The 137388-nt window shown below is 41.0% G+C and overlaps 1 protein-coding gene across 3 annotated transcripts; it reads left to right on the top strand.

The window, feature by feature from the left end:
- The first annotated feature begins 27487 nt into the window (after positions 1-27487).
- LOC135488751 (small G protein signaling modulator 3-like) lies at positions 27488-136483 on the top strand. 3 transcript variants are annotated; one of them, XM_064773543.1, is made up of 20 exons: positions 27488-27552; positions 37389-37573; positions 38178-38244; positions 41268-41398; positions 41911-42105; positions 43158-43292; positions 44046-44162; positions 49201-49279; positions 59948-60093; positions 61159-61254; positions 63083-63214; positions 63970-64158; positions 64551-64706; positions 65727-65890; positions 66259-66352; positions 66641-66711; positions 81774-81822; positions 82925-83010; positions 123164-123286; positions 124802-130274. In XM_064773543.1, the coding sequence occupies exons 1-20, from the start codon at positions 27492-27494 to the stop codon at positions 124935-124937; spliced, it is 2412 nt and encodes an 803-aa protein (XP_064629613.1). In that variant the 5' UTR covers positions 27488-27491; the 3' UTR covers positions 124938-130274. The 3 variants fall into 3 exon arrangements, with proteins under 3 accessions (XP_064629613.1, XP_064629601.1, XP_064629591.1); XM_064773531.1 differs by lacking the exon at positions 27488-27552 and adding an exon at positions 34038-34171 and having other exon boundaries at positions 130133-136483; XM_064773521.1 differs by lacking the exon at positions 27488-27552 and adding an exon at positions 34038-34171.
- Positions 136484-137388: the final 905 nt, after the last annotated feature.

Raw genomic sequence — 137388 nt, 5'->3', positions numbered from 1 at the left:
AGGACGAGGCAATACAGCACACGGCCGGCGAACAGATGCCTTGCGCCATGGGCGATGCATAGATAGTCGCAGAGATAACGGCTTAAATGACAGAGGCACGGCACGGACCCTTTGCTCCTGAGAGGTCCCTGTCACCGTCTGTGAAGCGTATACAAACACCACTAACTTTACCTTTGTTATCATGCTCTCACTTTAAAATAATGCGCCATAAATTCAGTGGGATTATCCAAAACAAAAGGCACCTATCCGTAGGACAGAAGATTTATGATACCTGATGAAATTATTATTCTATTTGTTTGCCGTTAAGTAGATGAAAGAGCGACGTGTGTTTCATGGACCGGTAAGGTCGACCCTGTCCGTCTATCAATAGGCTGAAAAGAAAATGGCATTTTTAATCCAATTTCGATATTCAAAGGTATTGAAGAAGTAACTTAATAACGGGGTTCACTTTCTGCAATAGAAACTGCCCAGCATTCTCTGACATCCTATCTTCTTAAACTCACAGCGGCGTCGCGCTCTTACTTCAAACCAATGGTGATAAATCAGACTTCCTAATATGCTATGTCCAACGGGCAACCGACTGAAACGAGGATAACCATCTGATCAAACGCATAATAAGAGTCAATTTTGATCTTCTCTTCAACCACTAACATCATGTTCAGTAACAGACCTTAAGCGTAAACACATAAAGACGTTTATAACCCATAATGAGCTCTTTCTGGGTCTTATTCTTCTCCCACAGTCGCCCCGCTGCCGGACCGCGGATGAGGTCGACTATTTTTATCCCGTAAGACCCATGCTTAACAGTATGTAGTCTTTGTTTTTGATCTTGTGATCTGACAACGATCTAATCTACATGTAATTTATCCTGAAACAAGCATCAAAAACACACTCAGAAACCGATTAAACCGTTGTAATAGTTTGGCGAAAAATATGTTATGCATGCATACACTATTAGTGTTTCCAACATTGGTATACTTAAATCTATTAAACTCCAAAAATCGACAGGTGTATCAAAAAAACTATACATTTTGAAAAAACTACTCCCAGTTCCACACTTGATAATTTTGGGAAAACATTTCTGTGGATATTGGAAGATAGATGATCGGTGGATATTTGCCCAAATTTACAGACCCATGTTGTGACGCATGAGTGAGCAGGCGCAAATTGTGCAATCCAAGATAAAAGTGGTTTGTGCGAAGTTGCGGTGGGATTAAAATCGAATCAAAGATGATTAGAGGGGACAATGGGCATCTATCTTATTTTCCACAAAACTGCCAAAATACAGCAATAACACTTGTCTTTAGCCACCGTGTCAATTTCATTTCTTAACCCATGACAGCAGTTCCTTCCTTTCAAAGTTAAGTCAGTTTTTTAGGGGAAATGGGACGAAGGGAAGATACCGAAAGATAAGTACGGCAGGAAGGATCGCCACTTCCCAGGTTGAAGCCATCCTGTTATTTGTTATTTGTGACTAAAATGTAACAATGGAAGACTTTAGGTTATTTGGAATCGAGTAGCTGTCTGGGGCACCTACTAATCCATTTCATCAGAGCACCGAGTGCACTTGTCCTGTCCCCAGACATATCCAGGCCTGAACAAGTTGAATTAAATTTAAAAGGCAGGAATTTCAGCCAGGTGAAATGCAACCGACGTCGTGACCAAAGCGTTAATGATGCCTTTGATTCGATTTAAATCCTACGGCTATTTCGCGCAAACCAGTTTTATCTTGGGGTGCGCAATTTGCCCCTGCTCACTCATGCGTAAACACGTAGGTCTGAAAATTTGGACAAATATCCAACAATCCCCTACATATCAATATCCAAAGAAAATTTTTCCAAAAATCTTTAAATGTGGAACTGGGGGGATTTTTCAAAATGTGTAGGTTTTTTTTGATACACCCTGTATAGGGAACGACTTTTATGACCCGCTCACGTCGTGAAATATCAAAATAATGTTTTGTCGTTTCTCACCAATATCAGTTACATCATAACAGACCTATCATTCCAGCCATAATAACCCAACCATGTACAGACAGTGCAAAGAAGTCCCAGCAATCGTTTGTGTTTTGGTTTGGGTTTTTCTTGAGTCGGTGACTATTCTGGCGGAATTTTTATGTCTCTAAAATTTCGAGAAAGAAATCTTGCCAAAATTAAAACTAGTGGTGATCTTAAAGGCCAGCTTCGTTCGTCTAAAAGAAATCAAAAGCAAACTCGCAAACCGATTAGCAACACTATACAAGTCAATTTTTATCGCGTGTGCATGCCGTTTGGGTTTAAGAAAAGATACCGAACTGGGGTATTGCTTGTCTCATCAAATGCCGCGAGGGTGGTTGTAAAATGTATGAGGGCAAAACCCGAGACGAGTCGCCGGGGTTTGGGGCGAAAAGATAGCTTTGCCTGATACCTGAGTGATGTTCGGTGAGATAACCAATAGCTAAGTAAGGTATCAATTTCTATTCTAAAACATCTCAAATTAAACAATACATGTAGTATGTGATTCTGAATGCTTTTTGACCATTTCTATATTTTGTACCAACCCAAGTGGCTATGGTTTATACGAGGCCACAACCACTGTAGCAACATATAAAACGATACTAGATTGTAACTAAGGTCTTTTATACTGCACTATGGCCATGGTAATTGCTAACAACAAGCTCGGGACACAACCTGCCAATGAACGAACCACACCAAGGCAATATGACAGTTTTCGTCGTTGGGAAGAAGAATCATTCACTACAATAAAAGGACTCGAATTATCATTAAGAGGCAATGACGTCGCCTGAGGTGAGTATCCCTGTCCTGAAAGTCCTTCAGCTAATCAGCGGCTATTTATCGATGTCATCAGATCTTCAACGATTCAAAATATAATGCGGATTAAAAAACCCTCTTCAAAATAAACTCTCTTGGGTTGAGTTAATTAAAACTGAAGGTCGTCTTGCTGGCATGTTTCACTTGAGTCTGGCCGCCTGCCATGCCTTAAATCTTTCTCAACATGAAAACACTTTTGTAGCGGACAATGAGGAGTAAAATGAACACACGGTACGACGACAGACGACACCAGTCAGTGTTTACCTAGTGATTCTCATTAATTATGAAAAAAGGTAAGTCTTCAACGTTAATAGCCAGCTCTCCAGTTGCTGCTTGAACATGTAAATTACAATCCTTCAGTCAATGTCGTTGAGACTTGAAGAGATAGATTTTATTCCCATTCCGGTTGGATGATGCGAAAGTTATGGATTATGCCTTTTTTCCTCTTCTGCGAATATATAAAAGATGGAGTGCTCCCTTGTTGATCCAGTTGGAATCAAATATTAGTGAAAAAGCAGCTAAACCTTAACAATCTTTGCATTCAATAGCATTGGTGGAATTGTACCGGACTTACTTGTTTTTTTGTAGTGATCAGTACAAATTGCATTACCCCTTTCTTTAACGATATGACTAAAAGTGGTTATAAATGTACACGTACTTTTCTTTCTTTTTCTTATCTTCTCTTTTTTAATACCTATAGTTATTAAAATGTATAGTGAAACTGTAATGAAAGGGGTCATTTGACTCTTATGAGACACCCTCTATCTCAAAACTCCTATCTCTGATGCCAGGCGTCTGGCGAGAAGGAAGTTTGTTCCCATGCTTTAACTCACTGGTGTCTAACCAACCGACCGCATCGGAGAGAACTACCGAGGGGGGGGGGGCGAACCTTCGAAATTCCGTTCGCGAGGACGTCTTAGCAACTAGTCAATCGAGGTTCAGGAAGCATTGTCGGTGTCATTGACTACTGAAAAAGATCCAGTAAGGATCGAAAGCTGGAGTAAAAAAACTCAAGTTGATCATCAAAATGATGTTAACGTTTTTTATCACAATATTTTATTCTGATCAACACAGCATCCATCATAAGCACCGCTATGCACATCGTTATTCCCGAGTATTCATACGAGTTCAATAGTCAGTGCAAAAAAGGCAAGGTAAGAAGTGCGACTTTGTTTGATGGTTAAGTTAGGGAAACGGTACACTCTGAACGCATTGGACCGGCCCCGTCCTGTCATTGGATGACACGATGGGCTGCCCAGGGAGTCTGGTAACGTAGTCCGTATATCACTGGGATCACCAACGAGAACCACTCCATGCAACTGTGGAGCTATCAGACAGCTCCTACTGCGATCTTTCTCGGGATAAACCTTTTCATGATTCTTTCTTGACATTGGCCAATGCAGATGCATGCCAAAATTAGCAAAATATCAGAATCTAGCCTGATTTGGGTTAAAATATATGCATAAAATATTGATTCAATGACTGAATGCTCGGCGCCTGTGTTACACAGTGGCCATTGTTCTCGTATTCCAGTGACGATGAATGAAGTGTCACAAATGAACATCCACTATCAATGGAAAGAATTGTATTAATGTCAACCAATATTTATCATTCATCAAAGTCCAATAAAGAGATTAAATAAATAAGTGCATATTTTCATTTCATCTTAATTAGTTCTTAATGAGGGATCTCATCATGGTTAATTACGTGAATGATATATCTAGCTTAGTTGAAGGCAATCGCTATTACATGGGATCAGCAGCTGCAACATTGTCTACGGTCAAACTATGTCATCAATACACAACTGATTGGACGAGAATTCACAGCACTTGCCACTTAACACATGGATACCTGTACATCGTTGAACTGAGTACTGTTTTTATTCTAATTCATTTTAAATTCAGATTTGAAGAAAACATACAATTAATTGTACAAAATATGTATCAATGAATTTGGTATGTTGACGCCACTCTAGCTAGATAGAGGTAAGTTTACCTGCGATGAATGTTTCCACTTCCATTATTTGCTACATTTTATAACTCCTGTAGCGGGATTTGCCACTTCGATTACGTAGAAGCTCCCTCTACCTCAGTGCAGTGCATCACTCCTCAAAGACAATCTCGTCCAACGGACGCTGCCATACGTAAAAACAACCATTCGCAATCATCTGCAAAAAACACGCTGTCAATAGATTACTAGATTTCTGAAATGTTCTTAAAAAAATTAGAAGTATTTTTTAAACCAATGTGTGTCTCACTTTTGTGAAGATAATTCTAGCTTTCGCGGCTTTTACATCTCGCAGACGCTCCCCCAATGGAAAAAAAATTTCACAGCGAGATAAAAATGCATCTTGAATCCTGTCCCGAAAAAGGCCCTTTTTGTCTCAGGGAGAGACAATGTTTGTCTCGATTGGATAAACTTCCCTGTCTCATAGTGATATGATGGCCGCTTCCAAACTTTGTCTCCAAAATGTTGTCTCAAGTTGAGACATGCCCATTAGGCAATTTGGTGTCGCCAGTCCATTGTATATCTGAATTGCACAATATGTTCAATGGCATCGAACGACCATATTCATGATATCTAGCTTGTATTGTTTATTAACTGGTCTTAGATCGGTGAATCTAGAGTATGAGTGATTGCAAATGCCGCCATGCCTTGGTGAGTCTCAGCCTTGGTGAGTTTTCCAAGATTAGGAAATGATGATACTTCATAAGACCTCTTCACCTAGATCGGTTAAAACTGAAACAGGCTGCTGAAAATGGCTAATTTTGTTATTTAGTCAGATTTTATAATCATCTTTTAAATCATTTCATTTTATCTGGAGCAGCTCCACGTTTTGATTTCAGATGACAAGTAGATTGCCACGACTGATCTTATTTTCGTTCCGTTACGCGTCACCCAGCTTTCAAATCAAACAAATGCACATTAAAATGACTTTTGGTTGTACATGTATATTTTGGGTGCATTTTATCTCATTATGAGATGATTTTTTCTTTCTGTGTGCTGGTGTGTGATGTGCGGATTTTACCCAAAATGGTGGTAGACTATTACAAACATTGATGACAGCAGCACATGCATGCGCAAGAAATTGCATCTTTGTAGCATCTGGCATTTTCAGTGCTAAATATTCTGAACATTTAACGACAACGACAAAAGCCATTCAGAAAAAATAGCAACTAATAAAGTTTTTCAGTTTCGCCGAGGTTGTCTAGTTTTTTTGTAATTTGTATATTTTTTTCCAACGTATACTTACATTATAATAAAGCTTTTCAGACGTTATACATGCAGTCTTCAAAATTGTTTTTGGGGTTGTCGAGTTTAACATTTTGGTGACACGTTTTCCCTCCGCAGTCGCGAGTCCAGTTTCCAGGATTGCAACCTTGGAACGAGCTTGCTCCTTGAGTTAAGTAACCTAATGATCGAGATGGGGCAATCGCCTGCCAGGTGGCTGGCGCGTGCGATACCATCAGCTTTTAACCGTATTTGTACAATACCTTGCGCTCTGATTCTATACATCAATTTAATTCTTGGTTTAAGAAAGTGCCCGGGGCATTCCATTGTTGCCCATGCTCATCTAAACTCAATGACGCTGACTTAAGAGAATCTAACAATATCAGTGTGATAGAGCGCAGCATGTCACACGCTGCTGAAGATGTTATTTTATTACCACTTGATACAATTCGTCGCTTCATCCCACGCTCCATCACAAGTCGAATGTTTTTTTCATGTAAAATGTTTTTTCGTATGTAAAACAGGAAGCGATGAGTTTTCAAACGCCATTCGCCCTGTTTCACCTCGATTGGTAACAACTTAAATTGGCTGCTGAAAATGGCTACCTCTTCTGACCGGGCAGATTTTCATCATCTTTTACGTGAGAATAAAGAACCATTAAAACAAAAAAAGAATATTTATGTTACCGGGGATAATATAAAATATCATGTGTTGTTGACTAGAGTAAAACGTGCAAGCGAGGATACGGGAACCTAAGTGAAACATCTTTGAATATTGTACACTTAACCCGCTGATGAGAGTGGGGATCCATGCATGTACATGGAAATTGGAAATTTGACAGTGGAAGTAAGTTTTGCGAAATGAGAGAGCAAAACTTCTGACCTAAGAATGTACCTTTGTGTTTGATTTGGTCAAACAAATTCAATGTATCCGAGTTGCAACAACATTCCAGCTATAGTCCATTCGAAAATGCTATGTCCGCTTTATTTAGGGCTCTAGAGTGCGAACTACTGGTCGGGTTTCTTTGAAGTGTGTTTTTTATTGATCTATGGTCCGAAACCAAACCAGATGGTTTAATCTTAGTGACCATGGCAACGAAATATAAAATTGTGCATGTATTTACGTCGGTCATTTGATTTAGAAATATTTCGCTCCGTATACGGTTTATTTCTCAACGAATCTCGGTGAAATCGTTAGGTTATCATTTGTTCATGTCCATCTCCTCATGTGCCAAATATGAATGGGAAATACACAAATGACCCCTGGGCTTTGCTAGAGATTTCTGTACTGACAATCCTGTACGCACTCCGGAGCGCAAACGATTCGGACATAACATTTACGAATGACTAGTTATTTTATGCAGTTACATTATTAAGTTACATTGTATGAACGCCATTTAGACTAGATTATAGTCACCCTGAGGTACTTTGCTGCCGGACAGAAAGAAACTTAAAGAACGCTCACAATCATTATATATCTCTTGTTGGAGAGGATCCTTGCTCAACAATATGACCATTTTAATCACACTGCATATGTGATCATGTCATCAAATTCTAGTCTCAGGGGTCTAGAAAATGAGGCGAGTAAGCAGTGCGAATGTCATCTGTCCTTTTATTTCACCAATTATCCTCACCAATTTTCCTGATCACAACCCTTCCACAGCACCGTATCACACCGCTCGCCTCTCCATTTCATTGCCGAGAAGCCATCAGCCGCTGGTAACGATTTTCAATCATTTATAACTGGTATCTGCTGTTAGCGGTCAGTGCCCAGGAACGCCACTAGACTGATACCAACTGCCTATCAGTTGACCTTTCCGAGGGAGCGCCAGTCATCTAATTGGCCGTCAAGCATCTCCAGTTTACAGGGAAAATTACCCCATGACAGCAAGGGAATTTACGGCCTCGATATTGAATCGAGTTTTAATCCCCTCAAGTTAGGCAGTTTAAGTTACAAATTGATTTGTCAATTGGAAAGTTTAAATGCATTATGTTGTCAGCTCAATTTCCCTAATGATAAATTGCCGTAATCTCTGAAAGATAGTCGCTTCGATTTGCGTCGATTTCGCAGACCGCGGTGAGACGACCGATCGGTCCCTGTAATGCTACTTTAATTTTGTTTAACATCATGCCGGTATTATGGTCGGATCTTGGGCTCATTACCTCCGCTGACAAAAGGAAGCACCCTAGATGGGGACTGGGACAAGATACCACTAGCTGACACCAGACAGGTATTAAATGGATAATTGGAGCCCGGTACATTTTCGGATTTAAGCGGACAGGATCTACTTATGAAGAGAGATGACATGGCGGGCTCTTACGGAGGCTTGCTGGTTCTCACTCTGTCATCTTTCAGTAGAAATAGAAGCCCTCGACTGACAATGTTGACATATTAAGTGGACACTGTTCTGACACTTCATAATGGATGGCCCCGTAGTGCTAATGTAGAATTATGACAAATTTCCTCAGGTCTTAATGAGTTATCAAATATGATAGACCTAGACAGATCTCATGATGAGCGATTAGGAGAAAGGCGAAAACAGTGGTGACTTCTCAGCTCTGGGCTTCATCTAAGGATTCACTTCATCACGCAGAATTAGCAAGTTCATTTCAACGTGATTAGATCAATCAAAATGAAATCAGAATTGTAATTATTGACTATTTAGTGTAACTGTAATGAAGTCGAAAGAGTTCTTTCTAATTACCTGGTGACAAGAAGGGATGGAAATAGACTGATCTTCTCAAGTATTGTACTTTTATCATTTGACTCATTTTTTGGTAAACCCGAAAAAATGATTCCTTGATCAGTGGTGACACGCCTTGCCTTTCAGAACATTTCACGATGGGCCTTCCTTCTAAATACTGAATACCGCTAAGACACTCGCATTTCATCAAGTTCATCGTAGATAGCGAAAGGGTTGCAGCGCCAAAATAAAAACCGCCATAGATTAGCTTTTTAAATCAAAAAGGGATATGAGAGGAAACAGCAATTCCTTAACCCCTTCAGTACCGATAAAATTCTTTGCGGTGGTGTATTTTCCCGCTTTGGTCAACCCCCCACAATCTATTAATGATGTGATTTACAAGCACGATGGCCGGCCTCAGACCCCACATTCCTTAGATATAATGCAGTGTCTTGAAGCGGTTGAAATTTCGGGGCCGGGCTAGTCTCAGCGAAGGGTACGTGGATAACAAAATTCATAAAGTTTCCTCTGATATGAACAATCAAGTGGCACTGGTCTGGGAGGAGGCAAAGATCTTGCCAACAACAATCGACTGTTGGCGTGACCCCATTGCTCCAATTCTCGGCTCCCAGTCGAAGCAGTAGAACAAAATATTCAAAATTCACGCGTCTACTGTGCTTTGACGCATAGAGGGCGCACCAAACCCATTTCGCCATTGTGCAGAATTATTCTCAATTGTGTCGTTCTTAGTTCCTTTGGACACCCCTTCTTTGCTCAGTATAGTACGGTTGAAAAGAAAGTTGTTTTGATTTATAAAAATTGTCCGATAAGTGGAGCAGTTTAATCTAGATCACTTTTCCAAAACTTTTTTTAATGGGTGGTGTCTATAGCTCCGGTATTGTGATTACCACTCAACATGACAATGACATGGTATTAGCAAACATATTAACCAACAAGACACACTCCTCAAACATAACAGGTAGGTTGTCAAGACAGATATACCCCACAAGCAAACCAAAGCACAATAGAATTATAAAACAATGGCAATTTCATCGGTCGAAATACTATCGCCAGTCGCAGCCGCAAATCAACAGCCCCCGGCGGATTGTTTGCAGAAGCAATTGAATGAAATTTTGGCAGCTATTCAGAATCGCAGTTGGCCACGAATTCGGGGTAGCATTACGGGTTTTGAAGAGGTGACATGTCTTGACTCGGTTGTGACAAACCAAGGGGTTCCGGCCGCACAGGAAAATTAATAGCTCGCCAGGAACAGATTAATATCTGCCGTTTGGTTTGTTGACATTAGTGACTATGGTGGCTATTGACTCAAACTATATCATACCTGTCCTATGGGTTTCCCTTTCAGTCACCGTGACATGACACATCCGAATGTCAACTTCAATAATTTATTTTCGAATATGCCCTTTCCTAAGTCCTTCTTTAATCACGTTAATAGTGCTCTTTTAATGGATTTATCATTCCAGCATAAACAGTGGTTTTCAATACATGTATACCCCGCTTGTCGATATTTTGTATACATGTATGACGTACATGTAGGAGTAAAAAAAGTTTGATCTCCGGATGTTGATTGATTGGCATTGCTCGATTATCTGGAAGGCTCCCGCGTACAGCCATTCTTCTCGAGAATGGCCAGTTGCTACATAGCCACAAGCAATGCAAGGCAATCACAAAAACCAAATGGTTGCCTCACAAAACATTGCAAAAGGAGAAGATGGAGGTAAAATGTAGTGACAGCTCTACCCAAACAGTGTTTGGTGAGACGACAAATAAATGTTTATTACTAATATTACTAAATAAAGAACGGTTAACGGTCATTAAATAATCATACTCTTTTACAGCTTTCCTATAAAGTGTCTTTTATGTGAGAATTAGCGAGTAGTGGTAAAACATCGCAAATAAAGCGTCCCATTCAATCCAAAATGGCCGCCTCTGGTCTATGGACGCTGGTTATTCGATAAGAACTCCTTTGTTTTATACCTAAATATCGTGAAATCTTTAGAAAATGAGAAAAACTGCCTGTTTATTTAGGTTATTGATATGGCGAATGACAAGGCTACCTTAACAAGGCTAGTACACATGGTAATAAAGTAAGTACATGTATTTTGCAGGTTGTTTATCTCCGGATATTTTCACCAATGTCTGGTATCACTTCAGAAAGAATGATGTCATCTTATGCACACACATCATCAGTATCACGTTTTGACAAATTGACATGGCGACAATATCCCATGACTTTAGTATGTGCTGTTTTCTCTGTAAGCTGCTGGAACAGATCTTAAATAGTGATGACCTCACACGATGATGTATAGCGACAGAAAATAACGGATACCGGAGTTATTTCGCACAATGACTTCTGATGTTTTTTTCGCGTCGCCCAATGGTTATTTTTATTCATTTAGACTATCGATCATTCGAACCACCGCAGATTGACAGGCTATCGCGTAAGTGGTCCAAGTGTAAACAATTACAGAAGAAATACTTCCCGCCACCGAGCTTAAATGGAGCTTATGGTTGTGTGCTCGCAGAAATTCGACTTGCTGATCATACCGACCATTGTTTGGTCGGGTTTTGGTAGACCAGTCGGTCGTCGTCGTCGTCGCCAGTTAACATGAGGTGCTGGTGCAAAAAGTTTGAAAAGTCCGTGGATAGAATATCCGGGGAACAAGGGATGCTATTACGCACTTTAATCTGCGAATTATTGACTGTCTCGGCCTCTTTAGAATACATCTCCCTGGAACCATATACCATAATCTGACAGAATACAATAGGGCCGGACACTTTACCAGGGGGACATTTCCTATTTCTACACCGTCCACTGGGTCATGTCAGTAAAACACTGCCTGGCATCACGATCATGATTGTGCCACAAGTCGCACCGACTTTTTGGTTACGCACACTGGGACTAGAATATGCATTGAATATGATATTGCTAGTAACTAGCCTGAATTGAATGACACTTTTTGAAATAGTTTGTAATACTAAACTCGCCCGGAGTTGCAGTCAAATCGTCACTAAAGGCAACGACAATGTCACAGCCATGTGGCAGCTCAAAATATCGAAGACAATCCACAAGATTGGTCAGGAGATTATCATGGATTTGTCCAACTCAACGGCCATTTGGTGATCACTTGATATATGTCCGACATAGGATTAATGACCTTGTACTTGCACCTGAAAAGTGGGTATACACACTGACCTAAATCTTTGTCATGTAGAGATGCCTATTAAATTTGAAGATTCAATGTTGGATAGTAAACAAACATTGCACCGTCGTCAAAATCGTAGAGGTTTGACATCCGTGTCCTTGAAAACTAGGTTAAATCAAAATTTTGAAGATGACTGCCTGGAGACCAGAAAGTAGGTCAAATTGCGAAAACGATAAATACGCTGGGTAAATTACCCAAAGCTTCCATCACCACAACTTCGTCCATCTACACCCAGCGGTCACGAAACGAGCTCTGCTAACGGACGACGATGGATGACGCCGCAAAAAGGACGCCACGGGTTTGTACATACATGTATGTAAGATCCCCCAAGTGAGCAGAAAATTCGTTTAGCTAGTAACGCTTTCTATGTTATCTGAGTCCTGACATTCTCTATTAGCCAGCCCTAAATCAGTGAGCAGATGGCTGTGATTTCTCTTAATTCACCTGTAAAGGGCAAGAGATCATTACTTGAAACAAAGGAAGATAACGAGATGACCCGAAAACAACCAAGTATATTCTCCTGCAACGCATCATCATTCTGCCATTGAAATTAGGAAGCCTTTGTGCTTGGGTTGCGCGCGCTTACTGACTCGGAGATATTTGAAGAGGCGGCCGGCACCGACCAGTATGACGAATCAGTTGCTCTCATCCTCCGTTGCTGATTGAGTCAAGTAGGTGTGTCTTGTTGTATGTTCGACAGTTTGACACGCACGCTGATCCTAGGATAACTTGAGGTGAGTTGGACGAAGAGACGTCGCGTCCCACTCTGTTAGACATTCATTCGTGCAAATTATTCATTACAAGATCATTAAATTACCATTCGATGATTAGCTTGTGTATATACAGCGTCTCCTATCGGAAGCTAGCCCTTAATCGAATCGGATACGAGGAAATGGAATACAGAAAACTTAGTAATTAGAGGTAAATAAGATAATTAGTTGGCTGACCGGTGGATTACGACTGGATTTGTTTTCTTGGCTGTTTGATGGTACCACAACGGCACAAGCAGGACGAGAGCCATCTTTTAAGACGATAGAGGCGCGCCCAGCGTTTAGTTCATGCGACGATAACTAAAATGGCAACGCAGATGGCCGGAGTCTCGGGCGACGGGAACTGGCATTGAGGCATCAGTGCTCCAGGATGATACGCTCGTCATTTTTGACAGTCGTATGCTTGTTACAGATCAAGATTTCTGTTACTGATTGCAAACATTTATAAAAAGGAGAAAAGAAAAGTTTTTGAGATGTTTTGAAATAAATCCATTTTGGAGGAGCATGTATGAAAATGAAATCCTAAGCTTTACCGTTATGTATACATTTGTATATGCCTCTTGGCAGGTGAGTATTCTTTCAACCCTAACGGCACATGCCCTTTAATTAGTGTATTTAAAACTACAACCTCTAAATAACTGTTTTTAATTGAAAATGTAGGCAATTTGCCACAGGTGAATTCCTATTGGAAAGGTGGGGGACGAGCACGCGTGCCTTAAGCGTGAGCTAGATCCCCACAGGAATTAGGCAGGAAATGAGGTTGACTTTGCCGAAGGCATGCAGCGGCGCAAAAGCAGTTACACACTGAAGCAATATAGCTTTTTAACTTGCGTACTTAATTGGTAAATTGAAAACTTAATCAAGAAATATACATGTCAAGGATGTACCACTAATCTGAATTTGGTTCTGAAATTCCTTGATTGCAATGAAGCATTGCCCTGCAAGTAAAATACAAAGTGCCTCATTTCGGCGGCAGCGGCCTAGGGTTTTTTGATCGAGATACGGACGGCGCGATCGAGTCACGCGTGCTACGATTGATTCTGGTTTTACACTATAATAAACAGTGCGAATGGGAAAATCAAAAAGGGACATCAGCAGATGAGCACTTTTTGCGAAAATCTATTTCAGTAATGACAAGGGTTATGAAAGCCAGAGTGCGGTCAGGATTCCATTTTGGTATAGGCGGTAGTCCAATCGGCGTGAAGTGTGAAGGTCGAATTAGCTCGTTCGGGCAACAACTCAACGTTCCGGGATCCTTGCCTAGCTCCCAACCAGTTCTAAACCATGCAGGCCTAAACCAGCCGTTCACTCTTCGACTACCAATCTGCCTGGCTGCTGCCTTTGGATTGCAACTAAACGCTTAAATTATTCATAGTAGCCAGCATCATTTCTTATTCAGCAGCCAAGTTAGCGCCTTACTGAATAGATTCAATTTCACTATACTGGCAAAATACCGAGAAAGTTAATTTATTTCTTCCTCGGAGACCGACTGCCTAGTTTCTAAATGATTAGTTCGAGTGCCAAAACAATACACCAAGCGCCTTAATAGTGCATTACTCATTAACACCGTAACAGCGCGCTTAGAAACGTCTGTCCCGAATGTATACTCCGTAGCTAACAATTTCTTCAATGAAATTAAAGTAAGACAAGTAATACACAACATGATCCAATCAATAGCACAGTCGAATTGTGATCGAGAGGCATGTGCGCTCCTTGGTTTCTTCAGGAAGGTTTTTGGATTACTTTGTGGAATGTGCGTTAAGATACAGTAAAATAACTAAAGCGGTTTGTAAGAACTTGCTATTTTTCACTTCGTCTCACTTCTGTGGCTAGCGCCCCCTGCATTAGTGTCGTGAAATTATCCAAATGCTCCTCATGGATGTTGTTGTAACGGATTTGAACTCTTGTCGAATTGTTTTCGTTATTGTCGAATTGATGATGTCTATTGTCAACCAGTCCCTGGAGAATGGAACAGTGGCAAGCTCAATGAAAGTAGCCTTAGTCACTCAGATCATAAAGAAGGCATCGTTAGACCCTGAAATCCTACGGAACTATCGCCCAGTCAGTAACCTACAATTTCTATCTAAAGTCTTAGAACGAGTTGTGGCATCAAGACTGAACAAGTACGTACATGGATCAGCATAATCTTCACGATGTGTTCCAGTCTGGGTACAAGGCCGGACATAGTACGGAGACGGCACCCTTGCGTGTGCAAAATGACATCCAGTGTATGCTAGATAAAGGAGAAGCAGCCATCCTTGTCCTTCTGGACCTCTCCGCCGCTTTTGATACCGTGATCACAACACACTCCTCACTAGGATGAGGGATCACACAAATTGAAACATGTCTGTGGTCTATACAGGACTGGCTCACAGAAAACTTCTTGAAAGGGAATCCAGTTAAAATCGAGATTCAGCTGTTTAGCACGCAGCAGCGTCTATTGGCATTGTGTATAGAATCAATCTCAGTTAGTGTTGCCAAAGGTCCGGTACGAAACCTGGGAGTTCTCTTTGACTCGTCACTCTCCATGAGGCCTCATGTCAATTCAGTTGTTAGTTCAGGAAACTTCCATTTACGCAACATGGCAAATGCACGAAACTGCCTAACGAAGGATGCCACCAGAACACTCGCCCAAGCGTTAGTCTTATCAAGGCTAGACTATTGCAACGCTATGCTGTTTAACAGGTAGTTGATAAAACTTGGAATCAGTGAAACCATGTAACCTGTGCTAAACCATGGAATAGTCAGTAATGAACCGTGGAATCACTGTGCAAGTACCGCCTGAAATCGGGTGCGTTTCTTTATACTCTTCCAACTGCCAATCTCGTCCCAGCTGACTTAATTGATAGCAATTTGCCAGTAGTTCCAGAAACCGGCACCTTTTTGTGGAGGATGAGGTCATCGAATATCTGGGTTGAGCTGATTTCAATATACATGTACAATGTAACTAGGGTTCCAGGACGTATGCTGAAGATGTCTGTATTGTTAAAATAAACGCTTCCCTTGTAAAAGAAATGGGAATTATTGTATCCTTATTTATATAGCAGGCTCTTTGAAAGAATGGTGAAACAGTCCTCCGGGTAGGCCTAGTGACCGGCTAGTGACATCAGGGGTAGGCCTATACGGACCTTACCAAGCCTAGGTCACTAGCCGGTCACTAGGCCTACCCGGAGGACGTTTGGGTTTTTCTAAAATATGGAATATTAAAACGGATCTGCGACTAATTCCTAAGAATCATTTTTTATATATGATGCTCTGATTAAGCTTGGTAGATGGGACAAACATGCACTCGGGAATCACTAAAAATGTGTCCGCTTAGAACTGGTGACATCACGAAAATATTTCTACATCCCGATGTGTTCATGAAAATGTACGAAATCGCTCACCGTGAAGGAATTCGTTCTCATATTTCATCTCCAAACCCGGCTAAAACCTTCGGTGATAATCTTTTTATACGTTTCTTGTCATGCTTAAGATTATGTACGGATAAGTGCCAGCCGGTACTGCATGATGTAGTCAATCTTCTCTGTATCACCCTGTATGATCACATCGCTCCGTAGTTCAATTAGGCCCCGTGTGGTGGCGTAGTAAGCGGAGCGCTGATTGGTGCAAATTATGGGTGTGTGGTGGGCGTGTCGTGACGTGCATGCCCATATTTGGGAGATCAGTAATGTACACTGGAGGCGAGGTATGACTGGGTTGTTCTAAAATATGGATTGTTGAATCGGAAATGCGACTGATTTTCTAAACTACCGTCAAATTCCGATCTGATCATGTAAAAATAAGCTCCAAATATTGATTCGTAACCACCTTAGGTTCCAATGGCATTATTTCATGTTTTTATGCATTTTTAGGACTGATTCCATGGTTTACCACAGGTTACATTATTTCACTGATTCCAAGTTTTATCAACTACCTGTTTAACATCAACGAGGAACTCTTGCAGAAGCTACAAGTGGTCAAAAACAATGCCGCGCGACTGGTCATGCGAGTTCGAAGACGTGATCACATTACGCCAATTCTAAAGGAGCTTCACTGGCTACGTATTCGAGCACGAATAGAGTTTAAGATTCTAGCACTCGTCCACAAATGTATCAATGGCAGTGCGCCAGCATACTTGACAGAACTGCTATTACTGTACTCACCAGCCAGGCCCCTGAGATCAGAAGCACAGGCTCTCCTCATTGAACCACGGTTCAGCACTGATAAGGTTGGAGGCCGAACTTTCTCCAGGAGTGCCCCTTGGCTATGGAATAGCCTAAACAGTAACATTAGAAACAATACTTACAATGCATTCAGGGGACAGATAAAAACAGAACTCTATAGTCAATACTACAACTAGACGGGAGGGCGCACTTGAACAGGACTGACTAATTCTGGACAGTTGCGCCATATAAATAACAATTTTATTATTATTATTATTCATTATTATTGATATATTTCAACTATCAGTGCTTGATCATCCTTGACGGTGCAGAGCAATGATATCGATGACCTCAAATTTGCAACCCCCTTCTGGGCGCTTTTGAGCGTATCTACTACATGAACTATTGTCGTTGGTGAAGACATCCACTGATCGTTTTTGTTTTTCGTAAGGATAGAGTGGAATCGATGTTGACAAGCGATGCCGTACAGGTGCAATACAATAGAACCTCTCTATTAAGGACATCCCCGGGACTGACAAGTGCTGTCCTTAATAGAGAGTTGTCCTATTTAGAGAGGTCAAGTTGAATGGAAACGACCAAGTTGGGACCACAACTAGTGTCCTTAATAGAAAGGTTTCCTTAATTGAGAGGTGTCTGTTGAGGGAGGTTGCACTATATTTCCAATTTGCAATCGAACAGCTTTGAATGATATTCAAATGTTTCCTCAAGGGGTCTTCACAAGCTGTCGTACCAATCGCTGGCTCGAGGGATTCCACCACCTGCCAGACAGGTAAACCAACACATATGGACATGACACAAAGTCTAACAGGAGTCAGCCCTGGAAAATTTATTGTTGCAAGAAATTGAAAGTTTAAAATCCGGACTTATCTCATACATATTCAAACTCGTAATCTAGGAATATAAATTTACTCATCTCTTTGCCTTCTCCTAATTTCATGCACACGAGGACAACCAAACAGTTAGTTTCTGCGGTGATATTTTTTAGTGTCAAATTACATAACGATTACATAACGAGTGTGAATGTGATAGAGTGACGAGTTTGTACGGATTCCAACCATCTTGACAACAAACTGAATTGCTGTTGAAACCGTACTGTGTTTTTCCTGTCCTTCAAGTTTACAAAAGCATACATTGGAGCGTTGTCAGTAGATGATATCTCTCATCGTTACGAGAGAAGATATATAACATATTTTCGGATCAAATATAAATTCCGTTATGCGAGATATTCTTTAAATGTGAGTTGTCTTAATTTCCACTACCCTGATGTCGAGAGCAATAGTGAATGGAAGTTGGAGTCGCTAAATCACCCGTCATGCCCGTTTCTGTTGTTCATGAATGAAGACATCGTGTCAGATCGGGGTTACTTACCATATAGCCTGGGTAGCAGTTTGTGTCAAGGCGTCTGGGTATAGGAAAAGGAAAGGCCGTCTTCCCCTACCTCATTCCGATATATTTGTCAAACACGACAGACTCTACTCACGGAACTATTATGACTAAACAGTGTCCGTCAGCGGGAACAACACCACCAGTGTTGCCATGAACGACGGAGGCTGGTTGTTACCGATCAACACTGCAGCCATATCTATCCAGATGGAGAGGCGCGAATTCGACCTTTACAAGGACGTGGATATGATCCAAGAAGAGCGGCGAACCTATAGGACACTTTACCAGCAGGCGGACAGTAAAAGTATGCGTGATCACACATTACATCATATTAATTAAATTTTCCTTTCTGTGCTTCAGTTTGTTTTTCCTTTATCTTCGTTTTCTTCTTCGTTATCAAGGTGACAATTTGTTCTAGTGATGTATGCCGTCATCTACTATCGTGGTTGATTTTGGTATCCGAACGGTCATTTGGTCGTGGATACAGGTTCTTATAGCCAGAAATCTCGGTTGCCTTGTATGTGGATCGTTTTCTTTTGATATAAAGGCTAGTTTGCAAATCTGCCTATACCGGGTTACTCAGAAAAAGAGCCTGTCTTTAAACATGTGAAAGTTGTATATCTCGCAGACAGAAATATCTTTAAAGTGTGTACATTGAGGATGAAATAGTAATATCAATATCTCGTGTAATTATAGTGGCTATTGAATGTTTGTGAGACGCGTCAAAAATGTTCGTATCAAAATACCGGTTTTCATCCAAATGTTAGTCGCGAGCAGAATGCAGAAAACAAAACTTGATCACCACAAATGGGTTTTTTTAAACAGTGACTCCTTTTTATGGTGATTGCTAAATAAGACGTTATCAATGACATATGAGGTATTTATGAGCGATATCATATCTTCCATATGATTGGTTATCACTCAAATGGCGTCATCATATCAAAATCATCAGTATATGACGGTGTTTTTACTCAAAAGTGTTCCAGTCAATGAAGAAGTACGTTTGACGAAATGTATGGACATATTACGTGTGTATGAGCAAACACCATAGCAAAATATATACCGAAAATCCACCATTCTAGATAATTTATTTACGCTTGACTCATCTGTAACACCTACGCTGGTACATCATGTCACATTATGGTAGCCAATCGTGTCTCAGAAATCGTTACTAGCCAAATCTGCTATAAACAATCAAAAAAATGTTTTGGGCTGTTATTCTTGAGGTTAAATGTCAATAATGTTTTTTTTTGTTTTGTTGTCCTAATGTCCAAGATTTGTTAGTGGCACATTATTGAAGAAAACCAACTGATCTTGTGAAAGTCGATATTTATCTTCAAATGTCGTTGCTGTTTGATACGTTCAATAGCTACCGTGTTGAAATTTACACAAGATACGTAAAACACTCTTCAAACTAGATGCGTTCAAAATAAGGTCGACACTCATCTTATCAGCAGCGCAAAATAGTCCAACATCCAACGATTTTAAACAAAAACAGTCATGTTTACAATTCTAAATCATCTAGATTTATAATGGATCGCATTTTACAGTGTATATGCACTATGTGCCAACGAAGCCTCGTTTTGAAATTACAGGACCAACAGTGAGAGGGAGGGCTGTTGAGATATCTGACATTTTAAGTTCGGTGCGGGTTCTTTTTGGCCACCCGTTATAGGCAGATTGGTCAACTCGATACAACATGTGCAAAAAGGTGTATATATGGTGTCATCGATTCATGTGCGAATTTTGATGAATCATATTCCTATTTTGCTAGTACATGTACTAATTTGATAATCGTTTTCGACAATGTACCATGGGCGTAGCTAGCGGGGGAGGTGGGCAGGTGGGCAAATGCCCCCCCCCCCCCCCGATCGATATGCTAGACAACAGAATGTTGTGGTTTTTTAGATTTGATTTGATGAACAAGTTTATTGAGTTTTGTCTAATTTTAAAAGCAGTTTGTAAACAGCACTTTCGGAAAACCTTTGAATATTACCCAGTGAAGAAACCTTTACTACGGCTAAAGAGCAAACTAATTAGCAATTCAAGAAAAAAAAGCCTTCATGATCGAAAATCTTTTGTCTTCTGATTGTCATTGAAGTCTGAGGTCGACGCAGCCGTAAAATAGTGAGGTTTTGCAAGCTTACATTTTACGTTTACAATTACGATTTGACGTCATTTTGACGCATAATTTGCTGCCGACAGAGAACTTGACGCAATGACGTCATCGACTGACGTGATGCTTCGCATTAGGCTGAAAATCCTTTGATCTATCACTCAAGTTTAACCACCGCTAAATTTTATATGCGACATTCATTCCTCTTGAAATTATAGGACCGTATAGGTAATATATTCATATAAGAGTGTCTGAAATTCCAATTGAATCCATTGATCACAAGCTATAAGGCTGGGCTTTGACTGAATTGTAATTTCATTTATGCGTAGCAAGCGATTTATGCGTAAAAATTCGGCTTACTGGACTTTGCGCAACGAAACGAAACGAGCGAAATTGGGGAGCGACCATTATGTTTTACCCCGGTACGTGATGACCCACACCCACCCAGGCAGCTGATACACATGTCTTGTTGGACATGCCTACCGATTTTTACTAAATAAAAGCATAACTTCACTTCATACTTTTCGGGGTTGAAAATGTACTCACGTAAATTACCAAAATTACATGCCAAATTCGCACGTGACCTGTTATTTCTCAAAGCTTGGAAGCTCAAATGTCTGAATGTAATGTATGCGCGTAATGTATACTCTCAGCAAGGTTTTTGATACGAATCATTTCCTGTATGGCCGTTACAAGCCGTTGTCTGAATATGATGTGAACCTGTTTATCGTACAATGCTGCTCCCTGTGACGCTGTACCCGCAAATGTCCAATGAAAAAAATGCTGATAATGACTTACACGGCTTGTTTGCATCGTAAACATAGTGGTACCCGGGTTAACTGTCTTTGCGTTTGGCCTAATTTTACAACGATTACTCCCCATGTAACCACGATCTAGGATGGACAGGCTGTGTATTATGAATAGGAAAAGTCACCTAGGGACCGTTGCGTAGAATACTTTTTTGGCGAAATATTGCGCAAAGTCCAGTAGGCCTAAAAAATCCCGTACAGGCTCTTAGAAAACGTAATCGTTAACGGACAACGTTAGATTGCAAAACCTCACTAATGACAGCTACCATAGCTTTCCAAACTTCATTGGCAGATATATGCCCGATCAAATGAAAGACATGGCCCTGGTGGAGACCTGGCAGGTTTCCTGTTGTTCGTCAAAGTGACGTCAAGCAGCTGGATACTTGACAAACAGACTTCAGAATTGAGCTTTAGCTCGATCACAATATGTACATGACTTTGTATACAATTCGGGAAATCATGTGAACCTCCACACTTATGTCGCCAAAATGAATTGCGAACCGGACGTCGATGTCAGAGTCCCCACCATAGGAGATCGTGCGAGATCCAGTTTAGAGAAAGTCATTGAACCCTGTCAAAGGTCGTTGCAGAAATGTGTCAAATGCTTGGCTTTAACATTTCTTCCAGGAGAGGACCCTCATCGATTCCCTCGCATGGTGCGAGCCCTCCGTGTAGGGACCAAGGCGTTCATACGGTCAGCGGACTGTAGTCGGATGTGCAGTCACAACGGAGAGGCAGTCGAAGAGGCCAGGTCACCGCCACTAAGGGGTGACCTAATAAAGGAGTCGAGAGATCAGCCTTCGCCTAGGATGGATGTCTATGACGATGAATATTACTACTATTACCCCCACAAACGGAACAAAAGGAATAAAAGTAAGTACAGTACAAGCATTTCTAAAAAGTGTTGACATGGTGCTCAGGAAATGATGACGACTCTTCAAGCGAATGTGCATAGGGTCGGTTATTCCCGTATTTAAATGGTGCACAACGACAAAAACGCAGTTTGGCGCTATGTCACACTGTGTATGGCTTATTTAGCTCTCCCGCAATTCTGTGTAAGCGACATGTCGGGCGAAATTTTGCAAAGGGACGTGTATGAAATTACGTTTATTTGCCTATGCTGCTCAAGGCCTATCGACTCCCATGAAAGTCGTTTTGTGGGGGGGGGCGATGTTATCAAGATTGGCCCTGATATGATCGTAGAACAATTATAGAATTTTAGGCCTGGTGCGAGTGGGCTTTGTTTAAAGACAATAGACTGATTTCTTTTGATTTCGAGGTAAGGGCCAAAACAACGGTGAATGGATGTACCAGAAATACAGTGCGAGCGGCTACGGAGCGATCGCAGCGCCAAATAAAGCAGAAGCTTTGATAACAGAATTATACGATTTTTGCAGAGGATAATCTTCATAGTACATGTATTTATAGGATATGTAGATTTTTCTATTTGGCAACCGTATCTATCATCTTCTTTTTAAGCGGAGAAGCGAGGATTTTCTCAAAATTTTGTCAAATTTTGTCATCAACCCCGTCTAAAAAGAACCTGTAAAAATTAAACACATTCTTTCTTTACCAATATTTGGATCGACAAATAAGCTAAGGTCATTCTTAATATGTGTCACGCAGCTTTGAGCAGTGGTTTGCAGGAAAAAAATTACGTCATCGTGGTAAGAGAATTTGTCCGAAAACGGCGCGTTGCCGGCTGGCTGTATGGTTCCGTAACTTTCATAACTTTCATAACGTTTGTAATATTTTTCGTCACTCTAAATCACCCGCTTCTATTCTTGGATAACATCTTAAATAACCAATTTAAAGTTCACCCAAGATTCTGTTTAAAAAAGGAGATTTTTCTTCCTTACGAGGAGTCTCAGTCTAAGTCTAGGTTCCGTTCAGTCCTGTTCAGTTCAGTTGAGTTTAGTTTAAATTTGTGTGTTTTGAGGTTAAGGTTAGTTGAGTTTGAAATAAAATAATACAGTAAGTAATTCTCGCTTTTACATTGAGTCCACCAAGTTCCATTGATTTCACAAGTGATGCTACCTTAATTTCTTAATTAAGCTAGACATCAAAATCTGCTCGGGGCTACTTCAACAATCACTCGATTTTTTTTATTGTTCAAAGTCTTCGGTCCGTATTGTCGAATTTTACATACACCCGTTGAAATTTTCACATAGTCCTTCTGCCACAGTTTGATCGTCCACACACGGATCCAGTGTTTATAGTGCGCTGCTTGTAACATGGATTGAAAAGCCGTCTTATTATGTTTCGATTAAAAAAAAACATTTTAAGGATGTCGTGATAGTTTTTTCCTAACACCGTGAAGTGTATTTATGTCAAACAGATGCGTAATAAAAGATATGAATTTTAACAATGAATTGCGCAGTTACGGGTGCTCAGTGTTGCTGTGATCCGTGATCAGGTGACAGCACGACTATTCATGGCGCCATTTCGCCTCACTTTCAACATGATTTGTGTATTTATGCAGGTTTCTCGCATGAATCTATTATCTTAGGCATGTGAACTTCCTCGGCGTCATTCAGGCAATGAAAAACCACTTTTTGATTTATTTTTAGTTTTATGAATAGATCGTATTCTGGCAAAATTCGAGGAAAAAAAGCCGTTTCGCGATCCCTCGCCATCCATTTTGAAAAGAAGAAGAACGCGCAATGATATTGTGCGCATACGTGTCCAACCTTAGTACATACCATTACGATCATTGTTGGCCGAATATTGCCGTTGATGAAAGGTGGCTGGGGAACCAATTGTGGCAGAGACAGTTGGTCGAGTGATACTTGGCAACGATGATCACCATTGACGACGCTTGGAGAATGTTCGAAGGCAAGTTAGGTAAACATGACGAATGTACGTAGGGTATTTTCATGTGTGCAAACAATAACAAGTTACGTCATACGCCATCGAAGTTTGGGGCTCCCCGATTGTCAAAACAACAAGGAAAATCGATATCTACAGCAAGACGTCATAGCGTAGATCCATGTCTCCATGCTGCGCCTTTACAATTGCAATGGTCCACATTAGGATCGACGCATGGAGGGCTAATTCGGTTCAAGTCGGAGTCAACTTCAGAATAGCATGATAATTCAGTCAGATTTTTTTGGGTGCAATTTGGGTATGGAAACTACTTAAGTAGAATAGGAGATGACTGGGCAGCCGATCAGCTAGCTATAGGTAGTGGCGGGAATGACGTTAATTACAATAACAAAGTGCATTTTCCATTAAAGTTAAGTTTTGTTGATTTTCTCCCTAAAACTAGTCAAAATAGAATTAAGGACGTAATAAAACAACATTTTTGGTGCTATTTCCCCATGTAGAGTAATTAAGGGATGAAATATTAAATAATCATTGCATTGACCCGGGAAATGGCTTTCTCATTACAACCATGGTCCACTTGCCTGCAGGGCCCCCTATTGGCAGGTTTTGTTGTGCAGGTTCCTCATTAAATGAAATGCATTTTTAGAAAAAAACGTGCCTCTATGTGAGAGATCAAATCTGAAACTGGAGTTACGAAATAAAAATTAATGCAAGAACGGCCAGCCATATGCGCAGTGATGCCGGTTTGCATCACTGCGCACCTCTTCAGTTCTTGTGTTTGGTGTTCTTTAAATGTTAAGCTTTTATTGTTTTAATCTGCTGGTAATTAGTGTGTAATTGTGTGATTGGTTGGAGACGTATTGATCATGGGAATAAAGGCAATATTGAGACTTAGTGTTGGCGTTCTTTCAGTAACGTAGGTTTTCAGTGCGAAGGACAGAAAACGGATATTCAAGTCGAATCGTCTGCAGGATTGTTCAACACTCAAATTATGACCTCTAATTAAAAGCTAATCAACTCTATTCTGAGAGGTCAAATTGATTTATTTTATGCAGAGTGGGAAGATAAAAGTTTGAACAAAAAAATACACTGAAATAAATAGGTACTCTTTTGTGATCAATATGTTATAGATCTTTTTGTTGGAAGCGCACACTAGATGTGTGATAGGTGAACCCCAGCCTTAAATAATACCAATGGTCTTTTAATGAAAAAAGACACAAGTCAGTTTGCTTAAAATACTTTATTTGGCGTACACTGTATACATGTAGTACTTTCTGGTATTTCACCAAATACAAATACGGGTAGTTCGTTAACTGGTAGGCTACATTAAACACCTCTATCAGAGCACTGTGACCGCAAATTCTATCATCAGCTCGAAGAATCAAATTATTCTAATACAATGTATAAATGTTCCGAGCATTCCGTGTTCCAGAGTTCCGAGTTCCTCCATGTTTTTTCCATAAAAAGGCGGCTATCTTCCACCATTTATACCTGCGCCTTCGCTTGTAGGATAAAATGGGGTTATTGTAGCACCTTTTTTACCTATTACTTAAGTTACGCAAGAGATTTCCCAGCAGATTCATAAACACCGGCAAGGATCTTGTAGTGGGACCTCTTCCAATAATATTGCCTGTAATTCAGAGCATTTTATCTAAAACAATGCTTCTGAGAGACAATACAAGACTTGTGGTCAGGGGCTACAATTACCACGTGGCTTTCGGGTAATTGTAGATAGATTTATGATCCAATAATATAGTTCAGGTATAAGAATAAAGAAGCCTAGCATCTTCATGATTCATGACAGGATATATTGAGCAATTTATAGGGGCTACGAATACGCCGAACCAAAGGGCTACAAATACCTCGAGGGTACCTTGGTCAGAAAAGTGTCTCTGAAAAATTTTCTTTTAATAATAACATCAAATGCCGCATACAACATTCTCTACACTCAATACTGATCACCTGAACCAAGTTTCAAATATATCAATGCTCCGTAAGTGTGGAGAATTCATACCTGCAAAAAGTCCGATCCCAACTTTATTTGTGCATGTGTCTGATTTGTTCACTTCTTATAGCCAAAGCTCTTACATAACATGTTGCATTATCCAAAACTAAGAATCACCTCTTTCATATCCATGCTTGGGTTGGCTGAATAATTCCATGTTTGCCGGAATATAAATCAAAAACATAGTCAGGGACTACAATTACCCCATTTTACCTTATCAGCTGTGCATTCAGATCTAGAAATTTTGGACCTGCTGTGGACAGCGTTACCATAGCTCTGCTAAGAAAGCAAACAAAAGTACGAGACCGCAAAATATTAAAGCATTCCAATCAAAAGTGGTTGAAAGATGCACTGTCGATTTTGGGTCCGATTCGATATCCAAGATGGCCGCCTGGCAGCCAACATGGCCTGCATCGGCAGGGTGTTATGTACTACTTGGAAAAATCCACCTTATGATAACATCAGAACAGCTATTCAAATTTATCCAATATGGCTGCCAGGCGGCCATCTTGGATTTTGTATTCGAAAGACTGTAAGTGGTGAACAAGTCATCCTGTGAGCTTGAATTTTCTGTGACATGAAGGGTTGGGGTGGGAGAGGTGCCCTATCAATTTTGAGCTCGATTCGTTTTCCAAAATTGCGGCCATCTTGGATTTTGCAGTCCGGACTGACAGTCAACGAGTCACCCGAAGCCTTCAATTTCCCTGTGGCATGATGGGATGGGGTGGGAGAGGTACCCTCCGCACACTCGAATAAACAACAGCCATCAATAATCTCAGGAGGACTAGATGTACGACAGATATAGGCTTCACATGTGCCATATCAAACATAATCAATATTAGGCCTATTTATACGTCAGCAAATATGTGTCCTGGCGAGGACTGTATAGGCTACTACCACACCGCGTATCATATTGATCCGCGATTCTCTGACCAATTATATAGGCCTGCATCGGCAGGGTGTTATGTACTACTTGGAAAAATCCACCTTATGATAACATCAGAACAGCTATTCAAATTTCAATACACAGAGGATTGGGAAGGTTTTGAGATATATACCATGTGCCTTTCACACCATAGCTGAAGAAGTGAAGATAAAAGAAAACTATTTTTTCAGCAAGGCCATTTGATATTAATCGTTCGAATCTTCCACATGACTTTATTCAGTAATGTGATTATTTGTATTTGTGAATGTCCGAACAATCGTCAGGTCACTATTAATATATTAGATGTGGCTTCAAAGGCGGAAACTTTTGTGATATTCGCTAAAAAAAGGTGTGCGATTAGAATAAAATATTCATAGTGCTTGTGAACAGGAATATACAGTAACCTTGCATTATCGGACTCGCTATTCAAATTGGGAACTATACGATATTGTACGCATTTACTAGCCCAGTATCACGCGTTCTGCAGGACATCAGTCTATACACAGCATGACGGACAATCGAGACACTCGAGATGATGACATGAAACATGCCAACCCGACACCGGCCATGTTGAGAAAGAGATTTATGAGGCACAAAAAGGGTAATACCTGTATACTATAGTAATTCATTCGAGGTACATTTAGCACATAACAGACTCAAATCTATGTCTGCAAAATAAGATGTGGCAGTTTCTAGGAAAATTGATAACAATAATTGAATGCAATGTGCCAATGTATTTTTTTACCAATTTTTTTTCAAATTAAATTACTTCTATTAAAAAGAATAAAAAATGCTCGTATTTTTTCATGGAAAAACCCTTCTGTAAAATTTGTTAAATGAATCATTGAATAAAACTCCAATACAAAGTGTACAGAACATAGCAAATGTACAACTTCTGTTCACAATATTTGCTGCTAGCTAAAAACTGCTATTTGTCAAGGATAGTTTCACGCATATATGCTGCTCCTAAAAAAACACAAAAAGACAGATTAAAATTTCATCTGCATTACTCAACTGAAATATGAAAAAAAAATTATTCAAGGTACTTCTATACAAAAAATGCAAGGAAATCCACGTAAGACAGTACTGATAAAATAGCACCTGATTTGTTCAGTCTTCTGTGGAAAGACTCCACTCAGAAATCCCAAAACGATTTAGTTAAAATACCGAAATTTCTGTCTTTAGATGCTTCCCATAGATTTCATTGCAGTGACTTAAGGCACTGTTCTTAGCGTCCCCTCAAAAATGTCGTGACCAGATTATGGTTGCTTCTAAGTGCAGCGCCTTAGATTTCAGGGCCGTGTCCAAAGACGCTGCTCTTAGAGGTACCTAAAAAATATGGCGATAAGATTCTGGTTGTTATGAAGAGCAGCGTCTTAAGACAGGAAAATCCAAAACTCTGTCTCAAGACGCTTCCCTCAGATTTCAGCTCTGTGTCCTAAGACGCTACACTTAGCGGTCACTCTAAAATGTCGTGATCAGATTATATTTGTTATCATGACAGGAAAATCCAAAACTCTGTCTCAAGATGCTTCCCTTAGATTTGAGTTCTGTGTCCTAAGACGCTGCTCTTAGCGGCCACTCTAAAATGTCGTGACCAGATTCTGGTTGTTTCTAACAGTAGCGTCTTAAGATAGGAAAATTAAAAAGTCTGTCTCAAGATGCTTCCCTCAGATTTCAGTTCTGTGTCCTAAGACGCTGCTCTTAGCGGCCACTCTAAAATGTCGTGATCAGATTCTGGTTGTTATCAAGAGCATCGTCTTAAGATAGAAAAATTAAAAAGTCTGTCTCAAGACGCTTCCCTCAGATTTCAGTTTTGTGTCCTAAGACGCTGCTCTAATAGCGGCCACTCTAAAATGTCGTGATCAGATTCTTGTTGTTTTTAAGAGCAGCGTCTGGATTTTCCTGTCTTAAGATGTTAGTTTGATATGAAAAAATACGATGCCAGAACTTTTACGCTGTTACATTGTATGATACCTGAATGTTTTCATAACAGCCTGCCACTGTTATGGCAGATTAATTTTTCGAGTTTCAATAAAAACCTATTTCACTTTCAAAAAAACCCAGATGGGGTTGGGCAGGCCCCATGGCCGCCTGTTCCTATACGGCCAATGTTTCCCGATGGTCTATATGCCTAAGTTAAGTTAAAGGTGTCCCATCCTGAAAGGAAGGTCGATAAGGTTGATTGGTTATAGCCGCCAGCTATGGTTAGATAGGGTACAAACTGCCTTCTTTCCAGACGTCAGGAGTTTGGAAGAAAAGCGTTGCTCATAAATTCCGAGCTAAATAACGTATCATTTTGTTCGTCTTATGCCGTGGTCACACTGGGGTTTTAACACGAATTGAATTCGAATTAAAACGTTGATACGTATTGGGGCGTCACACTCAATTCGGTTCATACCGATCTCAATCCACTTTAACCAACACGGTTCTTAAACCGAATTGAATGCGAATCAGCTAATCCGAATCAACGAAACCGTATTGAGATTTCAAGTGTGACGCGCTTGATACGAATTAAGGTTTTCGATCGCACTGCGCATGCGCCCGGCGCATGGAAAGTGACCTTTGACCGCGGGAACTAGTGCTCCGAACTAGTTAACTGATGTATTTAAATGATCTCATTAACTCAAATCGTTTTTCGTTATGCCATAGAATAGAGAAAAATCAACTCCCTTGCACGTGACTTGCATTTCCATTTCCTGGCAAGGTATGTTGCCGCCGGTTCGTTGGTCAAAGGTACGCTGGTCAGCAACATCGTCGCGGCGGGGTTTTCCCCGGTTTTGGCCTCGTTTTCGAGGGCGAGGCCGGGATTCACCGCATTTAGCGACGGTGGTGTTGACTCGCTGAGGACACTCCTCTTTGACCCGAACTTTGGCAATAGGCATGGCCGGGAGATGGAAATGGTCAAGCACCTTACGCGATTTTAACTTGTTAATAATGACTGTGTGATACTGTGATATTATATACTTATATGTTTTGTACTTGTAAATTTTATTCTCCCATATGGGAGGTTAATAAATAATAATAATAATAATAATAGATGGCGCGTCGTTAGTATGCATTGAGTGTGGCGCGTTTTAAACCGATTTGAATGCGTAGCCTATTCGGGCCAGTGTGACGCGACCGTTCTGAAACTGGATTAACCAATTCGTATTCCGGAGAGCGCTCTACGGAATTCGGTTTCAATTCGCATCCAGTGTGAACACACCATTAGTGGATACTTATAATAGTTAATTGATAAGGTCTGGGTTCAGGAAAATTTAGACCGCTGCACTTTTGAAAAAAGCTGACCTTTTTGAGTTTCAAATTCTTAGTTGTTAACATTATTAATTCTTGATATCATGCAGTCAGCCGAGAAGGCCATTGGAGCCGTTACTGCACTCTCAGGAATAAAAGCTAACACAAACATGCATCAATTTATTTGGATGAGACTGAGAGTTATCAGCAGTGCATTTTAGCGGAGCCTTTGGGGGATTCGAGATCTGGCCGAAATCGCCATCGGTATAGTCGGGGTATAAAGGTCTTTTTTTAATTGCGGGTCATCGAGACAGGTGCATCTCCACTTTTAAACTAAACGGGCTATTCTTTTTGCAACAAACCTATTTATTTTACATACAGAATATTTCGTCTTTGGCTCACCTTGTGAGCCTATGCGAAGACGTGGCGTCCGTCGGCGTATGTTAGCGCGGCACGTTTCGTAACTGCTTGAGTGTGCGGAGGGTACCTCTCCCACATGTACCTTTGGGCTCTGGGGCGATTAACACTAAATTTCGTTCCAAAAGTATTCTTGGTTTGGCCACCTGGGGGCGTCATGCAAAAACATAAAACGTGCAATAGGACCCGTGATTTTGGTCGGATTTTCATGATGGACGGTACTCCGAGCAAGGATCTGGGTTTTTGATTTGACCTACTTTTCAAGGTTACAGTTCGCTAAAGCACCAATAGGTGGCAAGTTTCGTTTCTATTTGAGCGAGAAGGTTCTAAACTTGTGTAGATATCTAGGGACCCTCTATTCTACCCAAAAAGTTTTCCCTGCATAGATCTTGCCCCCAGTATGTAAGAACAGGGACTGTGGACAGAAAAGTGAAAAGTAAAAATTCGGAAATATAGGCTATTTTAGGTTTTTATTTAGACCAACCCTCCATGAAAGCGAATAGAAAGCGTGCTGGGAAAGGGCCAAGCTTAACTTTGCTGCCGGTATGTATGAGGTTGAAATCGAAATTCTGAACACCAAGATTGAATTCTCAAGATCAAACTGCCGAACTGGACTCAGGGCCCGGCAAGGAGTCCAATTCTGCAGTTGACAGCAAAGGGCTTCACTGCCCACTAAAACATTATTTTACAACCATCATGACAGTCATCTGTAAACTTGAGGCACCGCTCGACTCAGACGACAATGAAAACATTTAACGCTAATTTGTGTAACTGAGAATTTCTTTCCAGGCATAAAAAATAACTTGAATTTTATGGAAAAGAAAGAGGAATAAAACCATTTTTGATAGAATATATAGGGGCGCAATAAAAATTTTAAAAACATCCTCCTTTTTTCAAATTTTGGGCCTTTAGGTGGACAGAAAAAAATGAATTGACCGTCATATTTTACATCTATCAGATCACAAAACTGTTGTTTAGTAGGCTACTAGAAAAAGTATGTTTCTGGGCAAAAAACGACTGTAGGCCTCCTTTGCTCTTTTTTCTTCTGAATGGCCTAAATAGCACATCGGAGGCTTCAGTACAGAAAAATGTTTTTTCCCGATTTTATCTTATTTTCGGCTTGGCATTTTCCAATGTCGGCGGGCCCGTAAAGCAAAAAATGAAAACAACGTGGCATTGTCTCCTTCCATAGGGTAGGACGGGGTAAGTTGTGCCACGGGGTAAGTTGTGCCACCCCCTCTCCAGGCCTCCTGGATGGAAATAAATTAAATCTGCCCTAGTTTATTAATAGCTAATTACATGTAAACCTATTTATTGTTAGGATTATGAATTTTTTCTAAAGCACATGGACTCTGTGACGGAAAATCTTAATTTTGATGGTCAAACTGGATCTCAAGGAACCATATTTGTCGATTTTCTGTATACTCACTACAGTCATACTTCTCAAAAGAAGGACACCATATGACAAGTGATACAGTTGGCAAATACTGTGGCCAGTTTCATTAATATATCTTACATGAGGTGGACACTGCGACCTAATTACATGTAGATAAAAAATTTCCGAGTGGGGTAAGTTGTGCCATTTGGGATGGGGTAAGTTGTGCCACTTTTTGCCAGCATGAATTGAAGGAAAAAAATCAAGCTCAATTTTTTATTATGTTGGTGACTCTATCGCATAGAATGATGTTTCTTTTTAGCAATTAACACAATATTTGCCCTTAAATCACCGTGCAAAATGCATTTTGGATTTTGAATTGGATACCAGCCAAACCCTGATTTGAAGGTTCACTAAAAACGGCTTTTGGGGGGAAATAATCGGGGAAATTATTGATTTGAAAGATTCCCAATTACCTTTGATCAGCTGGTAATCTATACCCCTTACTGATAGGAGTTATCGTTTTCATAAACATATTTTTGGAGGGGGTGGCACAACTTACCCCATACCCTGGCACAACTTACCCCGTAGGTGGGGTAAGTTGTGCCACTTGTTGAAAATATTTCAGTGGCTCACCACGCCCTTTGGGTGTGACCCCCAGAAACGATATTCACATGAAATATAGGCTACACAACATCCCAAAGTTCCAGTTGATGAATAAATGGGTTTGTTGCATTGCATAGTAAAGCTGCCAGGCCGCCACAAACTCAAAACGGCACAACTAACCCCGTCCTCCCCTACATCTCCCTCAGCCAATATAAATTCTCGCTCAAAGAAGGTGCGTTATAGGCTTGTATTGACCATTATAGGCCTGTAATGACCTTCTCAACCGAACGGCATTTTATTTATCAATGAAACGGTAGATGATTTGCAGGTCGTCATCGATTTACTTCCGTCCTCCATAAATGACATCCACAATTCCAATTTATGCCGCGGCATAATTCACGAGATCCGAGGGTTGATTGGTCGATTTATGGTACACCACAATTCCGATTTATGGCGTGGCATAATTCTGAATTCTGTCCACTCACGCCCGGCCCCCTCACTCAAATTTTTTTGTGACCGCATGCGCGTACGGGAAATGTACGGAAAAGGGTCACTTTTTCAGGTTTGAGGTACGGAGAAAACCCCGTTCAAACCATGAAAAAAGGGTCAATTTTGCCGATCAGTTCCGTTCAATTTCTGTAAAAAGGGTATGCTGAGAGTCCCATTAATGTGCGCCCCGTATTTTAGGGTCCACACCCCGTATTTAAGGGTATCCTTTTTGTTCGGTAAATCAGTCCTGTCCCCTACTTAAGGGGTCTATCATTTTCTGTGTTCCCTACCAAAGGGGGTCACTCTGAAATTCTGGTACAAGCATAGGTACCCCCTAAATTAATGGAGTGAGGGGGCCGGGCACTCACGCCAGCCAGAAGCGGCGGAGTATACTTCAAACCACTGGTTACGTCAGGATGATTGATATCAGGCTCCCTACAAGACATTTTCTTCTAGTTCTTGGTTCTTCCTTGGTCTGGTTAGGGCCGAAGAAGCCAACTCCAAGGTTCTCCTTTTTCTCAGCTTCTCAACATTGGCCTAATGGGGGTTCACCCAGGCCGGATAATAGAACTGTATTTTTCATTTATTGTACAATACAAGGCCGTGGTCTCTTTAGACATATATTTCGCTATGATGGTCGGAACTGCAGGTGGCAGGTTGGCCGAATTTACTTTCACACCGCCACGACTTGTTTACATTTCCCTCCACGTGGCACGTGCACTTGTTATGGTTGCGAACTACGTCATCAATTTTGATACCCACTGGATTGCCGAGTAGACGGTGAAATAGTTCTGTATTCAACCTGATATATAGAAGTGCATAAACCCTAAAATACCATAAGATATCAAAAATACCAATTTTGACAAAGAAATTAGTGCATATTATTAAGATATCGGGTGACGAATACATAATCGATCTGAATATATTCCTACGCGAAGGACGCAGAGAGTGCTGACGTCTTCACAGACGGATTCTGTTTTGTGGATTTCGCTCATTAATTTTGCGACAAAATCCTCTTTTCCAAAAGAAATGGATTTAGTATCGTCCGTTTTTAGTCGAAGATCGACTGAGGGTTATTCCTCTAAAACGTCAAATGGTAGGCTTACCTTACTTTTGCTGAGAAGACCATTTTTTGACTCGCCACCTGGCAGATCTTCATTATTTTTTCGCTTCGTCCATTGCGTCACGTCTCTGTTCGTGTTAGGAGTGTGACTGGCTGCTGACTGTCAACACTGATCACTACTTATTTGCCGTCCATATACATGACACAGCCTATGCTTGCTTGTGGGCGCTGTTGTTGTATTGAGGCCAAAGCCCCCTTTATTAGGGACGAACGAAGGCCAACTATACTATCGGTCTCAGTCAGTGACAGTCTGCACCATCGCGCTTTTCCAATCCAATTTGTGTTTCCCCGGGCGTCGCGTGAACCACATCAATGTCTAGGGGGAATGACGTGGACTCCGAGTGCTGTGTGCGCTAAAACTTGGCCAGTAAAAACAATTAAAATGTAGTCAGTGCAGGATAACGCACAATTCTCATAAAATCGAGAGGGCCAATGATTCAATGTGCTACCTAGGCTTAAGGAATTAATACCGAGCTGGCGGTCATTGGTTGTATAATCAAGACCGCTCGGGTAGACCGAAAATGCAGTCCAAAACCCGAGGCACTTCGCCGAGGGTTTTGGACGTAATTTGAGGTCTACCGGAGCGGTCTTGATTATACAACCAATGACCGACAGCGAGGTATTAATTTCTATTCTAAAAGGTTTCAAAATTAAACAAATTAAATACGATTTGAAAGGTATATATGTTCCGTTTTCGTCAAAGAATGATCCAGCCTGGTGTCCGGAACTCCGCCATATTGTTGCTTGTGAAGATGACGTCACGCAGCAAGGGAATTCCCAGTCAAGTGTCGTGATTTCTACCATTTCCTCGTCTTTGACCTCTTCTGAATCCTGACTGACGACCTCGAAAGAGTCCTCGGGTATCCTCCCTACTTCACAAATCCCAATATCGGGGAATACTTCAAAATCTCGTGTTCTTGACATTGTTTTGTGGGGCTGAGTCGTTGCTTCTTGGTGAAAATAATTCGTCTGCTAAAATTCAGAATTTTATACCTACCCAGGCGGTCATTGGTTACGATACCAAGACCGCTCCGATCAAAACGAGGCGTAATGTATTTTGTATTAGAAACAATGATATACTGTGACTAAGGCCTTTTAGAATATTGGGTAATTGTTTGTTTACTTTTATGGCCCTTACTATAACTATACATAGATCCATGCACTTGATTGGGAACAACGTTTACGAAAACGTCACATCACGTTACACTACACTACAGTAATGAGTAATGTAAAGATGCATGGTGACGTGATGACAGTCAAAACTACGGTAAATGTAAACGTTGTTCCCAGTCCAGTGCATGGATCTATAATGTAACTTTTATTTCAACAACTCCTCTGAGAAAATGTTTACTTTTTCTCTGAACAAAAGAAAATATGCCGAATCTGTTTTAACTTTAGGTACTCAAAATTAATTCTTTTTTTCACTGCACTGTGGTAATACTAGATTCTCGGTAAAGCATGATGGTGCAGACTGTCGAAGGAGTTGGTTTTGGCGCTGCCCACCCATGCATTTCACCTTGAACAATGGATCGCCGTGTCTCTAGGTATTGTCTGAAGTCGGCTTAGGCCTTCTGATGTGTTCTGAATCTGAGTGTGCGTATTTGATTTGTTTTGGCGCCGATTCCTCTTCTTCGAAAAGGCCTGTTGGCCTACCCCTCTAGGCTCTTCAGAAGTTGGCCTGGATATTACGATGGTACGGTTTGACTTTGAGTTCATGGGAGACTGCTAAAATGTGGAATTGGGAATGAGTGGCAAAGCGAGGATGCTGATTATGCATGATTTGGATTCGAGCTCAATGTAGTCCATTCTTAGAATGAAATGCAACAATGAAGGTTGTTCAACAATTGCTATAGTTTGGTTCAAGATGTTGAGAAATGCAACTCATTCATGCAATGTGTTTGTTTATCTCATGTCGCAGCATCTGTAGTCCGTTGTCGTCGTCGTCTGTTAGCAAGGCATGTTTTGTAGTTCTGCTAGCTCTTGACTTGAAACTTGGTACAATGTATGTTCCCCTGTGTGATGACACCTGGGAGACCAAATTTGGTCTAGTACGCTTCCTGGCTTTGCCACCAAGTGGCTAAAACCTAAAACACTAAAAGTGCTAAATCTCCCTTGAACTAGTCTACTAAGGGCTCGATCATCACCAAACTTTTATCAAAGGTACAATAACAATGAGGATACATGACAATATCACACAGGTTTTTGATTTGACCTACTTTTGTAGGTCACAGGTCAAATAGCGTAAATTAGCCAATGATGCCATATTTCGTAAATAGCTATTGACTTATAACTCGGTACAGGTGTAGCCCTATGTTATGAAACCATGACTAAATTTCGGTCTGGTTGGATTCCTGGTATATGGCAACCAGAGGGCCAAAATCAAAAACACTGAAACGTCTTGATCATTGGTAAATTTTCGTCATATTCAAATGAATTGAAACTTGTTTTGGTACTACATGTTCCCCTATGTTATGACACCTTGAGACCAAAATTCAGTCCGGTTCGTGTCTACCAGTTGGCTAAAACTGAAAACAAGGGCTCGATCATCACCAAATTTTTACAATACATGACATGTCAGTTGTCACACATGTTTTTGATTTGACCTACTTTTCAAGGTCACAGAGGTCAAATAACATAAATTTGCTGATGGTGGCACGTTCGGTAGTTCTACTAGTACTGGAGCTATTGACTTGAATTTGGTATGTATGTAGCCCTATGTTAGACTAAATTCCTGTTCGATTTGTGGTTTGGCTAAAATCGAAAACACTAACATGTCTGTGAGGGAGGTGAGCATAATGGCCCTGGCCGCTTCATTCACTTGTACTTAAAGATGAGTCATTGCCGGCTTGCCTTGTAAACAAGGGTATGGTCGAAACTGGCAGATCAGCAAAGACGTATCATCAATTCATCATCGTACTAAGTCACTCTGGCAGTCCATGTTTTGTGACTCTGGAGCGTGAACTATTGTCAGATTTCTTTGATGTTTGGGTTTTATTTGATTCCCAACATTGAGTGGGGAAGCCACATTCGATGTTCTGTATAAAGTGTAAGGTACATGTACATTTGCAAGTGCAAATGACGAAAAAATGTCATGTCAGGATATCAGGCAAGTTGACCATTTCCAGGGAATTTGAAAATCAGGCACAAAACTTCCAAGTTTAATCTAAGTAGCCTTAAAAAATCTTTTCAGTGGACACTCTCTCGGAGGATGAAGAGGATATTGTCATGGGCACTGGGGAAAGCATCAGCGTGTCTGCCCAGCCTACATACCCTCACAACAGTAATTCTGACTTCAATCCAACTCCTGGTGGACCATTCTCTGCCCTCACACCTTCAATGTGGCCACAAGACATCTTGTCAAAGCTAACAAATCCGGTAAGTCATTAGGCTACGGTACGGTTAGACTTTTTAGAGAGAACAGTATAAAAAAAAGTTTTACGCTGCGATCAGTGAATCATTTTATGAAGCATTATATCCTTTGATACTGCTGTGCTGTTGGAAAATAACCTGGGTTAAAAAATAACAAGAGCATTTTAAGTCCGCTTTAAAAAAGGAACATGGTTTGCAAGTGGACACGGTTACAAATGTATTGATGTACTTGTACAAGGTGAACTCTGCCATGTCTGTTTTTTTCCATGACTTAGCAACATAGAAATGAATTATAAGCTGACCCGCCACCATGAATCCGATACAGGGCTGTGACATGGTAGATAGGAACAGCATGGTTTTGGATGGGATCCCTGGCTTCGTACCCAGTGAATGACTGACTATAGTCTTGGCTCATGCTGGAGCCAGTGCAATAGACTAGTAGACAGTAACAATGAGTAATGAAAATTAAAAATTAAAAATTCCGTTTTTATGATACGTCAGTATCATTCTGTTTTGGTTACATACATGTATAATGACTGGTTTGCTGGGTCGTAAATAAAATAACAAAGCAGAGTGATTTTTGAAATGCTTTTTGTGTTGTTACTTCCAGCCTGAAGATCCATCGGGGCAGCTGGATTATCGATATGATGAATTTGGCTACAAGGTCGAAGAGGAAGGTTTGTTTACTTATAATTCAGCAGATTGTCAAAGCAGATTGTCAAAGCAGATGCATGAAATTTTAGTAATCCTTGAATTGAAAACAATAGAAAAATGAAAATGAATATAAACCCAACATGGGGCACGATTTGTAACCGTACGACCTAGATACTTCAAATTTGGCCATCAGGAAGAACAGCCAAGGAAATGCCCCTGACAGAAAATTTAGCACGGTTTGACTTTTAAAATCAACCAGGCATGCCAGGGGGGCTAAAGGCGTAAATTACAAAGACATTTTTTGTCGCTTTATTCCGATAGATAGAGGCTTGAAATAAAGTTGAGGAAGTCTGCATGCGAGTACAATGTACATGTAGGTTTTGATATAAAATTGAAATAGTTCTGATTGATACTACCACTAGTACTGGTACACACACTTCTGGCCTCCAGGCGGCCATCTTGGAAATTGGTTTTTTGTCTTTTTGAAGCTAATTGTTGTACGTAGAGTGACGTAGGTGTGTCTAGTAAGGTTAAATGACATTTCACCCGGGTTTTTGATTTGACATACTTTTCAAGGTCACGGAGGTCAAAGTTCACTAAATAACCGATAGGTGGCACGTTTCGTTTCTATTTGAGCTATCAGGTTCTAAACTTATGATGACATGTATCTAGAGACCCTCAATTCTACCCCAAAAATTTGTCCCGCTCAGACTTCAAATATGGCCATCTTGAAAATTAAACAAAGTCGGATTGCAACCAAATTTCATGTGATTGTATATCTATGTACTTTCTACAAAATCCCTGATTTTCAGTCAAATCCATCAACCAATATGGCCGCCAGGCGGCCATCTTGAAAATTAAACAAAGTCCTATTACTCCGAAACTAATGATCAGATTGGAACCAAACTTCATGTGATTAGATTACGTATCTTTGTACTCTTATCAATATCCCTAATTTTCAATCTAATCCCATGACAAATATGGCCACCGGGCTGCCATCTTGAAAAAATCGAACGAAGTACTGTTGAACAGATGTCAGCCAATTTCCATGTGACATGTATGGTCTTCAATAACCCTGAAATTCAGTCAACTTTATAACCAAAATGCTATACTTAGATGGTACAGGTAATTTTCTTTTGTGCCATTGGGCCGAGAAGAATAACATTATTCGATGGAATCAATACTGGTGAAACTAGCCAGAAACTATTCTCCGCATATCCACTGCAAATGACATGCATCACATTACCCAAAGTGAGCACATGGTCCTTGGGCCATTTTATTCACTTGTATGATACATTTTCTTTATTTTTTTATTATTCTGGCTGGTGGTTGAGGTTGAAACAATGAAAGAGACCTACATGTACCAGATACTTTCCATGTTTTATACATTGTACCCATGTATATCAACTGAGCACCTTGGGGCTCTTGTTATTAATAAATTTCTGCGCCATAGCAGAGATCCATACGTACATGTACTAGTAAAGTCCCACAAGCAAGTTCACACCCGCAGTGACACCGGAAATCATCCTTGTTTCACCTTTTAATATTAAACAGCCACAGAGGGGGTCAGTGAGGTGTTTTTAAGAAAATATTTTTATTCATTTGTGACCCGTCACAGCAAAACCAGGCGCATTTCGCACAGAAGATGAGCCTAAATGACACCAGGAGATAATGAAAGAAATTGATGGGCTCATATTTCACAAAGGTAGACAATAGAGAAATGAACTAACAGTCCTTCTCAACCTGCCAAGCTTAGAGCGACATGCGCCTGGTTTTGGTGTGATGGGTCACATTTTATTCAAAAATCATGTGCTTAGCACTGGTATGTCAGTGGGTACAAAATTGTTGAAGTAATATGACACTAAGAATGTACATTTATGGCAAAGGAGACTGAGCTAGGATTACTGCCCGTTCACTTTGCTGTACATGTACATGTACATTCATCATTTCAAGTATGATCAAGCTGACAGACAATTCAGTTGCCATGGTTGTTACCCTGCGTATGTACAACATGTACAAGTAGGCCTACATGTTTGGGTTAGATTTGTTCTGAAACATCTGCTACAAAATTAGCATAATTATGAGCTAAGTACAGGCAATAACATGATTGTCTCTAATACCAGATGATGATCACATACTGGCAATGGCATTGTGGTCATACATACTGGCAATGGCATTGTATTCATTTACTTGTCTGCTATTGTGTAATTTGTGGATAAAAGACCTTGAGGCCTAAATGTTTATAAGGCTCAATAGCCATGACACAGCCCAGTATCATGCTCTGTCATGACCAACCAGTTAGACCAGAACTTTTTTTGACATGTTGTTGAAAACAGTTTTACATGTACAAGATGTGGGCTGAGCCCAAAGTTTGCTTTGTGAATTGTTTACACTAAGAAATTACAACTCGCTCATCAGTTTTCCAATATAGCTCGAGTCTGCTCAGTGCTGCTGGTGGTATATAAAGACGAGTGAAGTGATATGAAATTGAACAAGAAATCAATGTTCTCTCTGGCTTCTGCTCCCTCTTGCCTGCCAAATAAATACTCAGCCATGCAGGCATGTTGGGCTACATTGATTTTCAACTTTTCATAATCTTTTATGGTTTCCTGGCACCTCAGGCTATGCTGTCAGTAACTGGTTATAAAACCCTGCATAATCAAGTTTCCCAACTTGCTGAGAGTGAGAATCAGGCAGGATTTTTACTTACGGAGCTGTCTTGGTACTGTTATGTATTTTCTTTGGAAATCTGCATACATGGCTCAGTTGTTCCGACGCACAAAATGCTTGTTCTCCCTAACAATTATGCTTTAGTACCCTTAAAGAGGTTATCTCTTTCAGTTAATCCCATTCAAAGTTTCAACATTGAGACTCTGTTTTGCTAACGAGCTAGAGTGTTGATGTTCTTCAACATGTTCAAGTATAATTTGCGACATATTCATGAAGACATGAAAAAGATAGCTCTTTTCATACCATTTATGTGTATTATATGAAAATTATGTTGTCTGACAGTCTATTATTGTATGCATTGCTTGTGTATCTTCAGATGGTCCAGAGCAAAATTCGAGCAAATTGCTAAGCACTCCATTTGTGGAAGATGCACAGCACAGACTAAAGTGGACCGCTTATCTTGAATTCACACACAATGATGAAGTAGGCGATCTCACATGGGATAAGGTGCGTCAAACAGATATAAGGTGACTCTGTTAGCAAGGATTGGCATATCTCTATGCCAACATGTCACTCTGATTTTTTCTGTTTATAATTTCGAACAATTCTGAGATTGACACAGAAATCTGGAAATCTTGAAATTGGATGAATAAGGTGGTAAGTTTGGAAATAGTAAAGACTAAAAAAACCCATTGAGTTATCAATATATCATGTCTGCAATGGTGTTATTAGTTGTATTCACTTGGAATAGGCGTGAAGGACTACCATGTAAGAGTAGTATCAGCCGTCCTAGTGGCCAATCAGGGGAGTTTATCAGCGGTGAAGAAGAGATACCGATGCGCAGCACCAATTAGTCGGCATGCTTTCAGTTTATATATAAATTTTTGCAAATCACATGAAAATAGAACGCCTGCAAAAACTAGAGGTTTACAGTATAACTCTTGAAATCTGTGCCACTTTTATGACAATCAAGCATTTATGTCTGATTAAAGCTTAAATTTTCATTTTCCAATTTACAGATTGAAAACAGATTGCCAAGGTCCGAGAAATTGAAAACGATGATGAAGCAAGGTGTTCCTCATTCCCTTCGACCGTATATATGGCCTCGACTGTGTGGGGCATTTGTCAAGAAAGCCAACGCCGATACCTCTTACAAGGACATAGTGAGGACAAGCTCGAATGATCATCTCATGACTTCGAAACAAATTGAAAAAGTAGGTTGTGTTTAGATTAGGAATTTGCCTGCAAAAAATGGTTTACTGTTGTTCACATAGGTTCAGTTCTCTATCCATATCTTTGAAGCTTTGATTGATTCTGCGAGCTGCAGTGCATGTAGTTCATAATCACAGTTTGGCCTCAATGAATGATGATGGTGATAATATACTATCAATCCTTATCGAATGCTTTTCCATGTAATCTTGAACCTTGCATAAAGCACTTTTTCAGTACTATCTGTTTCCTTACCATGAAGCTTGGCTAAGGTTATTTCATGTAACAGAGTAAGGAGATCACATTTAGAATGTGAGGTGGGGCTACTGAACAAGACTTGAGCCTCGACCTTGGCCTCGTTTCCATAACAATTTCAAAGTCATTCTATGATTACCGTATTTTCCGGCGTATGACCCGCGGCTTTTTGCCCTCAAACAGGCCCAAAAAGTGGGGGTGCGGGTAATACAAAGGTGCGGGTCTTGCGTGGATTCTGAGAGGGATAAGCCCCAACCCCAAAGAAAAAAAAGGGGACCAAACTGGTTACTTGATAAGGATTTATGTCCATCGTTTTCGCATTGTTTTCAACCAATATTTCCGCCATGATCGCATAGTTTGTGATGTCTCCGCTAGGGAAAATAGTTACGGCCATGCTGGAATTGATCCACTTTGGTTAACAATTAAAAAAAACATGGCGGTTCTAGGATGTCAACATCAATGAATGGCTTACTATTTTTGGAGAATGCGGGTCTTGGAGCAGTGCGGGTCATAATCAGGTGCGGGTCTTGCGTGGCTTTAGGTAATGGTCAAAGGGGGTGCGGGTCATAGGGCAGTGCGGGGGATAATCCGGAAAATACGGTAATATGAGCAGTGGTCATCGAAAATTTCGATGTTAATTATAAATTATGTAAAATTATACTTGCTGATTGAAGAAGTTTTACAGTTGAGACGTGGCATGTGATATGTTGCATATCTCTGTGTGATGTATCTGCCATGCACCTGTGTTGTGTTTAAAGTAAACTTCTGAACTCGTGTGAGTAAAATCTATATTTTGTTTCAGGATCTGTTGCGGACGATGCCGAGCAATGCATGTTTCTGTAACATCAACAGTACTGGTATACCGAGGTTGCGACGAGTCCTTCGAGCACTAGCATGGCTCTACCCAGACATAGGATACTGCCAGGGCACGGGAATGGTAAGCTTATTAAACAAAAAATGATCATTGTCTTATGAATTGTAAGAGCCAGAGATGCTTGCCTCATAGCCCAGTGATGACCCTCGTTATCTTTAGACGCCAGATTTTATAAATGGTTGTCAAATTTACTGGATAGTTTGTTATAATTTTTCCAACACACAAGATGATATAGTAATATTACCATAATACCAACAGAATGATGCCTGTGTTGTCCTATGACATAACTGATTTAGCTGACCTTAGCTCCATGCCTCATTCATAGACTGGATTATTTATAACTGTCATTGACGTTTTTTTTCTTACAAGTAGATGAGTCTTGGTTTGGATAAAAATAATAAGATTCCTTCTAAAAATCTGTTAATGTTGTGGGGTTTTTTCTTGAAAAATACCTCTGTTAACATACAGTGAAAATGCCTTTTTGGACCTTATCCCAAAAATATTTCAGGGTCTTAGAAAAATAATATAATATGAATGCAGAAGAATGTTATCAAAGCAATAGTTCTGCCTGGCTAAGTTCGGCTACAACATTTTACCTGATTTTTTTAGGTGACCAGTCAGGTCTATCAGTGATACATGTGTTACCGAATTACGAATTATGAATTCCTGCTTCACCAGCTTAGTTGAATCAAAAACACTCGTAAATTATCTTTTAATAGACACTTAAAACAATTAGGAGAAATTTGTTTCCATGTACGGATGACTCTAATTGTTCCCTTTTTTGAGTAGATTTATTTATCCTTTGATGCATTATAGATTGCTGCCTCACTCCTACTGTTCATGGAAGAAGAGGATGCATTTTGGATGATGTGTGCCATAATAGAGGACCTCCTTCCAGCTTCCTACTACTCGAGTACACTCATTGGAGTCCAGGTAAAGGGCTTTCAAATTCTTCAAACCCTTCATAAGCCAGAAATGACTGCAGTAGAGGTAAGAGATCATGTTTTTGAGGTGGCAAATCCCTTGGTACCGGGAGTCTTGGTGTGTGACTCTTCATCTACTTCTCAGTCTCCTCACATGGTCTCTTAAGGGAATTGGACACAGCCTGATCATGTCTGGCAAACACTTCAGGATTAGAACCCTGGCGCCTGGCAAACAAAGGGTAATAGGCATAAGGAATTTTTAAAAAGCTGACAGATCGAATACACTGTCCTTTTGTCCTGGTGTTAGTGCAGGATAGACCCATCAGATTCAACTAGGTAATGTTAACACGTACAAGAAAATCTTGAATTTGCCAATACAACATATCAGCATTTTCAAGTTATTTGGTCTGTCAATGCTTCACATGATCAGGATATAGTGTGCCCGAATGATATGTAGCGTATTCCACTATCTTGTTACTTGTATGTATCTGTGCATTTGTCAAAGGAGAAGTTAACTTATAAGCCATGCATTATTTTGGTGATTAATTTTTTTGAGAGACCCTTAAAGTGCTATTTTTAAATATATTTCTTTAGCTGTCTGAATATCTTTTATGATTGTAATCAATGTGGGTAAATAAAAAACAAATGCAACGATCTTAAAAGTCATGAGACGTTTCATGTTAATGGCACTTTTTCAATGAAGATCTAATGTAATAACTACGTTTAAAGGAGCTGTACATAGTACATAGCCTGCTCCCATTCATTCATCATTGTAAGCAATGTAAATTCGGTCAAAATTCTGGAAGGGGTGTCCCGAAAAATGAGGTATGCCGATCCGTGTCCATTGAGATTTTTTTTAAAGCTGCTTTTGCAGGCAGACAACGGCTGGGAGCAGCTTCTATCCGAACTCTGTTCAGCAGGAGTGAGAATTGGATTGATTTGGCAGTTCCATGGTCTTTTGCAGGAAAAGCTCCACTGGACTCCTGACTGTATGCCCAAACCCGCCGCATAGACAAGAAACCCTTTCTCAGTCTCACCTTTGTGTACTTTACATTGTGGTCTCCTTCTACCTGTGTGTGTTGCTTGGTATGTGGTGTGGGAGATCACCAAGGTGTGTGGGTTGCACTTGTCCTCCATGGCCGTGTTTAACCATTTCACCATGAAACAACGAAACTGCAAAATAAAAATGGCTCTGCAGATATTTACGGGTCTACAGTACGAGTTACATGTCTCATTACGTCTCATGAGGCAATTGGGTTGTTTCAAAAATCAGAAATTGGAGTTAGTTCATGTGAATTAAAGTTTAAGTTAGATTTCTTAAAGCACTTTTCCATAGACAGGTCCTTTTCAGTAGACAGGTTCAAAGCACTTTGTCATCCCAGATCCTCTGGGATGCTATAACTTTGCAGCGAAGCACTCACTTAACCTTCGAACTCTTAACAGGAAAGAACTATGTGCCTTGGAGGGGATTTGAACCCATGACCCATGGCATTCTAACCACTATATACCATCGGGCTCCACCAACCTTGCTTGTCCAATCAAAAGTGCCCGTTTCATTCACGACATGATTATTATTAGAAATAAACCAAGCAGAAGGCTCTATTTTTTGGTTACTTCTGGTCAGTTTTGCTTTCGGAAATGGGTGAATGCAGTTAAAGCAGTTTGCAGCCAGGTGGGTGAATTTCAATGCAAGCTTGTATTGACTTGACTAAGCACACCGCCTGTGAAAGTGGCAAAAGTGCAACAGTAATCCGCTGACATACTTCAGTGTTCCCCCTTTGTGCTGCTGACTTTGAACTTTTAGGAATATTGTGTAATTTACTCTAGTCTCGGCTTTTTATGGTGGGTTTGCAATATGCAGGCCATTCCCCTTCACAAACTACGTAGAGCATGGTTACTCACCGCTTTTGTGATAAAATGGCCAATCAGATGGCGGAGCAATGCCGAAGCGTGCTGTGGTCGATTTCGCGGTTATGCTAAACACTCAGGCAGTTTGTTGAATCGCTCCTATGAAATAGATCTGACCTATGAGCAGTTCCGAAGTTCCAGTGTCAATGGTATTTCCAAAAATGGGTCCGGGGTGGTTTTTTGAATTGTTTGTTATGGAAACGAGTGACTTTTAATAAATCAGTTGGTAATTGGTTTATTTTAATCACACAAAATTTAGGGATGGTTCAACATTTTCAACATTAACACACGAGTACAAAGATCACACTAGGAAAATGTTGACTTAGAAATCCACATTTTTTCAGAGTACCCGTTTCTTCAGGAGGGAGGGGGTCAGAGAAAAGATTAATCTCTGTACACTTGTGAAAATGTTGAACCATCCGTTACCGTTTTCCATACTTGCAACACCGTGTATTGTGAGGCTATGTCTGATTGAACTTCCCCAGGCATTATGCCTACGCCTAGGCCCTATGTTGTATAATCGGGGACGTTATAAACTGGGCCAAGTGTCCGTACTGTACGTGCTGCCATTCGTGCGAAATCGCAATGGATGAACCCATCCCAATAAGAAGACGAAGTTACTCCGTTTCGGAAAAGATCAGGTACCTGCGACAACTTGAAACTGCCGTAATGAATGGAAATGTGGCTAACATGACAGAATTTGCTAATCACTATCACATATCCATCCACACCTTTAGTAAGTGGGACTTAGCATGTTTAGAACGAATGGAGCAAGAACATCAGGGTGAAAGCAGAAGAGTGAAGCCAAAGAATACGGGTGCCTGGCCAGAAGTCGAGGAGCAGCTGCACGAATGGTTCTGGCAGCAACGTGAGGTACGCTTCCCCATCGCCGTACAGGACCTGAAGGAAAAAGGTTTAGACATTTTCCAAGCTTGGTGGAGAAACCTCGCTGATGCACGGCGAGATGAAATTATTGGCACTAGACCCACACTCCACGATTTCCGTGCGTCAGATGGATGGGTGGACGGTTTCATGGACAGGAAACATGTTTCATTACGCAAAGTTAATAAAAACTCAACTACCCTGCCTTAAGACGCCGCAAATCGAGTGGAGGAATTTAGGAACGATGTCACCGGGAATATAGAACATTTCGAGATCGCCATGATGTTCATATTCAATATGGATGAAACCTTCATGCTATTAGACTTTCGTCCTATGCACACTTGTAATGAAACGGGGTCATCTTCAGTAGACGTCCGGACGTCAAGATCCAATGTGAAACTTGGCTGTACTGTTACTCTCTGTGTCACAGCCGACGGCAACATGACGACAGCCCACATAACGTTTCCCCGTCGTGGATTTGTTCGTCAGCTAGCCCTCCTGGAAGGACGCCAAGATCTACCACCTAACGTCATCGTGACCTCCTCTGCGACTGGATGGGTGAGGGAGGAGACCTTAGGACACTGGATGGAGAATGTCTTCGAGCCCTACCTGGAGAGGCATGGAGTAGAACAGTTCCTTCTGATGGTTGACCGTTACCGAGTACATCAAACGGAAGACTTCGGTATGAGAGTCACAGAATTAGGAGGACTTTTAAATTTCATACCTGCAGGATGTACATCTCTGGTGCAACCTCTAGACGTATCGGTAATGAAATCCTTTAAATCTCACGCCAGAAAAGAGTGGACATTGTGGAAAAAGCGCAATACGAATGCGGAAGGACAGTGTGTCCGAATCCAGCTGAATGACGTTGTCAACATTGTGAGTAATGCCTGTGGTGCCGTGAGTCCCCAGGTTATCGAAAATGGATTCGAGGCAGCTTTACGCCAAGGCCAGGTCGAGGCTGGACCACTTCCACAACTTGACGAAGAACATGCAGATGGAATTGAGTTCATGGCCATGCGAGATGATGAAGTGGATCAGGCCTAGTGCTCTGCAGGATGCGAGAGAACACGGACTGTGTCTTTGTACTGTCTGTGTCAACATTAGTTGTCCACCATAAATCACCTTCGTGGCACTTATTTACCCAACAAATCTCTAAAAACTTCCCCAAAATAATCTCTGATTTTTAAACCTGCATTCAGTGGTATTTCAACAGAACTACCATGTTTTGCTGCAATGAAATGCAGAAAATACTACTGAATGCAGGTTTCCCAAATCTGAATTTGATTTTGTGGAAGTTTTTAGATAAGTATTTGATGGGTAAATAAGCGCCATGAAGCCGATTTATGGTGGGCAACTAATTTTGACCCAGACAGAAGCCTGAATATCTAAGCAGATCCATGACGTCGACTTACGTCATGACGTCAGTCACATTGGCAAGAGGAAAAACCATTGTTGTTTTCGGCCGTTATACAACATTTCGTCGCTGCATATGCTTACTGTGTACATTACCGAGTGACGTACTGCGCATCTTAGCAATCTATGGGTAATACGGTTCACGTTGGTGCATAAAAGTAGCGGTTGGCTTTTGTCCTTAGCGACGTTTGACGTGTTTAGAAAAAGATGGCCTGTGTTGAAACGTGTAAACAGGTTCCCCAATCATCCCCCTGGATCTATCTATCTATCTATCTCATTTCTTGTTTACCTTGATGTGAAAAGTTCAATTCTGAATTGAGACTGTAGTCATTTCTTACGTTTAGAGAAAAATGCACCAAACGTTGCAATTTTAAAGAAAATTTAGACACCCAGGCAGTTTATGGTTCATACTCAGAATGTAAAATTCGCGCATTTCTTTTGCGACACCCTGCATTATAGCATTAATTTTATTTATCGTAATAGCAGTGTGAAGTAAAACTTTCAATATTACAAACTGTATCAATTTCGGTCATACATTGAACATTAAAAGATTGGATGTAATGAACCATAACTTTCCCTGTGGCTCAATCAATTTCACAAGGACCGCGTCCCATGCTAGCAGTCACACGATCCAAATGTGAATGACAGACGTTCAGCCATTCATATGATGGAGGCGGTCTCACATCACATTACTGGCTGTGTAGGCGTTAGGCCGTGGAGATAATGAACCCACCGTAAAAAGCCGAGACTAGAGTATATTCTTATTGGACATTTGTATAGCCTTGATTGACCAACTGAAATGCATGGTGCAAATCTAGCGTATCATTCTCTTCTCTCCCTAGGCTGACCAGCGTGTTCTCCGCCAGTTGATCATCAGCTATCTTCCCGACACTGATTTGGTACTCAAAGAACATGATATTGGTAAGATAAACCTTTAACATCATTAGTCATTACATCAATAATGCTCACTCTATAAGTTTACCCATGTTTGATCAAATGAAAAATACTTCAGTTCAAAGTAAGTAAATTTATAGTGGCAAAGGTGAAAATCTGGACCATGAAGTCTATGTGATGATGATGATGATGATGAGAATCACACTTGAGATAAAGTGGAACTTTCCTCAGCTGAAACCACTCTTAGTCTTTTCAGGACCCCCTCTCTGTTCATGTTTAAATACATTGGTATGGGTGGTGATTTTGACTGCAAACTATTAAAACGATTCTATCAAATTTGACTGACCTGTGCAATTAGTGTGTAAGCAGTCAAATCTTCTGATAGGCTTTGACTTGGTATCAACAATGGTCAATGAATTTTTGGTGCTTTGATTTGATTTGATTTTGTTTAACTGTATCGTGTTGTGTGTTACTATATGTAGAAAAGTTAACTAAAAAAAAAGGTTTTCAAATTCATTCATTACGAAGAACCAATGAAATTTTGTGATTCACACATTTTCTGCACCTTTCTATTTTTCTGATTTGCTAAATTTCTTTTGAAAAATAAAATTGTCATGATTTCTTTCTGTGAATAAAAAACTTTCTTTTGGTTTTTCCCATCCAAAATATTACATGTATTATTGACGGGGTGAAATTATTCTCAAAATCTCAAAACCTCTGCAAAAAATTTGCTGTTTACGGTGTGATTGCCAATTGTCGTTCCATTTGAAAAATTGACTCATTGAAATAGAAATTTTATTTGAAGAAACATAACACTTTGTATGAGGTGGCTTTCTCGATTTTAAACATTTTGCTGAAGTACATGTAGTCATGAATGGGGACAACTGCAATTGGAAAAGCAAGCTTTCACAAATTGTATTCTTGTAATAACCCATTGAAAAGTTTTTGCAGAAGCCAACACTTATGAGTTATGAGCACTCTCATGAATTTCTATAACTTATAAGATATTCAGAAAACCAATAAAGTTTTTAGCTAATGGCCAAACGATTTAAATCATGACATTGCATGAGACTTGAAGTATTTAACGCGAAATGTAAAACTATTGCTAAGACATTAAGTAGGGAGTAATTCAAATAAACCCCATTAGCACCTAACGATAACTTGGCTTCTGTACAAATAAGTTTTTACTGATATTGTTCCTGATGACACGTCTATTGAATAGCGACAAATTTCACAATTACGAATAAGCTATTTATTGCAAATCAACTTCAAATAAAGTTTTAAGAAATCAAGATGGATCTTATACATGTTGAACAGAATTTGTGAACATTTCCTGTGTTTTCACATTTGTTGTGATGAAGTGACATAAGATTCAGGTTTCTGCATATTTAGAGCACTTCTTGGTAGCATTAAATCTTGACATCACACTACCATTGGTAAAGTGACAATGCTTGTGGTAATGCAGCAGAAATATTTGATTTAGTGCTTTTTGTTTCATTTTAACAAATCAAATACTATCCAGTGTGACTGTGATAGTACATTGTTGTAATAGTCTTGACTGAATGACTGTATGATTGTGCAATCGAATTGAAAGGTTTGACAATCATGACTGCTGCTCATCTCTCATATCTCATTTGAGAAGTGGTTATTACAAAAAGGCCTGTATTTCTTTGCTTTCAAACAGATTGCATAAAACAAGAGTTACTGCATGTGGATGACTTGATTTGTTGCACATCTTTGAAGCCGGACGTACTTGTGATTTGTGTATTTCTATCTGAAATTGCTGCAAAATATAAAAAACCCTTCATGTTCAAGGTTCAAAACACTCTAAAAGAAATCATCATGTCATAACTCTCAAAGTGCATTTTTAAAGCATTGTAAGTCCTATTTTTGGGTCGAAATACTATTTCTGCAGCATTACTCACGGTACTTTGTACGGGCTGAAATGCACTAACTAAAATCCATCTAACTGTGTCCTCAACACTTTGCCCTGAGTTTGAAAACAAAGGAATACCTGGCCTTTTGGCACTCAATTCTGAAATACGTTGCAGTGTAGGAGACCTGCATGTCATGTATGTAATAGAGATCTGATGGTGATGAAGTACTGGTAATTTGCCTTCTTGTTATATTTTTACTGATGTTGGGTCTTATCATAACTGATGACAAGAAACAATTTACCTTATGCTTAAAACCACCCTCTTACATCACAGTGCAACTGATTTTAATAATGAATTTTTAAATTTTTTTGTTGATGTAATCCAAATGAAACCTGCTCCTTGATTTGCACATCATCATGTATCCTAAATACTTACTGAGTAATTGAAGTGGTGACAATGTTCTGTCTGTACCTGGACATCTCATGTCTTGAGTACCCCCATGGATCAGCTCACCAAGTCAGGGATTTCCTGTGAATACTTTCCCTCTGTTTAATGTGGTGCCACTTGAACAGAGATGGGCAGGATGTACGTTTATTCGCTTTGCCTCATCCCTAATTGCATCTGTCTGAGCGTTTCCTCTGTATCTTTGTCTGATTCCGGAATAAATACATGAAGAAAACAAGTTACAATAATGTTGATAAATGTCCATGATGTCAAATGTAATCTTAAGTGCGCCCCAGAATTACTGTTTAAACCTTTTCTTAAAAAGCCAGGTTTTTAAATGTTCCCTGAAGGTGTCCTTGGACTTTGTTTCCTGTCTAATTGATCCTCTTGGCACCAGTTAAATAGTCCTCGGCCTTGGGATAGGAATATTTGATTGACATAATTTGATCCGAATTCGAATCATGTGTTTACAAAATTCTATTTGTGGTGTTACCACCTTGCAAAAAGCTAGCACAATAATTTGGAATGCTTCTGTTTGGCATTTTTGTCTCAAATATATGGGAATGGCCCAATTTCTTGTAGATGTAAAACACAACTTCTTACAGCAGCCCTGATACAGTAGTATATAGAGCTAAGTGAAACTGCCAAGTTGACGTGCAGAATGTGAATGTGGGCAGAGTACCTCAACTTCACTTGGTCCTTGAGTTTATTTGTTTTCTGGGTACTAGGGGCCCCAGTTGAACACATCAAATAACACATGAGACAAGTTAATGTGGAAGTGAAAGAAACAACCGCTCTGAAAAGTTTTGCTACTCACAGTTTTCGTACTCCTTTATAGTGAAGGACCTCTTCAGCTAATTGCCGCATGTCGAGTGAACAAGCGCAAGAGCTACTTTTCCCAAATTTCATTACGTTAAGTATCGACATCGTATCAGCGTGAGCATTATTTAATCATCTTGGTGGTTCTGATATCAGCTTTACTTAACCTGAACCACCTTACAATTTGCGAGCCAAATGAGCTAGCATTGTTGGCAAATCTAGGATGAAGCCAAGTGCAGTCATTAATCAATTCAGTGTTGTGTACAGCAATTTTAAGTCGAGAGAAGGAAGTTGCTTCGAAACGAAAGTAAATTCACCAGTGGGATAGATCCTGTATCCAATTTTTGGTGACATTCAGAGCACACTTTATAGTCACATTAACCTATTCAAACACTCTTTAGAGAAAGCTAAGTGTTCTCCTTTCAACAGCTTATTTCCACCAGTGTTTACCTGTGACTTTGATTTGGGCTGGGTGTATCCAGGTGTGAGCTGTACTGCATTGTCTGCGACTGCTTCTGATTTGTGCATGTGTCCAAATTCTGATTTCTGATTCAATGGCAAAGCAATTTTAATTGCTATGATGTATGTTGTTTATGAAATATTAAACTGGATATTTTCAAATTAAAGTCAGCATAAAAAGTGTCAAGGTTAATTGCTATGTTTATCTAATCATCATTTGGCTGAGTTGAGTGGTTTGTTAAAGTATTTACTCTCAAGCAGTTTGGAAAATGTGTGCATATTCAGATCACCTACATAAATGTAGGAAGTCAAAAGACATTTCCACTTCAATATTGTTTCTTCATGGGGATTATTTGATGGTGCCTTATTGCACTTCATCCACACAATAGGGCCGTTTAGACGCTTTCCAAAAAGACCGCATAAGACCGCATTCCGATCCGATCCGATCGAACCCCATTCCAGATCGGATGTGGTCTCATTTTAATGTACCCGTTTAGATGCTAACAGCAATGAGGACTGATGTGGACTAATTTCTTTTGGTTCCACCAATAATCTGCAGGATGTCGCGGTGGCGTCACCGATTTAGCGCCACAATGCGGGTTATAATGGTACTAGGCAAGCTCGTTCTTATGGTAGCTGCTGTCTAGCTTCCACTGAATGGATTGATCACTCCAAATATGTATGAGATCGAAAACAAACGTGTCCGTGAACTTATCCTTCACCATATTGGAATAATGAAAATAAGCCAAGAGAAAATACTATAAAACTGACAATCAAAACGACATTAATTCCCGCGAAAATACACGTGTTTATAATTTAGATGACCAAATTTGATGCATCCGGATTAGCCCCGATGGAACCAGCAAAAGAGGTGGACCACTTGAAGACCCGATGGGACCACATGAGACCCGATCGGTTTGCGTTTACACCAGGGAAATTTAGACCGCATTCGGATTCGATCGGATCTCATCGGGCCTTTTTTCTGTCGTCTAAACGGCCCTATTATGTGTTATGGTTGCCGCATTGCAATAGGCAGATGTGGTTACTGTTGAGGTTGATTCTACGGTTGACAGGACTGTGAATGTGATATTTTGTCCGGACAACTTTTGGACATCTGCATGTACTGTTGAACCTGATCGCTGTGGCATAACAATATATCAAATAGGTCCCTCATATAGCGCAATATCTATTTCGGCAATTATAGAATCTCAATCAACATAGTAGTTCATGAAAACAGCATACTACCACCGGCTGGTGCCGAGAGACCAATGTCGCTTGAAATTTAAACTGCCCAAGCACCTCTCAGACATCGTTAATTTTAGTTCCAATTGATATTAATAGACGTCGCTCATGTATCTCAACTGGTTACACGTCTTTTTTTTGCCAAAGTCGGAGTTTTTAGGGAGATAAACATGCCAAATCTTTTACCCCAATTTGGGCCTACTAATTAGCCTCTAATTAGTGCTGATTGGATCGTAATTTGCTGCTAAAAACCGGTGAAAAGCAGGATAAGTACTTCCTGTACATTATACATTAGGCAAACACATGTAAAAGCTAGTGTATTTTGGCGGGGTCATACCTATGTGTCCCGGTACCTATATGTCCCGGTACCTATGTGTCCCGGTACCTATATGTCCCAGTACCTATGTGTCCCGGTACCTATGTGTCCCGGTCAGTACAAGAAACGTGATTTTAGCTAGGATTAGGCCTATTGTCATGACATCCTCGGCACCAGTGGTTTTCGATATGCTCCGGCTCTTTGCTATTTGTAAGGACGAAGGGGTATCAAAAGGATATAGTCGTGATAGTCGCCGTCATAAGTTAAGTGTCCATAAGAAGAAAAAAAACGGCCCCAGCCCTGACCCCAAAAAATCAAAGTGCTCAAGGAACAAAACCAAATTCACTTGTCTTCCAAATCTCTTAGACCTACCTTAAAATTGTGTTGGGTCCAAAATTAGATTGAGGAAAAACCATCGTTTTTATTCAAGTAACCAAAAACGCCAGTGGCATTTACTTATGAAGCCGACTATCATGACTTTATCATGACTATCGGCCTAATCCTAAAATCGCATTTCTACTGCGCGGGACACATAGGTACTGGGCAACATAGGTACCGGGACACATAGGTACCGGGAAACATGGGTACCGGGACACATAGGTACCCCTTTAATATGGGGACACATAGGTTCCGGGACACATAGGTTCCGGGAAACATAGGTACTGGGACACATAGGTACCGGGACACATAGGTATGGACCCATTTTGGCAAGTGGCTTACTTTCATTTTCATACCCCCTCAGGCCATGGTGGGGGGGGGGGTCACAGAAAGGGGCATGGAGGGTCAGGATCTTATCAGAATTTCTTTTTTCTATTTTTATCATGGTCTGGGGGTAATACTGAACATATAAAACTCTAGGACTATTGACATAGCACCAATATTTATTATGGTATAGCCCTGTGAAGTGTGGGTATAACATTTTGATTTTGAAAAAAAAATTCAGCGCCGAAAGGGTTAATGAAAATAACAGTCCAGCAGCAAATATATAGCTTGAAAGAAAATCACTTACGAAGTGAAAGGAATCACAAAAATTCTCAGAAAATTAAGTTTCGGAAAAGTTTTTGATAAAAAATTCATGAGTTTTGAAAATCTTGATCAAGTGAGCTTTGGAGAGTGTTTAAAAAAAAGACAGTGTGTGTTGCTTGTTGAGTCATTTTTAAAATGACTTATTTATGATTGATATCATAATTTGTGCAAAAATATTGAAGCAATAAGTTTTTGTTATACATGTGATATGATTAATCGTTTTGCTCATACTGATATGCTGATATGGCGTCTGTAATGTATACAATTTTGATGTCTTGGCATGTGTATAGATTTAGGTTTGCACCATCACTGGGCATACACATGCCAGACCCCTAGCTAGGCATTTCCAGAGGGGCTCAGCGCCCTGCCATAAAAATTAATTTTGAATTGTATCCTGCCACTAAAATATGCTCCTTGGCATGCCCTGCCCTCCTTTTCAACCAACCTGCCCAAAAAGAAACAAATCATGAACTAGCTCGAGCCCCAGTGCTGCCATCTGTGCTATGCTGTTGAAGTTACAATGTCTGCAATTCCTGTGTCTGCTATGAGAAATCTTCATCTGTTTTATTCTGGAGCAATATACTTTCATCAGTACATATTACAATGTGCACATTTCACTTGTGTTTGTGCTTCTGTTCAGTCAGGATTCGGACACAAAACATTGAGACCGGTTCAGATCTGAAGATTTTAGTCTGGACAGCTCAGGATGCTACAACGATCAGTTAAAGCTAGGGGTCTGCATGCATACAAATGTGACTCGCTCTACCAAAACTAGGCGCTTGTCGCATCTGAACTTGACAGGTTGATACGCACTTTTTGTTCATTTCCCTATTGTAGACCTTTTGTGAAATGTGACCAAATCAGTTTGTAATAGATTTCACAAAAGGTCTACAATAGGGAAATGAACAACAAGTCCGTATCAACCTGTCAAGTTCAGATGCGACAAGTGCCTAGTTTTGGTAGAGCGAGTCACAAATGGCATAGCACTCTTGGTTAGATTTATGGAGTGGGACTTGTATTGAATACAATTACTGTGGTGTCCGTTGAAGTCTGTTTCTTGTCATTTGTAAAAATATACATGTATTTTGAATGTATATTCCTGCTGTGAAGGTTTTCACATCACATTTCATATTTTTGGCTCACCGTAGGGAGTGTAACAATGGTGAAAGGGTGTATGTTGCTTATGTTTGATAGAACCTGGTTTGTGTATGTGGGTCCAGGGTATACTGTTAGATTCATAATAGGATGCCAATAGGCAGGAAATCAAGTTCTTGACACAAAAGGAAACACTGTGCCTCCTCGGACTTAGCAATGTGTTTAGCTAAGAACACACGACGTGTAAAATTATGATGAAATTGAAGACACTGTTGTCAGATTGCTTTCAGATTTTTTCAGAGTCACCCACAATTGTTTGTGTTTGGAGTTATGGGGCAGAATGCGAAAAACAAAGATGGCGGCCTGGCAGCCATCTCAGATATTGGGTCAGGCCCAAAATCGATAGGGAACTTTCCCTACACTAGGTCATTACACCACAGAAATTCCAGGTCTGTCACAAACAATTGTATAATAATTCTTTGATACGCGTGATGAGCCATGTTTTGTGTTGTGCCAACACAACAAGCCAAATTACAAAAACTCAAGAACTGCTTGAGTGACAGACCTGCAACTTCTGTGGTGTAGGGGAGGTTCCCTATCGATTATGGCCCAACTCAAAATCCAACTTGGCTGCCAGGCCACCATGTTTGTACTTTCGCATTCTGCCCCATAACTCAAGAACCGATTGAGTGACAGACCTGGAATTTCTGTGGTGTAATGACCTAGTGTAGGGAAAGTTCCCTATCGATTTTGGGCCTGACCCAATATCTGAGATGGCTGCCAGGCCACCATCTTTGTTTTTCGCATTCTGCCCCATAACTCCAAAACCAAGTGAGTGGCAGGCCTGAAACTAATGTGGTGTGATGTCCAGGGGTTGGGGAAGTTCCCTATTGATTTTGAACCCGACCCAAAATCAAACAAGGCCACCACATTCTTTTCCGCATTCCACGCCATAACCTCGAGAACTGAGTGAGTGACAGCCCTAAAGCTTCTATGATGTCATGGCCTAGTGTGGGGGAGCTTCCCTATCGATTCACGACCTGACACATAATCCAGTTTGGCTGCCAGGCTGCCAGGCTGCCATCTTTCTTCTCCACCCTACAACTTCAGAACAAGTTTGCTGACAGCAAGAAACATCTCTGGTGCCCACGGAGCGGGGGCCATACATTGCAATTCGATCTCGTTATGTAGTTAGAGAAGTTCTCAACTTTTTTGTAAACTTCAAAAATAATTCCACGGTAGCTGCGGAACTCTCTGGATGTAATAATTTTGTAATAGGCGAATATTAGTTTTGCACTCTATTTATATTTTGTGGTTTTGAGAAATCAAAGCTGCAGACATTATTATTTTATTGAATTGTTATGTGAATTTTGTAATTTTTAGTGGTGTTTACAGTTTACGGGTCATCCTCTGTTCAAAATTGCCCTAAGACTTTAATCCTAAACCTAGCAGTAACCCTCACCCATAACAAAACCGTAACCTGAACCCGTACCCTATCCAACAAATCGGAACGGCTTCAGCAACACTGGGTGAAGGACCATGTCTAGGTAAATCTTGGGTTGAGTGTTAACACATCTTTACCAGTGGTACAGTAGTTGGACTAGAGTTGACGTAAATGTATTATCTCATCTAAAAGACTTCAAGGGTTAATTGGAAATGCATGATTGTCATCGACATGTTGTGATGTTACATTTACAGATAGATGGCAGCAGTTTACAGACCAACCTGGCTCTGCTCTTGTGTCAGTCTAGAAAAGATGACCACAGTATACAGGCTGATATTGGGTACTCAGCGTATATGCTGTATGAAGCAAATACACCAGTACATGTATATATTTTCTCACAAGTCAAACGTTTTTAGCTCACCTCTTAGCAGAGGTGAGCTTATCCCATACCGTGGCGTCCGTCGTCCGTCGTCGTCGTCGTCGTCGTCGTCGTCGTCGTCGTCGTCTGTCGTCCGTTAGCAGGGCACGTTTCGTAACTGTTAGAGCTATTGAGTTGAAACTTGGTACACATGTACCCTTATGTAATGACACCTGGGAGACCAAGTTTCGGTCCGATTCGTTTCATGGTTTGGCCACCAGGGGGCCAAACGTTAAAAGTGAAAATATGCAATATCTCCCTTAATAGTAGTCGGGAAATTTTGAAAAAAATATGGTAGGTACTTCTAGCAAAGGTGCATCATATATCCTCCGGGTTTTTGATTTGACCTCCTTTTCAAGGTCACAGAGGTCAAATGGTGTAAATTAGCCGTTAGGATGTAACGATGGCACGTTTCTAAACTGCAATGACTATTGATACCAAATTTGGTACACATTTACCCCTTAGTCAGGTGATCTCAGGGACCAAAGTTTGGTCCAATATGATTCACCACTTGACCACCAGGGGGCAAAATCCAAAAACCTTAAAAATGTGATTATTCCTTAACTTCTTGCCCGATTGCCACCAATTTGATATCATGGGTACATCTAACCACTATACAGTATATGTCACACAGGTTTTTAATTTGACCTTCTTGTCAAGGTCACAGAGGTCAAATGGCGTAAATTTGCCGTCAGGCCGTAACTATGGCATGTTTCTTAACTGCAATGACTATTGATCACAAATTAAGTACACATGTACCCCTTGGTCAGGTGATCTCAGGTACCGAAGTTTGGTGCGATCTGATTTGCCGTTTGGCCTCCAGGGAGGGGGCCAAATCCTAAATTCTTCAAAATGCCATTATTCCTAGTAATGACTTGCCCGATTGGCACCAATTTTATATCATAGGTACATCTAATTCTAACATCCATTCAATGTGTCACCCGGGTCTTCTTTGATTTGACCTACTTTTCAAGGTCACAGAGGTCGAATGTACTGTAAATTGGCCATTTTGGGGAAATTGTAATTGCTTGGACCTACATCAAACCTAACACTACATGACACAAGACCATGCTCTTTATCCATCTTTCCTCCACATGAGGTGAGCACAATGGCCCTGGCCATTTCATTGGTGAAAGTCTCTTGTGAGTTTGGAAATACATTTCTTTGATGGAAAGTGGTTATAATTGCTTCTCTATTTACAGCCTGCAGCTACTGTAAACTGCCAAGCTTCCGCACATGTCTTCTTTTCATGGATTTCACAAATAACCTAGTTTTTCAAAACTGAAAAAATCACTAAAAATTTTTTATTGATTGACCATGTTGACTAAATAAATTCCAAAATCCAAATCAGATAAGAGATAAAAATCATGGCAATTTTGTTGTTTTCAAAAATATTTGCAGAACGCCAAAATAAAACGCACTAACATTTTGTGTGTAACGTTTTTCAGCAACAATGGCATTGGCAAACATTTCGTTGCTCTGCCATCATCTTGAATTGAATCATCTTTAATACTTTCTAGCATCCATCAACCTTGTCTTTTCTTTGTATTTGCAGAGCTTTCCCTCATCAGTCTTCACTGGTTCCTGACAGCATTTGCATCTGTTGTGCACATGAAAGTGCTGTTGAGATTATGGGACCTTTTCTTCTATGAAGGATCTGCTGTGCTCTTCCAGGTCACCTTGGGGATGTTGAAGATGAAGGTAAAGTTTAGAATTAGGAACTCTAGTATACTATAACTGCTTCGAAACCGGCATTTGGTATTTGGAATGCCGAAACGCCAAAGCTCACCACTAGGGGTGTTAGTAGTGTTAGCTGAAAACACGGATTTTGATTTTAAATTGCAATCCTGTGGACTGGTATGTCATCCCTAAAAAATTCCCACTCCATGGATACAACTTTAGCAGATTCTATATCAACATAACCCACTCCTCAACTTTCCGCCCACCTCATTGTCTTTGGATGGGGGTATCAGATTTAAAGATACCTCACCCTGTGTCAGTTTTGGTTGTCTCACTAAACACTGCAATGGGGAAGCTTAATTGTAGGCCGAATCAGAGGTGCTTTGAGGACAGTGTGGGCAGAAAGACACCTCTTACCAAGCACTGTTAGGTATCAATTTCTATTTTAAAACCACTTCACTACTTGACATTTTTGACGCCTTTCGGTTGAGTTCTAGACATTATAGACATTAAAGCGTCATTCCCAAAAATGACGTAATAACGTGCAATGCATCATGCATCAGAGTACGTTGCGTCATGACGTCATCAGACCGAAAAACCTGTATACAGGAGCATGCATCATCGCACATCGGACTGAAATTTCCGGCTACAGTAGTGAAGTGGTTATCTTCATTGAAATTTAATGTATTCGATTGCTACTCTAATGAAGATAAGCATTTCATACCAAGCCAAGAAATTACTGTTGTGACACCAAATCTCTGCAGCCAAAGTGAGGCCTACATGTACCTGCATTTCACTTTGAAACAATGCCTCATGCAACCAAAGGTGTTTTGAAATTAGTCTCCTAAATGTCGGTGGGGAGGGAGGGGGGGGGCAATGCAACCTGGCATACAATCACAATGTCATAGTTTGGAGTCATAAAGGTCATAAACCTTCTAATCTGGATACAAAATGTATGATATGCCACATCTAAGTCTCAAGATGAGCACATTGACTCATAAGATTTGATTGAGGGCAAAAAATAATTCCATTATTCGACCTCCATCTAAATATTTCCCTAAACATGCAAATATTTTATTCTTGCAGGAACCAGAAATCCTGAGCCTTGATAATTCAGCCCAGATCTTCAATGCATTATCTGATGTACCTGGTGATGTACAGGATGTGGATGAGTTGATTGAGGTGAGAAATATAATATGTAATATTCAGTCCTCTGCTAGCCCAGGCATGTGTCTGCCCAGTGTAGAGCAAGGGCAGATCTAGATCCTCTGCTAGCCCAGGCATGTGTCTGCCAAGTGAAGTGCAAAGGGCAGATCTAGATCCTCTGCTAGCCCAGGCATGTGTCTGCCCAGTGTAGAGCAAGGGCAGATCTAGATCCTCTGCTAGCCCAGGCACGTGTCTACCCAGTGTAGAGCAAGGGCAGATCTAGATCCTCTGCTAGCCCAGGCACGTGTCTGCCCAGTGTAGAGCAAGGGCAGATCTAGATCCTCTGCTAGCCCAGGCATGTGTCTGCCCAGTGTAGAGCAAGGGCAGATCTAGATCCTCTGCTAGCCCAGGCAGGTGTCTGCCCAGTGTAGAGCAAGGGCAGATCTAGATCCTCTGCTAGCCCAGGCACGTGTCTGCCCAGTGTAGAGCAAGGGCAGATCTAGATCCTCTGCTAGCCCAGGCATGTGTCTGCCAAGTGAAGAGCAAGGGCAGATCTAGATCCTCTGCTAGCCCAGGCACGTGTCTGCCCAGTGTAGAGCAAGGGCAGATCTAGATCCTCTGCTAGCCCAGGCACGTGTCTGCCCAGTGTAGAGCGAGGGCAGATCTAGATCCTCTGCTAGCACAGGCATGTGTCTGCTCAGTGAAGAGCAAGGGCAGATCTAGATCCAGTTTTCTTGAGTGTTGTTTCATAAATACTGCAAATACAGCCGCATACAAGATTCATTGGCTGCAGAAGCAGATCAAACTTTTGGTCGGAAACAACTGATTGGCTATCCAGCGATGTAAACAAGACAGTGGAGGTCTCTGATAAGACCCTGCACCAACAAGCCTAGATGTATGACTGATCCAGCAGATTATGATTTCCAGAAAATGCTTGATTGAACTGCAAGAGATTAAGAGCGTAGCGCATACCCCTTTAAAAAGCCTGACTAATGGAGTGACAGAGATACAAATGTACATTGACATGCAGGTCGAACAAAACGATACGCACATGTATAATTGTTAGACCAGCTGTTTCAAAGACCATACCAATTCAATAAACCAAAAAGATTGTTATTTATATGACAAACCTGACTTGGTTGGTTTGTATGTCCATGACTGAAGGTTCCATAAGTTCACCAACAGAACTTGATGACAAGGCTGTCCTAGTTCACACAGTATGTTGGCGAACAAAGTTTGATAGAGCTAAAAACTAAAAAGAGATTAAACATGGTGAAGGTGAGATATGAAGATGATTCATGGATAATGTCATTGCTGGGGAGTACTAATGATTTCATCTGTTAGGCCTGAAGTTTGATCTGCTTTACCCTTGTGTGGTAGTAACATATGTACATCAGTAGAACTACAAACTAAAATGAAACTACAGTAGAACCTCTCTATTAAGCGAACCCTCAGGACTGAAAAATGCTGTCCTTAATAGAGAGGTGTCCTGATTTGAGAGGTCAAATTGAATGGAAACAGCAAATTTGGGACCAGAACTAGTGTTCTGAACAGAGAGGTTGTCCTTAATAGAGAGGTGTCCGCTAAGGTAGGCTCTATTGTATATTTTTGATAGACAGTTACTTGTACTGGGACCCCTGTTTCTTTATTATCAAGTATGGGTGGTGCACTGTTTGTGACCTGTACATGTCAAGTCATGGTACAAAAATGCGAAGAAGTCAACAGTGTGGAGAACACTTCACTGAATCCCATCTTTGTGGCAGCCATCTCAGAGCCTTGTATATCATAAGGGGAGGTTGGGATTGATTCAAGTGCATTTTGGAAATTAAAATTCATTCAGAGTCTTTCTTTTGTATTGTTACAGGTGGCGTTCAAAGTTGCTTCTTCCTTGACAGACATGATGGTGGAGTCGCACCGGCGCAAGCATTTAGCCTACTTGATGGCAGACCAAGGTGCTATAGTCAATCCAGAGTCGGCCAAAAACCTGCCAAAACAGGTAGCTACCTCTTCATACTTGTTTAGGTTGATTTCTGGTTGTTTTCTCCAGATCATGATATGTTGTATGGTAAATTCTGCTTGAGACATTTTGAAGAATTGCGTAAGTCAACCCTACAAGATGACTCAAGAATGTTTTCTACCTTGATAATGCCTCTCGCTTTTGTTTTTAACCATATAACACCTAGAGCCACTGCCAGCGCCCGTGCTATTCCCCTAGGCCCCGACATAATTTTACCTGGAAATCCCATTTGAACTTCCAAATAATGTATTACAAGTCCCGTTTTTTTGAAAGAAGACGAAATTTCCTATTTGATAGGGTACATCCCAATCGGAATAAACTAAACGATTCATTTCAGCAATTCAAATGTCCAACCGGCATTTACTGGGTTGAAGAGAAACAAAAACTTCATCGTCAAATTTCTCTAAACTTCTACAGCAACCACCATTGTTCATCCGGGCATTTGAAAGCTTAAGCTTCATAGAGTAATAATAGGTGGCACTCTGAAGAAGATTGGTAGCCTAGCGCGCAAAATTTGAATGGGGGTGTTTGGGCGTCAACTGGTGCCTCCAGTGAGATCGGCGGTGGGTGTCATCGGGTGCCTTCAGGTATTATAGGGTTAAGAAAGAAAAAAAAATTTTAATCAACTTGTGGCTGTAATAAAAATTGAATTTAGTTGCAATGCAAATGGCTGTCAAATTGCTAGTTTGCAGCAAACTTTATAGTATGGTGATCATCTCTATATCTAATTACAGCAATTAAATAAGCGCCACCTGCGACGGTCCAGATCACTGATCTCTATGTTACTCTGGGGGGAGACTGATGAGGAGGACAGCAGTAAGGCCAAAAACATCAAACAGACTGAACTACTCGTCGATCTGAGGGAAGCCATATTACAAGTGGCGAGACATTTCCAGTCAATCGACCCCAAGAACAACAAAGTGGTAAGATGAACCAGTGCAGCAATGCCCACCTGCGGCTAAAACCTAGGGAATCAATCATGAATACCTTTCACTTATGAAACAGATTTCATCAGAATGTCTTGGAAGTATTGTTCCAATAGCCCCAGTATTATGTTAACCCGGAACTATTTGTGGCCATTTTATTTTTGGGTTTTATGAAATTGCTTACTTCTAACTAAGCGTACATTTCTACAGAGGACAACATGAGTGGTGACATAACTGATGTCCTCTCCCCCTGGTGAAACTGTTTCTTCACTACAAAGTACCAGGCGTCTTCTTAAGTTGGTGTCTTCGTGCCTTTATAATTGCAGATAGCTCTTGTGTAATTTAGCAATGTAAGACCAGGAGTATTATTTCTTGCTGTTTTTTTTTAGAATCTCCAAGCTGACTACACGATGGAGAGTCATGCTCGTGACCTTGAAGCCTATGTTAATGTGGCTAGGTGCAGGAGGCGAAGGGCAAAAGCATTGTTAGACTTTGAGAGACATGATGATGATGAATTGGGCTTCCGCAAAAATGATGTAATCACGGTAAGTTCAAGAACTTTTTCTTTTACTTGTATGCTGTATGTAAAATGTCAAGAATGTTTTGCATAGTGTCAACCCTATGGTGGACCAGCTAGATTGTGGCCTGTGACACACTCTTTGCCTCCAAACTCCTATCTCAAATGCCATGCGCCTGGCGAGAATGCAGTTTTTACCCTACATTTAACTAGCTGGCAGTTAACCAACCGGCCGCATTGGATGTAAACCACTCTCTTAGTTGGACAAATGTGAGGAAGAGCAATTGGCTTAGAAGAAATAAACCATGGAAACCACTGATCAAATTAACTCTTTCAGTGCCCAAGGACGTACATGTACGACCTAAATATTAAGGTATTTTAGTTCCTCCAGACGACACCAGATGTCCCCAGCTACTCAAATGTGGTTCATATGGTTTCTCTGGCCTGGGGCGTCCAAATTGAATAATTTTTTCGACTGAGAGGGTGGGGTGGGGTTTGCCACCCCTCATTTTAGGTGAAAAATGGTGAAAATCGGCCAAAAATACCACTCCCTCAAAAAAATTTAGAACATAATCCTAGTATGCCCCTACTTATTACTGCTGTTTTATTGAAACAGGAGGTAAAGACAAAGGTTTTGAAGAATTTTGATGAGTGTATCTCAATTATTTTTGTGAGATTTTGGGTAGTGACAATGCCCAAAAATGCCCAAATCCTGGCCCTGAAAGAGTTAATCGTCATGTTTGATCGAAGAAGTTGTAATCTTCACCAGATAATTTAGCAGACAGAGTTCTCATACCTGCTATGATCTTGCATTATTTTGCTTCTGTGGAATCCATAATATCTTGTCCTTGAAAGTGGATGGTGATCCTTGGGAAAATGGTCGTCATTGTACATTAGTCACATGTACAAAAGCAAAATAATTTATTGTCGATACTGGAAGCTCATTTGTCGTGCACTCGCATGATTGTCCTTGTGCTGGTAATCCTTCAAAATCCTCTGTAAATGTATAATCAAGTCATTCCTCTGATCATTTTTTTGTGTATTTCAGATAATTTCACAGAAAGATGAGCACTGTTGGGTGGGAGAGCTGAATGGTCTACGGGGCTGGTTCCCTGCCAAATTTGTTGAGCTTTTGGATGAGAGAAGCAAAAACTACTCAAGTGCTGGAGATGATACTGTCACAGAGACGATCACTGATCTAGTCAGAGGGGTGTAAGTTGGTCTAATATGTTTCTACTTGTTTCATTTCGTCCTAAACGACTTGTGTCATGAATTCTTAGTCAAGGATGAAATTTATCCAAATACTGTGAGTTGCAATCTCAGTTGGATATTCCCAAAGAAGACTTTTAAATCCAGATGTTCCAATATGTGTTTCATGTCTGTTCTGGAGCTGTTGCATCCCATTTCGGGGGTGTGGGATTCTCCCTAAGAAAATTTAGAAATTTGTGTGCTCTCTGATGGGGTTTCAGGTAAATCCTGACGATACATCAGTTGAAAAAATTGTTCGTCACCGGAACTGGATGCCATGATCCACACCAGCGTATATGAATGTTCTGATAATTTGTGATTTTCTCTTTTAGATTGTGTCCTGCTTTAAAAGCAGTATTCGAACATGGATTAAAACGATCTTCATTATTAGGAGGTCCTGGCCATCCCTGGCTCTTTATTGAAGAGGTAAAAGATGTAGTATCTAAAATTTCAGTAATAGGCCATGGCTAACGATTCTCCAAGTAGCTTGAAAGATTTTCTATCTTCATGTGCAGACTTCCATCACACCCTGTGACAAGCCATGCGCAATTATTTGATTAACCCCTCAGCTACTACATGTAAATATTTTTAATGACATTTCCATATTTTGTTTGACTTGGAGTGCATGCAAGCCAGGCTGTGTTTTACACCAAGTCACAAAATTAGGGATGTGGTTGTCTTCGGATCGATTGAACTTGTTTTCTTGTCTTTCAGGCTGCAACAAAAGAAGTGGAGAAAGATTTCAATTCAGTGTATTCACGACTGGTGCTCTGTAAGACATACAGGTAGGTTACATTTTAACCGATAATCAGTTGGTATGCTGCTGCCTTTATGGTGACTTAATGCATTGTTTGATCATTTTGCTACATTGAATCAGATAGTAGCAAAACATCCTGGATGCAGAAACACTGTGAAGGGTACCCAGTCAAATGTAACAGTTTCACAACCCCAGTTGAAGAAAAAATCATCGAAAAGGTGCCAGGTCTTCTTCATTTTTTAAGATGCTTGTAAAAAAAAGTACACTTTGTTCTGTTGCCTAATTAATTGTACACTGTCCTCATCTGTGAGCCTATCTTGTTCCACAGATGTATATTGACAAGGTTTCCCTCTAAGTAAAATGATAGTCATCAAGAAAATTCACAAGGGTATAAGTGGCCTATCAGTTCTACAAAAAACACATTACCTCAAAGTACCTTGAAGTAATGTCTTTTTGGTGTTCCCTCTTTATAGTAATTAAATTACTAGCATAAAGATGGCAACACATTTTTCGCTTTAGTCTTATATTTCCCAGTGGTTTGTGTGGTCGTTCTCTGGAGTATCATAGATGGCATGATTGTAGACATCTCATCTATCATAACCTCACTTAACTGGCCAGATATAATTTTTCTTTTCCTTCAAATTGGATTGTTATCTCTGCTGAGATATGAGTCTATGACGTGTCTGCCGGAAATGTGACATTGGGTTCGGAGGGATGCCTTCCCATATGGAACCACAATAACCTTTCCGCCCCCTCCCATCGCCACTAGAGAGCAGATAAAACAAAAAAATATTTGAACTTATGCTATCTTCAATTTCACTTGAGATCTGATCAAATTATTTGAATATTTGAAAATAGCAAATTGAGTGCTGAACTCCATTAAAGCACAACGTGACATTTATGATGCTGTGTTAAAGGACTTCTGACATATTCATTAAATGTATTTATATGATGACTTCACTCATTATTTTTTATGTCCTACTTAAAAGTCCACCCACTCAGAGCCCCTTATACATGGTGTTCAAAAATGACTCGTGTGTCATGTGTATTATATGGAGTGTATCAATAAAAATGATGCACTTTAAAAATGACTGTGTCTTTACAGGCACTTGTGATGGGCTTGATATACTGTGTACATACTATTTAGCTGGTTGAAGAGTGCCTACATTGTATTTATAGTCCTATGTAAAACAGACGCACCGAAACTCGCTAAATAGCATCTACACAGAATGTTTAATGCCCCCGACAAAAATCGAGGGCATTATGTTGTGGCCTGTGCGTTGGTGTCGGTGTTGGTGTTGGTGTCTGTTAACCTTCTTCCACTTTCTGTCAATTATCAGAGAAACACCCCGCTTGAGTTGTCCGATTTTTTGGGGGGCTTATTGGGAGTACCTGGGGAAGGTTCCTTTCAAAAAAATTTGCCATTCGTCACACCAACTTTGTGTGGTACATTGGTGGTCACTAGAGGATGCTTCCTTTCCATGATCAGCACCGCCATTTTATCGAAGCGGCCAGGACGGTGGCCTCTTGAATTTCCTTTCCGCCTAATAACAACTGGTGGGCGCCCTTCGATTCGAACTTTCTCCGGTTGATTGACACAACAGGTTGCTTTCTTTCCACAATCAGCGCCTCCATTTTTCCGAAGCGGCTACTGTGGCAGCCGTCTTCAATGCTTGATGTCGGGGTAGGACTGTATAATTACTCAACTCTAACTCTTGTAATTCAATAAAACTGTCTATATTCATCTTCTCATCATAATATTCAGGTTTCTTTTCTTCATGTGCTCACAGCATCTCAGATGTCCTCCATCATTTTTTCTCAACACACTCCCCCCAGTGCTGCCACCTATGCTAATTACCTTGAACTACAGTGTGTCCCAAAAAACTAAACTTATACAGGTTGTCCCAATGCGACATACTCCCCTCTGAAATCTGAGCACCGAAAATTTTACGCTTACTGCAACACTGGCTAAAATATTGAAACGAATTATGCGAAATACCAACTGGCAAATATCGCTTGAACTATTCTCTCTACTCGTACTCCACAATTCGAATAAAGTATTTACTAAGTGAACGAAACCCTTAGTTGTATTTTCTTGTATATGTTGTAGTTCTCAATGCTCATAGAATGTCTCTAGTCACAATACTCCACTAACATTGGCTAATCTGGATCTGAATCGCTTTCAACATCCTCTGGCACAATGGTGGTCTCCAATAGCCTCAGCTTCTGTACTGGACGTCTCATCAATCCCGATTTCGTCTTCACCAGTACTGAGCGCACAAGACCGTCTCGTCCTGGAAAGATCTCCTCCACTCTTCAAAGCTTCCAATCCAGCTTCCTGGTGTTGTCCTCAGCGACTAGAACAACGTCTCCCTCATGAAGGTTATCTCGAACCTCAGTCCACTTCCTCAGTTGGTTCAGCTCAGTCAAATACTCCTTCGTCCATCGATTCCAAAAGATCCTTGACAGGTGCTGATTATAGGCCCATCTCTTGCTCACTGCGACGGTAGTATGGCCTGCCAATGAGGCATCAGGCAGAACTTGTAGGCTCCGGCCAATCATCAGGTGTCCTGGAGTGATAGGCGACCAATCCTCTTTGTCTGCAGAGACACTAGTCAGGGGTCTAGAATTCAGTTGTGCTTCGATGTCCGAGAGTACAGTCTGCATCTCAAGGTATGTCAGGTGTGCTTTCCCAAGCACTCTCCTCAGTGGTTTCTTGACGCTTTGCACGAGTCTCTCATAGAATCCTCCGTGCCATGGGGCTCTCTCCGTGATAAAACGCCATGTTATTCCCTTTCCTGTTATCTCCTCATTAAGCTTGTTCTTTCCATTCTTCTGTTTGTAAAGAATCCTCAGCAAGGTGTCTGCCTTTTTGAATGTCTTTGCGTTGTCAGAGAGAATGAATACACATTTCCCTTTGCGATTCATCATGCGCTGCAGCCCAGCCATGAACTCTTCTGTAGTAAGATCTGGTGTGAGTTCCAGGTGCACTCCTCTAGTCACCATACACGTGAAGATCAGAATGTAAGCCTTCGTTGTCTCATCTCTGGACATCTTTACGTATAAAGGTCCTGCATAGTCTAATCCTATGTGCGTGAAAGGAAGACTCATGCTCACTCTTTCCACAGGCAGCGGCGCCATCTTTTGCTCAATCTCCTCTGGATCCTTACAAGCCTTGCACTTGTGAAGAATGCGTCTCACTTCCTGTCTCCCATGAATAAGCCAGTACTTGTTTCTCAAGAAAGCCAGGGTTTGTGCTGGTCCTGTGTGTAGGTTAATCTGGTGGTAGTACAGAACTAACTTATCCACAAATCGGTTGTGAGCAGGCAAGATGATGGGATGCTTAGTTTCCTCCGGCAATGGGGCGTAATGAAGACGACCTCCCACTCGCATCACTTGATCCTTCTCGTCCCACTCTGGGCTCAATGGAGCCAGTTTACTCTCCATGGTGACTTGTCGTCCGGCTTTCAATTCCTCAATATCCTCCTGATACTTGAGCGATTGAGCCCATCTGATCCAGTGCAGCTCCTCCTGACGTCTGTCATTGAGAGTTGTTCCTGGAATGCTTTTCTCCTTGTCAGTTTCTCTCCCCTCGTTTTGATCTCTCCCCTCCTTTCGGGACCTATGGATCCTAATCCAACTCCTCGCTCTGCTCATTACCCTGATGAACTTCTGGTATGATGAGAATTTCTCAATGTATTTCTCAGCAGCAGCAATATCCGTCTTGGCTACAGCAGCAATACCAATCTGACGAAGTTTGGGCTTGGCTTTCGAGTCAGCTATTTCCTCATCTTCCTTCTTGCTCTTCTCTTGTTCTGGCCACTGTTCTTCACTTTCAGTCAGGAAGGATGGACCATTCCACCACAATGAAGATTCAACCAGATTCTCAGCAGTAAGTCCTCGGGAACAAAGATCCGCAGGGTTCCATTTTCCTGGAACATGTCTCCAGTTGCAGGGTGGCACTAAGTTCTGAATCTCAGCTACTCTGTTTGCGACAAATGTTTGCCATTTGTATGGTGGCTTGCTTAACCAGTGTGTGACAACCTTGGAATCTGTCCAGCAATTCACTGAAGCAATCGGAAGCTTGAGCTCTCTTTCCACATACTTTGTTAACCTTGCTGTCACCAGTGATGCCATGAGCTCCAGTTCCGGGATGCTCCTCCTCTTTCCCAGGGGTGCTACTCTGGTCTTTGAGCTGAGTAGAGCAACGTGACGTCTCTCAGTTGAATCCTGGCTAGTCAAATAGACCACTCCTCCGTATGATGTCTCACATGCATCTCCAAAGCCGTGTAGGAAATATACTGGATCCTGGAAGTCAGCAGGCACAATACACCTCGGTATCTTGATGCTGTCCAGTAGTGTCACTTCAGATTTCCAGCGTTTCCACTCCTCCTCTATCTCCGATGGTAGCGCGTCGTCCCATCCTCCAGTTGTGACCCATGATTGTTGGAAAATTTGCTTAGCCTTGAGTACAAAGGGCGATAGCATGCCAAGTGGATCATAAATCCGATGGAGTTGTTTCAACACACTTCTCCTGGTCTCGATCTCCACATCCTCCATTTTGTCAACAAATGAGAACATGAGAACATCCTCCTTGGGTCGATATCTGACTCCCAGCGCCTTTGTTGAGATCTCTTCGCCAACCATCTTCTCTGTGAGCTCCGACGCGATGTCTTCCTTGGCAAGACCTGACAAAACTCCTGGTTTGTTGGATAGAAACTTCCTCATGTTCCATTCCGGGCTCAGAATCTCCTTCAGTCCAACTGCCAACTCCGCCACCTCATTATCCTCCTCATCTCCACTCAAAATATCATCCACGAAGATATTCTCCTCAATCTCTGCAGCAGCTTTTGGGTACTCCTCACGATGTGCCGCGACATGATCTAGCACAGTTTTGATGCTTGAGAATGGCGAAGACGTTAATCCGAAGGTGACTGTGGTCAATCTGAAAACTTCCGGCTCCTTATCCGTGTCCAAGTCTCTCCATAGGAATCTCTGGCTATCTCGATCTATCTCGTTCATACTTACCTGGAGGAACATCTTTTCGATATCCGCTATCAATGCAATTCTGTGGCGCCTGAATCGCATCAAAACTCCAGGAAGGTCAGGTTGCAGGGCAGGTCCTGGTAATAAGGTGTCGTTGAGTGATACTCCATCCCGGCCTCTCATCGATCCATCGAAGACGATTCTAACCTTTGTTGTCGTCTTGTCCTCTCTCACTACTGGATGATGGGGCAAGTACCACACACTACGATCCTCCGGCTCCTTTTCCTCACTCACTCGTTCCGCTCGACCTTTCTTGATCAACTCATTGATTTGCTCCTGGTATCTCGCTGACAATGTAGGATCCTTTTTCAGTCTCTGCTCCAGACTACCAAGTCTCCTCATTGCTTGTTGTTTGTTTGATTTCAGAATTTTATCCTTCCACTCCGGATGTTTCAACAATCCTGTCTCATAACCATCCTTGATCTTGATTGTTTTCTCCTTGTGCTGTCTCAGGGCTTCAGTCTCAAGCTCTGAGAGGTGCTGGTTTTTCTCATTTGGTAGGATCCCTATGTGCTCCGTCTCCCAGTGCTTGGTCGCGATGTCTATCTCGCTGGACAGTTGAAATGTTGAATGATTGACTGGCAACGTTGTGTGGCTTTCCTGATCAGCGGGACAGGTTCCGGACACGATCCAACCAATGTGACTCCTCTGCGCTGAAAGACTGTTTCCTGATCCAAAGACTCTCTTATCCTGTAAGATTTTCATTGAATCCTGGATTCCTAACAGAACATCCACCGATTGACGTTTTCTCGGGAACTCATCAGCTATCTGGAGGTCTCTCAGCTGTTCAATCTTTGACAAATCCTCATTGACTTCATTGATATCAGCACATGGATTTTCTAGAACATAGGCGATGATTTCGAACGTCTCTCCCTTCCATTTGGGTAGTATGCTCGACAAATGAAACTTGACTCGTTGGGTATCAAGTGTCATGACCTTTCCTCCTGCTAAGGTAAACTCTGCTGCAACTGGTTGACCATGCAGCTGCAAACTCCTTGCCATTCGCTTGCTGACAAATGTGGCTCCACTCCCTGAGTCAAAGAGAACTCGTCCATGTGCGACTGCATTCCTCGACTCCAATTTCGCTAGGCCTGTCTGTAACAGTACTTCACCATCTGTCTCTCTGGCTTTCACGAAGTAGTGGGGTGATTTCACGGTCTCCTCAGGCTTGTTACCATCTCCACTTGTCTCCTTTTCGCTCGATGTTTCCTGGTTGCTCCCAGTCTTGTTTCCTCCTTGCTTGTCGAAATGTAAGAGTGTGTGATGCTTCCTCGAGCAATTCTTACAGCTAGATGACCGACATGCATCCACAAAGTGAGTAGTCCGCAAGCAGTTGAAACATGCCTTTGACGCTTTCACTTTCTCAACTCGCTCTGACACAGGCATCGACTTCACTGTTGGACAACTTGATGAGAAGTGCCTAAGTTGACAGAATATGCACGATTCCTCCTTGTTGGGTTTCGGTGTCCTCTGAGATATCTGAAGAGCATGACCTGTAGGCTTCTTAGATTCCTTCTGGTAATCCTTAACCCACTTCTTCTCTTTCTCCTTCTCCTTCTCGGGTTTATCTCGTTTGCTTGGCTCCGTTCGCCTCGCAACCTTGACGGCATCTTGCAGCTTCTCCAAAAGAGTGTCGAAACGTATCGGTAATTCCGACGTCGTCCCCATCGACTTCTCCTCATTGATTATCTCTCCATCCCATTTTTTGAGAAGTCCCTTTGGCAGTTTTGGTCGGACAAGGGCTGTAAAGATCCAGCTTGCCCTTACCACGTGTTTGTCATCTTCTGTTCGTTTCATGATGTAATTCCAGTTGGAATTAAGCAGGTTGTAGAGAGAATCAAGATCCTTTGCTGAGGGCGAACTGACAGCAGGCACTGCAGCAATCTCGTTCACTGCCTTCTGGATCTTTGTCAACACATCTCCGTACCTATTCTCCAAAAACTCAAGGATGTCATCTGAACTTGGATCCTTTAGTCCACTGATGAGTTTGGATACCTCTCCATCAACTAATGATATGACTATGTGGGTCTTTTCCACCTCGCTATAGCCTGGTTTTTCTAATTCAGTCTCTACCAGTTGTTTCCACTGGTCAAACAACTCGACATCACCTTTGAATTTCGGTATCTGAACATAACGCTTCTTGTGCGATAAGGTCCCTAGAATCCTTTCTAACTGATCACCAGAAATTCCTGTTTGTACTGATTCCAGGGTCTCCTTCATGGCGGCGGCAAAGTGCTCAGGTGTGAAAGTATCACTCGACTTCTCCGACGGGGTACGCCTCTCCTTCTCAGCATCCGCTTGCAGTTGTTGAACCATGGCAGAAATGTCGTAGTACTGGGTGCGATACCTCTCCTCTGACTCAGTCTCAACTCTCAAGGCTTCATCGTTCAGTTTCCCTAAATCAGGATGGAAGTCCACCTCAGTCTGTACGTCCTTCAATTCACCGTAGACCGCATTCAGCTCTTCCATGGCATTACCCGTTTTTCGCACGGCTGTCTCAAACTGGGTAACGCGATCTCCTTTGTCGTACAAGTTACATGCTTCCCTGTAATACCTTGTCACAGTGTTTTCCTGTCGAGTGTACTTCCCGCGACATATTTTGCGTTTATCACACAGTGATTGCAAGGTTGGTGGTTCACCCATGGTTGCAGTTTTACTCAAAACTCAAAACTCAAAAAACTCAGATCTCAGAGAGAATGACTGAAATAAGCACAGTAGCAATCTAAACCCTTGGAATTTCAGCCAGTTGATAAATTCCCTGTGTCAATATGACATGAACTCAACCCTGTAGTATCATGAACAGCATAGAGGGCAGCACAAGAAATTTCTCAAACCCCAGATAAACTCAGATGAAACGTTGCAAAATAGAACCTTAGGAAAAGTGTAGCTGTGAACACATGAAAGCGACAATACAAAATGGTAGCATAGAAGTTGGCTTGAAATGCAACTAAAATATGCAAGATGAATTGGCACTGCTAACACCGTACACGTTGGGTGTTATGAACTCGCAAAGTGATATTCCAAGTTTCACCAAGGCCTACTCATAAGCATGACAACGTAACAACAACTCGTGTGTTCTACTCAAGAAAGACGCAAATTCTCCACTTAACACTGATGTGGTAAACTTGCTAACACTGTAAGGTCACTCAAAACCCACAGTGAGACTCTAAACTCAACTCGATGTTGGCGTGTAGCAAGGTCAAATTACAACCTCTACTTACAGCGAAGATTCTCAATCTCGACTCAAGATAGCGTGCAGCAAGGTCAAATTACAACCTGTAACTGCAGCGAAGATTCTCAAACTCAACTCAAGTTAGTGTGCAGCAAGGTCAAATTACAACCTGTAACTGCAGCGAAGATTCTCAAGACCAAATACAGCTTTTAGTCAGAAGAAATACTCATAACTCGTAGTATGCAGTAGGTCAACTTACAACCTAAAGCATAGACTCATGTGGTGATTCTAGTACAAAGGCCTACTCAAACCTAGACTAGATGCTCAAAAACTCAAGACACAGTTACAATGTACATGTACAATGAAATCCCACAGTAAAAGGCCAACTTCTATACCAAATACTAGGCAAAGTTCATAAATTTACTCAATATCTGAAAGAGAATTCAAATATTAGTTCATGCATATCATGTGTGTGACAACAATGCACAAAGCTGGAATGTAGCAGTCCTTGGAAGATGGTGACTCGCTAACTCGGTAATGTCTCTTGGAATCAGAGGCTGGTGCTCGGTTCAAACAGTTCAGTTCATCAATGCAGCACGGCATGGACATCGGATGACCTTGAACTTGGGTGGAAGTGTTACTCGGATATTGAGCATAAATTGACGATGCTCAAAGATGACGACGATGCTAACAGCTATCGACGATTGCTCGATGTTGAGAACGACAGTTCTCACACAGGGACGAGGAACGAAGAAACTCGTTGATCGTCTGGCTTTGAGAACACAATTACTCGACAGTGTTCTCCGACTCGACTCGTTAGACGCTCAACACACTCTTGTGTAGGATCACATCAGCCACGAATTTGGCAAATGATGTGCGAATGATGCTCATCGACGATGTACCAGCTACTCGACAATGCTGGGATGTTGAGAACACGACAACTCGACAGTGTTCTCCGACTCGGTGACTCGACGAAACTCAAGCGTTGGTGGGATCAGCAACGACAGGAATTCGACAATCCGCGACCATCGATGTGACATACAACTGGACTTTGAATGTCACTTGACTCTTCCTCAGCATGCTGCCTGTGCTCAAAGCTCACTCGGATTTGAACTGACGTGGTGTTCCAAAATCCAAGGTTGATGGAGGGACAGCACAATTAATGTTCTCTTGTCGTCTTAACGGCATCCAAATTGCAACAGCAGTCCTTCATTTGGATGATTTCAGCATGCATATGCATTTGCACTGAGCAGCATACTAGCATAGGCCAAATGCACAGGCCAACTCTGTACAAAATGTACATGGATAGCACATGGTTTCTCACTTTTTACAGTTCTCAAATGTCACCTCACTGCTCCACTATCCGGTCGGTAAGAGACCTAATGTCGGGGTAGGACTGTATAATTACTCAACTCTAACTCTTGTAATTCAATAAAACTGTCTATATTCATCTTCTCATCATAATATTCAGGTTTCTTTTCTTCATGTGCTCACAGCATCTCAGATGTCCTCCATCATTTTTTCTCAACACACTCCCCCCAGTGCTGCCACCTATGCTAATTACCTTGAACTACAGTGTGTCCCAAAAAACTAAACTTATACAGGTTGTCCCAATGCGACACTTGATAACTGGTAAACGGCTTGGTCGAACCATTACAACTTTGGTTGTAACCAGAGGACGACGCAAAATGTTACCATCGTAACAACTCTTCCTTTCGTATCCTCTAGTTTTCCTGTTGTATAGCAAACGCAAACCTACAATTTCTTCTTAATTACACACACGGACAACACACAGTTGGGGACATATGTCACACTATGTGTTGCTCTTGTTTAGTAAAGACACCATCTGAGTGTTTAAGCCTGAAAATAATGTCCTATAATTAACAATGGTTTGTTGCCATTTTGCCTAAAAATTGCCATATTTTCTGATGTCAATTCACGAAGTGACATTTAGGGTGTTTATTGCAAACGCTATTACTCAAACAACAAAAATAAGTACAACGTAATACCAAGTTTAAAGCTTCAAAATTAAAACCAGAAATGGTTGAAGTTTTTCCGAAGTCATCTGCTGGAGAAGTCTTGGTAACATCTAGATTCTCCAGCACTCCACTATTCAGTAGAACCTGTCTCTAAAGCACACCATTGAGATTCACAAGTGATATATCCGTAATAGAGAGGTGTCCTGATTTCAGAGGTCACCTTATATAGAAATGACCTATTTGGGACCATAATCACTGTCTGTAATAGAGAGGGTGTCGTGCCAACAGAGTTGACTGCTAAGGGAGGTTTCACTGTATTTAATAACTGACAGCCGTCATTTTAATGTGTTCATTCAAGATTGATGACCCTCAGGCTTCTCAGCTTTCTCCAAGCTCATTGTACAATAGTGTCACTGCCTGGTTGCGACCTTTTGACTTCACGGACAATGTTGCTACATGGTATTTCTAGGAAAAGAGTTATTTCAGACTGATTTACCTTATCATTCAATCATACAACAACAATATAACTTTTTGGCTCACCGCAGTGTCCGTTGTCCGTCGTCATCTGTATCCTGTTTCAAACACAGTGGTACGTTTCTTAACCGCTAAAGCTATGAACTTGAAACTTTGCACACAGGACCCCTCAGGTCAGATGACCTCTGACACTGAATTTCGGTCCGATCTGATTCTTGACTTGGCCACCAGGGGGCCAGAAGCGGAAACCTAAAAAGTGTGATATCTCTCTTATGACTGACCCGTTTTCAATGAAATTTTTATGGTAGGTTTTCTTAGCAAGGATACATCACATATCATACAGGTTTTTGATTTGACCTAGTTTTCAGGTCACAGAGGTCAAATGGTGTAAATTGTACGTTTTGAGTGTAACTATGGCACGTTTCTTAACCAATAAAGCTATGAACTTGAAATTTAGTACACATGACTCCCTACATCATATAACCTCTGACACCGAATTTTGATCTGATCTGATTCTCGACTTGGCCACCAGGGGGCCAAAACTAAAAAAGGTAAAAAGTGCAATATCTTGCTTATTAATGACTTGTTTTCAATGATATTTTTATGATATGTTCTCCAAGCAATGATACATCACATGTCATACCGACTTTGGTTTGACCTATATACTAGACATGTAGCATGTTTCTTAACAAAGATGAATTCCTAACCACCAAATATCTATGCGGTGAGCACAATGGCCCCTTGCCGTTTCACTAGATGACGTTGCTTTTGAACTTCTTTCCCTAAAAAGAGTCCACTTCATCATGTTCATTGGATGTTTTTCTGCTTTTTACGTCAAGTGTCAGACACATCAATTGGATCAAAAAGTAATATTTCTGTGAGGGATGGGCATTGTCTTATATTCTCAGTCATAAAAAAGGCGTTTTGAATAGGCAAAACTTGACCTGTCTGCCATTGGTGAAAGCATGTCAAGAAGACCAGTAAATGAACCACACTATTTGGTAAACAATTTCGAATCTGTTATTTCCACTCTTGCTGTGCTTGAGTATAGCCTCAAAAGACCCCAGTCACTGGGAAGGTGTGACTGCCAGAACTTTCTAAGAGCATTCTAAGTGTTTGATCTACTTTTCATGGCTGTACTACCAAAGAATACTTCAGTCTCTTTAAGCAAATAATTGTGGGATGTTTGCTTCTCTATAGTATGGCGTATTTTTCTCAAAATTACCTCGTTGCCAGATTTTACAAATTGCCTAAGAAGATAGAAAGAGTTTAAAATTAGCGATTAAACAAAAATCTCCCCCTCCCTCCTTTCCGGTCAGGGTTCAACCCCATGTCAATATTGGAATTGTGTCCTAGCCAGAGTTGATGATTTTTTTGCAATATCGCTAAATCAGTTGAATGAAAAAGTTAATGACTTCAATCCAAACTGCTATCGAATCACATATATGTATGTTTAGAAATAATTTCCTGTTGAAAAGTTGGCTTGGAGTCGTCCCAATTCTGTCGAGCATTGTCTTTACTAGCACTGTCCAAATCCACTTTCGTCAAACCCAGTATATGTGTGATAACGGGAGTGTTTTCTGACGGTAATGCATCTTTCAGTCTAGTCCCCCAGTATAAGCCCACTGGGCGTACTTCAAATGATGCCACATGATTTTCTGTCAATGTTGTTAATGCATTTTCACCCTTAGACACAAATGTAGTTTTTGATGTCAAGAAATGAACTCTCAAATTAGAGAGTCATGCGGGCCTAAAGGTCTCGTTTAATTTAATTCTAATGTAATCTTTTAACAACCTGCCCTGCATTCCTGTGGGTTACTACATTTTGAGCAAAACTTAATTGAGTGCATCTCCCCTCAGGTGCTGCCGTTCCTCCTCAAGGTTCTGACCTTGACCGAGAACTAGCCCTGGTCAACAATGTTTTCCAGTCCTCCAGGATGAGCACCATTATTTAATGCAAATGAAACATCATATGATTCATTCAGATTTCTATCCAAGTTGAAAATGAGCTCCTCGTCTGATCAACAGACCGGAAATGATCCTTGAGATGAAAGACAGCCTCTAATAAGAGTCAACCTTGGGACGGTGCTATGTGTAGCATGTCTCTGACAAGTGAGATAGGAAATTCTCAAACAGGTCTCGAGGAGTTTGTTATTGAGGTACTGAGGTAGAATACTCTTGACATGTCTGTATGGCTAGTTTTGGTAATTTTTGTTTTCCCACCCCGGCCAGACATGTCTTGTTCATGTGTTGAAATTCAGCAGCAGCTGTGTTAAGCAAGGATGAGATTTCTCCATTGAAATGCCGATTTCCGGGTTTTAGATTCCAAAAAGTTGGGTTGTGAGATTCATGCAGATCTGCAATAAAATTGAATAATAAATAAAAGGGAGTAGGGTTTGAGATTAAGCTCTTGTTTCCTCAGTAGTGACATGAAATCTATGATAAAACACAAGATCCACCAAGCCACGTGCTGAAATTGGCCAAAATCTAGGGAACCCTTTGTTCTTCAGCTACATCATGTATCCATGATAAATTGCTGAGAGCAGTTAAGTTCATACAAAGGTGCAGCTAAATGTGAATCTCAATTAGTCTTTTATGAGGCATTTCACTCTATTTACAGCTGCATTTCAAGGACATCTATTAAAGATTTATCATGTTTGAATGAAAGTTCCAATTGGTCTTCAATGCATGATTACTTTGCAATTTATATTTCAATCAAGTTTATTTTATGATCATACATGCCCCATCCTCAGGTGGAGTTTATGACCTTTCCGAAGCATTCAGCATCATATACCGCAAATGTGTGCCATTTGCCCTTTGTCATATAACTCTCATCATCTGGTGTGATTGTAAAACTAAGTAGTCAACACTGTTTTCTTTGTCTCCATAATATTGATATTCAAGGTCATTGCCGCTGTATCTGAATAGAAAGCCCCTTCAGCGCTATGTCATTCAGTTTATATATAAGGACTATGATGTGATTTGGTTTGTGTTGAGATGTATCTGTTGTCCATTAGCAGGTCACAATTTGCAGTTCTATCAACCTGAAACTTTGTGGGCATCAACGCCTGCAGGTATGATAACCTAAAAGACCCTATTTCGGTCTTGGCTTGGCTACCAAAAATTGAAAACCATGTATGCTTCTTTTTGGCTCACCGTAGGGTAGTCTATACAATACCGCAGTGTCCGTCGTCCGTCCGTCAACAATGGTGGTACGTTTACTCACTGTTGAGTCTAGGAAGTTGAAACTTGGTATGTGAATGTCTCACGACAACGTGACTTGACGCACGAAAAACATCTTTGCCATTTGACCTACTCTCTGGAATCCAGGCGGCCATCTTTGAAAACCTTATTTTGTTGATATCTCATGAACGGTGATAGCTAGAACCATGAAATTTTACCTGTCAATACTTCTAATGAGACTACATGACATACTATCTGAGTTTTTGATTTGACCTACTTTGTAGGTCACAAAGAAATTTCAGCAAAAGTGGCATTGTCATCAGTCTCCGGCTTTGAGCTGGAGACTTCTATATTAGTGGGGATTCTTCTCCCCAAAAAATTATTCTGGCACACTCTTGTCCCAGGTCCGACCCCCCCCCTCAAAGCCGGAGACTCCAGTGTCTGGCAAGACTCAATTGACAATTCTGGTCAGTTTTCCTAGACTCTTCAAATTTGATATGTAGACACCTATTGGACATCTGTAAATATTAACAAAAACTCAGGCCAATATGGCCTACTTTTCAGGTGTAAGTAGGTCAGGTCATAAAACTCAATGTCTGTCGTATATCAAGACACCTGCACTCTGTGATCTTCAAATGGGCATCATTGATTGACATGATCAAGATTAACATAGTGCTTATAAGTTACATTTTCACCTTGACCTAGTTTCCAAGGTCAGAAAGGTCGAACTCTAAAATTTCACTGAGGGTGGTATGTTTCACTACTATATGTCACAGACACTTGACTTTCGAATTTTATATGTAGACACCTATTAAGCATCTGTACAAGTTGACTCAATAGGTCAATTTTGACCTTATTTTGACCTAGTTATCAAGTTCACAGCGGTCAAACTCTAAAAGTGTCATTGATAGTGCCACTTTTTGACGTATTTAAAAAGTCAATTTAACCTCCATGTCTCATTTTCATCTACCACTAAATCATTCCCTGGTGAGCACAATGTCCCCAGGACATTCATTTAGTTCAAGGAGCCCTAATCACTCTTGAAGTTACTTAATCGTCATCGTCTGTTATTTCGTAACCACTTGGGCTATTGAGCTGAAACTTGGTACCGATGAACCCTTAGGTCAGATCAGATGACTTCCAACACAAAATTGTGACCAGGGTTTATAAATGTACGTCTTGAATTTAGACAACTAGGTTATATGTTCACTTGTATTTTTTCTTTTACACTTACAGACTTGATGAAGATGGTAAAGTTCTGACTCCAGAGGAGATTTTGTATAGAGTAAGTAAGCCTTTGATACTTCTTATACTTCTTGCGAATTACATGTATTCAAAGCTAAATGTGATTACAGATTGTTTAGTATGCCTGATGACATTTTTCTTTATTACTCATTTTGTATAAATCTATATAGAATGGTAACCAGTCCATTGTTTGATTGCCCCAGACAAAAATCGAGAGCATGTTGTGGCCATCTGTCGATGTCCAATAAGGCAGCTATCAAGTTTAAGTACCTCCCCCTCAAGCACTCGCTTCTAACTCAGCATTTTCTCGGGTGTTGTATGCCAGACACTTGATCAGATTTAGCCATGGCTATTTCAAAAGGCTGGGATACACTTTTATGACGTTTGACTGGAGGTCCTGGGGACTCGATGGTCAAGTGTTCCTACAATCAAATTTACTTGGCTACCCATCTTTCCTAGATTTTCAAAATCTGTACAGCCTTAGTCGTTCTTTGGCCCTTTGGGAAAATGATAGAATCACAGCAGTACTTTTCCGGGGCCTTCCCTCAGCCCCCCTCCCTGTGGCAATGGCTCGACACCAATACTGCATTTACTCACTTATGAAGACTGATATTGTTTCGAGCCACTCGCTGGACTTCAACCAAATGGGAAATAGGGGTCATTGGAGTTCAACCAAAAAGATAAAATCAGTACCCTGGGACAAGCAAATATTTCCCAGCAACTCACTGCATAAGGTTTATTTGTGTCTGTGTTGTCAGACAAACACCTGAGTCTATAGCATTTCCATTTATGTGTGTTTATGTCATATCCACATCTTAAATTCGGTTTCTGTTGATACATGTATTTAGGACAACTTTTCGTCTGATTTGACCGATTTTTTTCAAACCTGAAAATCTGTAAAATTGAAATAAGCCTTATCAGTTATATGTAACCAAATTTTATGAACTTTAATCTTAGAACATCTTACACAGACCCATGACATGACACTTGGCTTTTGGGTTTTACCAACTTTTCATGGTCACAGCAATCATGCTCTGCAAATGTCGCTTTGACCAGGTTTTCAGAAAAATCTTTTTTTTAAATCAGTGCAGTCAACTGATACACATTTTTTCTCTAATCTAGTCAATCTGTTTGTGTTTCAGTGTGTTCAGTCTGTAAACCTGTCGCATGATGCAGCACATGCCCAGATGGACATCAAATTCAGATCTCTGATATGCTGTGGATTAAAGTAAGTACAAGTGTGCATACTCTCATGACTGGCTGTAAAATATTTGTATTTATTATGATTTGCTCAGTACAGCTCATCAAATATATCAACCCCTTGGTCCTAAAATCATTTAATTGAAGCTGATTTTCTCAACTTTTCTCCATTCATGCCTGAGCCTGATCCAGTTGCCATAAACTTTAGCTGGACAATGACTTTGGAGTTGTTGAGTTTCGTACAGATGTTAATAGGTTGTCCTTCCTGTGCAGTGAGTACTGGCTTCACATTGTTAGTAAAGAAGTAAATGAAGCCCCCATTGGTATTAACTCTTGATAATGAGCAGGAGGCTGTGTGTTCACCTTGGTCTCAAAGGTGGTTTTGATATTATGTGTTCTACACACATGTATTTTATTCATCAGGTTGGTATCCAGATTATTGAGAAATTGATATGCATACATTTAAAAAGGATTTTACGGGTTAATCTCATTTTCAACTTAGTCAGACCTGCTATTTATTTTATTTTCTCTATTTGGTTGTCATCATATTTGTGTATAATGCGTGCAGGTTAAAAAATTCACAGAACAATGTTATGAGAAGAGATTCAATTGAAGTCCTTCAAACATCTGCCGCCACATTACTCATGAAGATACTTGTAGAGCTCTGTTTTATACTGCAAGTGAACATTAGCAAGGAGTAAACAGTTGAATCATGTCACATGAGAACCATGATGTTTACCGACCTGCCCCCTCCAAAATAGGATACAGTTACATAGCTCGAGATGCTGATTCACCATTTCTACTCATCTGTCTTTTATGATTCTCCTGAGATATGGATCGGGATGGGTGGGTTGTTTTGGGATGTTCCCCATAACAGATATTAACCTAAAAGCAGTTTTAGCCAATCTTTGTTAAAAAAGCTAGTTTCAATTTAAGATACATTGCAGTTGTCCAAGTTTCCCATCAAAATCTATAGACTACACTCCCACTGAATAGTAAAAATAGAACTTTTCAAATAAAAATATTAAGCTTTCTAACTGATCTTTGCTCATCTGGAAATAAGATTGAAATGGATTCTGCAACCTATCTGTAACACCCACGCAAGTCTTCTGATTACTGCATTGAGGAGAAACCCATTCATTTGATTGTTGAAAACCATGATCAAAGTTCAGTGCATTCATGTAGAATAACATACTCTTGTTTCTTGTCAGTGCCCTCAACAAAAGCTTTGTTCTAAAAAAGGAAATGATGTTTAAACGACCATTGGAATTATTTAGGGCAATACTACCAAGCTGTTGGCTGCCCAATCACCATTCATTCTTTTGTGGTAGCCTCCATCAATAAATAACACATGAAATGGAAAAATTCAAAAACCGATGGAATTAACACCCTTTTCCGATTTTGGTTCTGACTTGACCCGAGTGAGGGCCATGTCCATTTAACGGAATCGACGGAATCAACGGAAACAATGCTAAAACTGCATAAAATCGCTTGACAATTAAAGAATGTTATTACTAACAATGAATACAAGATTCCCAGGCTATTAGAATGTTATAAATCGCTATAGTTATCGAGAAGTAAATTGATCCCCCGGACAGGCTTGTGAAAAGGTCTGCGAGGCATTGTTTTCGTGGACTTGTTCCCCGTCCTACCTATATACTTTTGAACTGTGGGATATACAGGTAGGACACGAGCTCAGTCTTTATTACCTGCATACGAGGTTGTTTCTGGGAATCCCCATTCTCCTGTCAGAATGCGTCATACTAAACAGCGTTCACCAGGTTTAAAAGCATATTAAGTCATGAAAATAAAATCTAATGGTCATAAACGAAATAAGCAGGACATTTTCCAAATTTCCTGATCGTTTCATGACATTTGTGTGCTAAATGTACCTGCGTCCACCACCCAGTCGGCTGCCGTGTTGGATTTGACTTGGAGGAAATGATAGGGCTTCCCAATACAACAGGAGCCCTGTGATTTTAGACAACATCTCCCTTATTTTACACCCAAATGTCATGAAATTTTCAGGGATTGTGTTTTATGGTGTACTTATTACATTTATGGCTACTAAATTTTATTTTGATGACTTTATACCTGACTTTAAACCTGGTGGGCGCTGGTGTACGCTGGTGGACGCTGTTTAGGATGACCAATCAGAACAGATCGGTGTGTTTGTTCATCGATTTTTTACGATTTTCATGTAGGTAGAGATGGTTTGTATGATCCAGAGATACTATAATATGAGGCAGAAGTCAGGGGCGGGTAAATATCTGGGGAGGTAATGTACATTAGGCTATGGGGAGCAGTTAATGAAGGGGTGATAGCCTAAATGGAAATTGTCCATGGGTAAAAGTCATAGGGGGCAGGGGAACGGACGCGCAGGGTGGGAGGCTGGATTACCCTAGACCTGTTTCAGTCTTCTCAAGGTGTCACTATACCTGTACCTTGCACGTGACAAAAACCCCTGGACCTGAGCCCTAATATTAGCCTAGACTATAACCACGTCACTCATGCAATACATGTACATGTACCTACGCTCCTATAAAAGGTTTTTGTATCAATATGATCAACACCAGCAATTCCTGCTATCTCATGTAAAGACCTTGAACCAATTGGGTATTTCCCGCAGTATAACCCCCCCCCCCCAACCGATACAGATACATGATGAGAACCAGGTTGTATCGGTTACAGACCAGTTTTTGTCGATTCCGTTAAATCGACATGGCCCCGAGTGAGGCCTCCGTGCAGAGATATTTTTTGTGCGGATCAGTGACGCGCTGCGCCGAGACGAAAATCTACACCACAACGTCATGCTGATGGCACTCAATTACCCCTCTTCTGCAACGATGATGGCCTGCTCTGATTTACACCACTAGGGGAGTTTGCTGAAAAAGAAAACAATGACAATTACTCTAATACACCTCACCGGTATATGGAGGATACATCATATGTCAAACAAATTTTTGCTTGGACCTAATTTTCACGGTCACAGAGGTCAAAGTTGAAAAGTTCATGCTTGGCTTTTTTGGCTAAGACATAAACATTGTAACATCAGACATCTTTAAGATAGTCTTTTGATATGCAGTCATGTACAGCATATCATGGGCCGTGAAAAAAAGGTGCAGTAACTCAGCTTAGTGTTGAAAGCTTGATCAGGGGTGGTACAGGGTTAACGTTAACCACTGCATTGGAAAATAGCCAGTAAAAATCAATAGGAGTTTCTGTATATGATAATATGCCTTCACAGCCTTAAACACGTGTGCATATTAGGACAGTACTTTAAACTGTGAAGTTTTCGTGCTACCTAAAGTTGGTTTTCAATTGGCAAAAGATCAAGTATTGCATTTGCTGCTGATGTTTGATACTTAATGCATTGCAGTTCAAGTTTCTGAGTGTCTTTTTGTCTACATTTAGCATTGCACTTTGGGAAAATTAAATGCTTGCAAACATTTCTCTGTTTAAACTAAAGTGTATATACATTTATGTACTGGTTTTTGGCTCACCGTAAGGGGAGTCTATACGATAGCGCTGTGTCCGTCGGCGGTGGCGTCGTCGTCGACCGTCGTATCCTGTTTCAGAAACAGTGGCACGTTTCTTAACCGCTGGGGCTATGAACTTGAAACTTTGTACACAGCACCCCCTAGGTCAGGTGACCTCTGACACTGAATTTCGGTCCGATCTGATTCTCAACTTGGCCACCAGGGGCGAAATGTCGATATCTAAAAAGTGTGATATCTCGCTTATTAGTGACTTGTTTTCGATGAAACTTTTGTTGTAGGTACTCATAGCAAATATGCATCTTATATCATACAGGTTTTTAATTTGACCTACTTTTCAAGGTCACAGAGGTCATATGGCGTAAATTGGCCGTTAGAGTGTAAACTATGGCACGTTTCTTAACCACTAAAGCTATGAACTTGAAACTTGGTACATATAACCCCCTATATCACATAGCCTCTGGTGCTGAATTTCAGTTTGATCTGATTCTCAACTTTGCCACCAGGGGGCCAAAAGTGGAAATCTAAAAAGTGTGATATCTCGCTTATAAGTGACTTGTTTTCGATAAAATTTTTATGGTAGGTACTCTTCGGAAGAATAAATCACATATCGTACGGGTTTTCAATTTGACCTACTTTTCAAGGTCACAGAGGTCATATGGCGTAAATTGGCCGTTAGAGTGTAAACTATGGCACGTTTCTTAACCACTAAAGCTATGAACTTGAAACTTGGTACATATAACCCCCTATATCACATAGCCTCTGGTGCTGAATTTATGTTTGATCTGATTCTCAACTTTGCCACCAGGGGGCCAAAAGTGGAAATCTAAAAAGTGTGCTATCTCGCTTATAAGTGACTTGTTTTTGATAAAAATTTTATGGCAGGGACTTCTAGCAAGGATACACCACATGTCCTACGATTTTTGGATTTGACCTCCTTTTCTAGTCACAGAGGTCAAATGGCGTAAATTGGCTGTTAGAGTGTAACTATGGCATGTTTCTTAACTGCTGAAGCTATGAACTTGAAAGTTGGTACATGTAACCCCCTACATCAGATAATCTCTGACACCGAATTTTGGCCTGATCTGATTCTTGATTTGGCCACCAGGGGGTCAAAACTGAAAAAGTAGGACGTGCAATATCTCGCTTATTAATGACTTTTTTTCGATGAAATTTTTATTGCAGGGACTCTTAGCAATCACACAATATTGATCTTGTTGATGTCATAGACAATTATTGGTTGGATCATAAACTTATATATACTGCCCTGTCTTATTACTTGACATCAATACACATCTAAAAAAAGTCTTCATGCCTGATTGTGTTCACCATATTCACCTCTAAACTAAGCATGATCCTGCCTACTAAAAGATGCATACGGTGAGCACAATGGCCCCTGGCCGTTTCATTTTAACCATGAATAAATATCCTTAACATTTTCCTAACTATCTATAACAAGGAATTCAGCTCTCAGGCCTAAGAACATACATTCTTTGAAGAAAAAACAGAAGTATTGAAATCATGCTAATGATATCCTCCATTGGCATTATCAGAAGTTTCTGAGCAGAAACATACTACCTGTCTCTTTTGGCCTGAACAGACATACTTGCCTTAAACTACTCAATTGCAGTCTGATTATTTTGTGGCTCTGCTCATATTGAATTATTCAATAAAAGTATCTCATCAAGAAAATTTATTGGCTCAGTATCAAATGTCACGAAGGTTTTTATCAGTCGTATTTGTATTGTAGAGATATTCTGCCATGGTCATGCAGTCGGGTGATTTTGTCATATACTTGAGGTTTGTGTTTAAAATTAGTTTTTATTTTGAAGCTGACTTCTTTGGCGCTATCAAGCAATGAGTAGTTTACAAGTCAGTTTCCTCCAGGCTTCTTAGCAGCGAATAACATTTTAGGGTTGCCATGAAGAGGTAATTGAGAAACTTCAGTCGAAAATGAAAATGTTGTGTCATGTTCACAAGAAAATAACCACTCTTGTTATTTCTGGTTATGAGTGCAGCATTTCACTTATTTCCTGTGGATTGATAGCAAGTGGAGGCTTTGTAAAGGAATTCGAGAAAGTTTATGCTGGCACAGATTGGATTAAACAGCAGAGAGGTTAAAAAAGAGATAATACGATGGGACCATTGAAGCCTGAACAAAAAGTAAGCACAATGGCCCCTGACCATTTTGTTTTGAATCTTTTCTTCAGTTAAAACCTCCTGTGTAGCCTGTGAATGTTTTACAAATTCATTACCAACCAAATAATAACAATGGATTACTTCATTGATGCTAAAAGAAGCTTCCGGTGCTGGAGAATTCTTTAAAATGACCATAATTTCACCTGGACAAGGATGGGCATGGTCAAATGTCAATTTCTCTTTGACCATGCAAGTTTTTCGGCCTACGATATGGACTGCTTTTGAGGAGGACAACCAAGCTTCCCTTTTCTGGCTGTCACACAGCCACTGGATGTTTGGTTCATGCTCAGACGAATTAAAAATGTTGGCCAAGTAGAGGGTATAATTTTCAGACTGGGCCATGTGGTGATTTCCAAAGTGGCCCTAGGGGATCGAGAGTTCTGCTAATGACCTTTCTTCTGATACCGGTGTGGACGCAATGTGTCATCCGAGTGTCTGCTGTTAGCCAAAGGAATGAAAATGCTAGAGTCGCAGTTGAGAGAGGGGAGGAAAACGTAGCAAAGCCCCCCTGTCTCAACCTTATATTTTCAAGCCAGGCCTGCCAAAATGAGCCCATCTTGTCTAGAATTTTTTAGCTCACTTCAGAGAGCTTGTCTTATGGCGGAGCGTCTGTCGTTATCGTCTGTTAGCTAGGCACATTTTGTAACTACTGGAGCTACAATGTATCAACCTGTAACTTGATTGTAATGACCCCTAGGTGACCAAATTTTGGTACAGTTCAATTCCTTGTTTGGCCAGTAGGTGGCTAAAACCTCAATGGTTTCCTCGCAAAAATGGCTCTGCCACGGCATACCTCAATATGGAAGTATTTTACTGACGCTTACATGCGGATCTAGAGCTACTGGGCCTGCTATGTACATATTTTTCAAGCACCATATCTCTGCTTGGGTGGCATGACGAAGCAAAATATCATAAAGCAAGCAGTAACAAAAGCTTTTCACTTATTGCAGCCGATCAGACGGAACCTTTAATGTGAAACTTCAACAACCTTGTTCCCCAAGATCCCCAGATCTGAATGCATCAGTTGAATCAGACCTTTATTGTGTCTTTAGCATCAAGGAAGCACTGGACGCACTATCGAGGGACTCGGAATTCAGTAATATGAGATGACTCGGAACCTGGATTTGGCACGTAATGCCAGGAGTTCAAGATTTGATCATCCGGGTTGCTAGTGAACTAATTAACCGACACAACCAATAATCGATTATTTGATGAGAATAATTCTAGTCGACCTGCTCCTAAAGTTGTCAGACATTGATTTGTCCCATAACCGAAAAATAACCATTGATGCTTGCTGAGAGAAGATAATAAATCGTTCTCTTGCAGATGCTTGAAGCGTCGCTTAATGCTGGCGGGTCAAGTATATGTTCCCGAGTAAGGCCAAAGCTGAGAACATTTGTCTCTTCCACTGAATGTGCCCATAACAAACAGTGGACAACCAAAGGGACCCCATTCTCTGTCTGGCATTGTAGGGTATACACTTCAAGTGAAAGCTTCCAGCAAAGCAGTTTGAACTCGTTAGGTATAATATGATATCCCTCTTGCTGGCGCCACAATGGTATGTCAGTTTCATTGAAATATTCAAGGCGCTACATAACAGCATCGAATCAACAAACAAATATACTGTTAGAATTTTGTTCGAGACCAAGATGATAAATGAACCGAAAAACTCTTGAATGTTCACTAATTTTCAGGCTAGATAGAAGCATCAACGGCGATAAATCTTTGCTTACCAATGTTTTGGATAAAGCTGCTGGTGATACCAACAACTGAGTTGTGTTCTGACAATTCTGTTCAGACATTTCATGTACTGGTTATTACATATTGTTTCTCTAAAAGCTTTCCATCAAAGTGTAGGCTTTAGCACTCAGCATGGTGAATGACCTCTAGTTTGGTTTTGCCCTGGGCGGAATGGGTATATCTAGTAGAATATCCAAATGTACGTTACTAACAATACAACATATTCAAATACTCAGCTTCTGCTGAGTTTATATTTGACAGGTCAGCGTTAAAGCTGACATGCATGCATAAAACCTCTAACGACCAAGTTAGAAAACACAAACGCCTGAGCACCAAATGACCAACTGCACTTGAAACATGATAGACACCCAGCGACTGGTCTCACTTGACTGCACAAACAACAAGTTCATTGACGAGAGAAGTCACAGAGAAGCTATCATGAGAAGAAAAAATTTGAAATAATTCTTGAGCAGGTTCGAACTTGGGACCCTCGACACTTGATCCCTACCATCCTACATACCATGAAGCCGTTGTTGTGAATGAACATATTTTCCGACTTTTCTTTTCATGTACAAGCTTGACAGAATGGTATCTTTGGTGCCATCTGTACCATTTTCAGTTTCAAAGTGGCCTGTAAAAATTGCCGTTTTTACAATATTGGCAAAGTGCATTCATAAGATACATAATCAGGAGATGAACATGACACTCTCTGATGATTAAAGGAGCACCGCAGCCATTTCTTGAGTTTTAAAGATGCAGGGAGGGAGCTTTCGGTTGCAATCGGCAAAATGTGCTCGGACCCTGTTGGTCTCAAGTACGGTGTTCCCCAGGGCTCAGTTCTGAGCCCTGTTTTGTTCACAATATACAACCTTACCACTCAGTGCTGTATTAATGCAAAACCACAGCATACCATACCAATTATATGCTTATGATAACCAGCTTGAAGCGTCAGCCCGCTGTGGCGATGGGTTGCAGAGCAAGTGGATGGTAACGCGCGTGGAATAATGTGTCAGTGATGTGAAGGACTGGTTAATTGAAAACAAGCTGGCGCTCAACGCCCCGAAAACGGACATGAATAACATTGTTTCACCACGCAGAATTGGCTCTATTGCCGAGTATGGCAAGCGGAGTGTCCAGTAATTAAAATAACCTAGATTTATTCAAAAAACCTGGTTTTTTGCCTAATAAACTAAGTTTATTTGGAAAAAATATAGGTTTTTTTAAAACAACCTTGTTTTTTCCTAAAAAACCGAGTTTCTTTAATAAAACCAAGTTTTTCACCTAATAAACCTTGTTTCTATCCACAAATGTCAAGTTTAACAAATAAACTTGGTTTTTTTCCTTTAAATATAAGTTTTTCATCCAGTGGTAATAAACTTAGTTTTATAGAAAAGAATTTCGATTAAACAACAACTGGACAAATCGCTAATAAACCTACCTTTTAACGTAAAAAACTTGGTTTTATACAAAACAACTTAGTTTTTTGCAAAAAAAACTGGTTTTTGGCTCACCGTAGGGTAGTCTATGTAATACCGCAGTGTCTGTCGTCGTCTGTCGTCTGTCGTCCGTCGTCCGTCGTCCATCGTCGTATCCTATTTCAAAAACAGTGGCACGTTTCTTAACCGCTAGGGCTATGAACTTGAAACTTTGTACACAGCACCCCCTAGGTCAGGTGACCTCTGACACTGAATTTCGGTCCGATCTGATTCTCAACTTGGCCACCAGGGGGCCAAATGTCGATATCTAAAAAGTGTGATATCTCGCTTATTAGTGACTTGTTTTCGATGAAACTTGTGTTGTAGGTACTCATAGCAAATATACATCTTATATCATACGGGTTTTTAATTTGACCTACTTTTCAAGTTCACAGAGGTCATATGGCGTAAATTGGCCGTTAGAGTGTAAACTATGGCACGTTTCTTAAAGCGAACTGGAACCGCCGAGCGATTTATTCAACTTTTCGACTTTCACCGCCCGAGAAAGTCGAGTTCAGATTTGTAGCTCCGCCCCCAGTGCCCAAGGATGCGCAGTTTAATTTGTTATTATTGAGAATCATGTGAGAATCACGTGAGTCATGCGATCTTTCATTCATGAATTTTCGTAGTAAATTCCATAGTAGTGACGTCACTGAATGATTGACAGCTAGGCGCCATGTTTCATTCATGCCTCGTTCTGATCACCCGATACGCGGGAAATGAAAACGAGGTCATACGAACTGGCTTGGCGGTTCCAGTTCGCTTTAACCACTAAAGCTATGAACTTGAAACTTAGTACATATAACCCCCTATATCACATAGCCTCTGGTGCTGAATTTAAGTTTGATCTGATTCTCAACTTTGCCACCAGGGGGCCAAAAGTGGATATCTAAAAAGTGTGATATCTTGCTTATAAGTGACTTGTTTTCAATAAAATTTTTATGGTAGGTACTCTTAGGAAGAATACATCACATGTCGTACAGGTTTTCAATTTGACCTACTTTTCAAGGTCACAGAGGTCATATGGCGTAAATTGGCCGTTAGAGTGTAAACTATGGCACGTTTCTTAACCACTAAAGCTATGAAATTAAAACTTGGTACATATAACCCCCTATATCACATAGCCTCTGGTGCTGAATTTAAGTTTGATCTGATTCTCAACTTTGCCACCAGGGGGCCAAAAGTGGATATCTAAAAAGTGTGATATCTTGCTTATAAGTGACTTGTTTTCAATAAAATTTTTATGGTAGGTACTCTGAGGAAGAATACATCACATGTCTTACAGGTTTTCAATTTGACGTACTTTTCAAGGTCACAGAGGTCATATGGCGTAAATTGGCCGTTAGAGTGTAAACTATGGCACGTTTCTTAACCAGTAAAGCTATGAACTTGAAACTTGGTGCATATAACCCCCTACATCAGATAACCTTTGATGCCGAATTTTGGCCTGATCTGATTCTTTATTCGGCCACCAGGGGGCCGTAATGGAAAAAGGAAGAAGTACAATATCTAGCTTATTTGAGTGAATTGTTTTCGATAAAATTTTTATGGCAGGGACTTCTAGCAAGGATACACCACATGTCCTACGATTTTTGGATTTGACCTCCTTTTCTAGGTCACAGAGGTCAAATGGCGTAAATTGGCCATTAGAGTGTAACTATGGCACGTTTCTTAACTGCTGAAGCTATGAACTTGAAAGTTGGTACATGTGACCCCCTACATCAGATAATCTCTGACACTGAATTTTGGCCTGATCTGATTCTTGATTTGGCCACCAGGGGGTCAAAACTGAAAAAGTAGGACGTGCAATATCTCGCTTATTAATGACTTTTTTTCGATGAATTTTTTATTGCAGGGACTCTTAGCAATCACACGATATTGATCTTGTTGATGTCATAGACAATTATTGGTTGGATCATAACCTTATATATTCTGCCCTGTCTTATTACTTGACATCAATACACATCTAAAAAAAGTCTTCATGCCTGATTGTGTTCACCATATTCACCTCTAAACTAAGCATGATCCTGCCTACTAAAAGATGTATACGGTGAGCACAATGGCCCCTGGCCGTTTCATATTGTAAAAATGTAGGTTGGTTTGAATAACTGGACAAACGGCGTGCAAAAACCTACTTTCTATCGAGAAACTTGTATTTTCTACCTCGCCCCATGTAAACAAATCCGCGATGTTATCGGGACGAGGATGGGCAACCTCGGCACCACGTGGTACTACTGCCCTGTAGTTAGTGAGACCCTAACCTCATCCCAGATAACTCAATGTAGGTAGGATCGAGGTTTAAAAATGTTAGCTTTTAGCTCACCTCTAAGCAGAGGTGAGCTTATCCCATACCGTGGCATCCGTCGTCCGTCGTCGTCGTCGTCGTCCGTCGTCCGTTAGCAGAGCACGTTTCGTAACTGTTTGAGCTATTAAGTTGAAACTTGGTACACATGTACCCTTATGTAATGACACCTTTGAGACCAAGTTTCGGTCCGATTCGTTTCATTGTTTGGCCACCAGGGGGCCAAACGTTAAAAGTGAAAATATGCAATATCTCCCTTAATAGTAGTCGGGAAATTTTGAAAAAAATATGGTAGGTACTTCTAGCAAAGGTGCATCATATATCCTCCGGGTTTTTGATTTGACCTCCTTTTCAAGGTCACAGAGGTCAAATGGTGTAAATTGGCCGTTAGGATGTAACGATGGCACGTTTCTAAACTGCAATGACTATTTATACCAAATTTAGTACATATTTACCCCTTAGTCAGGTGATCTCAGGGACCGAAGTTTGGTCCAATATGATTCACCACCTGACCACCAGGGGGCAAAATCCAAAAACCTTAAAAATGTGATTATTCCTTAACTTCTTGCCCGATTGCCACCAATTTGATATCATGGGTACATCTAACCACCATACAGTATATGTCACACAGGTTTTTAATTTGACCTTCTTGTCAAGGTCACAGAGGTCAAATGGCGTAAATTCGCCATCAGGCCGTAACTATGGCACGTTTCTTAACTGCAATGACTATTGATCACAAATTAAGTACACATGTACCCCTTGGTCAGGTGATCTCAGGTACCGAAGTTTGGTGCGATCTGATTTGCCGTTTGGCCTCCAGGGAGGGGGCCAAATCCTAAATTCTTCAAAATGCCATTATTCCTAGTAATGACTTGCCCGATTGGCACCAATTTTATATCATAGGAACATCTAATTCTAACAACCATTCAATGTGTCACCCGGGTCTTCTTTGATTTGACCTACTTTTCAAGGTCACAGAGGTCGAATGTACTGTAAATTGGCCATTTTGGGGAAATTGTAATTGCTTGGACCTACATCAAACCTAACACTACATGACACAATACCATGCTCTTTATCCATCTTTCCTCCACATGAGGTGAGTTGATGGAGTATCGGTACCCAAGTCGAACTGTGTCAGGGATCTAGGGGTTCTTCTGGACCAGGGCATGACAATGCAAGCACAGATAAAGAAGATATGCAATGGTGCATATGCCAGTTTGTATTATATTGGCCGTGTCAGTAGGTACCTTGACCAAGACAGCCGGGAACGCCTGGTCCATGCCTTCGTGACCTCTCGCCTTGACTGTAACAACGGGTTACTTGCTGGTCTACCGAAAAAGACACTTTCTCCATTACAGCGTGTCCAAAATTCCGCTGCTCGCATTGTTTGCAGAGTTAGAAAGTTTGATTATATAACACCTAGACTGATCAAGCTTCATTGGTTGCCTGTAGCAGAAAGGATTGACTTTAAGGTGTTGCTTCAGGTGCACAAGTGCCTGCAAGGTGCAGCTCCCCAGTATCTGATGGACCTCATTTCTAGAAAACCTGCTCCTCGCAGGACCAGGTCCAATTCCTTCATAGAACTAGAGGTTCCGAGAACCAAAACATCATTTGGTGACCGCAGTTTCAAAAGCTATGGACCGCGGTTATGGAACACTCTTCCACGCCACATTCGAGACTCCGAGGACACTCAACAATTCAAACGAGCTATAAAGACATGGCTGTTTGTGTGAGCTTTTGTGGAGGGAGCACTGTGAGCAAGGACTACCATGGAACAGCGCTTTATAAGAGACTCATTTATTTATTTATTATCAAAACAATTTCCCACTTGCTAGTATTAAAACCATGCGTGCAGTGGGGAACTATCTGATGAGGTGGCCTTGCGATTTCAAACGATGATCTCGTGAGAGTGCAATGCCCACTTATAGTAATATAATGAACTGATGCTCATATCTACGCTCAACATTCAGTGCTCTGTTGGTGAATACAGTAGTGCCACTGCGGCCTGCTGGTAAACTATCATATCTGAGGGTGTTTGAAACATTGATGACCGGTCGTTCAAAACATGGCGGATGGGCGTTAGTGTTATCCAACTTGGCTGCAAGGGTTTTTATGCATGCATGTCAGCTTTAAGCATGTTAACCTTGGACGCTGTGCCGAGAGTTTTGTTGGTCAATACATCATCAGGGATTGATGGTACTGTGATATCATATTTTCTATATCTACCACATGGTATTCACAATCATGCCTGCAAAAGAAAATCTATTGCCTGGCTGTTTCGAGTATGTGAGTTATTTACTGCTCCGCTCACCTTTATACTTGTGTTGACATTCCATGCATTCTGACACTGATGATGGAATTGGTAAACACTTCCTTGATGGAACTATAACTAGCATTCGTGCGGTGTGGTTCAACCACAATTGCTAAAGTTATTCTGATTCTAAAGCCATACTTCCTCCTGTTTATGCTCCCATTCAAGGAAGTGGAGTTTGGGGCATTGTGATCTTTGTTGGTTTCCATTGTGACCGCAGCTGCGTCCCCTGTGCCTATACATGTTGGGGTTGCTCCAACTTGAGTAATTTTTTTCATGTTACCCACACAAATACATTGGATGTGATTGATTTTGTTTGCGTTTCCTCTCACCCTTTGGCCTATTGGTGGCATTTTGTGAAAAGATCAATACCTTAAATAACTTACAAACAGCTTGATTGTTTTCTCCCAAATTTTTGTGGCTCATGGTAATGATTAGGGGAGGGTTCTTTTCTATTACCGGCCCGCTTACTTTCAGCATGGTTGCCAGCAGCCATCTCAGATTGTAGCAGCTAGACCTTGTGGGTGCTCTAAATACAGCAATTTGGCAGCTACTGCAATGAAATCTATCATCATGTTACACCCCAAATTACCTCAGATAGATTGATTTTGTGTGTGCTCGATTAACGCTTTGACCTGTAGCTTCAGCAACTCCACCTACTGCCATAATGAATCTTTGTCATTATTTCACCCATCAAAATACCTCAGATGGGTTGGCTGTGTTTCAACTCATAGTTTGGACTACAAATGTAACACACTTAGGTTCCTTGTGATTTTCTGCACCATCACTTCTTCAACATGGCCACCTTAAGTTTCATATTCCACAATAAAACTCAAGAAGAATTAGCCGAATTTTATTCATAATACGCTGGGAAAGTGTACTGCAGTTGGATGTAGCAGCTGCCCTTTAAAGGGTAACTCGTGTCAAATTTCACCATATAATGTTTTAGCTGTTTTTGACAAATGACTACGTCACTTTCACATAAATCGGTAAGGTTTTCAAATCGAAATGCACATTTTCTAGAAATTGATGGTTTTAATCCCGCCCGGACGGCTCGCTTCGATGCCGTTGAAAGCGCTACGCCAACGACGTTTTCGTTGATGACGTCACAACATGAACATTTTCGCGGTCGCGGTGGTTTACATTCCCGCGAAAAAAAATCAATCTCATTCGTTTATTTACAACTGCCATTGACCATTGACATTCCATCCTGTCCTTACACAATATATACACGATAAGAACTGAAGATTATGGAGAAGAAGAAGAAAAGGGTTGTCGGGAGGCGTTGTGCTGCGATGTTTTGCGGCAATACCAGCAAAACTGAAGGTGTTGGGGTTTTCCGCTGGCCTGACCCTATCAAAAAATCGGGCCGTCACCATGAAGTTCGAGTCAAGAGGTCACCAGCAGGTGGTTCATCTTCTCCTCCTGATGCTCCGCCAGAACACAACTTCGAGAACCAACTCCAAATTCGTCTGCCGTTGGGGGTCTTCCAGCACATTTGGAAAAAATCTCGAAGTAACGAAGAAAGGGAAGGGACGGCCCCTCCCCCCCCCCAAGTCCACAGTCCTAGTCATTTCATCATAACTTTCCTAAGTCCAACCAGGAAATTCCATCGCTGACGTCATAATGATGGTATTCCTAAAACTATTTTTAGACCTCATTTAATATTCATTAGATTTTCCTGAGCGTACGCGAACTACTGCGGATATAGCTTCTTCCTAGAGCGAATAGGAAAATATTTGACGGTCTGACCTGTTCATGTTGTGACGTCATGACGTCACGTGACTTAGTGCGGGTTTTTCAAAACATCTTCAGCAGTTGGCCAGTCTGACGCGATTAAAACAGCGATTTTATAATAAATCTAATCAAAAATGGACAATTTGAGCTTTACATTTGTGACCAACAATTAAAAACGGACATATTTCCGCAAAGTTCTAAATCACATCATTGTATCACTTTAATCATTGGTGAGATCTAATATTCAGTATGGCTGCAGGGCAGACATCTTGGATTTCTTATTCCCGATTGTAAATGGACAGCTGGTTGCCTCATTCATTTCAGTGGTTTGGAGTGATGGTCAGTTACAAGACGTGTCCAATCAATTTTGGCCTAACTATTGCACGGGAATAATCTTTCATATTTATTCAAATGTCCATTCCTCAGTCCATGACCACTTAGTGGGGACATTTTTGCAATCGTGCTCGTAATATCCGCACTTTCGGAGAAAGTTCGGATATATTGTTTTTATCAGGATTGTCTGTCCGACCGTCTGTGTGTCACACTCTTGTGACCTCTCTACATTCTGAACGAGTTCGCCTAGACATTTCATATTTGGTGTCCACGTGTATCGGGTGAATATCAAGGCCAAGTTCGATAATGGCTGATTTCGCACTCAAGATGGCCGACTGGCGGCCATTTTGTTGTAAAACTTGCAAATACCTTGTGACCTCTCTACATTCTGAACGAGTTCGCCTAGACATTTCATATTTGATTTGCACGTGTATCGGGTGAATATCAAGGCCAAGTTTCATAATGGCTGATTTCGCACTCAAGATGGCCGACTGTCGGCCATTTTGTTGTAAAACTTGGAAATGCCTTGTGACCTCTCTTTATTCTGAACGAGTTCACCTAGACATTTCATATTTGGTGTGCACGTGTATGGGATGAATATCAAGGTCAAGTTCGATAATGGCTGATTTCGCATTCAAGATGGCCGACTGGCGGCCTTTTTGTTGTAAAACTTGGAAATATCTTGTGACCTCTCTACATTCTGAACGAGTTCACCTAGACATTTCTCGCTATAGAAATAGACTACCCAAAATAACAATAAAAGCCACTCCAATCATCAGCTTCCTTCTTTACTATTCTATTCTATTCCATTCCATAACACTACCAGCAACCTGATTTCACCAAAGTGCGGATATACTAGCATTTGCCAGCAAACGCGGTGCCTCTAGTTTTCATTACATCTAGCTTAAAAACCCTGTGGGTTTTGACCTGTGTTTGCATGTGTGTCTAAAAACATGGCAAGTGCTTTTTCCTAAACATTAACATTTTGAAGAAATCCAACATTGGGTGCTAACTGCACATGTTTCAAGAATGTGAAGGATTACAGACAGATGTTTCATGCCACTGCTGCTGGGAATTGCAGACATGTTTGGGTGTCTACCTTTTAAACCCTTTAAACCATAGACATGTTGAATTTTATTAACATGGTGCTTTTAATTTTCAGTGTGGGCGACATGGCAATTTATAGGCATTGAGGCGCACAGAAAACTTGGCAATGAATAAGGAGATCCTTTACTTGTGCTGTATTGGTTTCTTCCTTCTATAATTAACAGATTGTATTGAATTTGTGATCAAATTGAGGTGGGAAGGCTCAATACCAGATCAACCAAATGATACTATTTCTCATACCATATTGTATTCAAGGCTTTTCGAGACTTGTATTTTTCCTGTTATTGATTATCTCATCCAATTTTCTCCAGACCTTGTTGACAAGTCTTGGTGTCCTTGTCTTGTCTGAAAGTTATTGAAAAAGCCCCTGTTTCTTTGAGAGTTGGTGTTTACCAGAATCCTGCACCTGTTAGCTCCTTAATCGAATGCAGATACTTCAAGGCGAGAGAATAACAAATACATCTGAGAGAGGTTGCAATCATTTATAACTGATGAAGCTTAGGTTAATATTTGTGAGTAGAGAATGTACTTGTTTCCTTTTTCTGGTATCCTACTTTTTGCCAGATGCATTGTCTTGATGCTGAAGCCTTTGTTTTGTATTTGTTAGTTGTTTCTATCATGTGTGATGTAATTGGAATTGTGAGGCGATATAGCGCCCTGATACTGCATTCCAGCAGCTGCTGGTCATTAATGGCAATTTGTTCTTTTTCCTTCAAATGACCCATTATCATCATGTTTAAAGCCTTGTCCTCCTAGGACTTAATCAATTACTTGTGAAATCTATGATGGTTTCCAAAATGGCTGGCAAGTTTTTGGAAACCAAATTTTCGCTTAATGTTTGAATGACATTATAAATCATCATAAAGTTGTAAATTTGTGTAAATAGTAGTCATGCTCATTAGCTGTGCCGAATTATTAAAGGAGTAGTGACATAATTATGGCCATTATGACCAAGATGTTCGCTGCCCAGTCACCTTTCGCTGTAGTTTCAATTATTGCATTGCGAAAAAAAATTCAAAATCTGACTGAATTATCACACTGTTCTGATTTCAATCCGACTGGTTCCCCCATGCGGCAATCATCTTGGTGCAGGTTGATGCTCTGACAATGCATTGTGTGGAGGCAACATTCTACATTCTGACGTCTGTGTGGACCCCTGCTTCTACGACCACAATGAAAATAACATGATAGAGGGGTAACGTTGAGGTTGCCCTTGGATGCATTCGGGCGGCAGGGAGACATTTCCTGCTCCAGTCACCGTACATGCTAAAAATAACAAATTATGCAATACTACATTGCATCCAAACAATAACATTGCGTTATTGTCATTCATCTGTCTGGAACTCGTACCATGATATATATCCTCTGTTTCAGCTGACAAAATACAAAGTATCCATCTAGATCTATCATGGCATTTTTAACATTTTCTGAAAGCTACATATATGCTTAGAATCAATAGTCGTTTGGAAATCTCGGCAGTTTTAGATTTCACCCAAGACTGATTTTTGCCAGGAGGATGAGGCCCTGAACTCAATTGACTGTGTCCAATTAACAGTTCTTCAACCTTGTCAGGAAAACAGGAAGAAACAATTATTAGGAGGTGTATCAAGTTTTTCAGTGCACCACCTTGAAGCACCTGTTGGCAAACAATCATCACAAAAAAAATTGTGTTTTGATTACAGAAGAAAGTGATCCTGTGGTCAAGATTGAGTTATGCTATGTTGTGTGGTAAATATTATGAACAGTACAGAAATTTTTAACATGGTAACTGATAGACTGGCATACCAGAATTGTTTTTAATGCCATTAGCAAAAAGGTGAAGGACTAGGTAGCATGGTAGCAAGGTAGCAAGGTAGCAAGGTTTCCTTGAGTTTGCACCTGGATTCATCTTAGAGTAAACCATGATCACTAATTATGTTGCTTCCCTTTGCTCCAGAAGGGAGAGGAGAGCTTTGCTCTTGGTGGCATAAATACCACTCCTGAAAGCAAAACAGTATTTGGTCAATAGCTAACCAACAGGATAAATGATTGGCATTTGCACATTCGGTAATACTCAAGAAAAGTACCAAACCACCACCTGTGTAGCACTGGCACCTGCAACAAGTCAGGTCGAGTAGCATTTGGTTATGCTTGTACGCCACAAAGGCCCATCAGCAGCCCCAGCTTTGGCATTAGTCAGATCAGGCCAAATTAGGGAAGGGTCGAATATGGCTGTCATGAAACCACCAATGCACTGGCATTGGCAGTTGTCAGGAAAATCTAACTTAGGATGTTTCCAGGGGCCTTTCTGGCTTAACGTAGGGGAGTCTATACAACAGCGCAGCGTCCGTCGTTGGCGTCTGTATCCTGTTTCAAAAACAGTGGCACGTTATTTAACTGCTAGAGCTATGAACTTGAAACTTTGTACGCATAACCCCCCAACTCAGGTGATCTGTGACAATGAATTTTGGTTTGATCTGATTCTTGACCTGGCCACCAGGGGGCCAGAAGTGGGAACCTAAAAAGTGTGATATCTCTCTTATGAGTGACTAGTTTTCAATAAAAAATTTGTGGTAGGTTCTTCTAGCAAGGATACATCACATATCGTACAGGTTTTTGATTTGACCTAATTTTCAAGGTCACAGAGGTCAAATGGCTTGAATTGTCCAATAGAGCTATGAACTTGAAATTAAGTTCACATGACTCCCTACATCATATAACCTCCGACACTGAATTACGGTCTGATCTGATTCCCGACTTGGCCACCAGGGGACCAAAACTAAAAAAAAACTAAAAAAGGTAAAAAGTGCAATATCTCACTTAATAGTGACTGGTTTTCAATGATATTTTGATGATACATACTCCTAGCAAGGATACATAACATTTCAAATGGGTTTTTGATTTGACCTAATTTCAAGGTCACAGAGCTTAAGTGGTGTAAATTGGCCGTTAGAGTGTAACTATGACACGTTTCTTAACCGCTAAAGCTATGAACTTGAAATTTGGTACTCATGGCTCCCTATGTCATGTCACCTCGGCCACCGAATTTCGATGTGATCTGATTCTCGACTTGACCACCAGGAGGCCAAAACTGAAAAAGGTCAAAAAAAGGAATATCTCGCTTATTAGTGACTTGTTTTCGATGATATTTTTATGGTAGATACTCCAAGCAACGATGCATCACATGTCATACCGACTTGGGTTTTAGCTATATACTATACATGTAGAATGTTTCTTAGCCAGGATGAATTCCTAACCACCTAATATCTAGACGGTGAGCACAATGGCCCCTGGCCGTTTCATTTTATACACCTTGCACTTGGCTGATCTATAAGGTACTGAATGATTACTGTAGAACCATTATGGTAGGGTACTCTTTCCGGGGTAGATTTCAAACTGTTTCACTATAACTTAGCATGGAAGCGGCGCTAACAATGAACTCTGTTCTTGACAGTAGCCACATTGCGCAAGCTGACCATCATGTTGTGTTTTCACTGCAATTTTCTTTGTGCTTGGATCTGATCAACAACAGCCACCCAATGCACTTTAAATAGCGTGTTGTGCTTGTTCAGGATCACTGATACGTGCATGAAGTGTCACAGGGGCAGTGAGCTAGTTCAGTGGCTAAAAGAGGATATACGTCTCCCTGTATTAAAGGAACACTAACAGGGCCCCTTCATTTCTGTTAACACTTTGAGTGCAAAAACTGTCGTTCAACGTTTTTAGAAACCCATCCATTGAGGGCCAAAACCGTTGTTTGACGTTTTGAACTATTTCTTGAAGAAAACGTAATGGAGACACTATGCTCTCTCCTACGACAAGCAGATGATCTATGCACCCGTTTGTGACGTCATCATGTGTACAAAATGAGCATGGCTAGTCCGGGCTTGGCGCTGATAAAGTTGCTGAAATTGCCGACATGCGGAGCTACTGCACAAAGTGCAAAATACCCTTATGTCCAGGGGAATGTTTCACCATCTACCACTCAGTAAAAAGGTACCATTGATGTTTGAAATGAAAGAGTGAATAAAAAGCTACAAAATAAGGTATAATACATAGGTTTTATTACTTTATTTAGCATTTCAACATGGTTTTATACAAAACCCTGAAAAACCCTTGCAAACCTGGAAGAGGGCAGTATACAGGTTTGTGCATGGCTGGCACTGAAAGGGTTAAGCATGTTAAAATAATGTTCTCATAAGAACAACAAAACTAGATACTTCTCAAGATATATGATATCGGGAGCACTGAGATGCTGCAACGATGATGATACTTTTGTGTACATTGTCGTTCTTATGTGTGTTCATTATTGTAAGAAGACAGAATTTCTAATGCCATTGTCATTCATTGTAACGGTGATGACAACACTATCTTATATTCTGTCTACCTTAAAGAGTATTGGAGTTAGCCCAAACTTTTCTAATTACTGCCATACAGAATCATTTCTAATGTCCGTGCTGGTGATCTGTGAAAAGGTCATCCAAACTTTTCTGATCATTTTATACGTCAATGCTGATTGTGGTGACACTGATTTATGCCACCCTTTCCTCAAAGGAAGTGGAGATTGGCCAAACCTTTCCGATAACTACAGATGGAATCATTTCTGTTATTGGTGCCGGTGATGCGGATGCTGTATGCCAACCACCGTCAAGGGAACCTTAAGTTGTCCAACCTTTTTAGCTCACCTCTTAGCAGAGGTGAGCTTATCCCATACCGTGGCGTCCGTCGTCCGTCGTCCGTCGTCGTCGTCGTCCGTCGTCCGTTAGCAGGGCACGTTTCGTAACTGTTAGAGCTATTGAGTTGAAACTTGGTACACATGTACCCTTATGTAACGACACCTTGGAGACCAAGTTTCGGTCCGATTCGTTTCATTGTTTGGCCACCAGGGGGCCAAACGTTAAAAGTGAAAATATGCAATATATCTCCCTTAATAGTAGTCGGGAAATTTTGAAAAAAATATGGTAGGTACTTCTAGCAAAGGTGCATCATATATCCTCCGGGTTTTTGATTTGACCTCCATTTCAAGGTCACAGAGGTCAAATGGTGTAAATTGGCCGTTAGGATGTAACGATGGCACGTTTCTAAACTGCAACGACTATTGATACCAAATTTGGTACACATTTACCCCTTAGTCAGGTGATCTCAGGGACCAAAGTTTGGTCCAATATGATTCACCACTTGACCACGAGGGGGCAAAATCCAAAAACCTTAAAAATGTGATTATTCCTTAACTTCTTGCCCGATTGCCACCAATTTGATATCATGGTTACATCTAACCACCATACAGTATATGTCACACAGGTTTTTAATTTGACCATCTTATCAAGGTCACAGAGGTCCAATGGCGTAAATTCGCCGTCAGGCCGTAACTATGGCACGTTTCTTAACTGCAATGACTATTGATCACAAATTAAGTACACATGTACCCCTTGGTCAGGTGATCTCAGGTACTGAAGTTTGGTGCGATCTGATTTGCCGTTTGGCCTCTCCAGGGAGGGGGCCAAATCCTAAATTCTTCAAAATGCCATTATTCCTAGTAATGACTTGCCCGATTGGCACCAATTTTATATCATAGGTACATCTAATTCTAACAACCATTCAATGTGTCACCCGGGTCTTCTTTGATTTGACCTACTTTTCAAGGTCACAGAGGTCGAATGTACTGTAAATTGGCCATTTTGGGGAAATTGTAATTGCTTGGACCTACATCAAACCTAACACTACATGACACAATACCATGCTCTTTATCCATCTTTCCTCCACATGAGGTGAGCACAATGGCCCTGGCCATTTCATTTCTGATCACTAAAGAATCGAATGTTGTTGCTGGTGATACTGAAAAGTAGTCCCTGGTTCTGATTTCGCTTCGTTATTCATACATCAATAGAGCCAGTGCAGTTTAATTTTAAACTATGATAGCTTTCAGTGTGCCGATGTTCGGACTGTCAGTGACTTTTTAAGATTCTCTTACTCTCGGTGGATACCAGTCAGGGATTGGTTGTTAAAAACTAATTTTGTGTCATTCAAACTTACCTATGGAACACTTTTGCATGTTACTCCATTTGGGCTCAAACACAAGAGTATCCCTTTAATTTTCTAAAGGGAGAACTGAGTTAACAGCTCGGCCGCCAGGCGGCGCCCTGACCGATCCCGCGAGATCGCGCCGATCTTATGCCGCCATATCCAGTCTTTACTCTTGTGCTTCTACGAAGCACATCGTTTTTTCAAAGCTGCCGTGAATTCGATTTAAAACCAAATTCAACCAGCCAAGTCTAGACGATTTTTGGGTTCATTCACCTACGGAGTAGACCGCCAAACTAATCTTGGCATTAGTATTGTCCAGTCTATTTAATTATAGACATTTTCTTAGCTAGCTTAGTCGACCCGGCTCCATTATTTTGATCTTGGTAGGGTAGAGTTAAGTAGGCTATTCTCCGCTCTATTGTAATGAACAAGACTCAGATCCATTGCAATAGTGTTTAATTCAAGTAGGCATGTTTTCCTTTCCATTAATTATTGCGTCCTTTCTGGCCTACTTGGGGTTCCCAGTGTTTTTATTGTCATTGGTACCATTTTTTATATGGCGTACCCCTCCGACGGCATCCTTTGTCTCACCACAAAGGAATGCGTCTGGTGGCGGGAAACGGGCCGCGAAGACGCCTAAACCCTCTTCCGGTTCCGTTTCCGGGCATATAACCCGGAGGTCTAGCAAACCTCCCGCCACCACCCCTTCCGTCAGCCGAGTTCCGGTTCCGGCCGCGGCTGCGAAGGATGCGGGATCTGACATTATTAATGTCTGTGGTCCCAAGGGAGACTTACATCCAATAAGTCTCCAAGGGTTTAATATACCCGGACCTCAGGGAACCTTCCGGTTCCCCTGTCGTCCGCTCCCCCGAGTACAAGCCCTTTGTACCCGCGGGAGCACCCTGCTTCCGGTCCGCCGATTGCAGTTCCGGTTACTGACGCGGGTTCCCGTTTTTCAGTAACCGAAGACTCTACTGGGGGTTTTTCTCAGTCTTTACTGCGAAATAACCCCAGTCCTCACGGACACAGTAGAGTAGGGCCGGACCTTATAACGCCACCTCCGAAACGCCATGCGTCTTCGGTAACAGCGTTTCCGCCCTCCGTACCTCCTTCTAAAAGGGCTTCCGGTAGCTCCATACCGGCGAAGGAGTTACGGGCATTTCCGGTTTCGGACTTCGTCCTACCGGAAATGCAGGCACCTTCCTACGTTGGCCAACCTCTTGGGTGGAACCAACCGGAAGTGCCACCCCCTCCTCGTAGCAGAGGCGTCGTTCCCATGGAACGAGCTACGCAGAGAGGACATCTGAACTCTGGTTCAGAATATGGGCAACTTCCGCTTCCGGAAGACCCATTCGCTCGCACATACGGCTTCCAGGGTTCGCTTATGCGCTCACCCTCGCCTCAACCGCCCGTCGTTGAGAGAAGCCGCACGTCGGGTCCGGAACCCGAGTCGGGACAGCAACTGTCCCAGCTCATCCAGATGGTAGCAGGTCTTTCTGATAGACTCAGCCATCTGGAGCAGGGTTCCGGTTCCTCTGGTGCGCCTGGTCCCATCGGATACCCACCATCCGACTCCTCTATTTTAGAGGAATTTTCTGAGAACGAGAGTTCTCAGCCAGGCTACCGCTCCCCCAATCAGGAGGAGCTGTCACCAGAGGAGGCCAGTATCCTGTCGGATATGAGGACACTCAGATCCTTGATCAGAGCGTACCTCCCGCAGGATCTGTGCCCTACCCCGCCGGAACTGCCAGCCTTGTCAACACCGACCTTTTCACTCTGGGGACAGGAAGTGGATCCCAATCCACAGGTTTCTCAAGGCTCCACTCGGGCACTTGAATTCCTTCCTCCCTCCCCGTCGGTGTTAGCAGTCTCTGAACTTTTGGAGCGTACAATCAGAGACTCACAAGGCGCCCACCAACGTACTTCCATCCCTGTCCTTCCGGCAGTCGGACCGGAAGCTTGGTGTAAACCGGGGAAGTTGTTCACGGCACAACTTCCTCCCGTTAGGCAGTACCGGGCTGACTATTATCGAGTCAGCTCGGCCGGCTGTCCAGCTGCAGCATCGACTTCCATATTAAAGGACGATGTACAGCTGGACCAACTCGTGCCTAGGGTGACCTCCTCCTCGGCTTACCGAGACCTTAGAGCACAAGAGGGTCTGGCCAAAAACACGTTAGCGGTGCTCTCCTACGCAGAGCACACTAACCTGGCCCTAGCCAGATCCCTAAAAGATAATGAGTCACTATCTGATGACACAAAATCGCTTGTGACATCCTTGTCACATTCGATTAGGCACGCTATTGCGCTGTCCGCCAAGACCGCAGCAAATAGCGTCCTACTCCGTAGAGACGCCGCACTGGGCTCTCTCAATGTCATCAGATCCCTCCAGCTGGAAGGGGCCTTAAGAACCGCTCCTATGGACGGTTCTTTCCTGTTCGCAGATTCTGTACAAGAGGCGGCTCAAGCACAGAAAGATTGGGACAAATTATATGCCCCCACTGCGACACAGAGGGCCAAGACCTCTCTACCTAACGCTAGAAAGATAGAGAGGCCCCAGCAGGCATCGGGTTCAATCCCGTACGCCAGGCAGGTCCTGCCTAGGCCTACCCCGCCTAGTCAGCCTGCTCCTGCTGGATCCTTCCGACGGGAAGCGGAGGGTCGCCGGACTGGAAAGAGGAAAAATACTTCCTCTAACCAGGGTGGATCCGGTCCGACTAAGCACTCCTTTCGCCCAAGGGGTGCTGGCCGGAAGAGGTGACTCCCCCCTCCTTTCTCCTCCCGGACGCAAAAAGGAGCCGACTCCGGTAGTCGGGGGCCGTCTGCAAAAATTTGCAGACATTTGGGACGATTGGTGCCCAAAGGGGTCCCCAGTCCCAAACATGTTGAGGTACGGAGTGAAACTAGATTTCAACCGTACCCCCCCGACTACCATATATCCAACCCCAGTTCAGCCACCGAAGGACCCAGTCAAGGCCTCTGCCCTCCAAGCAGAGGTCGCGACATTACTGGAGAAGCAAGCTATCCAGGTCCTTCAAGATCCATGCTCCCCCGGCTTTTACAGCCACGTTTTCTTGGTTCCCAAGAAAGCAGGGACATGGAGGCTGATCATAGACCTTTCCAGGTTAAACACCTTCTTGAATGTTCCTCATTTCAAGATGGAAACCACCAGGTCTATAGCAACGGCGATACAGCCCAACGATTGGGCGGTATCGATGGATTTAATGGATGCGTACTTACATGTACCGATCCATCCAGACTATCAACACTTCCTTCGATTCCATTACGAAGGAAAGACGTATCAATTCAGGGCCCTGCCGTTCGGTCTGGCATCGGCACCCCTAATTTTTACGATGATAGTCACAGCCTTCGTCGCTCCCTTTCACGTGATGGGGTTCAAGCTCCATCACTACCTAGACGATTGGCTACTCCGTTGCAAATCGCGGGAACTACTACTGCAACAACTTCAGGTTCTAAAGCAAAAAGTAGTTTCCGCAGGTTGGATTATCAACGAAACAAAGTCAGAATTCATACCATCCCAAGACTTCGTTTACGTTGGAGTTCGGTTCCTTACGGCCATAGGGAAAATGCTGCCCCCCCTAGACAGGATAAAGAAAATTCTTCATCTCGTCGCAGAATTCAGAGGAAGGACTCAAGCTCCCGCAAGGCGATGCTTGAGCCTTTTGGGACTTCTGAATTCGGCAGCAGACCAAATCCCCCTTGGCCGTCTATATATGCGTCCCATCCAGATGTTTCTAATGTCTCTATGGAAACCCCACAGGGACCCATTAGACAAGTTGGTATTGATACCTCAATACCTACTCAAGAACGTCTGGAACTTCTGGGAGTCGGAGACTCGTCTCCAAAGCGGTGTAGATCTTGCTCCACCGCCCCCAGAAGTGTCCCTGTTCACAGATGCTTCCCTACTAGGGTGGGGAGCACATCTGAACAACGGGGACATGTCCATAAGAGGTCTATGGACAAGGGAGGAGACCATTCTTCCAATAAATATATTGGAAATGAAGGCTGTCCTTCTTGCCGTGAGGGCTCTTTCCCTTCGCCTGAAGAATCGGAGAGTAACCCTGTTCTCCAACAATTCTACAGTAGTGGCATATGTCAGGAGACAGGGAGGCACAAAGTCCGGCATTCTTTGCCAGCTAACTTGGGAGCTTTACCATCTTTGTGCCGACCTTGGAGTATCGATATGTGCCAGACACATACCGGGCAATCGCAACATCCTTGCCGACGCCCTGTCCCGTCAGAACAAGCTAGTTCAGACAGAGTGGACACTCCATCAGGAGATTGTAGACGACCTTTGTCGCCTTTGGCAATCTCCGAAGGTAGATCTGTTCGCCACCAGGCTGAACAATCGCCTTCCCATCTATTACTCTCCACTTCCGGACGAAGAGGCCCTGGAAGTCGACAGCCTTACAGCCTCTTGGGTCGGGCTGAACGCATATGCGTTTCCACCCCTCCCTCTCATCCAACCAGTCCTGAACAAGATCTTGACCTGCCATCCGGTGAGAATAACTCTCATCGCACCTTGCTGGCCAAATCAGGCCTGGTTCCCAGCCTTGCTGGAGCTCCTGATAGATCACCCCAGGAGTCTTCCTACTTGGAAGCACCTCCTGTGGCACCCCCTGGGGAGATGCTACCACCAGAACCCTGGATTTTTCAAGTTTCACGCCTGGAACTTATCCAGTTGCATCTCCACCAGAGAGGCTTTTCGGACATCGCTGTCAAGCGCATTCCGCACCTCAAAGGGGGTCTACCCTTGATGTGTATCAAGGAAAGTGGTCTACCTTCACTTCCTGGTGCAGGGAGAACGGAGTTAATCCGATCTCTCCCTCTATATACAGATTAGTTGATTTCCTTATTGAATTATTCACGGAAAGACAACTATCTGTCACGGCTATAAAAGGGTACAAGTCCGCCATCGCTTCTACCCTCCGTGTTTTAAGCACCTGGGATCTTCGTTGGGAGGACCAAATAACCCCTCTTTTCAGAGGAATGTTATTAGAGCGTCCTAGACCGGTTCACAACACCCCTAAATGGGACCTTTCTGTTGTCCTTAAGGTGCTCATGAGGCATCCTTTTGAACCCATGTCTATTTCATCCATGAAATATCTGACACTCAAAACGGTCTTTCTAGTAGCCTTGGCTACCGCCCAACACAGATCAGAGCTCCATGCACTTTCTTTTAAGAAGCTGGCTTTTAGAGAGGGAGGGGAGGTTATCCTGGCTTTTATACCAGGATTTCTGGCGAAGAACCAGGGACCGGCCGCCTCTCGGCCCCCGGTTACTATTCCCTCTCTGTCAGGAACGATCTCTTATGATCTTCCTGACAGAACTTTATGTCCCGTCAGGGCCCTAAAGTTCTACATAAATAGGACAAAACCTCCCGGTATCCGCCAGGGGAGAGAGCATTTGTTTTTGTCCTATAAGGAGGGAAATAAACGAGAGATAGCGGCCGCCACTATTTCAAGGTGGATTGTGGAGACTATTCGTCTTTCCTACAACACCTTGAAGACTTCCTCTGATCTTCGTGCGCTAGCTAACATCTCAGCGCACGAAGTTAGAGCACTATCCACCTCCTGGGCTAACTACCGAGGAGTTGCTCTTCAAGAAGTCGTTTCCGCTGCATGTTGGAGTAATCACTCCACATTCTCTCGTTTCTACCTACGAGACGTTTCTTCCCTCGTAGATGGCATGCACACAATCGGCCCGATTGTGTCTGCGGGGCATGTTGTTTGATCCTGGCTAGATCAAAAAAAAGGGGGGGAAAGCCCGATTGAAGAGTCAAACGCGCATCTTGCGCCATTTTTGATATGCCCTATCTTCAACATCCAGGCAACCCCTAGTAGACTAGAAAGGACGCAATTTCTTATTGTTGTTTAGCAATAACTCATTCTACACCCTTCAACATGCCTTACTTGCTCTAAGCTCTGTTGCCGGAAAGAAGATGGTTTTATTACGCAATTCTAGCGCTTTCCGGAGAATGGGTCTATTACTCTCTATAATATGATTGTAATACCGAGATCAAAATACCGGTCCTCCGGTTCTCCCCATTTCTTTCCCCTGGCGGTCCTCCTTAGCTAATATGCCGGTGGTGCCTCCTGGATGGAACAACAGCTCAGCCTTAGGTAAGTCCTCGTTTCCCACCTCCAATAGGTTGCTGGGATTCGATGCAAAAGTGTTCCATAGGTAAGTTTGAATGACACAAAATGCCCATTTCCTTACAAGAAATGGCCATTTTGTTAGTTCATACTTACCTATGGAACACGGCCCTCCCGCCGTCCCCACAAACGGGACATACTCTTTATTAACGCTCAAGAGTAAAGACTAAATATGGCGGCATGAGATCGGCGCGATCTCGCGGGATCGGTCAGGGCGCCGCCTGGCGGCCGAGCTGTTAACTCAGTTCTCCCTTTAGAAAATTAAAGGGATACTCTTGTGTTTGAGCCCAAATGGAGTAACATGCAAAAGTGTTCCATAGGTAAGTATGAACTAACAAAATGGCCATTTCTTGTAAGGAAATGGGCAGTTTGTTTGACAGACTGGGGTTAACACTTTAAGCAAACTTTAAAATGTAACCGTTAGGTATAACATGAATTTGGCCCAAATTGTTCTCAAACTAAAAGGTTTTATGGATATATAATTCAGTTGACCTATGCCTCTAGGTCATTTGATCAAGGGGATCAATGGTTTGTCTGATCTGATTCATCAGTTGGGCAGCAAAGAGCCAGAGACTACTACTGGCCAATGAGTGCATTATATTCCCAGGTATTATGTGTCACCAGGGTGTTCATTTTTTCAATGTCACTCATATCAAATGATGTGAACTTGACATTTAGATGTCACTCTGGCACATTTCTCAACCCTAGTTCAATTCTATGCTTCAATAGCCCAGGCCATTTCATATTTCTTATTGACAGGGCTTCCATCGGTAGAAAAAAACTGCTTACCAAGAATTCAACACCAACTCTTTAGTGTGATGACTCCCGAGTAAGCGGGTGCAGGGTTTACATTTACCATTACATTAGCCTTTTGCTTGATTGCCATCAACTTGATGTTATGGCTACATCTATAAATCACCATAGAGCACCTATCACCATGATCATATACATATGCCATACACTATAGCACATTTCTCAAACGAGATTGACTATTGCCTAAAAATTGATTTGGTGACAAATGTGCCTCTGTTTCATTTGATGTATGCAATATACCCAATTTTGAAGGCAGCAAAGATGCCAGCCTTTATTATTCAAGAGGCGCCGTAGACAAATTTCATGTCTTGGTGGTATCATAAATGTTCCAGGAATACTGCAAGATGAAATGAAGAGATCCATTGAAGGGTCAAGTCTTGCGGCTAAACAAACATCATGCTGGCATCACTGTTGCCTTGAGCAAATATTTTCTCGGCAAGATGCAAGCCATAATCTTTCTCTACCAATATTTTCCATGCCATGCCAAGAGAGACTCAAACATTGATTGGACTACGGTATATCTGGTCTGCTTTGCCAGAGATAGGGTACACTTTGCTGGCTGCAAATGCTATATCGGAGTTGTAGGGTGCCTGGATGGTGTTTTAACTCAGACCTCCCTTTTTTGGCTCACCGTAGGGGAGTCTATACAATACCGCAGTGTCCGTCATCGTCTGTATCCTGTTTCGTTAACAGTGGCACATTTCTTAACCGCTAGAGCTATGTATTTGATACTTGAGACTTTGTACACTGGACTGTCAAGTCAGGTGACCCTTGACACAGAATTTCGGTTGATCTGATTCTTGACTTGGCCACCAGGGGCCAAAAGTGAAAACCTAAAAAGTGACTCGTTTTCGATAAAGAAATTATGGTAGGTTCTCCAGCAAGGATAGACTCATACTGGTTTTTGATTTGACCACTTTTTAAGGTCACAGAGGTCAAATGGCATTTTTTAAACGTTATTGAAGCTATGAACTTGAAATTTGTTACACATGACTCCCTACGTCATATCAACTCTTGACACCGAATTTGGTCCAATCTGATTCTTGACTTGGCCAGCAGGGGGCCAAAACTGAAAAGGTAAAAAGTGCAATATCTGGCTTATTAGTGACTTGTTTTCAATGATATTTTTATGGTAGGTACTCCAAGCAAGGATACATCACATATCATACAGGTTTTTGATTTGACCTAATTTTCAAGGTCACAGAGGTCAGGAGGCTGTTTGAGTGTAACTATGGCACATTTCTTATTAATCTTTACCACTTAAGCTATGAACTTGAAACTTGTTACACATGATCCCCTAAAACAGATAACCTCTGATACCAAATTTCGGTCCAATCTGATTCTTGACTTGGCCACCAGGGGGGGGGCATAACTGAAAAGGTACAAAGTGTAATGTCTCGCTGAGGCCAGACTTTTTTATTATTTCTTTTTTAGCGGAATTTCTTCTGAAGAAATAGGTGAGGAGGAAGGAATAACAATTTTTATAAAGGATATTTTTCAATAGTTTTTGATTTCTCAAAGAAACTATGGCTTTAATTCGAGACGGAGGAAGAAATAATGATAAAATTTTATTTTAGAAAAAAGATTTATTCTTCAAAAAAAGTTATTGATTGTCGCTTGCATAAACACTGAATTTGGCTATGGCACAAGCACTCTTATTCATGACCACATCTTGCGCCAAATTATTCCCGCCAATAAAATTGGGAAATTTCTCACCCAGGAGCCTGGTTTGTCAAAGTATCAATAGTGGCGCTCCTCGCTTCCGAAAGTTGCGTTATGATACAAACACGCCCCAGTGCCGAAATCAATAAATTTCAGACACTGGAATTGATCAATTGCCGCTATCTTGGATGTCAGCATCCTGGGATTCAGGGTTTTGACAATTCTATGTCATAAACTGTGTCGCCAATTCAGACTGTAAATCTTATTCAGGCCGAATTAGTGCCACTTTCTCCCATAAAACATTTCTTTTATTAATAAATAACAAAATATGATCTTTACGTATAAAATTTGACATTTACTAGCGGATTTTAAGATGATTGTACAGAGAACTACAAATGCAGCGTAGGGCATCACAGGCTTTGTGGTGATGCGATAGCCTCACAGCAATAAAAAAGATTCCTTCCTGATCTACATCTGCGATACTGCATTTCAAGATGGTGGCAACTTACCAGTTCTAGAGGCGTTGTAGGGAACGAAATCAGCGCCTCTAGTGTCAAGATTGATTATGATAATGAGCCGAAACTTGCAGAAGAAAATGGCTGCTAACAGCTTGTTGGAGCCATAAAGTCACGTTAGTGTTAACGCCTAGAGGTTAGTGTTAGTTGCAATGGAAAACCCATTGGAAGCCTGGCCAAGATAGCACTGCCTTGATATTAAGGTCAGTGTTAGTGTAACACTAACACCACCTGTAATACTAACACCGGTCTATAAACTGAGATCAGACTGACACGTGTTGTTAACACCAACACTGAGTGAGCAGTTTATTTCTGATGTTAACTCTGTGGTTAGCTTTAGCATTAGTGTTAAAACTTGGTGTTAACACCTACTTTAAAATCACCCATCGGCCACTGGCCGTTTCATTTAGAAATTACCAATAATTCAAATGGCTTTCAGAATGCCATTTGAATGCAAAATGCATGCAGAAAACTCAACAGAATGCAGAAACCGTGTCGCCCAGTAGAAATTTCCTTTCAACTGACCTGAGTGATCATGGTAAATTTCCTTTTGAAAACAATCGTTGGAAAATAAGTCTTGCACTAATAACACATGCATATCATATTACATTACAAAATGCCATCCTGATTCAGTTCCCCAGCTGTGAAGATGAGTCAACCAGAGAGTACCAATCCAACACCACAGCTCGTGCCTTCAGTCTCCCTTTATAATCATGTAAAAACAAATAAACTCTCACTGGTGAAAGTTGCTCATGCTTGGTGTTTGGAGTGCAAGTGGCAGATAATAATACTTGACCATCAGTTCATTGAGTACAAACCTGTACTTGCTATGCCACTCATAGACACCTGATCATCTTGAAGAAGCTTCGTTTTACTTGTTGGCAGTCTGCAGTAATATTTGAAATCAATTTCATACCACCGCCATTTTAGCCTACTCTTACATTTTCATTGCCCCATGAATATGTACCTTCTCCTTTCAATGCAGAAGAACGTTCAGTTCAAAAGATTCTGTCTGCTTAACACCAGTTTAGTTGGTGTTTCTGTTCCAAGACATAGACTGCCGTAGTAAACACTGGTTAAAGAGTTTTAGAGTTTATTCATTAATCCTGGCTTTGATACAGACTGAGGTGGGGTAAGTGAATGGAGATTGCATTAAAGAGATCCAGTTGTGGCGCATGTCTTTATTTAGATTAGCTGAACATGGTAGGAATAACTAAATTAATGATTACTTCTTATGCAGCTCATTAGCTACGTAATCAACTACCTGAGGATAACTTGAAACTGCTAACATTTATCAATGGAAGCTTAGTCCCACTTTAGGTTTTAACCGGGCTGTTCAAAACTCCCAATTTTTATAAGCATTTCAGTATAGGTTTCCTTTAACTCTTTCAATCCTACGCTCGACTCCAGTCGAGCCATGTAAAACTACTGTTATGGCCGAAGCTCGACCTGATACTACACGATTCAAATTTCGCGCCAGATCGGGGAATCCTGATGAGCAGGGAATTTCTAATGTCAACAACGCAAATGACGTCATTCGGGGGCATACTTCTTCTATTCATAGTGAGTTGATCCGCCGTGATTTAGAGTGAGAAATTTGCTGATTTTGTCGCCGGATTTCCTTTGTTTTGACGATCAGCTGATAATGGCGTTGACATTTCCTACCCCCCAATATTTTTGGCTGGTAGCCTACCCCCAAAAGCTATAGAAATTCTGAAAGCTTATTCAATTCCCAACAAATGAATCAATGCATGTGATGACTTTACATGAAAGCTGTAAACTGCATTTGAAAAATTGTTGTTGCCCGAAGTTTTAGTATCTTCAATTTAATCCAGGTGGAAGGTGTATATGACCAAAATTGGAATTCAGTAACCAAAGAGTTAAGGAGGTAATATCACCCTGGGGAATCACTTCCCCAGCTTGCTGAGAATCGGGCAGGCCTTCCAACTTGGTGTGCTGGCCTATCCTGGTAAAGGAGAGCTAATTTTCCGTAATGTTGGCAAAAACTGATTTGATGGAAACATCCAATAATACAGTGTGTTCATCTAGTAATAAGGTTCTTCAAGCATGAATAGATTCAAAGAAAATGCACTGCTGATTTTTCCGGTCGACAGCAAATAAATTTCGAAGTGTGCATGGACCGATGTTTTGCGTGTGCTAAGGAACCCAGGGCAGTTGATAATTCACCACAAAATTCAATGCATATGATGTCAAAGTGTCCTGGGTACCAAACAAACTCAGATAGTAAATCTACCAGTGAGGCAGTGAGAGCACAATTTGGCTGTATTTCTCTGATGTTCACATTTCCCAAGGCCTCTTCCAGGCACCACTGCTCAGTAAGTTGAAAGGCCTGCATTGAATACATGAGATTATAGATAAGATTTCCGTTCAGTTGGGGAACTGATTCTCAAGAGTTGGTATTCGCTTAGATTGTGAAAAGATCAATAGGCTTGCTTGATGGATCTGATCATGGTCATCCTGAACTGAATGAAATATGTAATTATTCCATTAATAATGCTAATTTGCCTTCTGCGTGAGATACGAGTTAGATTCACACTGTCATTAATCATCTGAATGATTGTAACTTCACAGATGGGCTCCTTTCAAAACTAAGTTGTTATAAGTTTTAATATGGTCAGAGGTATTGCGCTTGTAAAGCGCTGGCTCCTCAGGAGAGGTCACATCTATTTTTATGCACCAACAAGTTTCTGCCAACCAGTTTTTCTTGTGCTGGTTGGAAGAGATTGGGAGAAGGTTTGAAAACTACTGCCATCCAATATTCAGTATGGCCGCCATGGCACCCATCTTGAATTCGGTTCCTGTCAATTATCTGACGAGCACCTTAATTGATCAATCCAGTTTTCAGGAGGTTATTAGGAATAGAACGAGGAGTTACTGACAAGGCAAAGGTTCTTTTCAAAACGACAGCCACCCATTTCTATTTCACTCCCCTTGACAATTAACACGAAAACTTGACAAAAACACTTGTGTTGATCATGCCAACACAGACAAAACTCAGGGGGAATATGCTATGCTTTGCGTTGCTTTTGTTTCTTGGTGTCATTGAGCAAGGCCTGACCCAACATCTTTCTTCATCTTTCGAATATGGCATAAAAACAAGGTTCCTTGTAATTGTTGTACCTGGGATGCCAGGGCAAATAAGACTACGTCCAGGTGTACAATAGTTTGAGGGGGACTCCTATCCTTGGCCGAAAGCTGTCTGACCTGGCCAATGAACTCTTTTGGCGCCAAACACTTGTTGTAGGCTACACAAAAATGAAAAAGGTCTGATGAAATATTTGAGATTCCCGTTCCCGCAACTTTTTTTTGTCCCAACCCTTAATCCTGAGATGGAACATAAGTTTGAAAACCTGAAAATGCTAATTGAGTGTCCAGACACGGCCTCACCACAGTGAGGAAGCTATGCAGTTCATAGGGGGTCTTGTTTAGGCTCTGTGGCTGGATTTACCCCAATAGCTTATTGGCCTTGACTCCAAGATGTGGGAGAACCTCAAACCGATTCTACAGGATGAATATGGGTCATGTACCTTACATCTTCATCTGGGATGTGATATCTCGAAATCAGACCTTCTGCATCATCTGATGTTCATGTACACAACATCCTTCTCATAAGTTTATGATGATAGTTGGCCCCATAAGTCTCAAAACATTGCTTTGCACTCTGTTGGTAGTTTGCTAGGTTGCCAAATTTCGCACCGGATGTTCGGAGAGTACAAGAGTTTCTTGAACCAGTTGTTGACTCTCATGAGAATTCCACATAAACAGATCACTTTTATGATATTTTAGAATACCCGGTAATAACTACATACAAGTGTACAAGGAGAACCATCAAATCATTATATACAGATCATATCGCCCACTTGTATTGCGGTAATCACTGTCAGCATGCCCTGCCGAGTAATTTGATCATCCTCATTTTAGATCCTGCTGCTACATATCAGATGTTATGGCCAGTCTTGCTGATCAGAATTTAACCAAGAATGTTTTGCACTGAATAACCTTGGTAAGCCATGGAGCAGCTCTGTGCTACACCCAATGCTCTGTCTCTCAACAATAGTAAACCAAGATAAACCAGCCAGAATTCAGCAGTTAGTTTCCTTTCAGCTGACCTGTGGGGAGCTTATACAATACAGTGGTGTAGAGATGCCAACCTTCCCTGGAAACCGGCACTGCAAATCTCAAGATTTTTTTTTTCCACTGCATTTACAAAATGTTATATATTTTCCTATTTCCTCCTTGTTTGTTGTTAAGTGCCTCCCAGGTTCTTCAGAGAAAACTAAATGGAAACCTGCATATGTTTCTTCTTCTTTGACCTCCTGGGTTTTCCTTCCATTCTACCAGGTTGGCCACTCTACCGCCAGCATCCGTCTGGTTTGCATGGCAACTTTCAAAACCGCTGGAGCTTCTGAAATATTGTTCACATCGTCCACAAGGTCCGATAACTTCAAAAACAAATATCTTGACTCTGCCACCAGAGGGCCAAAATAGTCAAACTTTGTTATTGTAGCTTCCCTAGCTCTGAGGAAGTTCTTTGCAATGCAGTATAAATGCCATCACCAGTTTGTATTTGTCCTCGGGAGTCTGTATGTCTAGGTTTGGTGTATACCCAGGGTATTCAAACCTTGTCCTATGCCAGGATCTTGGTATGCCCAATTTGATGATAAACTTTCATTGATTCAAGGGACTAGACACCCTGGATATCAGGGGCTACACAATTAGTATGTCTAAACCTTCTTTTTGCTCTTTCCTATGCAATTCTTTTTTTGGTTAATGTAGGTTTTCCAAATATCATCTGCAGGCATATCTTCTCAGTGTTTCTTAAAATCAGATGTTTGTCACCTTTAACATATATATATAATTGTTTCTTGGTCTCAGGAATAATCACATTTTGCTAATTAGGCAAGAGCACCATTCAGCAGTGGTGGTGAAATTGTTGCAGTTCTGGCATCTTCAGAAATCATTTTATGCCTTTAGAACTCGCACTCTGAAACCTAGACCTGCTTCTTTACAAGGCATTTTGGACTCACCGTAGGGGGGTCTATACAATACCGCAGTGTGTGTGTCGTCCGTCGTCCCCTTTGTCAGATAACCTCTGACATCAAATTTTGGTCCAATATGATGATCGACTTGGCCACCAGGAGGCCAAAACCTAAAAGTAAGGAGTGTAATATCTCGTTTATTAGTAACTTGTTTTCAATGATATTTGTATGGTAGGTACTCCAAGCAAGGATACATCACGTATCATACCGATTTTGATTGGACATGAAGAATGTTTCATGACCAGTATGAATTTCTAACCACTAAATATCTATACGGTGAGCACAATGGCCCCGGCCTTTTCATTTCATTAGCAATGCAACTCAAACATGTTAACAAAGGCCATGTGTTTGTTATGCATCGTGAAACGCTTATGTGGAAGCAGAGCTTTGTTTGTGATCTATTTTGGTTGTCGATTAAGGTATATTTGTGACTGCTTATGAAATCAAGACAGACAGTGGCACGTGACATGATAATCAAATAATACCCAGAAACAATGAAAATCTTTGGAGATGGAAAACATGGATCACAAAATAGTCTTAGGATAAAGTAAATTGTTTTCGCAATAGAAACTTGAAACACAACATGTGTATTCTATGCGGTTTGCATTATTCATGGACTACCTGTTTCCTGCAGGCATCAAGGAAACTAGTTTGTACTTTGTAGAGGAGAACAGGTGCCTGTAGCTTTCCACCTGCCACAAGAGGTAAATAGATTTAACAAGTGGCAAATTGTGCCAATTGCTTTACCTTGTTCTCATGCTGAGTTTACCAGAATTGCAAGCGATTGATGGTCAGTGCTGCTGCTCAGTATTAGTTTAATTTTTTTCAACGAATTTTGTAGTTTTAGTACTACATCTTCCTGAGGTATTTTCTCAATTAATTCAGTAGAAATACTCTCAGAACATTTGATGACCTCTAAAGAAATCAAGAATGACTAAATTTTCTCTATTTAAAATTTAGTTACCTGATTTCTATTCACAATTTAGTTGATCTGATTCTTAACTTGGCCACCAGGGGGCCAGAAGGGGAAACCTAAAAAGTGTGATATCTCTTATATGTGACTCGTTTTCAATATCATTTTTATGGTAGGTTCTCCTAGCAAGGATACATCACATGTCATAGGGGTTTTTAATTTGACCTACTTTTCTAAGTCACAGAGGTCAAATAGCGTTAATGGGTCTTTTCTGTGTAACTATGGCACATTCCTTAACCGCTAAATCTATAAACTTGAAATTTGGTACACCTAAGCCGCCAATGCTATGAACTTGAAAGTTGGTGCACATGACTCCCTACATCATAACCGCTGACACATATTTTCGGTCTGATCTGTTTCTCGACTTGGCCACCAAGGGGGCCAAAACTAGAAAATGTAAAAAGTGCAATATCTCGCTTATTAGTGCCTTGTTTTCAATAATATTTTTATGGTAGGTACTCCGAGCAAAGATTCATCACACATCATACAGGTTTTTGACCTGATTTTCTTGACTTGGCCACAGGGGGCCAAAACTAAAAAGGTAAAGAGTGCAATATCTCGCTTCTTAGTGACTTGTTATTATACGCCCGCTCCGGAGCGTATTATGGTATGGCGCTCGGTGTCCGTCTGTCCGTCCATCTGTCCGTTAACTTTTCATTGTCCACGCGATTACTAATATTCTACATCATGTATAGTCACTAAACCTGGTTTGCAGGGCACTAGTATAGGCCCCAAGAAGCCTATTGATTTGGAGGTCAAAAGGTCAAAGGTCAAGGTCACGAAGACCTGTTTCCATTTTCCGCTTACCTTTCATTGTCCGCGCGATTACTGAAATTCCATATCATGTATAGTCACCAAACCTGGTTTGCAGGGCACTAGTATAGGCCCCAAGAAGCCTATTGATTTGGATGTCAAAAGGTCAAAGGTCAAGATCACGAAGACCTGTTTCCATTTTTGGCTTACCTTTCATTGTCCGCGCGATTACTGAAATTCGATATCATGTATAGTCACCAAACCTAGTTTGCTTGGCACTAGTATAGGCCCCAAGAAGCCTATTGATTTGGAGGTCAAAAGGTCAAAGGTCAAGGTCACGAAGACCTGTTTCCATTTTCCGCTTACCTTTCATTGTCCGCGCGATTACTGAATTTCCATATCATGTATAGTCACTAAACCTGGTTTGCTTGGCACTAGTATAGGCCCCAAGAAGCCTATTTATTTGGAGGTCAAAAGGTCAAAGGTCAAGGTCACGAAGACCTGTTTCCATTTTCCGCTTACCTTTCATTGTCCGCGCGATTACTGAATTTCCATATCATGTATAGTCACTAAACCTGGTTTGCAGGGCACTAGTATAGGCCCCAAGAAGCCTATTGATTTGGATGTCAAAAGGTCAAAGGTCAAGGTCACGAAGACCTGTTTCCATTTTCGGCTTACCTTTCATTGTCCGCGCGATTACTGAAATTCCATATCATGTATAGTCACCAAACCTGGTTTGCAGGGCACTAGTATAGGCCCCAAGAAGCCTATTGATTTGGAGGTCAAAAGGTCAAGGTCACGAAGACCTGTTTCCATTTTCCGCTTACCTGCTACTTCACACACTTTTCACCCTGACCAACCACCCTTTACTCTTATGGCGGGCGTATAATGAGCTCGTTCTGCGTAGCTCTTGTTTTCAATGATATTTTAATGGTAGGTACTCCAAGCAAGGATTTAAGTTTTTGATTTGACCTACTTTTCAAGGTCAAAGAGGTTTAAATTTGCCGTTTGAGTAAAACAATGGCTCGTTCCTTAATTGCTTAAGCTAACAACTTGAAACTTGCTACACATGACCATCTAGGTCAGATAATCTCTGACACTGAATTTTGGTCAAATATGATTCTCGACTTGGCCATCAGGGAGCCAAAACTGAAAAGGTAAAAACTGCAATATCTCGTTTATTAGTGACTTGTTTTCAATGATATTTTTATGTTAGGTACTTTCCTTTTGAGCTTTGGCTGAATCCTCTTCATGGTAATGTCCCTGCGACTAAGAGTAGGGGGCCCTGTGGATGATTCACAATGTCTTATGATTTTTAACCAGCCCCTTGTCGATGACAAATGCCTCAACATTCCAAGCTTTACATGTGCTCATGACACATTTGTGTAGTGTCTATGATTCAAGAAGTTTATGCTGATGGACTGTTTTCATGTTAGTCATTTGTCCTCTCCTAAGCATTTGACACGACCATCAACTTTGCTAGTTATCAAAAGATAGATAAGACAGATAAGTCTGTGTTTCCTTTCAGTGAGCAAGTGATGCACCTGTGGTTAGAGACATTGTGCTCTTGCTTAGAGGTGATAGAGAAGTGGTACCACCCATGGTCGTTCATGAGAAGCCCTGGATGGGTCCAGATCAAGTGTGAGCTAAGGTAAGTCTTATCAGAATATCATTGTGGTATCGTGAGATGTATGGTACTTTGAATGAGTATGAGCTTTTGGAACCTTAAGTCATCTGGAAGTTAATTCGAGGGTGCAGGCTTGAAAATAATCACAGAAATTTTTGTTTTTCAACTTGAATTTGAATACCTCACAGCATGTTCTTGCGATATCAATAGTATAATAAACTGCCGAAAATATGTATCATCTTTTGATATGGAGGCTGATAATGTATGTTATATAAATTGCCTGGACATGGAGACTGCCATTACAATCAGCAATGATGTCAAAAAGGGAATTTCTTTGTCTCAAACGATCTTTCGGCGTGGTATTTGAATCAGGCCATGACCGTGGCTCATTGCCTACTACAGTAAAGCAACGATTGTGGCCCATCGTGCTCAAAGGAATAAAAAGTGATCTCTGCATCAACATGAATGTCGGCCCAAAATTTCTCCTTTCTAAGGGAAACTGACATTAAATGGCCATATGTAATCACAGTGTAGTACATGTATGTGCACTTCTTGGTTTCAACAGATACGTTTCTCGATAAGGCTGGGGAATGATTGGAAGGGGCTTTGAGACACGTGCACAGTATGAAGTGCAATATGAGAACACAGATTTCATTTTAATCAAGTACCTTCAGCCTACGGCAGAATATCAATACCATCTCATAGAAATCTTGGAAAAGTCTCATCTCATCAAAAACTATTAATTTTGAACTTTTTGCTATCACTAGCTTGTCTCTGTCCTGCACCCTTGGCTGACATGTTTTAACATATACCAATTAAGCCACATAGTAAAATGCTAACATTCAAAGAATTCTTCGCTTATTCCCAAGAAAACACTGTATCAATGTAAGGTAGTGTCACAGCCTTTGGTGCTGAGGTCCAAAAGATACACATTTAAAGTTCATACATGAACATCTCCTGTCAATACGGAAACTTTTTGCTGTTTTGTGAATTTGCATCATTGCCAACCCTGTAACGGTAATTTCAATTAGATTTCATTTTTCACTGCTATTCAGCTTCAAGATAAGCGAAGAATGTGAAAATATAAGATATGCATACATTTTCGGGTTGACAGTTTGCAAAATATTCTGTTACTGTAGTGTAAATGATTATGATGCAAGTTGGGAGCTCATCCTCAGGGCAGACAGTTTTCAACCTGAACTTGAACTTTCTATTTGACATCGTAACTTTTTGTTTTATTTTTGTTAATTTCATGATTTTTGCATGGCTGTAGTCTTCTGCTGCTAACCCTTCTGTCATCTTTGATGACCTAATTGATTTTTGGTACAGTCCATTATGGCAGACAGACGAAAATGCTGCAGGCAGGATGTTTACTCAAAGCTATGCTTATTTCCTGTCGCATTGTAACAGCCTTCAAGTGAGAAACTGGTTGTCTCAATGAATAAATGTTTTAGGGTATGATGAACATAAGGGTTGCCACTTTTTATTTGTTGTACAAATTGCACATTCTTTTGCATTCTAACTCATTTCCTTTTGCAGACTTCTGTCCCAATTTGCATTCAATGTTTCTCAAGATTGGGAGCTGCCTAAAAAACGGAAGGGTGCCTATGATGTGGTGAAGCAGAGTGTGCAAGATATGTTGATAAAACATCACCTGTTCAGTTGGGAAATGTGAAATGATTTGCCCTGACTTCGGACGACTACATTATTGCTTATTCATCACATGACTGCCTACTTCCCTCTTGTATTGAAATTGAGAATCAGATTTCAGCTATTAATTGTTTGTTCAACAAACAATACTGGTTGCTATTTTCTTGGAATGGAATTCTCTCAACCATATTGGTATTTCATGATCTTGAGAAAGTAAGGGGAAAAAAGAGTTTGAAAAAACCCAGATAATGTATGAATACATGAATTAGTCATTCAACTGTGGTGGCGGAAGGGATATTAATTTTTTTTTACAATCACTGAATGTGTTGAAAGTCAGTCATATTGGAATCACAATCCTTTGCATTTGGTTCCGCATCATCAAAGGCATGAGAGCAGACTAAAGCAGAGGTTATTTGCCCCAATTTTGATATCATCTCCGATAAGAACATCTCTGATGATTCCATATGAATGTACCTCAATCTGAATGGCTGATGCACGACACGTGAGTGGGCAACATTGCACTGTTTTTTCTTTGCTCCACTAATGGAGAGGCACTTCGGTCAACAATGTTTCCAAGTGGTGACATTTCAGTGTATTGCCCTCCTCTGCAGTCACCATATTCAATCAGGTTTTCATTCAAAAACATAGGCCGGCGGGGCGTTTGGGTGGGCTCAAAAAACACAGTGAATGCTTTTAGATTTCTTTTCATTCTTTATGGATCTATTCATAACGTCGTTGTGCGTATTTTCAATCCTTTACCACTGGTATACTCCCCTCCTTTATTGGTAGTCTCCCTGCGTTCCCTTCATTTCCCTCATATCCATATCGCAACAACACTAACATTACTCTCGTGGGTGTCGCAGGAGACTCACACTGAAATCCCTCATTGGTAGTGGAACAGGAAGACCTGGTGTTCGATTGTAATAATGGTTATTGCTTGGGCGATTTCAGGTTTGCTAGCCTGACACAAATGCACTGTGCATGTTGTATAGAAGAAGGGTAACCTGATCATAAAGCGAGGTTGGCAAATATTCAGTCAATTTGTCCCATAGAATAATTTGTCTCCAAGGATTATTTGTCCCCTATGATAATTCGTCCCCCAAATTTTTGCTGGTATCCTGGCTTCTGAAGGGGGATCAGTGGCTGAGTGGTTAGATCACCGAACTTATTACCAGGAAGGCGTAGGTTTGACACGGACGGATCAGCACTGTTTCATCTTTGTGTCCTTGGGCAAGGCACTTAACCCTACTTGCTAGCTCTCCACCCAGGAGTAAATGGGTACCAGGCTTGCCTAAAAAGTTAACATTCGATAGACCAGCATCTTATCCAGGGGGAGTAATACTCCTGGTGGCTTTATGCAAAGGAAGACGGGACAAGCTCCGGCCAGATGAGCCGTTATTGCCCGACTCTATATTTTTAACTGGCTTCGAAGAAAGTTTCTTTCAATACGAATCATCCTTATGGACAAATTTTCCGGGAAAGAATTATCCTTTGAGATGACTTATCCTCAAGAATCAATTATTCTGGGACATATTATCTGATGCTATTTCAGTAGCCTTTTATGGCCATTCAATGTTAAAGTATCGATTTCTTGTATGTTTTGCAAAAACGAAGCAAAATTATGATATCACAAAATCACAATATGGCACTACTAAACTGTTTTTTTACAACTGAATTGTGATCACTGTGGGCAAACTGCAGTGCTTTATTAGTTCACCTGACATGTGAGCTTATACGATACAGTGGGGTCTGTCGTTAACTTTTGACAAAAGAGTGGCACGTTTTTAACCACTTGACCTAGAAAGTTCATACTTGGTGTGTGGGTACCCTTAGGCAAGACCTTCTTTCAAAATGAAAATTAGCGCAATTTGTCAGCCAAATAGGTGGCGCTCTTTGAAAACCTATATTTGGCTATATCTTATGAACGCTGGTAGCTAGAATCATGAAATTTTTACTTTGAGTGCATCGCATAAGGTTGCATGAAATATAACCCGGGTTTTTTATTTGACCTACTTTTCAAGGTCACAGAGGTCAAAGTTCGGCATCACCGTTAGGTAATAGGGGCACGTTACTGTTACTGACTTGAAATCTTGTTCAATGTACCCCTAGGTCAAATGACCTTAGAGACTAAATTTCGATGTGATTTGATACATGAATTGGCCGTCAGGGGGCCAAAACCTGAAACTTAAAAAGCGCTATTTCTCCTGAACTAAAGGTTGGATCATTTCCCAAATATTTATCATAGGTACATCAAGTATTAGGACACATGACATAATACCCAGGTTTTTTTGATTTGACATACTTTTCAAGGTCACAGAGGTCAGCTTTGAAAATTTCAACAAACAAGTTAAAAAAATCATCAATGAGGTCAAAAACATCCATCATGTCCAGAGTCCATTTTTGCCTACCATAGCAATTATACAATATGCAGAACACTTCTGCATGATTGACTTCCTGACATTTTCCATAACAAGTTCTTCTTCAGGTTCTCCCTTGCAGTCGACAGGTGAGCACAATGGGCCTGGATGTTTCATTGGGGAATGGGGTATTTTACTATTAGATTCCTCTGTCTGATGGCTACATTATGTCTGGCAGAGGTAAACCTGTCTTTGATTTTGATTCACCGCCACCGCTTTCAAGAGTCGATGAATCTATGAGGAATGGCCCACTTTAGCCAAATACTGTAGAGTACCAAATTTTGTGGGTTTTATTTTAATTTTGAGACATTTCATTACTGATCTAGAATCACAAAAGTAAAAATTGCATAATGTATTTTTCTTGAAAAACAAAAGAAGTTACATGATCACGTTTTTTAGAATAAATTGGTGCAAAGAATTTCACAATTAACTGTGCGGTAGCTCTATAATTAGTCCAGAGAAATGATAGTGTTATTAGATCAGACTCATCAGAATGTTGATTGCTGGAATGCGACGTTATATAGCACTTCAGGCATTTTAGACCCCCTTATCGCTGAGGTGTGGGGGGGGGGGGTGATTTTTACGGGTAACATAGAGTACTACAGGTTTAGTATGGAAGCAGGGGAACAGCTCATAGGTAAATGACCTCAAAAAGCAGAATGCATTTTTGAAGGAATTAATTGATATTGATGTGACCACTTTACTTTTATCTGAAAATCTGCTCTTCTGAGGCAGATCCAGCGAATTTGGTCACATTCTTCTATAAAGTTAAATGATGAAAAAACTGGGTGGGCCTTCTTCCACCTGCATTCACCCATATTTGGCTTTGTTGTATGTAGAGTTTGAATTATATTGTGATATAATTTGATGCTTTGATGTATTTTGTATGGTTATATTTGTTGCACAACTTTTAAGTTGAGATTTTCTTTTGTCTTGCAATATTTATCAGATACAGGTTGTCATAGTTGTTCTGATGCTTTCAGTCACAGATCGAATGTGTTTTGTGTTTTGCTTCTTTTTATGTGCAATACTGTTACCTTTCTAATAATTATGTTGATCACGAAAATGTTGTCTGTTGGTCATTATTAGTATATTGTTACTTCTTTGTTTGTTAAATCTCCAGCTGTTATTTTTCATCCGGCTCATTTTTTCATAATTACTGATTACATACTAACCACTTCTCTACGATGGGCCCAATTTTACGATCTGGTGCGTTATCATGTTCCCTTCAATGGACTGAAGTACCTGTCTCATGACATCATGCAATGCATTACAACACGTGAAGTAGTGCCGTATAAAGCCGGAGTAACACTTGGGAGCCCCATAGTAAAGTGGTTAAAATGGACAATGTCACTTACTTGTATCTGTAATGATGACAATGCTATATCATCTCACGTGGTATTCATCCTACAGTATAATGTATTTCTGAAGAATCCGCAATTATGTAAAGGTCTAATAAAAGTCACTCTTTCTCCTTGGCATTCTAGGTTTATGTGCCATTTGTAGGTAGGCTGAAAACAAAGGTCACTCCAGTGGCATTGCAATTATATTAGTCCAATATGTTGGTGCATATCACCTCTCACAGCCAGGTCTATTGAAGTCAGAAGCTGTTTGTGAAAACGGTTTCTGACAAACTGATTGCAAAACAAACTGACGGGGAAACAAGTCCTTATGATAGAGCAAATTTAATTCTGTACTACTAGTATGTATTTTTCTAGTTTATCTAGAAATGCTCCACCATATCACTGAGGCCACGCATGAGATCCAACCATTTGATCTTGAAGAAGATTCAAAGGCTGGGTGGCACGCTTGACAACAAACAGAAACAGTCTAAAAGTTGTGTTGCTAAGTCTGAAATCAGTCCTTCTGGTGTTCAACCAAACATCATCGAATAATCTAGAATTTGGTATGATTGTCTGCAACAATTTGTTATACATTTGACTTTGAGAGGGTTTTTTCACAAAACCTTCTTGATGTTTTGGCACATGATAAAATGATGATGGCGAATGTTTTTCAACCTTACAATACTTACATGTACATCAGAGTACCTTTGCTATGTTTGTGGGTCATTGGTTTATCCTTTATTTGTGTGTTTGGGCTGGTTTCCCTACTGCTTATACCTTTCGCTTGCTAATCCAGAATAACCTAATGTAGAATCATCACAGAGACACACCTCATGATATATTTTTTAAATACCAAAAATGTTGGAATAGGAGGTTGCTTTTTGTGTACCTGTTCTAGCAAAGCCAGTTACATGTCAGCAATAGCTATTTTTGGAAAAACTTTTGAATTATTTTTACAAAAATATATTCCACCACCCATTTGCACCGTAGACAGCAAACAAGTTTGAGTGTATGCATAAACTGATTTGGTTCACAGACTAGAGTTACATAGTCGATAATATTTACCTCAGTCGGTACTTTGTGCAAATGGAACGTTTAATGTCATTTTGTCCAAGTTACCAGGTTGACACACAGTTTATCTTTGTAAACTCACCAATAAACACACTTTTTGGCTGTTTTCCCAGGCCCCTGACAAGTACGCTCAATGGCAGGTTTCTTGGTAAGTTTGAAGGCCTGCCTTGAATACAAAGGGTGTAAGAGATTTTTGGTCCATTGTGGAACTGATTCTCCAGGGTATCTCTAGTGTCCCCCAGTTCAGTCCTGGTGTGCTGAGAGGTGAATGTCAGGATGGCCAAGGTGTACAGACGTCCTTCTCTAACATTAGGTGCCGTAAGGCATCCTTTAGATTCAAGAGTTCTGATTAACCATCTAACCTGCCACTAACCCTGTTTTTGTTGCAGGTTACTTTGCCAGTTTTCATTCAGTTTGTCCCAGGACTGGGAGCTTCCCCTCAAGAAAGAATCGGCCTTACCCCTTAAAGAAGGTGTGCGGGATATGCTTGTCAAACATCACCTTTTTAGCTGGGATATATGATTGGTGCTTGGATAGATTGTAGGTTCCTGGTAAAGTTTCATCTTGCTGGCCATTTATGAAGGATTTCTCCATCAAAAAAGACAACAAGTTTTGACCCCCAACCCATTGAACATTTTCCTGCAATATATTTATTGTTATGGTTTATATAAAACTTCAGTTTTTGCAGGATAGCTCCTCTGAGCACTTAAGTCGCTGCTTGATGAGCTGTGTAGCAATTTCTAATTTGGACTTATCACGATACGTGTTTTCAGATCGAGCCTTTGATCTCTGGAAATTTCTTTTTGTGTCTCCAGTTTTCGGCAAATCTCGTTTCTAGTATGCACTTCATGACTGGCCAGTTGTGTGAGGGAATTCTTCTTATTAGCATTTGTGTTGATCAGACCTACATTTACAGTTCAAATCACAAATGACATCCATCCTGCTTTGCGTCATTGACGCGCAACGTGCATGCGAGTTTCACGTCAATGAACACCTGTGACATGCTTATTTCTCCATGTTTTGTGTATATTACGCATGACCTACGCGCTTGGTAGCACGTCAATGACGTGCCAATGACACAAATTTATGGATGACAATTGTGATTTGGACTGTAGGACCAGGTGATACAGAAAAAGATTACATGCATTTAATTTCGAATAACCCACAAAATATCACTCAGTTCTGCCAGGCAGATATAGCCAGGGTCATTTATAGAACAAATGTAATTGATGGCGCTGTTGCAGTTCCGGGGTTTGCTGGCAGGGGCGCGCCTGAACAACTGGCGGTGCCGCTGAGCAATCACGAGTTAGCTTGGGTGGTGACTAAATTTTGTGTATCATCGCTTAAGATAAGTAATGCACCCTAATAACTCGTCTCAACAGCACCAACAGCGGATGACACTTAAATAAATATATAATGATAATGATAATACAAGAGTGGTGTTTTGGTAATTGTTCAATTCAAATGTATTCAATCTTTTCTGGGTCGGCTTGTTGGACGGATGGTGTTTTTAGCTCACCTCTTAGCAGAGGTGAGCTTATCCCATACCGTGGCGTCCGTCGTCCGTCTTCGTCGTCGTCGTCGTCGTCGTCGTCGTCGTCGTCGTCGTCGTCGTCGTCGTCGTCGGCGTCGTCGTCGTCGTCGTCGTCGTCCGTCGTCCGTTAGCAGGGCACGTTTCGTAACTGTTAGAGCTATTGAGTTGAAACTTGGTACACATGTACCCTTATGTAATGACACCTGGGAGACCAAGTTTCGGTCCGATTCGTTTCATGGTTTGGCCACCAGGGGGCCAAACGTTAAAAGTGAAAATATGCAATATCTCCCTCAATAGTAGTCGGGAAATTTTGAAAAAAATATGGTAGGTACTTCTAGCAAAGGTGCATCATATATCCTCCGGGTTTTTGATTTGACCTCCTTTTCAAGGTCACAGAGGTCAAATGGTGTAAATTGGCCGTTAGGATGTAACGATGGCACGTTTCTAAACTGCAATGACTATTGATACCAAATTTGGTACACATTTACCCCTTAGTCAGCTGATCTCAGGGACCGAAGTTTGGTCCAATATGATTCACCACTTGACCACCAGGGGGCAAAATCCAAAAACCTTAAAAATGTGATTATTCCTTAACTTCTTGCCCGATTGCCACCAATTTGATATCATGGGTACATCTAACCACCATACAGTATATGTCACACAGGTTTTTAATTTGACCTTCTTGTCAAGGTCACAGAGGTCAAATGGCGTAAATTCGCCGTCAGGCCGTAACAATGGCACGTTTCTTAACTGCAATGACTATTGATCACAAATTAAGTACACATGTACCCCTTGGTCAGGTGATCTCAGGTACCGAAGTTTGGTGCGATCTGATTTGCCGTTTGGCCTCCAGGGAGGGGGCCAAATCCTAAATTCTTCAAAATGCCATTATTCCTAGTAATGACTTGCCCGATTGGCACCAATTTTATATCATAGGTACATCTAATTCTAACAACCATTCAATGTGTCACCCGGGTCTTCTTTGATTTGACCTACTTTTCAAGGTCACAGAGGTCGAATGTACTGTAAATTGGCCATTTTGGGGAAATTGTAATTGCTTGGACCTACATCAAACCTAACACTACATGACACAAGACCATGCTCTTTATCCATCTTTCCTCCACATGAGGTGAGCACAATGGCCCTGGCCATTTCATTTAAATAGCTATTACAGCATCGGTCACGACAGTTTTGATCTCATGCCTATTTAGTCAGTGTGGTTAACAGTTTTGATTTGGTCACTTTTGGTGACAATGGTACCATCTTGAATTTCAAGGGTTAAAATTCACGCAATTCTGGTGTTTCTATTATATGAAATGAGCAGATCAAAAATATGGAATGTTATCCCTTGATAGGTCATTGTTGATGTTGCATGAACTTGAAATATTTTGATAATCTTTTAATAATAGAAGTAACTCCTCTCCGGAGCAAAGGTTACAATTTTGTGAGTTTTAACCCCCTGTATAGATGCACCAAACTTGAAATCCTTTCCTACGCTACTAACACTACTTTATGAAACATTCCAATGGCGTTTTTAACTAGAGTGTAACTTTGGCAGTTTACTCGCTGATGTGGCTTTAAACTGATTGTGAATTCTGATCTTTTCCTTCTTAAAAATGATAAATACTACATCCCCAATTTCTCTTTCATCTTTGAATATACATGTAAAAGTAAATCAGCTTTTTTTTCTTATGGTAATAAAAGTCTACTGCAAAATATGCAAATTAGGAGATAAAAATTACATGCGTAATAGAGTATTTAACTAAAGATATGTTTGGATTTATAACTATACATATTTGAATATCTAGCTTAATTCAGAGTTAGATTACATCTAGTCAAAAAAGAGCATGTTTTAGCTCCCCTCCAAAGATGTAAGTTGTTTATATGCACAGCGTCCGTAAACCGTTGTTGACATCATCCGTTAGCATTGCATGTTTTGTAACTGCTGTAGCTATCAACTTGAAACTTAGTACAGTTGAACCTCTCTATTAAGGACACCTTCGGGACTGACAAGTGCTGTCCTTAATAGATAGGCGTCCTGATTAGAGAGGTCAAATTGAATGGAAACAACCAATTTGGGACCAAAACTAGTGTCCTTAATAGAGAGGTTGTCCTTAGGAGAGAGGTGTCCGCTAAGGGAGGTTCTACTGTACATATGTTCCCCTGTAAACTGACACCATGGAGACCAAATTTTGCTTGGTTTGATTCCTGATTTTGCCACCAGGTGGCTAAAACCGAAAAGAAAAAAATTACTGTATCTCCTTAGGTGAGGATTCTATCATCACCATCATTTTATCATATGTACATGTAATGAAAATAGATGACATATCACACAGGTTTTTGATTTTACCTATTTTTCGAGGTCACAGAAGTCAAATAGCGTTGATAGACCAATGGTGGCATAATTCGTAACTACTGGAGCTATTGACTAGGGACTTAGCACATATGCAGCCATATGTTGTGAAACCTTGTAGGCTAAATTTTGGTTCAATTTGGTTCCTGGTTTGGCCACCAGGTGGCAAAAGTAAAGAAAACAATAACCTGTCTGTGGGGGAGGAGAGCGCATTTGCTTCAGCCATTTCATTATAATCATGATATTAGTGTGAGGAGTTTGGAACATGTTTGTGCCATTTATACATGTCATGTTATCGGCTTTGATAGTGGCATGAGTTAAGCTAACACCTACGACCCATCTGCTGTAATGTTGCATTTGCATTAGGTCAGGTAACCGATAGAAACTTGGGCGTGGTTGGGGGAATTAGAGAATTAGATTTCCAGGATATATAAATCTGCAGCTTATCAGTTGTATATTTTGTATTCAATTTGCATAACTTAAATCTAGGGTTTTTGCCAAAGAAAAAAGTTTGATATGTAATGCACAAACAAAGCCCCATTGGAAGTACCTGTCAGTAGCAATATGGAAGGTCAACAAAGCACCACAGTTCAGCTGCAATTGTGTCTCAATGATTAATATCAGTTGATTATTTGATAAGATTATGATAAGTAATCTTGACAGATTTTGTCACTTCCCTATCTGTTTGTGTGTCCAAGGAGTTTGGGTAGGATAGTGCATTTGTCAGCATCCTGTCCTGCTGTTTAGATTTAGGTTTAAGTGACCGAAATGCATCGATAGACCATCGGTATTGTAGGGGCATTGGCTGGTAGGAACCTGGAGGTGCACATTTTGGTAAGGTGAAACTTGATGAAGTGTGAAATCTGGTGAAATTTAGTGAAGAAACCTTCTAAGTATTTTAGGGTGGAGATGGTCTGGAAAAGCCTAACTAGCCCCTGGGTATAGATTGTTCCCTTCAAAAACCCGGTGACTGCATTTTCCTCCCTGGCTGTTCCTCTGGTGAAGTAGGGCCTACCGTGGAGGTAACTTCTTCCTTCATTTCAACACATTCGCTCATCTGAATTCCCTACACTCTCCTGGCATAACTTTCTTCATCAACCTATATGCATACATGTGGTAGTGGCAGTTAACTAAACCCCAAATTTTGTATGTTAATCTTGCAAGGAAAATCTGTTGAAAAACACCTCGTGGTCATTTCTCTTTCAGAGTCCAGAGTCATATACGGGTTGATTATAGTTGATTATAGTTTTGAAATGTATAAGTTGACCGTGTTAATTTAATTGTAACCATTAATGTGAAGTCAAACCTTGTCATAACAACTACAGTCTGCTCATGTAAAACACAGACTTGCAATCCCAGATCAACCACAACTTGTTTGATATTTATTGGCTGTAATGAAACTCGGATATACTAACTAGTTATTAATATAACCTTTAGTATCCTAATTCATTTACTGTCAGTTTCGACTGCACACGTAACTGCTTTGTTGCATTAAATGAGTTACAATTATTTGGTTATCTTATTGTGTTAAGAAGGTTTTCTAAAGTAGAAAGGTGGAATAGGCCTACAATTAGAAGAGACAATGCTTAAGTACCCAAAATTTGATAGAGAGAATAATACAAAAATATTGAAGTGGTTTTTTGTCATCAACAGTAGTTTCCTGGTCTTAATTCTTTGTTCCAGCACACTACCATTTGCAAAAGATGCAATATGATGCTGAGTAAGAAAACTTGCAACTTCCAAATATGACAATAACATGCAGTTTTCTATTAGAGAAGCATTTTGTATACTTTTCTCTTTTGAAATTATGATCTAGTCATTTGCATATTATTTATGAAATACTTTATATATGTTTGATTTTGGGCATTCAAGATACAAAAACATTCAGATGAAGGAGATTAAACTATAAGTCACAACCTTTACTTTTGCAGTCAGAAAACTTTATTATTGATATAAATCTGCACAAAAGAGTCAATATACTACAAAGTACATGTAGTCTCATAATCATTAGAGAGGGTAGATCATGAATGGCTATTACATAATCAACCATTGCTCTCAGTGGTGTGCATCTCTCGTCTGAACATTCATTCCTCATCTCTATAGTGCCCTGCAGGAGAGCAATTGATATTGCGTGCAACAAAAAATCTCTTGTTGATCATTGCAGGTACCTCAAAAAGAATTGGTGATTTCATGTCCTGCGATCACTATCTAACCCAGGAATTACTGGTTTGGGCTGCAAATAAGCAAATTTTTTATTGCTTATTGCATTGATAATTGCCCCAGTTTGCAGCAAAAAAAATTGCTTGTTTGCATGCTATTTAAAGTAACTACTTGTATGTCATGAGCACATTCCTTTCTTTTTCATTATTTACTAGTCTTTTAGATCGGTTGCCAAAAGATTTTATGAAAGGCTTTACAGCTTAATATTGTGTTAATTTTGAATGGCACCTTGTAAATTTGTCTTCACACATGCCTACAAGGCTAACAATTGCTGTGTTAGCACTGTCCACCAAACTGTACATCACTTTTGAGATGTATGGTGAGGCCATTTCAAAGTAACCAGGGGAATTGACTTACCTGTGGTTTTAAAAAGAACGGGTTTGATTTGAAATATATGTATGCATGTTGATGGCAAATCTAATGAAGAAGCATGCCACAGCCATGATGGATGTAAATATTGAAAGTAGCAGCATGAGGTGTTGTGAGTAGTCTAAGATGAACATGCACATGTGATCTATGTTATTGATGTAAAATAAAATATCTGTAAATACGAGTATTAATGTTGAGGACGAACATTGCCAAATGTATTGTATATGTGTACAAAGTATGTGATAATAAAGAGAGTACACAGTTCACATTGGGTACTGTGTTATTTATCTCTTGATACATGCAGAAAGGAAAGAGGGAAAGTCCACTGCTGTTGGCATTTGCTCAAGTGACGTCATTTGGTGGCACACAAATTCAAGTATTTTTGTGACCAGTTCTCAATGCTAATGGGGCTGGGATGTTGTTCGGTCAATATCGGGAGTGTTGGAGCCATTTTCGTTGCTTTCTTATGCATGATTTCAGCGAAAGTTAATGAACTCTAAGGAGGTCCACATATTTGGTGTTGGCTTCGTGGTGGACTAATCAAATGACAGCAGCAGACAGCAATCACAACGATGTACTAGAATCTCAAGCCAATAACTAGATGTGTCCGTTGTGTGCAGGGCAATATCGGAGGCTTCCCCGCAGTGTTCATTATGGAAATACGTTACATAGATGTAACTCAAAAAATCAAACCCCACATGCACAACCTCAGTATGGCAGGCTCTCTGCCATGTGGTAACGGATCAAAGCGTTTTATTTGATGATTGTCGAAAGCAATAGAGCTCATTATCACATGATCGAAGCAAAATATAATTTTTTGGCATGGAATGGAAGTTTTGTAAGTCGTCTGTTCAACCTTTCCTGAAAATTGCATGATGATAGGGCTTCTAAGTCGACAGGAAAAGCCACATGCGATCCGATTGAATCCGAATGTGGTCTAAATTTTTCTCATCTAAAGGCAAAATGACCTGGATCAATGTGGTCCAATCCGGTGTAAAAGTAAAAAGTGTCCCCCCTAGAAAAAGTGTCTGGGCCTATTGTATTCTGACAGATTATGGCATATGGTTCTATAGAGGCAATGACCGTCAATAGCTCAGCGCATAATAGAATCCTTTGTTCCCGGACATTTTATCCTAGGACATTTTAAACTTCTACACCGGATTAAAAAA

Source organism: Lineus longissimus, chromosome 1 (assembly GCF_910592395.1).
Source record: "Lineus longissimus chromosome 1, tnLinLong1.2, whole genome shotgun sequence".
Lineage (NCBI taxonomy): Eukaryota > Metazoa > Nemertea > Pilidiophora > Heteronemertea > Lineidae > Lineus > Lineus longissimus.
The sequence above is the reverse complement of the archived record's forward strand: the minus strand, read 5'-3'. Positions and strand labels throughout refer to the sequence as shown.

Bases quoted from the DNA above. Each gene is read 5' to 3' on its own strand.
- LOC135488751 (XM_064773521.1), top strand. From the start codon at position 34,105: ATGGATTTAGTATCGTCCGTTTTTAGTCGAAGATCGACTGAGGGTTAT. The intron at 38,245-41,267 runs GTTTGTTTACTT...GTGTATCTTCAG, and splicing joins CTACAAGGTCGAAGAGGAAG to ATGGTCCAGAGCAAAATTCG. The intron at 60,094-61,158 runs GTAAAGTTTAGA...TTATTCTTGCAG, and splicing joins TGGGGATGTTGAAGATGAAG to GAACCAGAAATCCTGAGCCT.